The 121,896-nt window shown below is 47.4% G+C and overlaps 1 protein-coding gene across 2 annotated transcripts; it reads left to right on the forward strand.

The window, feature by feature from the left end:
* Positions 1-15,527: 15,527 nt before the first annotated feature.
* PDIA5 (protein disulfide isomerase family A member 5) lies at positions 15,528-119,155 on the forward strand. Of its 2 annotated transcripts, none has more exons than XM_037836970.1 (17): positions 15,528-15,633; positions 36,390-36,516; positions 39,536-39,623; positions 52,044-52,127; positions 52,380-52,425; positions 56,454-56,546; positions 59,455-59,515; positions 63,153-63,220; positions 69,766-69,857; positions 69,950-70,021; positions 76,856-76,992; positions 94,577-94,647; positions 95,225-95,385; positions 98,471-98,601; positions 103,514-103,584; positions 118,275-118,409; positions 118,925-119,155. In XM_037836970.1, the coding sequence occupies exons 1-17, from the start codon at positions 15,589-15,591 to the stop codon at positions 119,003-119,005; spliced, it is 1,563 nt and encodes a 520-aa protein (XP_037692898.1). In that variant the 5' UTR covers positions 15,528-15,588; the 3' UTR covers positions 119,006-119,155. The 2 variants fall into 2 exon arrangements, with proteins under 2 accessions (XP_037692898.1, XP_037692893.1); XM_037836965.1 differs by lacking the exon at positions 15,528-15,633 and adding an exon at positions 33,229-33,336.
* Positions 119,156-121,896: the final 2,741 nt, after the last annotated feature.

Raw genomic sequence — 121,896 nt, forward strand, 5'->3', positions numbered from 1 at the left:
AGTTGCTGTGTGCACTAATACTGACATTCATATCTGCTGAGCTCTAGCTCTGAGTTTCAGGTGTCTCAGAGATACGCATTGTTCCACAGACCAACCAGGTTATACACTAAGGGATCAGCATCTCAAAGTTTAGAGACAGGCATTACAATTCAGAAATAGAGTTGACTGCTGTAAGAGCTTACAATCTAGGGACCATTACAATAATCATTTCCACGTTAGGCTATGTTCTAAGATTCAGTTCTGAGTTTACACATTGTAGTTAGTCCATATTGGTGAGGCATTGTAGTGTTTACCTTTATTTCTGGTGTACTTCACTCAAATTCTGTGTACAGGATTCATTCACATCATTGTGTGTCTCACAGCTTCACTCCTTCTCGTAGTTGGTCAACATCCCATTATATGCATACGCCGCAGTTCACCATTCTGTTCCTCAGTCTATGTACCCTTAGGTCACCTCCAAACTGGAGTCCTTTTAAAAAGAGCCATCAGAGGCCCAGGCTGCCGCAGCTGAGAGAGACATTTTGGAGACGGCCGTTGAAAGTAGACTTTTGCTAGCCCAGAGTTTGCCTGGGAGATACTAAGAGAACACCCCCAGATGCTTAGAGACAAATGTCCTAGGAGAAAGCTATTTTGAAACCAGAAAGCTGGAGCAGACGCCAGCACGTGCCTTCCCAGCTGACACGGGTTTTCCAGACTCCATTGGCAGTCTTTAGTAAAGGTATCCTATTGTTGATGCCTTTGTTTGGACACTTTTATGGCCTTAGAACTGTAAATCTGTAGCCAAATAAACCCCCTTTATAAAAGCCAATCCATTTCTGGTATTTTGCATAATGGCAGCATTAGCACACCGGAACCAGACTAAATTCCCTTCAGAGCATGCAGAGGAAACTATCGTAAACCTGCTCTGGGAATTTCTGAAATGGCCCAACACATTACTTCGTTCATTCATTCAGCCATTCAAGCAAAATGAACACTGACTACCCCCTGTGGCTCAGGTCCTGGGCAGGCTCTTTGTCTTAGATTGCCAGAACTGCTATGATGAGCACCACACAATGGGATGGCTTTTAAACAACAAGAATTTACGGGCTCACAGTTTTAGTGGCCAGAGTTCCCAAATCAAGGGATAGGTAGCATCCTGGTGATGGCTTGCCACAGTCTTTGGCATTCCTTGTCTAGCATCTCCACCACTATCTATCACATGGCAATGTCCTTGATCTCCTCTTCTGTCTCTGACTGTGTTCAAATGTCCTTTCTTTCTAAGGCCTCTGATAATACAGATTAAGACCCATTCTGATTCAATTTGGCCACACTTGAACTAACAATATCTTCAAAAGGCCGTATTTACAAATCAGTTAGCACCTCAGGAATGTGGATTAAGACTGTGTCTTTGTTGGGATACATGATTCAATCTACCACACTCTGGGAGTTAGGTTGTGCACAAGACAGATATGAAACTTACATTCAAATTGGGGCAACAGACAATATACACAAACAGCTAAGTAAGTTAAGGCAGGTTTTGGTTAGTGCTGCATAAGGAATAAAAGGAACCAGAGCTGGAGAATAATGGACTTGGGGGAGGAGAGAGTAAAATTTGCTTTAGATAGGTTGTGTTGAAGGGTTTCTCTGAGGTGGGACTTATGGGAGAGCCCTGAAGGACTAGAAGATACTAGTGAGGCAAAGGACGAGGAAAAGGGTGTTGAGGTAGAGAGAATAGAAAGACTACCAGTCTTGAAGCAGGAGCAGCTTGGATGGTGGGGAGCACAGGAAATGATGGTCTCTTTAATTGGAGCTGAGTGGACAAGATTAGGGGGTGGGCAGCAAAAGATGAGGTTGAAAAGGCCAGGGGATGTACTATGGAGGACTTAAACATCATGAGAGGAGTTTGGATTTCATTTGAAGGGCAACCAGAAGCCATTGGTGGGTTTGAGGGGAGTCACAAGCATGATCTGACATTAAAACTAGATCATAGGCAGTAGGATTGGGAAGAAACAGGCAAACTCTTTAGGAGACTGTTGTCCCTGGCTAGGTGAGTGGCTTAGACTCAAGATGTTGCAGATGAGAGATATTTTGGAGATAGAGATATTTTAGAGGCAGGACATGATGATGGGTTGGATGGGCCCATTGAGGAGTCAAGGATGACTTCTAGATTTTGAGCTTTGAACCCCTAGACAATGAGCAAGGATCTTTAAGCTATAACCTACCAACCCCAGACTGTGTACATCTCTTGTCCATCTTACTACTGTAATATCCCACATAGTGGGGAGGTCAGTGAGTTTTTCAGCAGAGTGGGCTTAGAGAGAGAGAGGCCACATTTGAGCAACAAAAGGGGTTCTCTGGGGGTGACTCTTAGGTACCATTATAAGTAGACTTAGCCTCTCCTTTGCAGTAACAAGCTTTATAAGGAAAAGCCCCAAGATTGAAGAGTTGGCCTAATACAATGATAGTCCCCAATGTTTGTAAGATTATCAGGAATTCCACAGGTGGGGAAGTTTAATGTTTCCACATTTTTCTCCAAGCCCTTAAGGAGGCTTTGCAAATACTTTTTATTCTCTGTCCAAATTACTCTGGTATGTATTGGGATTTCATGCTAATCTGTACAAACCAACCAGATGTCATCTCCCATTCAAGGTTCCATGTAATTATGGTGTTTGAATAAACTGACCATACAAGCTAAATTATATAGTGGGTATACCAGTTTGTATATATTATGCCTCCCAGAAAAAGCCAAGTTCTTTGATGCAATCTTGTGGGGGCAGAGATATTAGTGGGGATTAAGTTGGAATGTTTGGATTAGGTTGTTTCCATGGAAATGCACCCCACTCAACTGTAGGTGATAACTCTGGATAGTTTCCATGATGGTGTGGCCCCACCCATTCAGCACGGGCCTTGATTAGTTTACTAGAGCACTATACAAGCTTGGACAGAAGGAGTGAGCTTGCTACAGCCAAGAGGGACACTTTGAAGAGTGCACAGAAGCTGAGAGAGGAGCTGTAGATGAGAGATAGTTTGAAGACGGCTGTTGAAAGCAGACTCTTGCTCAAGAGAAGCTAAGAGAGGACTAACACCCCAAGAGCAACTAAGAGTGACATTTTTGAGGAACTGCAGCCTAGAGAGGAATGCCCTGGGAGAAAGCCATTTTGAAACCAGAACTTCGGAGCAGACACCAGCCACGTGCCTTCCCAGCTAAGAGAGGTTTTCTGGACACCATTGGCCATCCTCCAGTGAAGGTACCCAATTTTTGATGACTTACCTTAACACTTTATGACCTTAACACTGTAACTTTGTAACCAAGTAAGTCCCCTTTATAAAAGCCAATCCATTTCTGGTGTTTTGCATTCTGGCAGCATCAGCAAACTGGAACAGTGTGCTACAGAAAATAAAGATTTTGCACCAAATAAACATCTCTTCCTTTGGTTTCACACAGAAGGTGAGGTTTTAAAACACAGTCAAAATCATCCTTTTTTCTTTAGTCTGATTTACCTTAGTTTTAATCAAGTCTATTTCATTCATACCTCTAATTTAAGTCTGATCTCTTTTTCAGCTTTTATAACATTTGCTCTGTGGGGTAATGCTGACATTCATAGCTGCCGAACTCTGGCTCTGAGTCTCAGGTGTGACACAGATACCCAAAGTTACAGGGACCAACCAGCTCAGCATCTCAGAATTTAGAGATAACCATTGCCACTCATGAATAGATGTGACTGCTGTAAGAGCTTACAGTCTAGGAACCTTTACCATAAGCCTTCCCCTGACAACCTATGCTGTCAGATTCAATTCTCGGGGTTTGCACATTATAGTGAGTCCACATTAGTGAGGTGTTATAATGTTTGCCTTTTAGATTCTGGCTTATTTCACTCAACATACTGTCCTCAAAGTCCATCCACCTAGGTGCATACCTCACAACTTCATTTCTTCTTACTGCCAGTCAGTATTCCATGGTATGTATACACCACAGTTCACCATTCCATTTATCAGTCAATGTATCCTTAGGCCACCTCTATCCATTGTGAATCATGAATATGGTCCAATGTCCACTCATGTCCATACTCTCAGTTCTTCCAAGTATATACTCAGTAACAGGGTTGCAGGACCATATGCCACCCCAAAATCAGCTTCCTGTGGAACCACCACACTGCCCTCCAGCTGGGCTGTGCCATTCTACTTCCCTACCAAAGGGAATAGGTGCATCCCTCTCTTCACATTTTTCTCCAGCACTTGTAGTCCTCTGTTTATTTTTTTTTAGCAGTTTTATTCACACACCAAACAATCCACCCTAGATAAACAATGATTCCCAGTATAATCACATAATTATGCATTCACCACCACAATTTATATGAGGACATTTCCATCTCTTCTCCAAAGAAAGAGGAAAAGGAGAGAAAAAAATGAAGAACAACAATACAAAAGATAGAAGAAAAATAAAAATAAAATACAATGAAAAGTTCAGATAACATCACAACCACCAAAAATCCCATATCACTCCCATATACTCCCCTCTTACCGACATTTAGCTTTGGTATATTGCCTTTGTTACAATTAATGGAAGCACTTTACAATGTTACCTTTACTACAGACTTTAGTTTGCATTGATCATATTTTTCCCCCATACCATCCCATTTTCAACACCTTGCAGTGCTGACATTCATTTGTTCTCTCTCATTTAAAAACCTTCTTATATTTGCACATTTAATCACCATAATTGACCACTCCAGGTTTCATTAAATTATACAATCCCAGTCTTTACTTTCTATCTTTTCCTTCTGCTGTCATGCCTACTCTTAGCTTTCCTCTTTCAACCATAGTCACCCTCATCTTCGTCCAGAGTACTTACAGTATTGTGTTACAACCACACTCTATTATGCTATCCATTCCATTTCTGGATCTATACGATCAATCCCATTGAACCTTCTTTACTCCTTTAGCATCAAATGCCTAACCTCTTTCCATCTCCTGATAACCTGTGTTCTCAACTCCCAAATTTTGCTTATCAATGTTAGTCCATATTAGTGAGACCATACAATATCCCTCCTTTTGTTTCTGGCTAATTTCACTGAATGTAATGTCTACTGACTGATTACCATTTTGTCTTTTGAATTCCGTATGTCATACCTTATTTTATATTTATATTTTTCCCTCTCTCTCTTTTTACCCTTACTGATAGTCTTCATTTCTACACTCTTCTCCAAACCTTTCTTTCCTGTTTTGTCCTATCTGCCTCTAGTGCTCCCTTTAGTATTTCTTGTAGAGCAGTTATCTTGTTCACAAACTCTCTCAATGTCTGTCTGAAAATATTTTGAACTCTCCCTCATTTTTGAAGGACAGTTTTGCCAGATATAAAATTCTTGGTTGGCAGTTTTTCTCTTTTAGTATCTTAAATATATCATACCACTGCCTTCTTGCCTCCATGGTTTCTACTGAGAAATCTGCACATGGTCTTATCAATTTTCCATTGTATGTGATGGATTGCTTTTCTCTTGCCGCTTTCAGAATTCTCTGTCTTCGACATTTGACAATCTGCTTCTGAAGTGTCTTGGAGTAGGCCTATTTGGATCTATTCTGTTTGGGGTACACTGCACTTCCTGGATCTGCAGTTTTATGTCTTTCATAAGAGAAGGAAATTTTCAATGATTATTTCCTCCATTATTCTTTCTTCCCCTTTTCCCTTCTCTTCTTCTTCTGGGACACCCATGACACTTATATTCATGCACTTCATGTGGTCATTCAGTTCCCTGAGACCCTGCTCATATTTATCCATTCTTTTCCTTATCGATTCTTTTGTGTGGGATTTCAGCTGTCCTGTCTCCAGTTAATGAATCCTTTCTTCTGCCTCTTCAAAACTCCTGTTGTATGTCTCCATTGTGTGTTTCATCTCTTCTATTGTGCCTTTCATTCCCATAAGTTCTGCCAACTGTTTTTCAAATTTCAAGTTCTTCCTTACATTCGCCCAATGTTTTCTTTATATCCTTCATCTCTTTTGCCGTATCTTCCCTCAACTCATTGATTTGATTTAGAAGATTTGTTCGATTAATAATTAGTTGTTTTAATTCCTGTATCTCAGTTGAAGTGTATGTTTATTCCTTTGACTGGGCCGTATCTTTGTTTTCTTGTGTGATTTGTAATTTTTTGTTGTCTAGGCATCTGTTTTCCTTGATTACCCCAAGCAGATTTTCCCAGACCAGAAGGGCCCAAGTCTCTAGAGGAGGCTGTATTCAGTATCAGGTTTCCCTGAGGATGAGATCCAACAGATTGTCAGACTTTCCTGTGAGGCCTCTAGACTCTGTGCTTTTCCTATCCTGCACAGCAGGTGATACTTGTCAGCCCACAGCTCCCCACCAGTGTAAAGAGGTGCAGTGCATTTAATTCTCAGTGGACCCCATCCCAGCCAGGGACCAAGGGTGCCAGAAGGCAAGCTTAGGCTGTTTCTGTCTCCCCCCTCCCGCCCCAGGAGTCTGAGTTCTCTGAGGGAGGGCAGCCACTTGAACTGGGCCCCCCACCTTCCCCCCCCACCTCTTTTCTTAGGGAAGATAAGCTCTTTAGGGAATTGTCTCCTACACTTGAGGTTTTCGTTTGACTCTCTGACTATCTTAACTCCACCCTTTGCTTGGGTCAGTGCTGACAATTGAAAATGCCTGAGGCTTTCTATGTTGAGCTACTTAGAATGAGAGAAAAAAGGGAAAAAAGAAGTCCCCTTTTTAGGCCAGTCCCCAGACCTCCAGTTCACCAGGCAAGAACTGGAATTGGCATACAATTCTGTGTGACCCTTTTCTTGAGACACAACCCTTTTCCAGTATTCTGATCTTAGCAGACTCCAAAAGCATCTGTTTTTTTATTTATTTATGTATTTTTTTTTCCATCAGCCCTGCCTCCTCTCTTCCAGGGTAATCCTCTGAATTTCTTTCCTGCTTGCTCCAGGTTTATCTGTGCTCATAGCATGTATTCAGTAGTCCAAATTTGTTAATTAAAACCACAATTGGAGCTTGATTGAGCTACATTCTGTTGCTCCTGGCAGGGGCTGCTTCTTTTTTTCCACAGTGAAGTTTTGCAACTCAACCTGCCTTGCCAGTGGGGGAGGGGTGCCAGCTCCACAGTTTGGGGAGTTTTACTTACAATTCTATGTTGTCATCTCAGCCTTTCCACCCATTCCTGACTGGTGTACGATGTTGTCCTATCACAGATTTCCCCCTTATCGGTTGTTCCAGCCTATTTTTTAGTAGTTCATGGCTATTTACTTGTTGCTCTAGGCAGTTTAATAAAGTTTTGCTGAATGAAAAAAGAAAAGGTAGGTGGGAGAGGCGGGACAAGATGGCAGACTGGTGAGCTGTATGTTTTAGTTACTCCTCCAGGAAAGTAAGTAGAAAGCCAGGAACTGCGTGGACTGGACACCACAGAGCAATCTGACTTTGGGCATACTTCATACAACACTCATGAGAACGTGGAACTGCTGAGATCAGCGAAATCTGTAAGTTTTTGCGGCCAGGGGACCCGCGCCCCTCCCTGCCAGGCTCAGTCCCGTGGGAGGAAGGGCTGTCAGCTCCGGGAAGGAGAAGGGAGAACTGCAGTGGCAGCCCTTATCGGAAACTCATTCTGCTGATCCAAGCTCCAACCATAGATAGACGGAGACCAGACACCAGAGAATCTGAGAGCAGCCAGCCCAGCAGAGAGGAGACAGGCATAGAAAAAAAAACAACATGAAAAACTCCAAAATAAAAGCGGAGGATTTTTGGAGTTCAGGTGAACATAGAAAGGGGAAGGGCAGAGCTCAGGCCCGAGCTCAGGCCCTGAGGCGCATATGCAAATCCCGAAGAAAAGCTGATCTCTCTGCCCTGTGGACCTTTCCTTAATGGCCTGGTTGCTTTGTCTCTTAGCATTTCAATAACCCATTAGATCTCTGAGGAGGGCCCTTTTTTTTTTTTAATCCTTTTTTCTTTTTCTAAAACAATTACTCTAAGAAGCCCGATACAGAAAGCTTCAAAGACTTGCAATTTGGGCAGGTCAAGTCAAGAGCAGAACTAGGAGAGCTCTGAGACAAAACGCAATAATCCAGTGGCTGAGAAAATTCACTAAACACCACAACTTCCCAAGAAAAGGGGGGTGTCTGCTCACAGCCATCATCCTGGTGGACAGGAAACACTCCTGCCCATCGCCAGCCCCAGAGCCCAGAACTGCCCCAGACAACCCAGTGTGATGGAAGTGCTTCAAATAACAGGCACACACCACAAAACTGGGCGTGGACATTAGCCTTCCCTGCAACCTCAGCTGATTGTCCCAGAGTTGGGAAGGTAGAGCAGTGTGAATTAACAAAGCCCCATTCAGCCATCATTTCAGCAGACTGGGAGCCTCCCTACACAGCCAAGCAGCCCAGAACTGCCCTGGGGGGACGGCACTCACCTGTGACATAGCACAGTCATCCCTCAACAGAGGACCCGGGGTGCACGGCCTGGAAGAGGGGCCCACTTGCAAGTCTCAGGAGCCAAACGCCAATACCAAGGACTTGTGGGTCAGTGGCAGAGACAAACTGTGGCAGGACTGAACTGAAGGATTAGACTATTGCAGCAGCTTTAAAACTCTAGGATCACCAGGGAGATTTGATTGTTAGAGCCATCCCCCCCTCCCTGACTGCCCAGAAACACGCCCCATATACAGGGCAGGCAACACCAACTACACACGCAAGCTTGGTACACCAATTGGACCCCACAAGACTCACTCCCCCACTCACCAAAAAGGCTAAGCAGGGGAGAACTGGCTTGTGGAGAACAGGTGGCTTGTGGACGCCACCTGCTGGTTAGTTAGAGAAAGTGTACTCCACGAAGCTGTAGATCTGATAAATTAGAGATAAGGACTTCAATTGGTCTACAAATCCTAAAAGAACCCTATCAAGTTCAGCAAATGCCACGAGGCCAAAAACAACAGAAAATTATAAAGCATATGAAAAAACCAGACGATATGGATAACCCAAGCCCAAGCACCCAAATCAAAAGACCAGAAGAGACACAGCACCTAGAGCAGCTACTCAAAGAACTAAAGATGAACAATGAGACCATAGTACGGGAGACAAAGGAAATCAAGAAGACCCTAGAAGAGCATAAAGAAGACATTGCAAGACTAAATAAAAAAATGGACGATCTTATGGAAATTAAAGATACTGTTGACCAAATTAAAAAGATTCTGGACACTCATAGTACAAGACTAGAGGAAGTTGAACAACGAATCAGTGACCTCGAAGATGACAGAATGGAAAATGAAAGCATAAAAGAAAGAATGGGGAAAAAAATTGAAAAAATCGAAATGGACCTCAGGGATATGATAGATCATATGAAACGTCCAAATATAAGACTCATTGGTGTCCCAGAAGGGGAAGAAAAGGGTAAAGGTCTAGGAAGAGTATTCAAAGAAATTGTTGGGGAAAACTTCCCAAATCTTCTAAACAACATAAATACACAAATCATAAATGCTCAGCGAACCCCAAATAGAATAAATCCAAAAAAACCCACTCCGAGACATATACTGATCACACTGTCAAACATAGAAGAGAAGGAGCAAGTTCTGAAAGCAGCAAGAGAAAAGCAATTCACCACATACAAAGGAAACAGCATAAGACTAAGTAGTGACTACTCAGCAGCCACCATGGAGGCGAGAAGGCAGTGGCATGATATATTTAAAATTCTGAGTGAGAAAAATTTCCAGCCAAGAACACTTTATCCAGCAAAGCTCTCCTTCAAATTTGAGGGAGAGCTTAAATTTTTCACAGACAAACAAATGCTGAGAGAATTTGCTAACAAGAGACCTGCCCTACTGGAGATACTAAAGGGAGCCCTACAGACAGAGAAACAAAGAAAGGACAGAGAGACTTGGAGAAAGGTTCAGTACTAAAGAGATTCGGTATGGGTACAATAAAGGATATTAATAGACAGAGGGGAAAAATATGACAAACATAAACCAAAGGTTAAGATGGCTGATTCAAGAAATGCCTTCACGGTTATAACGTTGAATGTAAATGGATTAAACTCCCCAATTAAAAGATATAGATTCGCAGAATGGATCAAAAAAAATGAACCATCAATATGTTGCATACAAGAGACTCATCTTAGACACAGGGACACAAAGAAACTGAAAGTGAAAGGATGGAAAAAAATATTTCATGCAAGCTACAGCCAAAAGAAAGCAGGTGTAGCAATATTAATCTCAGATAAAATAGACTTCAAATGCAGGGATGTTTTGAGAGACAAAGAAGGCCACTACATACTAATAAAAGGGGCAATTCAACAAGAAGAAATAACAATCGTAAATGTCTATGCACCCAATCAAGGTGCCACAAAATACATGAGAGAAACACTGGCAAAACTAAAGGAAGCAATTGATGTTTCCACAATAATTGTGGGAGACTTCAATGCATCACTCTCTCCTATAGATAGATCAACCAGACAGAAGACCAATAAGGAAATTGAAAACCTAAACAATCTGATAAATGAATTAGATTTAACAGACATATACAGGACATTACATCCCAAATCACCAGGATACACATACTTTTCTAGTGCTCACGGAACTTTCTCCAGAATAGATCATATGCTGGGACATAAAACAAGGCTCAATCAATTTAAAAAGATTGAAATTATTCAAAGCACATTCTCTGACCACAATGGAATACAATTAGAAGTCAATAACCATCAGAGACTTAGAAAATTCACAAATACCTGGAGGTTAAACAACACACTCCTAAACAATCAGTGGGTTAAAGAAGAAATAGCAAGAGAAATTGCTAAATATATAGAGACGAATGAAAATGAGAACACAACACACCAAAACCTATGGGATGCAGCAAAAGCAGTGCTAAGGGGGAAATTTATAGCACTAAACGCATATATTAAAAAGGAAGAAAGAGCCAAAATCAAAGAACTAATGGATCAACTGAAGAAGCTAGAAAATGAACAGCAAACCAATCCTAAACCAAGTACAAGAAAAGAAATAACAAGGATTAAAGCAGAAATAAATGACATAGAGAACAAAAAAAACAATAGAGAAGATAAATATCACCAAAAGTTGGTTCTTTGAGAAGATCAACAAGATTGACAAGCCCCTAGCTAGACTGACAAAATCAAAAAGAGAGAAGACCCATATAAACAAAATAATGAATGAAAAAGGTGACATAACTGCAGATCCTGAAGAAATTAAAAAAATTATAACAGGATACTATGAACAACTGTATGGCAACAAACTAGATAATGCAGAGGAAATGGACAATTTCCTGGAAACATATGAACAACCTAGACTGACCAGAGAAGAAATAGAAGACCTCAACCAACCCATCACAAGCAAAGAGATCCAATCAGTCATCAAAAATCTTCCCACAAATAAATGCCCAGGGCCAGATGGCTTCACAGGGGAATTCTACCAAACTTTCCAGAAAGAACTGACACCAATCTTATTCAAACTCTTTCAAAACATTGAAGAAAATGGAACACTACCTAAATCATTTTATGAAGCTAACATCAATCTAATACCAAAACCAGGCAAAGATGCTACAAAAAAGGAAAACTACCGGCCAATCTCCCTAATGAATATAGATGCAAAAATCCTCAACAAAATACTTGCAAATCGAATGCAAAGACACATTAAAAAAATCATACACCATGACCAAGTGGGGTTCATTCCAGGCATGCAAGGATGGTTCAACATAAGAAAATCAATCAATGTATTACAACACATTAACAAGTCAAAAGGGAAAAATCAATTGATCATCTCAATAGATGCTGAAAAAGCATTTGACAAAATCCAACATCCCTTTTTGATAAAAACACTTCAAAAGGTAGGAATTGAAGGAAACTTCCTCAACATGATAAAGAGCATATATGAAAAACCCACAGCCAGCATAGTACTCAATGGTGAGAGACTGAAAGCCTTCCCCCTAAGATCAGGAACAAGACAAGGATGCCCGCTGTCACCACTGTTATTCAACATTGTGCTGGAAGTGCTAGCCAGGGCCATCCAGCAAGACAAAGAAATAAAAGGCATCCAAATTGGAAAAGAAGAAGTAAAACTGTCATTGTTTGCAGATGATATGATCTTATATCTAGAAAACCCTGAGAAATCGACGATACAGCTACTAGAGCTAATAAACAAATTTAGCAAAGTAGCGGGATACAAGGTTAATGCACATAAGTCAGTAATGTTTCTATATGCTAGAAATGAACAAACTGAAGAGACACTCAAGAAAAAGATAGCATTTTCAATAGCAACTAAAAAAATCAAGTACCTAGGAATAAACTTAACCAAAGATGTAAAAGACCTATACAAAGAAAACTACATAACTCTACTAAAAGAAATAGAAGGGGACCTTAAAAGATGGAAAAATATTCCATGTTCATGGATAGGAAGACTAAATGTCATTAAGATGTCAATTCTACCCAAACTCATCTACAGATTCAATGCAATCCCAATCAAAATTCCAACAACCTACTTTGCAGACTGGGAAAAGCTAGTTATCAAATTTATTTGGAAAGGGAAGATGCCTCGAATTTGCTAAAGACACTCTAGAAAAGAAAAACGAAGTGGGAGGACTTACACTGCCTGACTTTGAAGCTTATTATAAAGCCACAGTTGCCAAAACAGCATGGTACTGGCACAAAGATAGACATATAGATCAATGGAATCGAATTGAGAATTCAGAGATAGACCCTCAGATCTATGGCCGACTGATCTTTGATAAGGCCCCCAAAGTCACTGAACTGAGCCATAATGGTCTTTACAACAAATGGGGCTGGGAGAGTTGGATATCCATATCCAAAAGAATGAAAGAGGACCCCTACCTCACCCCCTACACAAAAATTAACTCAAAATGGACCAAAGATCTCAATATAAAAGAAAGTACCATAAAACTCCTAGAAGATAATGTAGGAAAACATCTTCAAGACCTTGTATTAGGTGGCCACTTCCTAGACTTTACACCCAAAGCACAAGCAACAAAAGAGAAAATAGAAAATAGATAAATGGGAACTCCTCAAGCTTAGAAGTTTCTGCACCTCAAAGGAATTTCTCAAAAAGGTAAAGAGGCAGCCAACTCAATGGGAAAAAATTTTTGGAAACCATGTATCTGACAAAAGACTGATATCTTGCATATATAAAGAAATCCTACAACTCAATGACAATAGTACAGTCGGCCCAATTATAAAATGGGCAAATGATATGAAAAGACAGTTCTCTGAAGAGGAAATACAAATGGCCAAGAAACACATGAAAAAATGTTCAGCTTCACTAGCTATTAGAGAGATGCAAATTAAGACCACAATGAGATACCATCTAACACCGGTTAGAATGGCTGCCATTAAATAAACAGGAAACTACAAATGCTGGAGGGGATGTGGAGAAATTGGAACTCTTATTCACTGTTGGTGGGACTGTATAATGGTTCAGCCACTCTGGAAGTCAGTCTGGCAGTTCCTTAGAAAACTAGATATAGAGTTACCATTCGATCCAGCGATTGCACTTCTCGGTATATACCCGGAAGATCGGAAAGCAGTGACACGAACAGATATCTGCACGCCAATGTTCATAGCAGCATTATTCACAATTGCCAAGAGATGGAAACAACCCAAATGTCCTTCAACAGATGAGTGGATAAATAAAATGTGGTATATACACACGATGGAATACTACGCAGCAGTAAGAAGGAACGATCTGGTGAAACATATGACAACATGGATGAACCTTGAAGACATAATGCTGAGCGAAATAAGCCAGGCACAAAAAGAGAAATATTATATGCTACCATTAATGTGAACTTTGAAAAATGTAAAACAAATGGCTTATAATGTAGAATGTAGGGGAACTAGCAATAGAGAGCAATTAAGGAAGGGGGAACAATAATCCAAGAAGAACAGATAAGCTATTTAACGTTCTGGGGATGCCCAGGAATGACTATGGTCTGTTGATTTCTGATGGATATAGTAGGAGCAAGTTCACAGAAATGTTGCTATATTATGTAACTTTCTTGGGGTAAAGTAGGAACATGTTGGAAGTTAAGCAGTTATCTTAGGTTAGTTGTCTTTTTCTTACTCCCTTGTTATGGTCTCTTTGAAATGTTCTTTTATTGTATGTTTGTTTTCTTTTTAACTTTTTTTTTCATACAGTTGATTTAAAAAAGAAGGGAAAGTTAAAAAAAAAAAAAAGAAAAAAAGAAAAACAAGAAAAAAAAAAGATGTAGTGCCCCCTTGAGGAGCCTGTGGAGAATGCAGGGGTATTCGCCTACCCCACCTCCATGGTTGCTAACATGACCACAGACATAGGGGACTGGTGGTTTGATGGGTTGGGCCCTCTACCACAGGTTTTACCCTTGGGAAGACGGTTGCTGCAAAGGAGAGGCTAGGCCTCCCTATGGTTGTGCCTAAGAGCCTCCTCCCGAATGCCTCTTTGTTGCTCAGATGTGGCCCTGTCTCTCTAGCTAAGCCAACTTGAAAGGTGAAATCACTGCCCTCCCCCCTACATGGGATCAGACACCCAGGGGAGTGAATCTCCCTGGCAACGTGGAATGTGGAACATTCCCGGGGAGGAATGTAGACCTGGCATCGTGGGACGGAGAACATCTTCTTGACCAAAAGGGGGATATGAAAGGAAATGAAATAAGCTTCAGTGGCAGAGAGATTCCAAAAGGAGCCGAGAGGTCACTCTGGTGGGCACTCTTATGCACACTTTAGACAACCCTTTTTAGGTTCTAAAGAATTGGGGTAGCTGGTGGTGGATACCTGAAACTATCAAACTACAACCCAAAACCCATGAATCTCGAAGACAGTTGTATAAAAATGTAGCTTATGAGGGGTGACAATGGGATTGGGAAAGCCATAAGGACCACACTGCACTTTGTCTAGTTTATGGATGGATGAGTAGAAAAATAGGGGAAGGAAACAAACAGACAAAGGTACCCAGTGTTCTTTTTTACTTCAATTGCTCTTTTTCACTCTAATTATTATTCTTGTTATTTTTGTGTGTGTGCTAATGAAGGTGTCAGGGATTGATTTGGGTGATGAATGTACCACTATGTAATGGTACTGTAAACAATCGAAAGTACGATTTGTTTTGTATGACTGCGTGGTATGTGAATATATCTCAATAAAATGAAGAAAAAAAAAAAAAAGAAAAGGTAGGTGGGACCCTGGGGGGCAGGGATGAGGGTTCAGATTCTGCCTCTGTTTTTTAGAGGCTCTGTGATCTTGGTCAAATTATTCAATTTCTCCAGGCTGCCTCCTTATCTTCAAAGTGGGAATTAGACATTATTTCTAAAGCTCCAGGAACAGAATAAGCCCTCAAATTACTGCCTTCCCTTCCTCCCTGATCTTATCTCTTGCACGGGGCCAAATCCACACGAGCCACGCCCCCGCGCCCTGCTCAAACTTGCTGCAAACTACAACCCCCAGCGATCACGTCTCGCAGATTGCGCGCATGCTCTGGCAGACGTGGCACAGGGCTCTCGGAGGCGGGGAGGGACTGGGAAGTGGCGGCGGTGGTTGGACGCGGCTGAACGGGCGGGCGCGGGAGGCGGAGTGGAGCCCGAGCCGAAGCTGGAGTTGAAGCCGGCAGTAGGCAGCGGCGGCTGGGATGGCGGGGGCCGGGCTGGCGAGGCTGCTGCTGCTGGCGATCTGGGTGAGGGGGATAAGGCGGAGGTCCGGGTGGGAGTTCCGGCCGGTGCCAGCACGTGCGCCCCGCGAGCGGACCCGCGCTGCCTGTTCCCGGCTCTCCATGGGGCGTTAGTAGGCATGTCTCAGGGCACTAGGATGGGGGCGTGCGTGCCAGGCAGGCCGGGACCCAGTGGGTGCGAGGGAGGCAACGGGGCAGCCCCATATCCTCCCCGCGGAGCGTTCCTGGGCTCAAGGGCCGGAGAGAGCCCTGGACACTGGGCTATCCCTCGCAGGGCGCTCGCGCCACGGGCACAACTTTGCAGGGACGCTGGCTTGGGGGCGACTGCGGGCCGAGATTGGCCCGGACACTAGCGGACCTCTGGGGTGTGCCTCTTCCCAGACTCCCGGCTCTGTACCTGTGTGAGTGCGGGGCTGGGTGGTGGGGAGAAGGTGCTTTCTACCTGCGCTGCTGGAAACCTTGTTTTAGGGCCGCTTTGTTCTAGGTTTCGACCCTGGTTGGCTGGGATCACCTCCTCGGGCCCGCCAGCAAACCAGGCTTAGTGGGCTGGGTGGGGTCGTCGCCTCTGGCCCGGGTCGAGGAATTCTGCTCCTAGAACCGGTTTGAGCCTCAGCCACTTTCTAGCTGTGCAATCGAGCCATATTGGGGCTAGGGGTGGGGGTGCAGGTCATTTAATATATTTGAGTAAGTCTTCTCATTTATGAAATCGGGACGGTAAACATGCCAACTCCGCAGTTTTATCAGGGGAGTTGGATGAGAAATCCGAGAAGGAAGCAGTAAACTGCAAAATCATACAAGAGTGGAGGAGGGGGTGGGCTTGGGTGCCAGGAGGGGTGGACTTCCAGAACATCCCTGGAAGAGGTTGGAATGGGTGCGCTCACCTAGGCCAAGACCCCCTGGATTTAGCCTTGGTGTTGCTGTGGGTGTGTGAGTGGATGGTGTGGTGTCTTTCTCCATCTCTGGATAACTTCTGGTCTCCCTTGAATTAGAATCATTTTGGCTCCTTTTTCTCTGAAGTTCCAGGGAATGTCCTGCTGCTGGCACCCTCCTCAACCCAGATTTTTTCAGTTTTTTTTGTTTTTGTTTTTGTTTTTCCTTTTTTGTGGCAAGGATGCTGGGCAAAAGTGAAGAGGAAAAGTTGAGTGTGGGTCAAATTACCTTTAACACTTCCATCTCCCAATACCCTGCCTTTTTTGGGATCACCAGTGAGGAGCTGCCTGGTGTTTTCTGGTGTCTGGAAGTGACTGGGGAAGGAAATCCAGCTTTCTGCCCTGCCCCCCCCCCCCCCCCCCAGAATCTGACCATTCTTCCCTCTGGGAGAGAACGAGCCTGGAGTGGGGCGACATCGGGTGAGTTTGCGATCTCTGGAGCCAGTTGGTGTGGGCAGGTCTTAGTCTGGGCAGAACTGGGCAGTGCATGGGGGCCATCTCCAGCTCCACCCCCTCCAGGTCTGCACTTGGGCAGTTTCTTCTCCTCTTCTCTTCCCCCCTGTCCCTACTGGGAAACGAAGGACTTGGAATCTGAACAGTCTGACCGGAAAGAAGTTTCATTCTGCAAACATTTGTTTATCAACTGCATTGTTTGGAACCAGATTGGATTTTCAGTGCGAAGCAAAACACCCATTGTCCCTCCCTGCCCTCCGGTGGAGCTCTGGGTTGGGTAGGGGAGTCAGTTCTCTGAGCAAATAATGACAGAACAGTCAGTGCTAATACCCTGAGTGCTGGGAGCCTCCACTGAAGGGGAGCCGTGAATTAATTTAGAGGGAGGATCAGCCATGGCTTTCCTGAGGGGGCGGGTTGAGTGGAGCCTGAGGGAGGTGGGAGTTAGCCAGGCAGTTGAGATCTGCAGGTGCCCTCCACAGGAAGTGCAGAGGAGCATGGTAAGTGGCCTAGAACACTACAATTTGGGAGTCCTAGGCAAGGAATTTACATTTTCTCCTCTCCCCAAGCCCTTGAGCTGTCCTGGCAGGTATGAGGGGAAGGCATAGTGCCTGCAGCATCAGTGGTGGGTGTGGCTAGACATGGGGTTGACCCTCTGTAAGATTAAACGCTGGGCCCATCCGATAAGGGCTCCCCGGGTCCCTAGACCTGGATTGAGTTTCTTTGTTCACTCAAAGAACATTTATTGAGGGTTGTTAGGTGCACAGCACTGGTCTGTGACCTGAGGAGTATAAAGAAGTATAAAGGGTTCTACAGAGATTTGGTGCAGGGATGCATCCCACTGCTTTTTTTTTTTTTTTTAAAGAGGACAGCAACTGGGGTGCATTTAGTTCCTCCAGGGTCTGGCAAGCTTGGAGCAGAATACAGACAAAGGCACTGGGGTGTGGGGCAAAGATGCCTGGGGGGGTGACTGATGGGCGTGGCAGGCTGTATAGAACTGCAGGGCCCTCGGGGCGTGGAAGCATCACAGTGCTGGGCTTTGTGCGGGGTGCAAGAGAGGGGTTATGGAGTTGGTGTTGGGGTGGGGTAGTGTTGGCGGTGGGGGTAACCCTTGGGCAGGGCATGCTCAAGTGTCTCAGAGCCAGCGGTAACTCGGCATGGCATTTTGGGCACTGGCTTTTGGTTGAAAAGCTGGGAGCACAGAGAAGCCTGTGGGTCAGCAGAACCCAGGAAGAATCACCCACCACATTGTTTACAATAGCAAAGGGCTTAAATGCTCCACACTAGTGGCATGGTTGAATGACTTCTGGCTCTGTCCATACCATGGAAAGTGTTGTGTATAAAGAATTTTTATATTGCTACGTTTATTCTTAAAATATTTGTGTTATGATGTTTATGAAGAATATTTAAGGACAGGAGAAAGTGCTCAAGTGTGATAATTAGGGGAAAAGCAGGATACCAAACTGAATCCCTGGGTAGCTGAGGTTAGCTACATATGTGTAGGAAGGATTAGCAGCGCATCGACATCAAAGTGTCCACAGTGAACAGTGGTTGTTTTGGAAGGTGGAGCTGTGGCTGTCTTGCTTGCTTCTTTGCTTACGTTTTTCTGTGTTTTCCAAGTATCCTATCATGAGCATGGTAGGAAAAGTTAATACTTTGAAAAAAGATCCTTTAAGGGCCCTTAGCCTTCCAGAAGAATGTTGGGGTTGAAAGAGTCATGGTTGGCACTCGGACAAGTTCTAAGAGCTTCCAGGCTGGTGTGTCTGCCCTCACGGCCTGTGGGGTCCTGACCTGCCCCATGTTCTTGCTGTCCAGCTGTGCTCCTCCCTTCAGTTGACCTCTCCTGGGGCTGTCCATGGTGACTCTACATCCATGTAGAATGGAGAAGTGTCAGAGCTGGAGTGGACTCGAGACAGCACTTCACTCAGAGGTTTTCAAACGTCAGACCAAGGGCTGGAGTGGGGCCATCATGAAGGTTTCACTGGTCTGCAGACAAAATGGAAAAATAAGAACGGTGAAGGTCTTTTGATTATTCATGAGTCCAGATATTTTCAGTTTAAGAACTGATGTGACATGATGTCCATATTTGGGGCAAGGGGCAAATTGCAGTATCCTTTTGAAAGATGAAAGATGCCAGTGATAGTATTGTATATGTGTGTTTTTAAGCCCTTATTGATAAAATAAACATTAACAATATATTTTACCAATCTGCAAGATTCAGAAGTCTGGGAACTACTCATCTAACTCAACCCTCTCATTTTAGAAGAGAAAAGTGAGGCTCCGAGACGGAAGGGACTTGCTCAAGGCCACCCAGTTCGTAACAGCAGGGCTGGGATTAGAGCCAGGCCTCCTGAATTATAAATCAGCTTTCTTCCTGCTCTGGCTCTGTCGTGCCCGTCCCAGTAGGACAGCAGAAGCGCAAAGCTCCCATCTCCCGCCTGCTCTGCTCCTCCTAAGCCAGGGTTAGGGCCCCTGTGCTGATAACCGGGGCTGGACCTGCAGCCACCCAGTGGCTTGAAGCTGCAGGACAATGGTAGAACAGCAGAGTGTCAGGGAATCCCTGATCTCTCCCACAGAGCTTTTAGTGTACACGTATTTAGGTTCTGTACTTCTCTGGGACCATTATATATTTAATAGGCTTTTGTGGGCTCGCCTGGGGACCTAATTGCCATTTATAATGCTGCTCAGAACTTGGAGTGCACTTTTCCCACAGAAATAAACTCATTATGGAGGAAGTTTTAAAAGAGAACCGGTGCATGAGTTGGAGGCGTATGGCTGGGTGCCGTGTGAGTGGTAAACACCGGGTGCCATGAACCTGGGAGAGGGCAAGGCTCTGGGGCATGAGTGACTGGAGAAGGCCCCAGGAAGAGTGAGGTGGGAGCTGGCCTTGCCAGGGGGGCCAAGTCCCAACTCAGTGACCGCAGGGCTCCTCCTGGCCTGACCATTGCTTCCCCAGCACCAGCCCAGTGCCTGGCCTGAACTCAGCCCCCGTCTGTGTTTGTTGATGGAATAAATGCTGCAGGCAGGGAAAGGAAACTTTTCAAGAGAGAAATGTGGGAAACAAGCAGTGAGAGGTCAGGCTGGATGGAAGGAAGGATTTGCGTCCTGGGATGGGGTTGTGCAAGACTGGCAAAGTGGATTGTGTAGGGCCTTGAATGCCTGGCAGAGCTGTTGGGACTTGATTCTGTAGGAGGTGGGGAGACTTGCTGAAAGCTACTCTCTTTGTAATACGATCAATCAGGCCCCGGTGGATGACTGAGTGGGAGGGGGAAAGGCTGTATTAATTTTCCCCAAACAGCAATTTTCATCCTCTTACTTTCCTCTCTGCTCTCGACAAGATAAAGTCAATTGGGAAGTAGTGGGAAGAGCACAGGCTTTTAGCCAGCTAGACACTTAGGAGCTGCGTGACCTTGGGCCCTGCCTCAGTTTTCTTGTTTGTAAATGGTGGCAATATCCATCTTGCAGAGCTGAAAGGATTGGAAATAATACAGATAAAGCACCCAGCACGGCACTTGGAACACAGAGTGGTCCATAAATGGGAGCCACAAAAATCATTGCAAATTGTTGAATAAGAGGTAATGGGAACAGGAGGCAGCAGGCACTAAAGGGCCAGAGGGGGATGGGGTGTGTGCCAGAGAGAGAAGGAAGGGTGCAGGGTGGGGGCACCCTCCTGGCTGCTAGGATTCTCTCCATCCAAGTTCCTTGGAGCTGAGCTCTTGACCCCCTCCTTGCCCCCTCCCTGCTGGTCCCCTGCAGAGTGCTGGGTCGGGGTGCAGAGAGGTTGAGGATTTAAGGGCATGATGTTTATCTCCCCGTTCTTCTGAAAGTGGATCCGTCTGTGAGAATGGAGATGCCAACCACAGTGCATCCTTGGAGGGCTTTGCCCCAGCTTTGTGGTTTTGTTCTGTGAGGTGCTCATATCTTACTTGGTGGCTGTGGTAGGTTTTTGAGGCTGTCTGTGTGACAGTGGGCCAGACTGGGATGGATGCATGGCATGTGTTCTGGTTTGCGAAGACTGCCAGAATGCAAAATACCAGAAATGGATTGGTTTTTATAAAGGGAATTTATTTGCTTTCAAATTTGCAGTTCTAAAGCCATAAAATTGCCAAAACTAAGGCATCAATATGAGGATACCTTCACTGAAGAAAGGCCAATAGTGTCTGGAACACCTCTGACAGCTGGGAAGGCACATGTTTGGCGTCTGCTGTTCCTTTGCTTCTGGGTTGCATTGCTCTCAGCTTCTGATTCCAGTGACCTTCTCTTTAAGCTTTTGTGGGTTCTCACTTAGCTTTTCTGGGGAAAATTCTGGGCTTCATCTCTTAGCTTAGCATCTCCTGGTTCTGGTTTCAACAGACTCCAAAATGTCTCTAGGTGTTTTCTTTCTAAGCATTCTCTCTAAGCTCTCTTCAAAATGTCTCTGCCTTTTATCCACTCATAGGGGACACCAGTAAACTAATTAAGACCTTCCTTGAATGGATGGGGTTGGTTACATTTCCATGGAAACAACCCAATCAAAAGATCCCACCCACAATGAGTCTGCACCCTTCAGAGTGGATCAAAAGAATGTAGTCTTTCCTGGAGTACACAAGTGTCAAACCAGCACAGGGTGTCAGGACTGTCTAAGTTCTGTTATATTGTCTGGACTTTGGATGGTTTATTTTTACCCCTTATTATGTCCGTTCCCCCCCCCCCACCAGATGTCTTAGGCCCCAGTGGGAGAGGGAAGGAGCAAGAATTCTCACCTCGTGCTGGGCTGGTCAATTCCTTCTATCCAGCCCATCTTGCAGCACCGACAGGAGCCTCTGGCAATCCATTTGGTCTGTTGACGAGAATTATAAAAAATTCGACATTGGTGAGAACTCTTAAAGATCTAACACATTTGTAGAGGGCTTTAGAGTTTGCAAAGCATTTCCACATATGTGACATCATCTTCCCATGCTAACTAGGTGAGGTCAGCTGGTTAAGCACTGTGAGCCCTAGAGAGAGATAGGTGGGTGGACAGAGTAGTGGGAAGAAATACACCGTTAGACCCAGGAAGCAAGGGGTTAGCGATAATAGATTGGGACACACAGTACTAGTCAGCCAAGTTGTCAGGTGTTCTTTTTCTGAAATAGCAGCAGCCGCTTTCCTGAGGTGTCTGTCAAATTTGCTCTTCAGTTTCCGGATGGCTTGGGCCTAGGAAGAGGGGCAGCCAGCGTGGCTCCCACTGACTTTATCCTCCCTGCCTCTCTTATCACCCTCCCTGAGTAGCCAGTCTCGTTTGCTCTCTCCTGCGACCACCTTGTGTCCCGCGGTTTCTCTTCCCATACACCAGTTTGCAACTACGTCCTAAATACCTGACTTTGCAATCGTGCTGTGGATTACACAGAAGGGTGTGCGGTTAGAATAGGCTTTTTGCTTCTTTTCATTCCCCAAAGTCATATTGAGGCCCCAGTTTCATACGTGCCCTTTTCCCTGATGGTGTGGTAGTGGGTCTGAGTCTAGCTTCAGCGTGGCCAACTCATCACAGCCAGCCAGGGGTCCGGGGCGGGGTGTTCATTCCCCCGAAGCATCACACGGTCCCTCCACCCCTTGGCACAAGCAGATTCCTTTCATTCTTGAGCAGATCCTTTACTCCTTGATATGGGATTTAGGAATGAAGATCCAGGGTGAGGTCCCTAAGCTGGGGCTCAACCGTAAAGGGGAGCAAGCAGCCTGAGCCGAGATCTGGCCGTGTAGGGCAGGGTCCGGAGGAACAAGCAGGTTTGTTCTCCTCAGGGGGTCTAAGGTCCAATGTCGCTGGGTCCTGGGCAGAGTACAGTCCATGTGCCCTATTTCAAAGGGACATGGACTTGCATCAGCATCCTACACATCCTAGATGCTCATTCATTCAGCAGCTATTTCTTGAGAATCTTTTATGAGCCAGACACAATGCTAAGGCATCAGGGGATATATCAATAAATCCCTGCCTACCATAGCCTAGTGGGAGCCACCCATTAATTATTGAATTCTGGTAGTGAGTGGTGGAAAGAGAAAGTATAAAGTGGTAGGGGAATTTGTAACAGGGGTCACTAATTCAGGAAGTCAAGAAAGGCTTCTCTGAGGACCTGTGGACTCTGTTTTAGAATAATGTTTTTAAATGTATAAATACTGAAGTTTTACAAAGGGAACCAACTATATTGAAATACAGTTATCACGATTAAAACAACGAATTTGTGATAAAATTCGCACTTCTTTATTAATGCATCAAATAAGAGCATCTAGTGGCAGGTTTGATAACTTCTGTAAGTTTTAAGTAGTGATGAACATAAATCGTATTTCAAGATATCTGTGCCAGTTGTAATGTGAAGAGATAATTTGATTTCTACTGGTGAACAGTCAGATACTGACAATAAGACTATGATTTGTTACCCAGGTTCATAAATGTAGAAAACATTCACACACTCATAAATGCATTCATAATAAAGAAAAGGCTAAATGTGAGTTAGAGGTTAGTGAAAATAAAGATGTAATTTTTCCCCCCATCCAAGTTCGTAGAACCCAGTATAAAGAAAACTTATCCCAAACTTGGAAGTAAAAGATGATTTTGTGACCTTTTTAATGTCATACTAGAGCATTGTCTGCAAGTCTACCTCAGGGTTATCTGGTGCTCTCGGGAATATAACTCTTTTTACTATTCCTTAAGACCCAGCTCCGTAAAGGTAGATAAGATGCAAATGATTTCTGTCTGGTAGAGGAGATAAACCCAAAGGTCATTGGCCTGTAGGACATTAACCAATTTGGTATCTAATTTAGCCACTTTTGAACAGGATCCAGCCCTCCCATCATTTGCTGCATGGTGCTGCTTGGCCTGAGCACACACTGCTTTTCTCCAAAGGGATGTGGGGAATTGTGGACATGCCAGTAGTAGAGGAAAAATGGGTAAGTCATTGCAGGTCTTTTTTTTTTTTTTTTTTTTTTAATTAAATTCAGTTTTATTGAAATATATTCACATACTATACAATCATCCATGGTGTACAATCAACTGTTCACAGTACCATCATACAGTTATGGATTCATCACCACAATCTATTTCCAAACATTTTCCTTTCGTCAGAAAGAATCAGAATCAGAATAAAAAATAAAAGTAAAAAAGAACACCCAAATCATCCCCCCGTCCCACCCTATTTTTCATTTAGTTTTTGTCCCCATTTTTCTACTCATACATCCATACACTAAATAAAGGGAGTGTGATCCACAAGGTTTTCACAATCACACTGTAACCCCTTGTAATCTACATTGCCATACAGTCGTCTTCAGGAGTCCAGACTGTTGGGTTGGAGTTTGACAGCTTCAGGTATTCACTTCTAGTTACTCCAACACATTAAAACCTAAGAGGTGTTATCAATATAGTGCCTAAGAATGTCCACCAGAGTGACCTTTTGACTCCATTTGAAATCTCCCAGCCACCGAAACTTTATTTCATTTCATTTCGCATCCCCCTTTTTGGTCAAGAAGATGTTCTCAGTCCCATGATGCTGGGTCTGGATTCATCCCCGGGAGTCATACCCGATTGCAGGTCTTTTTGGTTTGTGCACGCTGGGTAGCTGGGTTGGAAGGGCGAGCAGACTTGCTGGCCTCTCAGGCTTTGTTGTGGGTGCAGCTGGAGGGAGTGGGCAAGAGCTGGAGGGGTATCGGGGTGAACTGTGCACATCGACTGAGCGAGGGGCAGGGCGCGGGGCCTCTGCTCAGAAGATCCTGGTCCACGTCCAAGCTCTGCTGCCCACGGCTTGACCCTCGGCGAGCCCCTTCCTTGAGCCCAGTTTATCTCCAAAGTGGGGGTAGGACCACTTCCCAGGCAGACTGTTTATAGCAGGTTTTCAAACATTTTTACTACTACTCATGTAAGAACAAGTGTACGTTCTATGTTACCCCCAGCACATATATACATAAATATAACTGATGATAAATGTTTCACCGAGTACCTGGTCTTGCTACCTGTGATACACACCAATGTTTTCTATTTGATTTCATTTTTAAAAAGGATGCTGGTGGTCACCCACTAAATCGATTTTATGACTCAGCCCTTGGGTCGAGACCTGAAGGGTGGGAGACACTGGTTTAGACTCTAAACTTTAGAGGATTGAAGGAGGTGATGTGTGTAACACCCCAGTTGTACGCCCTGGGTCCTGTGTGCCTGGGTTGTTGTTTGCTTATCAATTAGCCGACCTTTGAGACGAGTTGGATTTCTGGAGAGGAAGTTCACCTGCTCTTCCTGGCTGGCTGCTGCCTGCTTCACTGTTCCTCTACCAGCTCTCTCCTCGTTAACAGGCCTGGCACACCCGGCTGGCAGCGACCCAGAGCCCTCTTGGCTCTAGAAGAGGTTTTCCAAAACATTAAAAGCTTCAGGGACTTAAGTCCGGTTAAAGGCACTGCAATTGCAAATTCAGGATAAGAAAACCTGTTTTTATAAACTCTGGGATTAGCTGTCCTGCTCCTGAATTGTCCCTTTGTTGACAGGCTCATTTGTGCGTGGAGAATATGGGCAGGGGAGGGGTGGGGAGGAACTGTGCTGGGTAGCCCCAAATGTAAGGTGTGGTTTTTAAAGGAAGCAACGTAAAAGAAATGGAGAAAGCAGTAAAAGAGAGTGTGACTCTGGGCGCATGTCTTTTTTATGCTGCAACTCAGATGCTGGAATCCATGAGTCTTGGGTTTGAATCAGCTCCCTTACTTGCTGTGTGACCTTGAGCAAGTTTCTAACTCCTCTTAGCCTCCATTTCCTTACCTATAAAATGAGCATAATAAGAATACCTACTTCAAATACTTTTTGTGAAGGGTGGTTTAGCCATGATGGTGACAGATGCTTAAAATTTGCCCTAAGGGGCATAAATTACCTGTATTTTAAAGTTACTGTCCTTTTGTATAAAGATCTCTCTCATCAAAGTCATTCTACGAGTATTTACTAGGTATGTGTTGTATGCAGCGCACTTTGCAAATTCTGTATAAGAGTTCCTATTAAAAAACTGCAGCATTACATGATCGAGTGGAGGAGCAGACAGCCCAGTTGGAAATTAGGACTCCAAATACCAAATAAGTACTTGCTGGGCCGCGGAAGGTATCAGAAGGCCCATGGAAGAGGTGGGGGCAGTATTTGCTTGTGTTCTGGGCATCTCTCTTTTTTTTGCTAAATTTTTTTCCCAACTTCTTATTTGGAAATAATTTCAGACTAACAGAAAAGTTGCAAGAAGAATACAAATAATTTCCATATGCTCTTTACCCAGATTCCACAAGTAGTAACATTTTATCACATTTGTTTTATCACATTCCCTCTCAACATGTGTAAAGTTTACATAGTGATGCTTCTTTGCCCCTAAATGCTTTACTATTTCTCAAAATGCATGGACATTCTCTCACGTAATCACAGTATAACAATCAAAATCAGGATCCAGTCCAGAATCATCTGTTACATTTAATTGTCGTCTCTTTAGTCTCCTTTAATCTGAAAGAACACAAAGAAATGTCTTTTGGGACCTTGACATTTTTTAAGAATGCCCCTCAGTTTGGTTTTTGATGATACTTCCTTTCAGTGCCTTACAACAGGAGGCACATGATGGTGATTTGAGCCATTACTCTGATGTTAACTTTGCTGCCTTAATTAAGTGGGGTCTGCCAGATTTCCCCTCCAGAGAGTATTTTCTTGAAACTACTAATTATTTCCATGATGGTGGCCAAATGATGGTAATGTTTTCCCTTTACAAATTTAAATAGGACATCCTTATTTTGGCAAGTTTGAAAACTAGAGAGAAAGGGGAAGACTAAAAACTCTCCAAGGACAAAGCCTTACTTCGGTGCATTTTTTTCCATTTTTTTTTTTCTGAGCATAATTTGTTTGCTTATAGTCGTTATCGTACCATGTATATTTAGAATTCTATTTTTTTAAAAGTTAACATTAAAACATAGGTATTTTTGCATTGCACAGTCTTTAAAGACATTACCTGAATGGCTAGATTATTCTGTTGAGTGGTTTATTCTAATTTATGTAACCATTCCTCTGCTCTTGGATATTGAAGTTGTTGACAATTTTTGACCCTTAGGAGTAGAACTGTGTGAGTCACATCTGTGTCAGAACCTCTAGTAATTTCCTTAGGACAGATTCCCAAAATTGGAATTACCAAGTCAAAAAGTGTAAATACTTTTAAGATGCTTGATAAATTGTGCCAAATAGCTTTCCAGAATTGTACTAGTTCGGGATTTTGCCAGCACCATATTTTAAAAGATTCACGAAAACCTTCTTTTGGTTTGTTTTTAATTTGTGGCCCACCAGTTGAGATCTGTTTTGAGATTAATTTCCTGTATTTTGAATTATGAAAGCATAGTATTTTCAAAAAAATAAATTATAGCGTAATGTTGCATATGACTATTTCCAAGCTATGACACCTCCACTCCCCAACATTGGTATGAGCTCTGAGGATCGCAGAGCAGGGCTTTGTCTGGGGAAGATAGTTTCGGAAGCCGAGGGCTTTGAGGTCACAAGGTGAGGAACTGGGGTATTTCACCTAGAGAAACCTGGAGAATCCCAAGAGTGTGACAGGTTGACAGAAAGGTAGGGAGGATCTGACCTTTCTGATGACTGGTACTGATCCAAGATGACATGGGTGGGTGAGAGGATGTGGACTACTGTTTATTAGCATTTTGTTCCCATGACCTTCTGAGTTCACCTGAGTTGAGCAGCCTCAGAAGATTTTGAGTCCTCGGTTCTGGAGGGCTTTACCCAGAGGCTAGAGATGGAGTGTGAGGACTGTTGAGAGAAGGATTCCAATGTAGGGAAAACCAACCAGCCCAACTCAGATCTCCTGTGAACCTTGGGGGATGTCCTGGCCTCTTGGTCTCCTCCACTGGTCCCCTTACTAGAAAAGGGCCGAGGCTGTAGGGAAACTGGAGAGTTGCTAGCTAATCTTCCTTTCATTTGTGAGCAGCTGTCACCAGGTGACCAAGATGCCTGTTAAGAACAAATTCAGTGAAAACTAGAGTAACAGGGAGGAAGAAAGGGTAAATAAACCCCTTGACATCTCTCTGTCTCCTCTCATATAAACAGTTTATCTAAGGTAGAATGGGTGATGTTTAGTTTCCTGGCTGCTAAAACAAATACCATGCAATGGGTTGGCTTAAACGATGGGAGTTTATTGGCTTATGGTTTTGAGGCTAGGAGAAGTCCAAAATCAAGACGTCATCAAGGTGATGCTTTTTCCCAGAAGACTGTGGCATTCTGGGGCTGGCTGCTAGTGATCCTTGGTCACTGTTTCCTCTGTCACATGCAATGCACATGTGGCCTCTCTGGGCTTCTTTTTCTTCTGGGTTCTGTTGACTTCCAGGTTCTGGCTGCTCCCTGTGTCTTTCTCCTCTGAGGCCTTCTCTATAAGGCCTTGAATAATAGGATTAAGACCCATCCTGATTTCTGTTGGGCCACCCCTTTACTGAAGTAACCTCATCAAAAGGTCCTGTTTACAAGGATTCACATTCACAGGAATGGACTAAGTTTAAGAACATGTTTTTCTGGGGTACATAGCTCCAAGCCACCCCAGATGATTTAGCACCTTAGAAATTTTGAAATATTCAAACTGGAGCCAGGTGGCCTTGGTACTATTAATATTCTTTATGGTTAAAGCTTTTGTTCCAGCAGGTACTCTATTTGTATGTGTGCCAGAAAACCCAGAATGATGTTGCCTTAAAAAGATCATTTACTTCACTCATATAGAAGCTTGGGAAGCAATGTTCCAGGGCTGGTATATCTGTCTATGATGCCAGGGACTCTGGTGCCTTCTATCTTGTTACTCTACATCTTTAGCAAGTGCTTCCTCCTCATTGTCCAAGGTCACTGCTTGAATTCTGGCCTTCTTGCCCAAATTCTAGCTGGCAGAAAGGAGGAGAGGACTAAGAAGGCTCATGTTAGATGTCTATTAGGGCCAATTCCTATAAGTTGCCACATAACACGTCCACTTACATTCCAGGGACTGGAATTTAGTCACATAGCCACACTTGCTGCAAGGGAAGCTAAGAGATGTAGCCTTTGTTGTGGGTGACCGTGGGCCCAGGGAAACTTAGCCATTTCTTCATGAGGTGTTAGTACCTCACACTATTTCTCTGGTAGTGGTCGTGAGAGTAGATTTACCAAATATCACAATTGGAAAGGACTTCGGAAATCACTTTCAGCCCCTTCATCTTTACAAAAGAGAAAACTGACATGTAGAGAAGAGATGACTTGTCCAAGGTCACGCAGCCAGTAAATATCAAAGCCAGCACAAAACTTGGGTTTCTGACTCCAAGTACGGTGCAATTTCCACAAAACCTTCAGCTCTAACTTCTCAGCCAGCTTAATCTCTCTGGCCTTGGGTTCAGGTCCTCATTTGTTTTAAACTGTATTCCTGGGTCTCTTGTCTACCACCTTCTTAAGAGTCTGGACTATTAGATTCTGATGTTTCAAAACCATTTTGAGTAGGTCCCCTACTCAAAACAGGGTTTCTTTACAGCTCCCAACATAAGAAGGCTCTCTGTTTTCCGGTGGCAGAGCAAAAAAGGTTGAATCCCACTCCCAACCCTGTTTCCTAGATATTGAACTTCTGTCCTCAAATCATCCTCCTTTAGCGAGTGCTTTTACATAATTGAATATCTCTGGCTTCACGATCTGCATTGAATAGTAAATCTATCATGGCAGATAGCTCATGGTTATAGACAATGGGAGGGTGCAGGCACATGCCCCAGAGATGGGGGAGCTTTCTTTAAGTGTGGCAAGGTCTGTTCTCTGATTGTGTCTCAGAATTGCGTGGCTCATTATTTGTGTAGTCTGGTGGTGATGGTGGTACCACCCTTATTAAGTGCGGTAAAGAGAGAGGGGTTTGTATGTGCCCTGTGTTAGCAGGCGGGAGTGGGGAAAGAGAGGAGGTGAGGCAGAGCGAGGTGGAAGGGAGCAGAGTCCTGTACAAAGTCTCTGATTAAGAACAGACCTGGGTTAATTGCCGCTTTTAGAATCTGGGCTCATTTCTTCATGTGTTTGGCCCCTGGGCCCTGAGAACCCTGGCAGACCACCCCAGGCTGCTCCAGGCTTGCAGGAAGCAGCAGGGTTAGCGTAAACCCCTGCCAGACAATCCTTGCCATGGGATTCCGGGAGATCTGGGCTTCTCCTGACCCTGCTCCTTTTCTGCTTGTGTTGTCCTGTCATTTTCAGCAGCCCAGGGAGCTGGGGGCGTTCAGGGAAGCAGACCTCCGGAGACCTGAATTCCAGTCCCAGCTCTGTTACTTTGGGTAGCTTACTCTGTGACCTTGGGTAAATAATTTAACCTCTCTGGGCCTCAGTTTCTTCATCTCTAGGATGAGGTTAGTACCCACTCGTATTATTGTGAGGAGCAAATGAGTTCATGGGTGTGCAGCCTGGAAAGAGCGTTTTAAATGTGCTCTGTGACCTCTTGGTCTGGGTCACTGTGCAGATGGGTGATTAGTCCAGGTTTTATGAAGCTGAATGTGTATACGTGTACATTCCTTCCTGCCTGGACTTGCTGTTTTGCCTGATTGCAAACAGGGCCTTGGAGAGGAAGAGGTGGTCCCCGTTTTACTGTTATCCTTACTCTATTTGCAATCTGTCTCACTAATAATACTGAAAAAAGATAATTACAATTATGTGCATCTCTATACCAAGAATTATGTTAGGTTCTTTATGCACTTTTTCCCTCCCTCATTTAATCCTCAGCCAACCTCACAAGGTAGGTGTTACGATCACTCTCCATTTTACAGATGGGAAGATGACACTCTTGCATGAGGTCATCTTGCCATAGATGGTGGTGCCTGGATTTGACCCCAAGTCGTCTGACCCCTGAACCCGTGCTCTTTCCACAGGGACTGAGGGGTTGGGAAGACTGCAAAGAGAAGAGATGAGAGTGGGTTTCTAAGCTAGATGGTCTTTTGTCCGGCAGCCCTGATATGGGCTGATTCCTGTTTCTGGAGCCCTGCAGGGAGTCTGGAGGGCGGGAGGGCCCAGTCTACCTCACTTCCCTGCCCCCAGCCCAGGTGGAGATGTCTGAGGCAGGGTGGGGGTGGGGACCCTCGTGGCAGGCCCCTTTGGTGGTGCTGGGCCCTGAAGAGGGCTTTGTGCGCTGAGGGGTGGGGTGGTCGTGGCTGGGAGCTGGTGCTCTGATGGGCTGGGGCTGGGGGGTGCTTTCAGCAGCAAAAATGGGGGGGAAGCCTTCCTCCTCAGCAGGGTTCTGAGCTGCACCAGGGGAAGGTTTTATGGGTTTGGCCTACACAAGAGGGGCAGCTCAGCCCTGATGTAAATACTGTTGAAGTTGGTGAGCAGAAAGAAAGCTATTATTGGAGGTCAGAGGGGTTTGCATGGTGAACAAAAGGGATTTTTTTTCCCCTGTACTCCAAAGAGATTGACTTAAAATTCAAAGAGCCTGCCAAGCCCAGGAACAATACCGTGGCTGGTTGGGAACCTTGGCTGGCAGTGGAAGCACTTCCAAAATACTGCCCTTTCCCCCTGAGGGCTTGATGAAGAAGCAGATAGTTTGTGCATCGTTAACATTGTTATTGTTGGCAGTAGTGGTTGTTGTTATCAAGGTTTGTGGGTTGTGACTTACGAAGGCTGCAGGAGGCTCTTGGCAAGGGGCCCCAGGGCTCACTAGAGCAGCATCTTAAGGAAGGGAAAGGAGTGTACACATTAGGAAGGTTAAAAGAGACCAAAGTGGAGGAGAAAGGAGAAGGTTAAGTGGCTGGAGGCAAGTCCCCTTGGGCTTGAGGGAAAGGCAGAGAGGGGCTCCCCCCTCGCTGCCCCTACACTGGTCGCTAAGGCGAGGGTCTGTCCCAGGCCAGACACACAGGGGCCTCTCGTCCTTCCCCTTCTCTGAAGGTGCGAAGCCCAGTGTCGTAGCTCTTTGGATACCATCTTTCCTGATTCTCCTGGATCTGGCTCCCCCAATATTCTCCCACTTTCTCACCCAAATCATCATATCCTACCTCTCCTGGCAAGTCCTGCTTCTCTGGTGCCCACAAACCTCCACAGCCTCCCTGTGTTCAAACAGGAACCCCTCCTCCTGGCCCTGCCGCAACTCCTTGTTTCCTTCCCTGTGTCACCCCAGTCTCCTCTAGCAGTTCTGCTTCCAACCCCGCCACGCATGTCCCCCGGGACTTTGCAACAGCCTGCAGTACTTTCCTAGCCTCTCCACACTCGGTCTTCCTATTGATCGCCTATTTTTCTTTTTAAGTGTTGCCTCCCTGGGCTGTGTTGACTCAGCACTCCCCACCTTTCCTTTCCTTCCTTCGGGTTCTTCCCAGGAGAAGCATGCCCAGCCCTCCCCTCCCTCGGAACCCCATGGCTTCACCCTCCAACCTGGAGGACGCCTTTATGTAGATGCCTTATTGTCCACATGTCTAAACCTGAGCTTATTATTGTCTTCCTCAAAATGAGAGAAAGGCCGCCCCTGCTTCTCCGTTCTTCCATTTCGGGCTCTTGTTCCCGTCTCCCAGCCCAGAATCCTTGGAGTCACGTTAGGTTTTTCTCTCTTTCTTCGTTGCTTACCTATGAATAGCTAATGGGTTCTGTTATTTTTTCCTCAGAGGCTCTTGAATGGACCCATTTCTCTCCACTTGGACAGCCACTTAGCAGGTCCCTCCACCTCCAGCCTTCCTGGAGTCATGACCAGATTAGTCTCCAATCCCATCTAACTGGTCCACGAGGGCTTCCCACTTGCTTCCTGAATCAGGCCAGGCTCTGCCATGTTCCAACCTAGACCCTCACTGTGCTGTGGTCTGTCTGGTTTCCGTGCTCCCTTCCAGGGCTTCAGGAGCTGCAGTGCACTCACCTTGTAACATGCTCGTAGAGGGCGACCTCTGCAAAGGTCAAGAGTGTGATTGGTCATGTTTATTATGTTGGACAGATATTTACCGAGGGCTTCCAGCGGGCCAGGCCCTGTGCTCTCTGAGCTCTGCCCTCAGAGCTCTGGGTCTGGGGCTGTGGGTGTGGAGGGGAGGCGACGGACCTTTCATAAGGTGCTCTAAACCGGCCGGCTGTGCAAGGGCTCAGCTGAAGTCCCAGCTTCTTGCCGGGTGCTGGTTTTCAAACAGAGTCAGTTTGCTCAGCGTAGTTCTGGTTGAGTGTAAGTTCTGTGCTGTGTGAGGGCTCAGGTTGGGCAAGAGGCTTTGGTGGCTGGCTGGCAAGTGGTTTTGTTTAATCTCAGGGTGGACCTTGGTTCGATGACCCGAGGGATTGACTGGTCTTTATTGGAAGGAACCCATGGTTGTGCCACGAGACTCAGGCTCCTGTGGTTTCTCCTGGAGGCTCTTTCCTGTCGCTGTGGTTGAGCTGGGGGCCGCACTGCCAGGGGAGGTGGGTACTGGACTAGCCCTCCCTCCTCTCTTCCCTTTCCTTCTCCCCAGTTCCAGGAGTCTCAGCAGGGAGCGGGTTCCAGGTCAGAGTCCCGAGGCACTGGGCAGGGGCAGTTGTTTTTCTTAACTGGTTAGATTATCTAGGGATTAAAAACAGAGCAACGTGTCAATGTGTTTTTCCAACAGGTTCCTTTTTTTTCCCTCCCTTTAATCATGTGTGTTGAGCTATCGGCCTTTTCAGTTAGAAGTCTGTTTACTCCCGGGGAGCAGGAGAATAGCGTGTAATTAAAAAGCTGGTGCAGTTTTTGGTGCCATCTCAGGGTGGTCTGCATGGGGGTGAGCCCCTAGGCATCGGACACAGCTCTGGTTGGCAGGCCTCTGGCAGGATGGAGCCAAGGAGAAATAATTCCTGACTCTTCCTCCTAGACGGATGGTTTTACCCTGGGGAGAGGGAACCTTTGCATTCCAGCATGGCAGATTATTTCTAGAAACACTAGAACATTGAATGGTTCTGTCTTCTACTCTCATGAGGTGGAAATAAAACTATTCTTCATCCTGTATATTATGGTAGCTGATACCCTTGGAGTGCTTATGATTTATAAAGCATGTCCGGTAAGTTATCCCATTTCATCCTCACAGCAGTCCCATGAGGGAGGTGTTATCATCTCCCTATCAGATGGGAGGTGCCAGGTCTCTAAAAGGCTGAGTAACATATCCTAGGCATTTTAGCTGTGGAGTGGTGGAGCCCAGACTCAACTTGCACCTTCTGGCTACAGAGAGGCAGTGGGCTGAGAGGGCTTGGAGCAGAGTTAGAGAGATGGGTGTTTGAACCCTGACTTCCGCTACTTATTAGCTGCTGTAACTTTGGTCAGGTTATTTAGTTTCTCTGGCAGAAATTAAAACTTCTCTCAATATGATTGAGTATGTCAGATCATCCACAGTTGTCTCTCTGTATTGGCCACATTACTCCATAGCTCTCTGTCCTTGCTCCACTCTGGACAGGCTGCTTTGTAAACTGCTGCACAGTCGTCCCGGGACTTGTCTTCATTAGCAACATGGCGATTCTCCTGACCTCTCTCCTCTCTTGCATCCTAGGTTCCATGTCCTTGTTATTTTTGATTTACTTCCTTGTTTTGGTGGAGCATGAGTTCCAGTAGCTTCCTGAGAAAGGGTATATTGGTGGTAAATTTTGCAGATCTGAAATCTTTATTTCATCTGAGTACATCTTTTTCTCATAATTGATGGGTAGTTTGGCTGGTTATAGGATTACAGTTGGAAATCACATTCCTTGAGAACTGTGAAGGCAAAGCGTTATTGTCTTCTTCTGTTGCTGATGAGAAGTCTGATGCCAATTCTGATACCTAATCCTTTGGAAGTAGTATTTTTTCTCTTTGAAACCTTTAGGATCTCCTCTTTGCCACAGTTTTCTGAAAGTTCTTATTGATAAATTTTGGCAAGGATCTTTTTAAATTCATAATGCTGGCCATTTCAACTGAAAACTTACTCACATCCTTCTGTTCTGGAACATTCTCTTAAATTATTTCTTTAAAATTTCCTCTCTTTTTTTGGAGCTCTTTTAGTTTGGCTTTTGCATTTAATGGATCCTTTTATCTTAATTTTCTTATCCTTTTCTCAGTTTTTTTTAATTTCTTGGGAACTTTTTTTTATTTTCCAGATTTTTTTTCTTGAACTCCACTTCCAATCCTATGGAATTTTTAAATTTCTGCTATCATTTCACTTTCCAAGAGCTTTTCCTGATTCTTTTTGTTCCCTTCTTAGAACATCCTATTCTTCTTTTATGGAGGCACAGCTTTATGCTTCTGAGACGAACAGTTATAGTTTTTGTCATTGCCTTCCATTCTCTTTATTTTCTTTTTTCTTCTAAGCTTCCTTTTTCCCTTTGTTTTGGTCCCTTGTCTTTTGCACTGAGGGCTTCCCTCAGATATTTAGTAGACCTTTGGTGTCTGTATTGAAGAGCAAGGCACTACCCGTGGATCTGAGTCTGTGGGTGTGGGGAGGGGCTGGGGGTGCTTGTTTACTGGGAGGGCCTCACAGTGGTATTGGAGGGGGAACTCAGCTGTGTTTGTGGGTTCTCCCAATCACTGTCCTTAGGGTGCGTTGCTCGTGTTCCTCAGTTTCCCAGGGAAGAACTCTAGTCTCTGGCCTGGGGGAGTAAGTCTGGCAGGCAGCATTCCAGAGAAGGGGAGGGAGATACTGCAGTGGGGTGGGGTGGGGTGGGGCTTGGGTGGTTGGGTGCGCTCAGTGGTCACTCTATGGACTTCCTTTTAACCCCCTTGTGTTTTTTAAGGGCTGCCCTCATGCCTTCTGCCTGGTGTCTCCCAGTGGAGCTTTTCTTGCCCAATCCCTCCATGTAGTGACCCTCTTGTTTTCCACGGGTGGACACGTGGCTGTCCCCTAGCTGCATGGGCTGAGAGAGGGGCTCTGCTGCGTGGCTCCTCTTCATTCAGACTTTCAGCCGCCCGCCTTGTCCTTCCTGCAGAGGTCCTGGTGTCTCTAGTTCCCAAGACTTGCCAGGTTCTCTGGTGAGAATTGTCTGGCTTCTTGTCGGGTTGCCCCCTGAGATCACTCGGCTGTGTGGGGAAAGCTGAAAACCCCTCACCCATCCGTTCCCATCCTAAACCTGGAGAGGGGATCTTACCTTTCTGCGGTTTTTGTGCGCTGGTGCTTCTGGGTGAGATGGGATTTTCACATTGCTCCAGTGTGTGGCATTTGGGGTAGAGTACGGAATAAATATAAACCTTAACCTCCCAGGGAGCTCTTGATGGAACGTGTGACGAGTCTGTCCTTATGGTTGTATACAGTTGTATACATACACAATCCACACAGCATTTTAAAAGTGCATGAGGAGAAGGGGTGAGTTGGAGACGAGGAGCGGGCTGGGGTGTGTCCCAGGAGGTGGAATGAGGCGGCTTGGTCGGTGTAGGGTCACAAGTGTTGGTTCGCCTTTATCCCTCAGGGCAGCACAACTCCGGCCACTGGTCCTTCCTCGGCCCAGGAGCCGGCTCTCACAGTGCTCGGCCCCTTGATCTCTAGGTGGTCCTGCCAATGTGGCTGTCCTCCGTGAAGGTCTCCCCACCCCTCGAGAGAATCTCTGACCACAAGGACTTGAAAAAACTTCTCAGGACCCGAAATAATGTGCTGGTGCTTTACTCCAAATCTGGTGAGTGCCCCCTGGGGCCTGGGGTCAGCAGGGATCGGTGGAATGAGGGTGTATGTGTGGGGGGGAGTGGTGGGGGCAGAGGTGGGAGGGGATACCCCAGGACGAAAACCACTCAGGGCGGGTCCAAGGGGCATCAGGCTTGTCCGCTGTCCTCAGAAGACAGAGGCAGAGGCACCGAGGGACATTAGTTCTGCCACTGTTGAGCCTCTGGGAGATGGTTTCAGTTCCTTTTTGTCAGTATTTCTTAGGAGAGGCCCCTTGGGGTGCACACTGCTCTCTCTGGCTCCCCTTCACACTGGTGGACTAGCGGATGGGCAACCTTGGAGGGAGGGCCTTGCTTCTCCCTTTTTCTCCTTCCCCTGCAGCGCCTGGCGCGGGGCCCAGTCCAGCTAGAGCCAGCTTCGCCAACACCGCCAATGAACCGACCTGGTCAGCCTGTCACTAGCACTCACCCAGGCTGGCAGCCCTGGCCCCGCCTGGCCCCATCTGTCCCGCTGTGGGGTCAGACCCCAAGACTGAATTTGGAGTAGGCTCCAAGCCCAGGCCCTGTGAGTTTCGTCAAGGGCGGAAGAGTGGCCCACCTCTCTTCTGACCTTGAGGCCGATGAGGGGATGGCAGGCAGAGAGAGGTTTGCTCAGCTTTTGGCAGCAGCTTTGGGGAAGGGTAAACATCTTGATTCTGTTGATGTTCTTCCAGCAGAGCTAAGTGGTTTTTGCAGCCCCTAAGGATGCCAAGTTTCCTGTGCCCCCGAGAAGCAGCAGCCAGTGGCTGGACCACTTCTGGGCCTGGCTCTCCCTGGCAGCTCATCTGCGACACTTAATGGCACTTGGGCTGATGGATGTCTTGGACGTGTGTCCCTCCCAAGGCCCGCGTCCTCCAAGCATCCCTGGCACATGGCAGCTCTCGTTGCCACTTGCTGCTCCTTCCCCTACTGAGGGTCTGGCACACACACTGAGTTTGTTTTTGGGAGCCCGGCAGGTGACTAGCCTTTCTCTGCTGTCAGGAATGGGGGTCTGGGGGAAACCGAGGCAAGGGGGAAGCAGAGTTCCTCCTGAGCCCGGCGTATAGGACCCTGAGTAAACATGGCCTGGCCCCGTGGATCCTCCTGGGGCTGGGGTGGTTGTCAGTGAAGGACCCTCTCAGTTCCTTCTTGGGATAGGTCCTGATTTATATATATCTTATGGATCATATGTTTGTATATGAGGTCCTTTTATGATATTGACCCCATTTGCTCAGTTGCTACCAGGCAGTGCTGATTGTCAGATAACATCAGTTTACAAATGAGGAATTTGAAGCTAAGAGAGAATAACCAACTCATTTGAGGATGGTAGAGCTAGTTCCCTGTGCCGTCTCTGCCTCTCACTTCCACCAATGGAGAGGTAGGGGCAGGGGCGTTATAGGAAGAAACATGTTAGTTCCGCAGTGACAGAAGGGCTTCCAGAGGGGGCTGAGACTGGGAAATCTTTACGATAAGTTAGAGAGTGAAAAGGTGAGGACTGCTGTTGAGGTCTTGCAGGGTGGGGCCAGCCCTTAGCCCTTCTCTCATCTCCCCTCGCCAACCACTGGCTCGTTTCCTGGAGACAGGGGAGCTCCTGGTTCCTCCCCCACCTTGCTCCTGCCTGCTGTGGATTGCTGACGCAGGGCACAGGGGATCTTCTTCCCCTTCCTGCCCCCTTACCCACACCTGCCGGCAGGACATGTGACCATCGGTGGGCCTTTTGAGCAGGGCAGTAACTGGATTTTCTTCCCTCCCTCCCATCCTTCCCAGCAGTGCCTCCCTTTCTGTCGCCTGGTGAAGGGATGGGGTACTTCTTGCTCTCTGATTTCCCCCTGCCCTGCGTCCCCAGCACCCAGTCTGAATGGTGGAGCCGTGGCGTTACCTCTGGCCCCGGTGTTGGCTCCCTGGGATGCCTTCTTCCCATGACTCCTTGCATGTTTCTTGTGTGATGCTCTTTGCTCGCTTCCCTGGAAGGCTCAGCATGCTTTGTATACACAAACAGCTGTTAGCTGCACCAGAAGAGGAGATCACTGGTGACAATAATTTAAAAAATCATTTCTGTTTGGCTTTGGCATGTATCATGTGGTTTTTGGTCAGGGAAAGGCAGCGAATTCTTCTTCCCAACGGTGTCTGGCTGGCAGGCCTTTCAAGTGGGCTCACAGGTGTCGCAGTGGGGGAAGGTGCCCAGGAGCCTGCCGGGCTCAGGTATCAAACCCTGGCCACGGCCGTCTGCAAGGGGACGGTTGGAGGCCATCCGTACCTCAGACCTGGCCACAGAGGCCCTGTCTCCAAGAACCTGCCCCCTACAGCTGCATCAAGATGCTTTGTCCAGACTCCTGGACCAATGAAAAACTCATCCTTACTCGTGTTGCCTCCATCCTGCCCTAAGGCATAGTCCCCATTCCTGCAGCTGATTCCAGAGGTGCTGCCAGGGCTGGCTCTTCTCCTGGTGGCTTCTGGGGAAGTGGGCAGTGAAATGTGAATTGGGTACACTCATTACTGGTGCATCGCAGGCCAGCTTCACGTGTAAAACTCATTGAATTACAAGGTAGTACTGAGCTGCCAGGTCAGTGGTTGATGCACGAGTAAAAGAAGGAGCCCCTGCCAGCCCCCAGGAGGGGAGCCAGGAGAGACGGGCATGGAATTGCAACATTGTTGCCTAGTTTAGTTATAGCATTGTAATTGGCTCGTTATAGAATTTTCAAAATTTGTCCCAGAAGGATAATGAGTCAGAGATTCTGCTGGTAGTTGAGGATCCAGCTGAGAGATTCTCGGAAGAGTAAGGCTTGAGGTGTGGCTTAGAGACCTGGTGACTTAGCAGTTCTGTGTGGAAGGGAACCTGCAGATGAGGGGGCAGGGCTGGGGCTCTGCAGCACCTGGGCTGTTGATCACAGGTGTTTTAAACACTTCTCTGCCCTCCTCCGGGATGGGTCCCCATAGCGTCTTCTCACGCAAGGGAAGATGTCAGGGGTGGCCCTGGGAACCCTTGGGCACGTATATTTAATTTCTTCTTTCTTCCAGAGGCGGCAGCTGAAAATCATCTCAGGTTACTGTCCACTGTGGCCCAGGAAGTGAAAGGACAAGGCACCATCTGCTGGGTAGATTGTGGGTATGTCCTGGGGGCAGGGGGGCTCTCGGGGCTGGGGGGCAGGGGAAGTTTGGGGGCTTTGTTAGGTAGGTCAGGGAATTGTCCCTGATTACTACTGTAGGAGAAAGGAAGTGATGGAGGGATTGCGTGGAAAGATCTCCTGGCACTACTGTGACGTCACCTCTGGAATGGAGGAGAGAGATTCCGGCTCTCCCCCTCTTTCTCTCCAGCTTGCCCACCCTGCTTTTCTTCCCTTTTCCCACGGTGCTTTCACTTTTCCGCTGTGGTGTGGGAGTGGGGTGGCAGAGATTTCCCTCCTTGCTTTATCAAGGGGGTCTTGATGCCCAGAGAGGCAGGGTGATTTCTCAGGATCCCCAGGTGGGCTTATGGTGGGTCTGGAACAAGGCCATTACCACCAGATGTCTCTGCCGTCCACGGGGAAGGGTGGTGGAATCAGCCGGCTGACCTGCCGTAGTGCCTTGGCCTCCCAGGTGGCTCTGTTAGATGTGTTTGTCCAGAGCAGGTGGCTTAGCCTCCTCAGTGTCCTGCCATCTCTCCTTTGACCTGTGTCCCCACCACCCCTGCCTGTCCTCATGCCGTGGCCTCCTCTCCTTCCTGACTTCTCTCCTCCCAGAGATTGCCTTGTCAGTGTTTAGGGAGCAGAATAAAGTGCCAGCCGCAGGAGGGAATCCATGGGACAGAGGGCTACTTCTTAGGAGGGAAGAGGGTGTGCTGTGGATTGAATCATGTCCCCCACAAAAACATATGCAAGTTCTAATCCCCAGGCCTGTGGATGTGAGTGCATTTGTAAATAGGATCTTTGAAAGTGGTATCTGGTGAGGCCATACTGAACCAGGGTGGGCCTTAATCCAATATGACTGGGGTCCTTATAAGCAGGGGAATTTGGGCACAGTAGCAGTAGGAGACAGAGACAAATGGCTGAATGATGGAGGTAGAGATTGAACTTTGGATTGTTGGCAAGCCACTGCCAGATGCTAAAGACTTCAGAGAAAGCACGATCTTGATTTTGGACTTCTGCCCTCCAAAACTGCGAAACCGTAAATTCCTCTTGTTTAAGCCAACCAGTCTGTGGAACTTGTTATGGCAGCCCTGGAAAACTTCAGACAGAGGCTGTGGTTGGGATTTCTTTGGTTTCTTGAGTTGAGGAGTTTGAGTCCAGGGCATACACAGCTTCCCCTTCCTTTCAATCACTAGGAATAATTTCTGCATCTCTCTGTGTGCAGTGCTTTGCTACTGGGATATAAACACACACAACCCTCTTGTCATATACTTGGTTCCCAATTTGGCCTAAACCCAGACAAGACACATAGATAGTGAAAGAAAATAGGAAAGAAAGCTAGCTAAGAACAGATTTGTCCTTCGAACGTTTATGAAGCACCTGCTGTATGCAAGGCACTGTGCTGCACTTAGTGGATGCCAGCATTTGCATGACCTGTCCTTCTCATGGGTGACAGGCTTCTTTAGGGCAGAGGACGGGAGCTGTTTCCAGAACCTCACCTAGACTTGACGCTTATTGGGAACATGAGTTTGGGAGGAGGTGGGGTAAGGCGAGTATGCAATATTGCACTCTTCTTCTGTCAGTATGGGGAAGAGGTGGGCACTGCTAGGGAAAGGGGCAGTTCCTGTTCCTGAATGGTCCATAAAGGTCTTGTTCACTTTTAATGTAGCGGTCTTGCTCATGTAACAAGTCTTGCTATTACCATGTGGCTTAAATGCATTTTTTGTGGACTCCACTCCAGTGTAATGCTCTTTATATTCATTCTGAATAGAAATGGCTGTTTTGCAAGTGAACTTGGGGGCAGAACTCGTTTAAGGTTGGTGGCCTCAGGTTCATCTGCTCATGGTTGGAGAGAATTGAAGGTGATTCATGTTTTGTCAAAGCACTGACCAGGAGAAGTCTTAGCCAAGCCATATGTGCTACAGGGGTGTGTGTGTATATGTGTGTGCTCTCACTTCCAGATTCATTCAAACACTATCTGTTCTGGTTTGCTAATGCTGCTGGAATGCAAAAAACCAGAAATGGATTGGCTTTTATAAAAGGGGGTTTATTTGTTTACACAGTTACAGTCTTAAGGCCATAAAGTGTCCAAGGTAACGTATCAACAATTGGGTACCTTCACTGGAGGATGGCCAATGGTGTCCTGAAAACTTCTGTTAGCTGCACGTGGCTGGCGTCTGCTCCAAAGTTCTGGTTTCAAAATGGCTTGCTCCCAGGACGTACCACTCTAGGCTTCAGCTTCTCTCCAAAACGTCACTCTCAGTTGCTCTTGGGGGCGTTTGTCCTCTCTTAGCTTCTCCGGAGCAAAAGTCTGCTTTCAAAGGCCATCTCCAAAATGTCTCTGTAAACTGCAGCTCCTCTCTCAGCTCCTGTGCATTCTTCAAAGTGTCCCTCTTGGCTGTAGCAAGCTCACTCCTTCTGTCTGAGCTTATATAGGGCTCCAGTGAACTAATCAAGGCCCACAATGAATAGGTGGGGCCATGCCTCCATGGAAATCATCCAACCAGAGTTATCACCTACAGTTGGGTGGGTCACATCTCCATGGAACACTCAATCAAAGAATTACAATCTAATCAACACTAATAGGCCTGCCCACACAAGATTCATCAAAGATAATGGCGTTTAGGGGGACACAATACATTCAAACTGGCACATTCCACCCCCTGGATTCCAAAATGACATTATCTTTCCATATACAAAATACATTCATCCCATCACAATATCACAAAAACTTAAATCATTTCAGTAACAACAGTTAAGTTCAAGTTCCCATCAAAATCAGTTACAGGCATGGTCTGTCCTAAGGCATAATTCCCCTCTAGCTGTGGACCTGTGAAACTTAGAACAAGTTATATACTTCCAGTATACAAAGGAGGGACGTTCATAGAATAAACATTCCCATTGCCATAAGGAGAAAGAGTAAGGAAAACGGGTCAAGGTACCAAAACAGTTCCTAAAACCCGCAGGGCAAACTCCATTAGATTTCAAAGTCTGAGAGTCATTTACAGAATGACATTTTATCCTTGGGGCTTGAGAGAGCAGGAGTCTAACCCTTCCTAACAGCCTTTGGGGCAGCCTTTTTCTCTCCAAACGCTGGGGTGAGTGTTCAACATATCCACACATTGGGGAGACCACCTTCTTGGCCCCACCCTCCTCAAACATTGGGGCAGCACCTGGATTCCCTTCCGTCTCCGGGGCACACGCTCAATCCCTTCAAGACAGTGGGGTGGCAGCCAGGCTCTCCCCAATTCCCTGGGAATGTGCTATACATTCAAACCGGCACACTAACTAATAGGAAAAGATTGCCCAATAGGCAGTTGATGCGAGCTTAGCCATTAATACTAGTTTATAGTTGGTTTTAAAGTGTTCTTGTCTTCCATGTGTGTTTTTGTCTCCCATATTATACCAAGAGTGCTCTGTGTGACTGGCAAAGTGACAAAGGCTATTAGAGGGACAGTCTCCTGAGATGATACAAGATCTGCCAAGCCAATGGAGCCTTACTTTAGGAAGTTCTTATGAGGCTTATAGGTGGGTAGAAAGGAACAGAGGAGCTTTGATTTAGCTGCTGCATCCACTTGGTCCATTCAACAAACATTCACTGAACTTTTACTATGTGCTTGGAGGATACAAAGATGAATAACAGTGTACTCAAGGAGCTCAGTGTGCAAGTTGGAGGCAGACACACAACCAGATGATTACGATGCCAGGTGAAAAGTGCTATAAATAGAGGCTATAAGTACAGAGGGGGAGTCGTTTTATTCTGCCTGGAGAAGTTGAGAAAAGTTTCACAGAGGAAGTGAAGTTCACTTCTCTTCAGAATACCACTTTTTCAAGCGCACTTGACCTCCCCTGTAGATGGCTCCCTGAGGTGTGGGCCCTCCCATCACTGCCTGGTCTGCTGGGGTGGCGGTATGAAGACAAAAGCCCATTCCTACCTTTGCAGGCTGGGGGGACGTCTGCCCTGCTCTTGTCCTTGGATATACTGGAGAACATCCAGAGCAAGACGGCGGAATTAAATGGGGTCAGGGTTAGTGTGTGAAGATTGGAATTCAGGACCAAAGTTTGGAGAAATGAGGGCTGGAGTCAATAAAAGTGCCAGTGGAGTAAATCCTGTGAATTACGCTGTTAGAATCTAGGAGGTGCACCGTGGAGCTTACTTAGGAAAGGTAAGCTTAAGACAAAAGAATAAGCTGTTCCACATAGTCACCACTCCATTTATTGAATTTGTCCCTCTAAAAGGTAGTATAAACTGAAATGTCAAATAGCTTTTAAAATAGTTTAAATAACTATAAACTATTTTATGGATTTTAGCATCATAATGGGTTTTGTTGGAAGCAGGAATATCTGGGTCTGGGTTTCAAATTGGAGGCAGAGAATGCCAAAAAGAATTGAAAGGAGAGAACTCAGGCAGATATTTGTACACCAGTGTTTATCACAGCATTATTCACAATAGCCAAAAGGTAGAAGCAACCCAAATGTCCATTGGCAGATGGATAAAAACAATGCGGACTATTACTCAGCCTTAAAAAGGAATGAAATTCTGATACATGTCACTACATGGATGAACCTTGAAGGCATTATGTTGAGTGAAATAAGTCTGACACAGAAGGACAGATAATGTATGATTCCACTTAAATGAAACAGCGAGAATATGCAAACTCAAAGAGGCAGAAAGTGGAGTGCAGGTTACCAGGGGCAGGGCAGGAGGGATGGGGAGTTAATGCATAATGGGTGTAAGGGTTTCTGTTTGGGGTCATGGAAAAGCTCTGGTAATGGGTGGTGGTGAGGGCAGTACAATATTGTGACTGTGATAAATCTCACTGAATGGTATGTTTGGGAGTGGCTGAGATAGTAAAGTTTATGTTTTACATATGTTTCCACAATTGAAAAAAAAAGAGCAACTAAAAAGACAATAAATGATAAATCAATACATGATCCTGGACTGGATCTAATAATGGAAGAGAAAAGGCTCAAAAGGACATTATTGGGACATATGAAAAATTGGAATATAGACTGTAAGCTTTATATCAATGTTAAATGTCTTGAACTTGTTAACTGCACTTAAGGTGGTTACATAAGTGTGTGTCCTTGTTCTTAAGAAATATACATGGAAGTATTATGTGCTCAAGGAGCTTTCTGTATACAACCTACTTGCACATGTTTAGAAAATAGATAAATAAATAGAATGATATGGCAAATGTGGCAAAATGTTGAAATTGGTAGATCTGGGTATCAGTGAGGGGAAGGTATGTTGGAGTTCTCTGCATGAGTTATATATTATTTCTGCAACTTTCCTGTAAAGCTTGACACTATTTCAAAATAAAAAGTTCAAGAAAAACAAAATTAGAGGCAGAGTATAGCTAAGTCTTCCCAGCATAGGCCAAGGGACAGAACTCAGGGTTCTGGTCCATGCAGGCCACCCTGGATGGCCATTCTCGTGGACCACTGTTAGTCAAGGAGACCCCCAGGGGCATGAGCTAGGTTCTGCACTCCTGCTCATCTGCTCTGCCCCTTCACCTGGCCTTGTAAACTTACCCATAAATCTATAGGGAAACCCACAGTGCAAACTCCAGGGGTCCCTGTGATGACAGCTCATGCTGTTGTCCTAAATGCATTCAGTCTGTGTTTATTGAGTCTGTGGATGAGACACTCCCAGGGATGGGCAGAATGGCTCCCAGGAATGCTATCTGTCACCGTCTACAATGGCATGAGTAGATGGAATGGAGCCAATGTCTGCTGCCTTTTATCCTTCCTGCTGTTAAATAGCAGATGGTCAGCCAGAGCTTGCCTTCCCTGGAATGGACCCTGCAGAGGTTCATTCTTTCCAGCTCTGCTTCCTGCCCTGCCAGCGAAGGGTTGGAGGGTAGAATGGGAGGATCAGTCCTTGGGGTCAGGGGTGACTGGAAAAGTCAGGCCCTTTTCCCCTTTATTGGGGAGGTAAAGAAAACGGAGTGGTTTGGGCAAGAGAATAAGATGCCTGGGTGATGTGTTGTCTTTGGAAGTACTGTGGAATAATGGAAGGAGCTTTGGGCTTGGGAAGAGGCTTTGGGTTGAAGGGTCATCTCTGCTGCTTACTGGCCGTGTGACCTTAGACTGGTTGCTTAACCTGAATCTGTTTCCTCATCTGTAAAATGGAGCAAAAATGTATAATCTGCCTTTTTTCCAGGGCCATGATAAGGATTCAGTAAATGAAAGTTCTTTATAGAAAAACAGACAAACAAACACAATTTAAATGTAAGATACCATTTTGTAATTGTTATTTTTCACCTGGGCGGGATTGTTCAGAGCTCTCCAAGGAGAGGGTGAAGGAAGAGAAGCGGTCTGGCTGTTCATCCAACAGCTCTTTATTGGGCGAGGAGCCCTGGGTTCTTGTGAGGAGGCCCCTGCAGTAGGTTTTGGGCACGGGAAGCCCTTGCACACGGCTCTCAAAGAAGTATGGGGTGCAGTGGAATTTGTAGGAGTGCAGGTTAGGAGACGTGGCTTTGAATCCCGGCTCTGACATCGAGCAGCTGTGGGACATTTGGCAAGTCACTGCCTCTTTCTCGCATTCAGTTTTTATCTTCTGTGAAATGTGGAGTTGAATCTTCCAAGTCACTCTCATCCCTAAAAGCTAGCCTAGTTCAGAAAATACTGGAAGCTACCAGGCTTGGTGTGTGCATGTGTGTGTATACGTACGTGGTGGGGGTGCTTATTCCAGTCTTGGGGGATCTTTCTCTCTGTGCAAGACCCCCATTCTGGGTGTCTGCTCTTTGTGGCTTTGCTTTCTTCCCCCCGAGATTCTCTCCTCTGTCCCTTTTTTAATCTCCCCTTACTAGATTTCTGTTGTCTATTCCCTCCTCTGGATCCCTGCCTCCCCCATTCTTATGGCCTCTTTTCTCCTTTCTTTTCTGTGTGGATATTTCTTTCCCTTCTTTTTGACTTTTCTGGCTCTTTCCTCCCCACCCCAGCATGCATGCCTGCAGGCATGTGTGTACACACACACACACACACACACACACGCGCGCGCGCGCGCGCGCACCCTCTCTGGGTTTTCTCCCTGGTCCCAGGCCTGTAACTTGTTGCCTGTAGGGGTCTGGCTGCCGTCCAGGGATTTGTCAGCTCTCCATTCCCCTCGCCCCACCTCCTGGCTTACCCCTCACCAGCCACATTCGGGTTGGCTGCTGGTGGTTGCCTGGTTGTTAAGTGGGTTGTGTGTGAGGGGACTTGGTATTCCCCTCACATCCTGCCAGCCTGGCTTGGGGACTCGGCCTTGGCATGGGGTGTTGCTGCCTGGGAAGCTGAGCTGGAGCCAGCAGGTGTGAGCAGTGCCTGCTAATTCCTGAGGCTGAATCTCACTGGGGGCAAGACGGTCCTACCAGCTGTCCACTGCTTTCTTTTCCTGAGGGTTAAGGGTTGTTACCTAACCATACTTACTTTCTTTCCCTGCTCTCTTTCTCCCCTCTGCTTTATTTCCCCTGGAGTAATACTGGTTTCCCAGATCCAAGATTTGGGGCCTCCAGGGTAGGCATAACATATTTTGAAGTCTTACTTTTTTTTTTTCCTAAAAGTTATTTGAATTTGCATTTGCTCTTTTACAACTGTTTCTTTTATTATAAGCATTTTTAACGTTACTTACTGTGGGATGAAATAGACTCCCAGAAGTTCCACGTCATGGCTCCAGATATCATCTGGCATGTGGCCATGCACTTGTTGGGGTTACACATCCCAGATGTGGAGCAGAACCTTGACTGGGCAGGCAGGTGGGAATGAGACACCTTCCATGTCCGAGAAGGAGAAGACACGCTCTTCTCTCTTATTCCCATCACCTTCATTAGCTGTACCTCCTAATCCGTACTTGATTGTGTTTCTTCCTGAGGTCAGTACCAAGGAGAGCAGCCAAGTTGGGGAGGCTCCCTCTTGCAGAGAATAACTTCTTCAGAGGCTGTCGCGTGACCACTAAGCTCCTGTCCAAGTTTAGGGTTGAGTGGTTCCAAGAGTGTTCTCTAATTGTCTCCTGCTTGTATCCTCCAGAAACATTCTTTCATACTGTCTGTAGGACTTGGCACCTCACAGTCACTCTGTCAAGATTTCTTGCTTGATCACTGCTTGCTCCTCATTTTCTTCATGCCTCTTCCCACCCATCCCACAGGGCAACGTTAGACCCAGCAGATGGGAGAGAAATTTATCCCCTTCTCTGCCTCATGGAGAAACCTGGACCCAAGGAAGCCAGAGTTTAACCAAGTCACAAAGTTAGTGGCCAAGACAGGCTGGAGGCCGTGCCTCCTGGTGTTCAAGGGTGTCCTTTCTACCCCACTGTGAGGAGGCAGGCCATGGTTTGCTGTGGATGTAGGAATGCTGACTGTGGCTAGTGAGGATCCGTGGGAGCCTAGGGGAGAGATGACGGAGCTTGGATGTTTTTGCGTCTCCATCTTCTGTCCTGGGTTCTGGCCCCTGGTTCATCCGTCAGGGTAGAAAGCAGCCTGCCTTGATGCTTTGGTGATACTTGCCCCTGTATTGAGTCAGGAAACTCCATTCGGCTCATTTGAACAACTGCATTTTGCAGCTTGAGAAACCAAGGGCCCCCACCAAAGGTCACAGAACTGGCTGGTGGCAGAGCCAGATGTGGAAGCTAACCTTCTGGCTGGCTGTCAAGCCGTCCTCCAGGGAGGGGTTGGTCCTTAGGCTGTGGCCTCCCTCCCCTTCCTAGGCTGCCAGGGTTGTATGCCGTCAGTCTCTTGGATGATCGTTACTGCCCAGAAGATCCAGCAACTCCGTTCCTACAGTAGCCCCTCCAGAATAGCAACCAGGCACCCATAGCAATGCAAACTAAAATGCCCATGTGTGTGTGCCTCCCTGAGCGGGGGTTGGAGGGTATGTGCAGACCTCTGCAATATTCTCCACACTGTGTAGAAGAAAGCCAAGAAAGGTGAGGAGGAACAAGATGTAGCAGATTGGTGAAGCAGCAAGTGGGTAAATGGTCAAAGGGAGGCTGGCTCTTGCCTTCTGAATAGGGCCCTTGATCAGTGGCTGGTTCCCACAGGCCAGGGATGAGGGGAGGAGCAGTGAGGGCCTTTGCACTGCCAGGTCACTTACCGTGGTTCATGGCGGTTTTCTTCATCCCCCTTGATTTCAGCAAAGCAGCTCCTCTCCCTGCTCACTGCCTCTGTCTCCTTCTCTCCCATCCCCCTCGAGCCTCAATCACTGCCTAGGGAAGGAAGATAGAGAGGGAAGTAGCCAGTAGATCAATTAATTGTACTTAATCTATCAACCCAGATCCTTTTAAGTCGCTGAGTTGGGTGCTTTTACTCCCCTTCTTGAACCCATGACTTTTATTGCCTGCACTGCACTATTAGTGCACGTGTGCACGCGCACACACACACAAACACGCACACACTTGTACACTCTGAGAGACAGAAATCAGAGGAGGGAGGGGGCAGATCTGAGAGAACACAGTCAGGAATTGTCCCCTGGAAGGATTCCTGGAGCTCATTTGACAGAGTCCAGAGAGCCAGACATGCAGAGTCTCACCCCAGCAGCAGGAGCACAGCATAATTCAATCCATAATTCAGTCCATTCACTCACCCATTCAATCAAGTTATTTATAGAGTGCCTACTGTTTGCCAGCTACTCTTGTAACTCTCGGCAAATAGCTTTGAACCAAACAAAGTCCTCGCCTTCATGGAGCAAACGTTTGTGATGTGGGAGTCAGTGGGCAAGTGAATCAAGTGGACAAGTTGGTCAGATGTCAGCAAGTGCTATGGAGGGAGAGAGCAGAGGAAAGGGGTTGGGATTCCTGGAGGAGGGTGCCCAAGGTTCTGGGGTCTCTGCCAGAAGTGTGCTTCTCCCTGTGCACCCCTCTGCGACTGTGTGTATTTGTGTGTGTGTGGGGGAGGGGGTGAGGGAGAGAAGACAATCTGCCCAGTTGGGAACCAGGAATCCTGTGTCGGAGACAGATTGGCGATTAGTGTCTCTGGAGCGAGGGCCACGGGCTGCGGGCTGGGCTGGCCCTGGGGGTCTACACTGAAGGAACAAAGGCCCGAGAACCGCTGAGCCCTCCCAGCCCCACTCAGCCATGGTGGTTGGTGAAGTGTGGTCCTAGGCCCAGCCCGTGGGGAACCTGAGGCTGCCACAGCGTGACTTTCCCGTGGACTGGGCTCTGGCGGAGTGGGCGGCCCCTGGGCTTTGAGTGAGCCCGAGTCCTGTCACTCCTCCCTCTGCTTTGGGAAAGTCACAGGAAGAGGCGGGAGCCAGGCTGGCGGGAGGAGGGAGCTGGGTGAGGGGGGGTTCTCCCTGCCACTGGCTGTCTTGCAGAGTGTGAGCGGCCATGGTGCTGGGCAAGCGCAGGGGGCAGCGAGAAGGCCCTCGGCGAGGCCCCTGCCCCAGCGGCTGTTTGTTGCTCTTGGATGGACAGTAAGTGGTCGCACTTGGGCACAGAAGAACAAAGTGGGACAAGGAGAATGCCAAGGGGACGGTTGTAAACATTCCGCTTTGAGCCGTCTCTCCTGGGGGAAAGGGCACTTCAGATGCAGTTGCTCTCAAACAAACCTGCTGCCTGTCAGATGGCTTCACCACGGAGCCTCTGAGGGATGGGGCAAGCCCAAACCATGATAGCTGTTGTCAGTAGAGATGCCTGTGGCATCCCCAAAAGGTTTTCAGGGTAAGAACGTTTCCAGCCTCCAGATGGCACGGGCTCCTCTTCAGGGATCTCCTGATATGTGTCATTACCCCTGCTGGGTCTCCTCCCCACCACCAGCTTAGCTCTGCATTGACCCTCTGGACTCTCCCTATTTTAAAATGCCCCCACCGCCTTGGGGAGGAGCCGTTGTGCTCATCCTGCACTGCTTGAGTCCCACTGTTTTCCAGCCCTGGCCTGGAGGCTGCAGTGGCTGCAGGGGTGACTAAGGTAGCCAAGGACTCAGTCAGAGGGGAAAGCCCGGGCATGGGTTGAGGAGGAGGCAGGCAATGGCCCGGAAATGCCTGGCATTGCCCCTCCCAGAGTCACAAACTCCTCTCCTGTGCGACATACTTCTTGAATTGCAAACTGCATGTTTATATTTAAAATGAGGCTCTGTTATTTTGATTGTCCATTGACGAGTGTTGCTCTTAGAATTGAGCTGAATGGTTAAATTAGTCCATCTGTTCTGGGGCCGGTGCACAGCTGTGTGAAGCTGAGGGCTGTAGCTGGTGGTGAGGTGTGAAAACAGTTTGGAGACAAAGGTACTTCCCTCAGGTGGCTGTCAGGCGTGGCAGGAAAAAGTTCCTCCGGAGACACACGTCCTGTGGTCAACCATGACCAGTGGGTGCTGGATGGACGAGATGCCTTCTCTGAGTCCATTCAGATGTGTGGCCATGGCCCTGGAGTTACAGTGGTGGGGACTGGCTGCCTTTTGCCACCTGTCAGGCAGGCCTGGCTGTGTGCAGTGAGGTCCCAGGGAGGCTGCAAGAGCAGGTCAGGTTTCTGCGAGGGCTGGTGTTAGGGCACTCGTGGAGGATGTACAGCTAAGGGTGCACGGAGGAGGAAGAGCTGGTGCAGGACGCTGGTCTAACACAGTGGTTCTCAAACTCGAACATGTATCACAGTCACCCGGCAGACTAGTTGAAATAGCTTTGCTCAGCCCTACCACCAGAGTTTCTGATTCACTGGGTCCGGGTGGGGCTGAGAATTTGCATTTCTAACAGGTTCCTGGATGGTGCTGATGCTGCTGGTTTTGAGAACCACTGGCCCATCAGGAAGGACCCCGAGATCAGATGAGGTCGTGCCTGAGTGCTTTGTGAACTGGAAATGTCCCCAGACACATGCTTCTTCTTAGGAGAATTGCAAGAGTGTGATACCCCGGAAGCGAAGGGAGGTGCATCCGCTTTCTCTTTTTGACTTTCATCAATATCTGGTCAGATTTTGTAACTTCTTCAACATCACAGAATGTTTTTCTCTTATTTGGGCCAGATGGTATATAGCGGATGGCATATGGTGCTCATCAGAGCTTAAAAAACAAAAATCCCGTTTGGGTCCCACCCCTGCAGAGATTCTGATGTAGTGATCTGGGGAGGGTCAGGGAATCATTATTTTTTTTAAAAAAAAACTTCCCCAGGTGATTCTAATGAGCAGCCAGGGTCAGGAACTGCTCAGTGGCCTGTACTATGAATAGTTCCTGTTTCTTTTTATAATAGGCTGTCTGCCCCCTAAGCTTCTGGGCACTTGGCTTTGTTTGGATCCCTCCTGCCTGCTCGTCACTGTCCTTAGCGATCAGCCCAGATCCTGTTGGTTATTCTCCTTCCTCCAGTTTCCTGAAAGCCCACCTCTGTTTAGGGCCTCACTCCCTTGCTCTGGGAAGTCCAAGTTAACCTGGTTTATTTCTTAGGCCCCCGGAAGAAGATTTTTCTCTCTTGATCCTTTTGTGAGGACTTCAGGAAACAAATGGTTCCCAATGACTTATGTCTTTCAGTGACCCAGACAGTAGAAAATTGTGCAAGAAGATGAAAGTTGATCTGAGCCCAAAGGATAAGAAGGTTGACTTACTCCATTACCAGTAAGTATACATGGGTATTTCCACTTTCAAGTAAGTGCTGAAAGCTTCCATTGGCATTCCCAATGGACAGGGAGTTTTAGGTTAATTTTAGTTCAGAAGGATTTTTTTGGTTTGTTTTTACAAATATTAAAAAATAAATAAATCCTGAACTGTGTTCAATAGCTAAATCTTATTAACATGCTGCAGGAAACCAAAGGTATGTACCTTCACCACCATTCTCAACGTTAACACCTTTTTCTTCTCATTTGACAGGGATGGCGCATTTCATACTGAATATAACCGAGCTGTGACATTTAAGGTAAATTTTCCTCCCTCATTCTCAGCAGAGGCGGAGCCTGAATAGACACCAAAAGTCTGGCAGGTTCTCTTGGAGAAAAGGAAGGGCAGATTGCACAAATAACTCTTCCAAATGACCTGAGGGATTCTTATCTCTTGAGCCTATGTCTGGGGAATATCTGGAAAAAAAATTGTAACTGTAACACAGTGGAGATGGTCCAGCCTTGTAGATAAGTTTGTGGATTTATCAGCACTTGTCCAGTGTGGCATGAGATGCTACGCCTCTTCTTTTGCTGTGGCTTCAAAGCCCTCTGCTCATCCCTGGGGTAGTGTCCTGGCACCCCATGATGTCCTGTGGTCCCCACAGGCCTGGAGGGGATTTTACGTTCCCAGGTTAGCACGAAGCACAGGACATGGGCAGGGTGGCACTTTGGGACCAAGGCAGTTTGTTCCAGATGAAATGTGGTTGTCACTGCGATGTTCCCTGTCACAAATTCAGTTTCAAAGTAGATGGAAAAGCACAAATGAAAAGTAAATATGGATGCTGTAACCTTCCAGTGCCAGCCTGTAATCACAGAGCTGCTGCCCTCCAACAGTCCTCCTTCAACACAGACATTCTCTTCTCCTTTGGGTCCAGGAGACATTCCCCTGCCTTGGCTGGGGCCCTTACTTCTGGTCCCAACATGTGCTGAACTCACTTTCTCTAACTCTCCTGTTTCTTAGACTGGGTCGGACCCCGTATGCCTGTCGCTTTGTTTCTCTTTCTCCATCTGCTTCTCCTCCCATTCTGTTTTGTCTTGTCCATCTATCTACGCAGCTGTTGGTGCCCACCTATCTTTCTGTCTGTCCATCTCCCTCTGTCTCTCTTGTCCAGGCCATTTCTTGTTTATCCACTAACATTAGTTCTTTTTTAAGTTGCTACAGCTTTTCCCTTATACAGAGACTCAGCCTGATTACTCATCATCTTAACACCCACTTAGACACTTACGAGAAAATTATGCCAACTGGAGTTCTCCAACCCTTTTCATTCTGTGTTAAGACGTCACTTGAAGTCTTTGGAGAGAATATATGCACCTTAGGAACAAGATTCAGTTGGGTGGAATGGGAGAAGCACTTATGCAGTGGTGGAAATAGGGGGCCTGGGTGTTTTTGGAGGCAATGTTCAGTTTATATTAAGCCAGGCCCTCCTGGGAGTCTGTCCTGGGATCCTGGAGCAGCGAGTAGCAGCTGTTCAGGACGGTAGCACAGGGAGGCACTTCTCTTCCCAGGTGGTCTGAGCTTGCCGCTGAGCGCATGGGGAGGGAGGCAGAGCCCTGACCTTTGTCCCACTCCTTACAGAGACCAGGTGTATGCCAGCTACTTTCTCTCATCCTCCTGTGATTTCTGCATCAACAAGCTGGAAAAGTGGGCTGAGCCTTGTACAGAGTCAAATTCTCAGGTTCAGTAGTGAGGGCACATGGCAGAGAGAGGCCATCCTCAGTCCCAGGATCCCCAAAGCTCGCAGGGCCACCAGGGCCTAGGGCAGAGTCCCTGGAGTTCTCTAGGGCAGGGGAAAGTGGCGTAGCATTCCCCATGGGCCCCATGAGGGCTTCTGCCTTTTCAGCTGGAGCAGCTGAGGTTAAACCTTCTTGGTCACTGACGAGCTTTCCTTTCAGGGTTTCCCTGGGGACCCTATCTCCAGAGACGAGGAGGAACCCCTGGCAGGGTTCCGAGCTGGCTGTTGTGTTGCTTTGGCTGCTGTCGTCCTGCACGGTTGGGCAGGGTCCTGGGCACAGGGACTGTGATGTGGCTCCTGAAGAGCACAGAGGCCAGATAAAAGAGAGCTTATTGCATCTCCCTACCCCCCAAGACATTGGCAAAGAGCAGGAATAGAAAGAGAGGAACTTTCTACTTAAGCAGCCTTTTGCCTGTCAGCAGTCTTACCTGCCAAAGTCCTCATGTAAGGGGTGAGGACCAGAGGCGCCCGGAAGCCTACATTTAGCTGACCCTTGGATGACCTTCTCCCAAGTCCCTGTAACTGTGTATGTGGCTTCCCAGCCATGAAGACCCCTGAATACTGGGATGCAGTGTCAGGCCATTTCCCTGGGATTCAGATCACCCCAAATAGGACGGCTGAGTAGCTGCAGCGCTACTCCCTGCAGGCTTTTCCATCCACAGTCTTGTTTACTTAGATTGAGTCAGAGAGAATGGATGCATTGGATTATTGTCTTCAGCTAAGTAAGAATAATCCCCACCTGAAAAGGAAATGGTTGTTCGCATGAGTGTTTCAACTGTTAAGTTAAAAGAGGCCATTTATTTCCTTTTCCATTCACATCCATCTTTGTTTTTGAAGCCAAGGCAGGGCTGTAGCATAGCTGGTACAGTGTTGGGACAGGAGCCTCCCTACCCCCTCAAGCAGGCATTCTTAACCTATTTTGGGCCCCTGGTCCTAGTGAGAATCTATGGAAAGCATGGACCTTCTCCCTAGAATCAGTGCATATGCACACATTGAAGTAAATGTTTTCTTGGGAATCGGGCTTCACAGACTCCTGAATTCCACCGTGCACCCTGCACCAGGATTTTCTGGAGCAGCAGGCAGTTGGGCACCTATAAGCATCGTTTTCACATGGCCTAGGGGGACAGGTGCCTCTGCAGCTGTGGATGAGTATGGGTTTAGGGAAGGCCCTGCTAGTTCCATTTTGGCTCATTTTACCATGCTGGAGCTTTGACTTGGGGCTGAGAAAGGGCAGGCCTGCCTTCTGCCTTGGCAGGAATGGCCTTTTTCTCTTGCCAAGAGGCGTTGCCTTTGCATAGACAGGGAGCATTACCTGAATGAAATCCTATGAAGTCTTGGCTGCCTCCCATTCTCCCACACTAGCTGTTTCCAAATGGGAGGTTCCAGAAGGAAGTGTCTCATTGAGTTCCTCTCTGTGTGTGCCCAGCGGGTGGGCTGTGTAACCTTGTTAAAAGGGTGTTCCCTTTCTCACCGCAGACCTCCCTCCCTCTGTCCCCCAACACACATGGGGGCACGCCCAGCTTTGTCTTCTGTCACTGGCACTTGATCAAGGTTAACGGAAGTAACAGAATCGTGCTTGATCAAAATTGGAGGACCCCCAGGACTCCACCTGCAGATCTGGAGGCCAGCAACTCCCCTACAGCTTTGGAGGGATGGCGGCTCGGCGGGTTTCTGGTACCCATTCTGGTTCTCGCAGACTTTGTGTGCCGCTCCCCAGAGTGACCACCTAAGAGGAAAGGGACTGCCACTTCTGGCTGGACCGGCGAGGTCTGTGGGCGGGGAGGGGAGGTACAGTGCTCTCTCTTCCCTGCCCCATTTGTGTCTTCTCCAGGAGGAGTGGAGAATTTGAGTCACAGCAATGGCTCGATATAGCAGTGGCTACCTGAGCCCTGGATCCTCAAGGTCTTTGTCAGTTCTGCATCCCTGCAGTCTTGAAGGGGGCCTTCAGGGAGAAAAGCACAGCCACAAGCATGTAGTGTCGAGGCATGGTCTGCGCTGGGGCCTCCCCGGCCTGAGTCCCACGGAGTCACACTGGCAGAGGAGAATCAGTGTCGAGTGCACTCCAAAACCAGTTTAAATCACAGAATACCAAGAGATTATAAGTAGCTATGACTGTCTGCTTGTGGGATGGACAGAGTTTTTAGTGGCCATGTGAACGTGGAAGTTTCTGATTTGAAACCGGGGGCCTTTATTCCAATTGATGAGAGAGGCTTCCAAAGGGGTCGAGTTTTAGTAGAAGCAGAGGCAGGTCTGTGGTTTGGATGAGCCTATCAGTCCTCCCAACTTTCCTCCTTGTGGCCATGGAGACACATGGCTGACCAGAGCGAGCAGGTGTCATGTGATTGGCGTGTCATGTGATGGGCATGGCTGCTGGGGAATGTGGGGGTGCCTCTCGGGACCCTCAGCAGTGATGTCAGTGAGTGATGGAAATGGCAACCCCCTCATCCCCCCACGCACCTGGGTCTCCAAGCAGGCAAACAGGGCAGGGACTTGATTTTCCCGCCTCCTCTTTTCCTGCCTACAATGCGTTCTCTCTTCTTTTCTCTTTTCCTCAGTCCATAGTGGCCTTTTTGAAGGATCCCAAAGGGCCCCCACTGTGGGAGGAAGATCCTGGAGCCAAAGATGTCATCCACGTTGACAGTGAAAAGGTAATTTATTCCTAGCAGTTCTGAGGATTGCTGGAAGCTCCCCCCGTGCCAGGGTCTCTCAAGGAGAGAAACCCAAGAAGCTGAGAGATGGGAGAGTTCTGGGACCACTTGGACCTGCCTCTGCTTGACCGAGGCCAGGGCCCTAAGATTTTATTCCCTTCCTGTCTCCCTTCTGCATCCAGCTGCCCAAAAAACTCTCTTCATTCTCCACCTCCTCATTTTTATGTGTTTCTACAGATTTAGGTTTTCCTTCCAAGAATATAGATTTAAACATCCTCCAGATATTGTTGGCATTGGCTTTGCAGTTTGTTTTTTCTTTTAAGTGAGAGAATAATGAGAGAGATTTGGATTGGACTTCCGAAGACTTGGGTCAGGCCTCTACTACTCTACAACTCACTGTGTAACTTTGAAAAAATTATTTAGTCTCTTAAGCTTCAACTTCCAGATTGGGCGGGGGCGGGTGGTGGGGTGGGGTGGGGTGGGAGATGGTTCTACATTATTACAGTCGTCACGAGTTCTTCCCATATTTAACAAAATCAACCTGGACCCCTCCTTCTGCAGGCTGCCCCCTGGCCTGCACGTGCTTTTGGTTGAATCGGGCTCACTGTGTGTGTGCCGTATTTGTTTACTTTTTCTCCACATAAGGGAAGGGCAAGAACTTCTTTGACATTTCAGAAGTTTGTGAGGCAAGCAGTAGTACTTTGTGTTGGTTGGAGGGGAAATGCTTGTTCTTATCCACTTCCTCTCCCTTTTCATTTAAATTTAGTATCTCCTAATGCTTGTTTGACCCAAAGAAAATTCTGTCTTTCATAGTCTCTGGAGGAGGGATCGTGTGTGATCATGCTGGGCCAACCAAGCGGGGCTCATGGTGATTCATATTGTAAGGGGCTGGGCATCTGGAGAGAAAGCTCCAGAATCATGAGCTAGAAGATAAAGTCTTTTAAAAAAGCGTGGTGGGGCCGCAGGGAAAGGGGCACATGCCCATAGCTGTGAAAAAACAAAAGCTTATTTATGGTTGCTTATTTATGGCAATACATGCTTTTAGTCTCTCTGAAGTCTGCCACCTTCCTTGCCCCAACCATTCATGTCCTGAAATTCATACAGTTGTTCTTCTGTAACTGTAGGAATATTAAGCAAAATGTTTTTTTCACACCCGTAGATAATCCTCTTGTTGACACACTTTGTGATATTTTCTCTCAAGTATAAGCTGCTTTCCCTGTTCACAGACTCCCTACATAAAATAACTAAAAGTTCCAAATTCCAGTTTGAATTCCTGATTTGTGTTTGTATAGAATTCCACACTTCTTAAAGGTAATTAAGCGTCTTTGAATGCAGTATTTGTTACTACTTAGGGTACAAAACCAAGTTGCTACAGGCTCAGAAAAACTTTTTTTCTCAGACCTTAAGTCAGGTTTTATTTCCGGGGATCGTAGAAAATCATTTGAGAAGTATTCCTACTCCTAGTCAGAGTGAAAGAATTCGATTACTAATTCTGTTTTATAATGAGCGCCCTAATCTTCTAGTTATGTAAACAAGAATAAATGTTTTCAGAATTTGTTATGAAATGTTTTAAATTTCCAGCAAATATTTGTAATCTGTTTTTTATTTAACTGAAAATTTATAAGTAATATATCTTCATCATTGAAAAATTAGAAAATACAGCTCAAGCATAAAAGAAAAAATAAAAGTCCTTCTGCACCTTCCCATTGAGAGATAGCCACTGCTGATTTTTTGTAGCCTTCCAGGCTTTCAGTGTAATGCATACATAAATGTTTTTACTGACAACAATGTCATTACATTTTATATGCTGTTTTGTAACTTGCTTCTCCCAATTTAATGTAACATGCACAACTTATTGTGACATTAAATATTCCTCTCCATCATTTCTCATGATGCGATCCTATTCCGTTGTGCAGGGCATCCCATCATTCATTTACTTAATGCCTCGTTGCTGCCAGAAAGCTGCATTTTGAAATTTTCTCTTATTTCCCTTATTTTTGAAAAGAGGGAAACCTCTAATTTTCTTCTCTGGAAACTGGTCAGTGGAGCTTATTTTAATCAGAATACATCACATCATTGGCTTCACTGCAGTCCTTGATAGATTCGCTTTTTCACACACATCAGTGGCTCTCATTGGAAGAAAAGTCTCCTGCCTTCCTTGACATTTAAGTCTGTACATTAGCACTGTCTTTGTGACCATTTGTCTTGGCACATTCTTTGTATTTATTTAACATATAATTGCCTAATATAAGGCTCCAGGCGCTGTTCTAAGCGTTTTTCAGATACCTGTGACTCTGTGTAGCTTGAATCCTCCTGGCGGGGGAAGCCTGCCTCCTTCTGTGTCCACAGTGGACCCCCGGTGACACTGATGGGGTAGGACTGGAGCAGCTGGCAGAGGTTGGCCAGGTGTGGGTTAACATCGCACTCTCGTGATGGGCAGGGCCCCCGGGAGCCCAGTTCCTGCCCAGCCACCCTGGGCAGATTTAGAACAACCACCGTCACCCCAACAAAATCGCCCCTAGGTCCCATGAAGGACAGCCTCATGGGACAAACATACCACCCTGCTGTCTAAATTGTTCAGGTGGAGCTGAAAGTAAAGCTGGCAGCCTGCTCCTGACCCCCTCACCCTCCCTGGTGGCCTTCAGAGAGACGTTGCCCCACCCCAGGGCCTCTGTTTCCCCATCCATGGTCTGGTCTGCTGGGGTGGTCTAGAGTACGTGTTCTCAGAGCCCCTTCCAGCTCCTGACACACCACGGCCCTGGCTGCATCCCCCAGCCCCCAGACTGGGCCTGGGTGACCTCCAAAGGCTGCCCGTCGCTCCGCCCACTGCTGCGGGTGCCGGGCAGGGGCGGCCCCATCCCACCAGTGTGTGTTTGCAACCTGCCTGTCTCCTCTTTTTCTGCCTTAGGACTTTAGACGGCTCCTGAAGAAGGAAGAGAAGCCCCTCCTGATGATGTTTTATGCTCCCTGTGAGTGAACTTGATCTTTTGGGACAGCCTTAATTGTGCTCCCCCCAGCCGGGTCCCTCTCTGTGGGGTTGTGACGCAGGTCTGTGGTTTGTTCACCCTGAAGGCGTCTCCCCAGCCTGGGCTGGATTGCCGGGTGTCACCCATCCCTGGCTGCCTCCCCAGACACTGTGCTGGCCCCAGGGTTGTGCCCGCTTCCTGTAAGGTCCGGCTCTGCCCCAGAACAGTCTGCACTTTAACCCTGGGGCATTCTCTTTATTATTGCTCATTAATTTATATCATCCCTTTTTGATTCTCCTCAGGGATTTTATTAACGGCCCACATTAATTAGGGTTCTCCAGAGAAACAGAACCAACAGGATATGTGTGTGTATGTGTGTGTGTTGTGTGTTTTATTATACATTATATTTGTAAGGAACTGGCTCACATGGTTGTGGGGACTGGCAGCTCCACATTCCATAGGGCAGGCTGCAGATTGGAAATTCCAGTGAGTTGATGCTGAAGTCTTGAGTCCGAATTCGTTAGGGGAAGCTGGAAGGCTAGAAATTGCAGTACGAATTGATGTTGGTCTTGAGGCAGACGTTCTGATCCCTGGCATCCTCAGTTCTTACTGTGAAGACCTCCAGCTGATTGGATGAGGCCCACTGCCTTGCAGAGGGTAGACTCCTTTACTTTCAGTCAAGTGTTGAAGACACTAATCCCATCGATGCAATCCCTCCACAATAACACCCAGGCCAGGGTTTGACCAACAGCTGCACACCATAACCTAGCCAAGTTGACACATAAAATTAGCCATCACACTGCCCGAGCTGTGAACTGCTCCAGGACTGTCCTGCCTACACAGCTCCTTGAGGGCTGTGGCCTCCTCGTGTTTAATCTTTGAACCTTTGCGACATACTCTTTAAATGAAAATGTAAAACAGTGTCTAACGGTACACGGTACACATCACAAGGCAGGATCGTGTTATAACTCTAAGGGTGTCAGCGTAATAACCTAGTTAATCATTTTAAAAGTATGGTTGGTTCCCTAGCAGTTGGCACCTGAATATGTGTGATCCGCCCCCACCAGCTCACTCTCCTCGTGGCAGCAGACAGAGACGTGAGCATAATCATTGCCCTTATATAATAGGAGGCCGGGGTAGGAGAAGTCAGGCACCTTGTGCATGTCACAGAGCATGTTAGCGGTTGCAGAGGAGAAAGTTGAGTTGTTAAATTAAAACTTTGGGTGGAAGAGTTGGATCAGATGACCTCCTAAGAGATAACCCCAGGACTCTTTTTAATGCAACAAATTTACACTCTCATTATACTAATCCTTAGAATCAGGCCTTCATGGCTTCCTAATTCAACTGATTGCTGGGATAAACAGCAATTCCCTTACTGGGAAGCCTGATCACATTTGGGGTGAATGAACCCAAAGGCAGTGGGGGCCTTTAATTGTGACAGGGAATCTGGGTCCCCGGGAGGTATCGTTTATTCAGTGAATGTTTGTTGAGTCAATTAATGAGAAAATAAAAGGGCCGACTGCTCTGGCTTTTGGAGTTTGAGGGTGATCATTGGTCTTACTTCTTCCTTTGCCTCGCATTTGAGCCAGTTGAAAGATAAACTCACATAGGGCAAGCTGGGTGGCTGTCAGGCTCTTACCTTAGAATCCAGCCACTTCTACTTGGAAAGAGTGGGCAAAAAGTTGATGAAGGGCTACAAGCATCCCCCTTTCATTCTCTCCTGGGGATTGGAGTGGCATCCTGTCCCCCTGACTGCCAGTAGCATCCCGCTCCTTCCTCCACCACTGACCTGGAGGCAAGCTCTCAGCCTTGCGTTGAACTAAGAGCTCTCTGCAGCGCTGAGCTTCCCCTGCCGAGTGCCAGGCTCTGCCTGCCCACCAGGTGTGGTCTCTGGGCCTCAGCCTGCAGGGCAGATACTGTGGCCACTTCACACATGGGGAAGCTTCAGGCACCCTCCCAGGGCTGCATAACCCACAGCGGTCAAGGGGGATGCAGGGCTGGGCCTCGTCCCTCTGCACCGTGTGGCCTCCTCCTTCCCATGCTGCGTGGCTCACACGATGACCAGGCACCCAGTGGAGGAGTTTGGTGCTAATGTCCCTGCATCTGTCATCTCTCCTGTGAGTCCCCATGGTGGGAACAATTTCCCCCTGACAGGCGTCATCTTCCTTCACGCTGCTTGTGGTATTCATGCCGGTGCGGCCAGGTACTGAGGCGCGTCTTGTCTTGTGAGGACAGGTGCCACGGGACCATGCTGTGGGTGACCTCCCTCCCTTCCTTACCAGAGTCTAAGCCTGGACTAGGCTTCCTATGCTGGGATGCGCACATGTGTCACCTGTCTGCCAGGCAGGAGTGTCGGGGAGGGCGCCACAGGGCAATTTTGGAGTTTCCTGTCCAAGTATTCTGCATCCGCATCTGTGCAGTAGACTTGGAGCAGGAGATCCAGGTGGTCCGGGAGGAGCTCCACTCGTGTGTATTACCCATTCACTGCCTGCCAAAGTGTCAGCTGAGTGTGGATCTGCACTTGCCAGTCCACAGCGCATGGCCCTGTCCCCTCTGTCATGCTGAGACCCAGCGCCTGACTGATGTGGTTTCTGTGGCCTTCAGATGTGCCATAAAACCTGTCCTGCAGCAGAGCTGCTGTCAGAAAGCATAACAGCTTGGCTAGTTAGAACTCCTTGTGTCTGAGGAGACCGTTCTCGTGTCTTACGGTGACATTAGTGCTGAAATGGGGCCTGCTCTGGTTTAAGGGAAGGGGTGGGTTAGAGCAGTGAAGTAGTAGTAGATGGTTTGGGGTTTGGCTGTCTTGGCCCTGAGTCCCCCAAGGCTGGGGGGCTTTGCCACCCCAGGCCCAGACACATGTGACCACAGTGGGCAATGAACCCAGGGAGTGTGGACTGAGATGCCGCAGAATCCTCAGGTGTCTGAGCTGGAAAGGCCTACAGCCGTCTCGTCCCGCCCCATCATTTACCAGAAGAGACCGAGCCCAGAGAGAGGAGGTGACTTGTCCAAGGCCATCTGGCAGGTCCAGTGAAGATTAGTCCTGGGGTGGGCTAAGCCCCTGGCTCCTTCCACGCAGCCAGAACTGGAACCTTTCACCCTCAACTGCCTCCAGTCACTGCTTAATCATCCCTGCTAGTGAAAGAGAACAGCGGCCCCCAAATCCCAGAAGTCATCGTATTTGTGGTCGCACATTTTTCTTCTTAATGGCATTTGACTCAGGTTAATTTGCAGCCCCTGTCTGGTCAGGGAGGGGAGGCTTTTAGCTGTGAGCTCAGTGCACGGCATGAAGAGGCTTGCTTTCCAGATACCTACTCTGGGTCCCCCAATTTCTGTTGAAATCATTATCAGCACTAAATTTTTCAGTGCTTTGCTCTTCTTCAGTTGTTTCACATTCGTTTGTCCCGGCCGACATTTTAGTGAGTGACTGCTGGCCTTTTGTGTCCTGCGTGATGCCATCCAGACTGTCAGTTCTGTCCGTTCTGCCTCCTTTTGTGTTCCCGGGCTCTGGGACAGCCCTGAGCTTCCTGAGGCTGGATAAATGCTTGTCAGTCAGAGGACAGCCCGAGGAGAAGGAGGGGTGGAGGCAGAGGCCTGGCAATCACTGGTGATGTGTTTTGGTTTTTCTCCTGCCTGTGACCAGGGTGCAGCATGTGCAAGAGGATCATGCCACACTTCCAGAAGGCAGCCACCGAGCTTCGAGGCCAGTTCGTAAGTGAGGCCCATGTGCCGGGAAGGACTGGGCGGTGCCTTGACTTCTCTCTCTCACCTGGGGAGTTGGCAGGAGGAAGAGGGCAGGTTTTGAAGTAGTGATGAGGACATTCCCTACTGCTTTTGGGCCTGCTGCCTGGGCCCTTTCTGAAATGAAGCCTCGCGTGGGGTTCAGAGTCCCACTTTCCGTGAGAGTTGAGAACTCCACACAGTTGCTTACGACAAGGGGACTTTGGTACATGTCAAAGGCCAGTGATGACATAGTTAGGAAACCAGCAAAAAAGACACAAAGTGTTGCTGTGGGGTCAGGGGCCAAGAGCAGAATGTGAGGGGTCCAGAATTTGGAGATTAGGCTCCAAAGTGGGCTGAGCAGATGCTCAGGAGCCCAGTGGCCAAGGAGCCTGGTGACATCAGTGGTAGACTGTAAGCACAAAACAGGTTCATAAAGACAGTTATCGGCTTCCCAGGGTTCTGAGCTTACTGTGGGGCAGGAAGAATGGTGGAAATGAGAGCAGAAAGAGGCAAGTGCAGATGGCAAGCTGGGGGCCTGAGAGGCAGACATTCTCCGAAGGGGAGAGAACAGAGAAATGGGAGTCGAGCAGAGAGGTGTCCACCCTTAGGGAGCAGGGGCAGGAAGAGGGACCGCCGAGGAAATGGGCCTTCAGAGAAGTGGGAAGAACCAGGGGTGGTGCAGAGAGGCAGGGGGCGAGGAGGCCAGGGTGTTCAGGAGAAGAGGAGGAGAGGGGTGTTCAGACTGCACCCGAGAGGGCTGAGGAGTCAGTCACTGCGTGGTTCTTGTTACCCCTTGTTCCCCCGCCCAGCAAGTCTTGTTTCTTCCAAACATTTGTGTCCAAGCATCTTTATACTTACCTCTGAGTAGCAGAGGGGTGTGTGCGTGCATGCATGCATGTGCATCGCGTGCACCTGTGTGTTCATGGCAACAGCAACAGCTGCTGCCTCCTCTAGAGAGTGTGGAAAAATCCACACCCCTTTCATGAAAGGTTGTCAGGAGGCACCATCTCGGTGGGGCTGACCAAAGTCCTATTAAAGGAGTTCTGAGATCTTAAAACAGTTTCATGATCTTTACAGATAAAGTAAGTGGGTAATTAGTTCAAAGTCAACTTTCAAATGTTTAAATGGCAGCACTCAGGCCTGGGGACAGCCCTGCTAGCCCAGCTGCAAGATTGGGTTGCACAGAACGACGAATGCTTTCTCTTTTGACCTCATTCTGGGGAGAGACCAAGGTCCTGCTTGTTTCTCTGATGAATTTTTAGTAACTTGCCTGGAGACGTTTGGCCTTGGGGCACACATACATCATCCTGCTGGGGAAGTTTCAAGTCCCATTTTTGGGGCCTCCATAGATCCATATTTTAAGATTATTTAGCCTGGAGAAAAGACTTAATTACCTTTAGTGTTCTCCCTACCTATACCCCCTTACGCTTAGGAAACTGCTGGGCTCAACTTCCATACTCAGGGGTGCAGTGAAAGGTTAACAGGTCCAGCCCCAAATAAGATCACGAACTACCCGTACTGGCCCCATAAAGCAGAATAGATTTGCTGCCAGTCGTCTGCTGCTTATGGATGATTTTCAGCCAGTGCCACATCCACCCGCCAGGCTCAGTCTTCTCCAGGCCACCTCCCACACTCCCGCAGAGCTTGTCCTTGTCATGCACAGCCGGGTCAGCCTACTTTATTTTGTTCCAGCTCACTTTGCTCTCTATTTGATGCTAATTATGATATGGTTTTCTCACCGAAATGTGAGTTGGTTGAGTACAGAAGCTGTATTTAATTCATCTGTTTCCTCACTGCAAGCTCATAGCGGATACCCAGTATCTGCTGGTGAATGAATGAGTAGGTATATGGCTTACCGCTCCTGGGTCTGTTTTATTTTAATCTCCATATATACACTGAAAGTGATGTTTCCCTTGTTTTTTAAGGGAATCTGGAGCATTAGTTATTAAGGACAGAGACAAGGTTGAAGGATGTTGATGGGATGGGGACTTTCCCCTAGACCCTGGGCTCACACCAGGCTCTTGCTGGGGTCTGCCCTGGAGTACATGGGTTAAGAGTCCTGCCTCTCCTGCCTGGAGCCCAGGTCTAGAAATACAGAAAATGTCACTCCCAGTTCCCGAAACAACATTGCAGTCAAGGTAGCAGGATGGTCCCTGAACCTAGGGAGCCTTGCTGCACAGGCCCAGCTGTGGCCAGGTATAAGTAGCCTCAGCATAGGGCCTTTGCATCGTGTGAACTCATCTGTGTCTTGACTTTTTGTTTTCTTGCTTAGGGTTTGTTTTGTTGTGTTTTCTCCTTAGTTTCATAGAAAAGGACCTTTTGAAAAATTCTGACCTTTTCCCAACTACGTAAAGGCCCTGAGAGGCGCCACCCACTGCATGGAGGCCTCCGGAGGCCAGGTCTCCTGTGCAGCAGCAGCTCCCCAGAAACCAGGGACGGGGCTGCAGGGGTGGGGTGCCCAGAGATTCCCATGCCTTTCTGTCTCCACAGCCAACAGAGATGAGACTCAGGTGTGCTGCTCTTCCCGAGAAACCAAAAGCCCACTCCCTCCCCTCTGTGAAAATGACTGCATCATTGCTTCCTGTCTCCCATTCATCTCTGCCATTTTTTAACCCTTTTGGCCATGTCTGTGACAAGAGTCAGAAATCCTCCTCCTCTAAAGATTTCTTGGGAGGTGTCCAAACTGATGATGTCATTAAGAAAGAAGCCAGGCCAGGTGGAGAGGCACAGCCTTTGCCGTTTTCCAGTCTCAAGTCTGCCTCATCTTTGCTATCATTGACATCCGATGAGTCATCGGTGTCTGTCCCAATCTATTCCTGCTGACAGCCTCATCAGCAGCCATGCTGTTGCCCCGTCTCCGTCTGCCTCCTCTTCCCAGCCTCACCAGTAATCGACGTCCACACTGAGCCTTTGAGTTCTGCCCAGTCTTTTGTTAAGGTGAGCCAGTCTTGGCGTAAAGATGGTGAAATGGATCGTTGGATGTGACAGATTTGTACAGATCAGGGTCTGGTGCTGGCTCTTGCTAACCGACTGGGAGATCATGGGCAATCTCCTTAACCTTGGAGTCTCAGTTTCCCTATATATAAAATGTGGATGGTAATGCTAGCCCTGCCCACCTGCAAGGAGCTCAGGGACCGGCGTGTGAAAACAGCTCTGTCAGCCACGGAGCTCTGTGCACACAGATGGCCGACCCCCAGGTTCTGCTCTCCGCCCTCTTTTTAATTAACACACTGGGGCAAGGGCCAGGCACTGTGCTTTCTTGTCTTGCTATAGTCTGTTCCTCAGGGATTTTATCTGTGTCCATAGCTTCAACAAAATATAACTCCGTGTAGCCTGAGTTCTTCCCACCCACTCCGGTGCCATGTGTCCGAGTGCCTGCTGGACATCTTGGGCCAGATTCTACTACTCCCTGCAACCCAAATGCACGGTGTCTAAGAGGGCATTCAGCGTCTTTCCATCTGGCAGTTAGGCTTTCCTTCAGGACCCTTCCTGCATACCCACGGCCCCTCCACCTACGTGCCCCTCTGTTCGGGCACTTCCACACAGCTCCCATGACCTTCCTCATCCTCTCTGTGCCTATTCCCCTGGTTCAGGCCCGGGTGAGCCCATACCAGGTTGTTGCTACAGGCTACTGACTCGAATCCCTGACCCATGACTTCCCCTTAGAGCCCATCCTTTACATGTCAACAAATTCAGCTGGGGTGGGGTGCACTCCTCTTCAGAAACCCTGGGTAGCTCTCTTTCCCCCTCTGACTGCAGTCCTTATTTCCTAGGAGGCACTTAAAGCCTTTCTGCAGTGGCCCCAGCTAACTCGCTCAGCCTGACTACGCCCATCTGTGCAGCCTGCAGTCATTTAAACTGAAAGTTTCCCAATTTTTGGGCCACATCTTGTTTTGTCTTGCCTCCGTTTTCTTTTTCTGGAATGTCTGTTGGAATCTTACCCTTCTTTGAGTGCCCCCTTGCATGGTACCTGCTCTGTGAAGCTTCCGTGGTCATTCTGTGCCCCAGGGCTGCACGGCCCAGCACACGTGGGTCAGTGTGTGACACTGTGGCCTCATCTGCTCAGATTGAGACCAGTTGCTTTGCCTCATTCAGCTTCACAAACTGTTTGTGAAGTGTTTGTAAAGATTTGTTCACATATTTGTTTCATTAACTATTAAATGCCCCCAAAGTGGATCAAGAGTGCTACAGAAACTCGGAGAACCCAGAGTTCACCACAAGCAAATGTGGTTTTAGAAAGGCTGCCCGGAGAGGTAGAATTGATTTGACCTTAAAAGATAGACGTGTCTTCAGGGGTAACCAAATTGTGGGGAGTGGGGCTTCCCAAGTGAGGGGACAGAAAAGCACAAAGTGGGGGACAGGAAGGCACAAAGTGGGGGTCAGGAAAGCACGACCTGTGTCCAGGAAACGTGAGCAGAATAGTCATATTAATAAAAATAGCTTCTACAGTTTGAGTATCATCGATACTTTACCTGTATTATCTCGTTTAATCTTCACAACATCTGCACGCGGTAGCTGCAGAAGGGAACTGTGGCACAGAGCGGTGACTGTGACTTGTTCACGGAAACACACGCTCCGAGTGGGGAGCCAGGACTCATTCGCAGGCATCCTGGTCGCCGTGCTGTCCTGCCTTGGAAGGCACACGATCCCTCTCCTCCCTTGCAGAAACCTCAGATCATCTCCTGGGGAGAATCAGAATCCAGACCTGAGCAGGTATACATTTAAGGGTTGTGTAGAAAAGAAGGATGCAAAAATGAGAGCGGGACCAGATGGGCATTGAGCTTGGAGTCAGACGTTAGCCGGTACCCAACGGAATTGAAAGGTTTTGTGCAGGGAAATGATGTAACGAAAGAGGAGGATTTGGAAGCTTAATCTTGTAGTGAATGCATGCTGACACTAAGGAGATCAATTAGACATTTAAAAAACAGAGAGAGAAGAACTTGAAAAAGACAAATATGACTGGAACAGGCTACAGAATCAATCTGGGGAAATGAACAAAATAGCTTTTAGAGGGTTCCAGAGTTTCTAGTATGTTCTATCTCAGGCTTACTCTCCCTGTATTCCTTACAGCATTCCAAAATGGGTTGGAAAAAATATCAGTGGCTTCGCATGTATTTATGTGTGCCTGCTGTCTGTGAGGCTTTGTGCTAGCCCCTTGAAACAGGGGAAACGACATGTTTAGATGCTTCCAGGGTTGGAGAGGCCAGAGGCACGGGTGGTTCCCAGCACCTGGAGGATTTGGTGGGAGGTAAGGAGCATTGAGGGCTTTTAGCCCCAGTTTTGTTCTGAACGCTCTGTGGGTTGTCTTGTTCGGTTCTCTTAAGAGCCCTGTGATGGTTCCGTGACCCACATCTTCCAAATGAGGAACCTCAGTGAGGATGAGTGACTTGCCTAAGGTCACACAAACTGTTGGTGGAAGCAGCTTCTGAGGTCAAGTTCATTGTCCACTGAAACCACTGTTTTCCTTTCTCTCTTCCTATGCATACTTACGTACAGTTCAGTAAAATTCAGCTTCCTGGGTTTCTTCTCTGCTTCTGTAATGCCTACTGGCTTTTTGAATTACCTTCCCCTCTCTTCTGTGCCACCCTGCTTTGTGGAAGTCTTCCTGCATCTAGCCATTATATCTGCTTTCCCTTGTGAGAAGTCCTCTTTCCTGGCGCCTAAGAAGGTTCCTGCTTCAGGAGAGGAGGAGTTTGGGGTACTCTATATTCTGGGTGGTTCTTAATAGTTAGCCGTGTCCCCAGCAACACAACTACTATAATTCTCCTTTCCAGTCCAGGAGTGTTGGACGTGGGGAACCCTGGAATCAGAACACATTCAGATTTCTGAGATTATAGTCAAACCAGGCGGTAGGCAGTGGTCACAAGCAGGAGGAAAGAGCTGGGGAGGCCTTGCAGGGTCTGGAGGGAGCACGGTGGGACAGGGGCTGGAGGCGAGTCGCCATGGAGAACCACCACAGACTCCTTGGCCACTGAGGTTGGAGAACGTTGTGTATCCAGCACATGTGGACAGACCGAGGACAGGCCTTGAGGTATCCGGGAAAATGTCCGAGGACATTGTTTAATGTCTGAGTGGTCTACAAAAGTCGCTTATTTCCATAACTTAGGAGAAGAGTTCAACCTGCATTGACAAGGACAGAGGAAACGGCATGACATGTACTTGGGTGGCAGTGGCCCCACTTCAAGACCTGTTTGAACTTGGTAGCAAGGCCAGGTTGCTCCCTCAGCCCCCAGAACTGTGTCTTTTCTCTAGGATGGTTCCTCCCGCAGGGTGGGCAGGAGGGGACACCTGCGTGGAGGGCAGCACTCAGGCCCACATGTCTGGTTGTCCCGGAGGTCTTGGGTACTTAGCTGCCAAGTGGCTCAGCTTGCCCTGTTCTCGCTGCCCTGAGCTGCCCGTCACTCTCCCCAGTACAAAGCCTTGTCTGGTGTCCCTGATTCTGGTGAGAGGCGACCGCGGGATGGGCAGGTCGTGGGCAGCACGGCGCATTGTCTGGGGCAGAATGGGACAGAGCCCCCTCCCCTTCCTCCCAGGTGCTGGCGGGCATGAACATCTACCCCTCTGAGTTTGAGAACATCAAGGCGGAGTACAATGTGGGCGGCTACCCCACCATCTGCTATTTTGAGTGAGTCCCCTGCTCCCCTCGCAAGGCCTGTTTCCTTCCCAGTGCCATTTGTCTCCCTGGCTGAGCCCTCTTTGTCTCTCCCGGTCTCGCAGGAAAGGAAGGTTTCTGTTCCAGTACAACAACTACGCATCCACGGCCGAGGACATCGTGGAGTGGCTAAAGAAGTAAGTTGGTGTGTGCTCCGGGAGTGCGCCCCTGGCATCTCCTGGGCCCCGGGGGGTGAGGGAGTGAGGAAGGGAGGAGCTCGTTGTGCTGTCTGCACAGCTGCTTCCGGGTCAAGTCCAGCTCAGCGTGGGGACCTGTGGATTTAGGAGGCGAGAATCGTGAGGATTTGCGTCACTTTGGCCTGATTGCTGTGTTGATTTGTGGGGTGTTGATTTTAGGGTGAAGTCTATCTCCCCCTCCACTTCCCACCTGAGCCGCCTGGGCCTGTGAGCTTCTCCTAGAATAGTCAGAGGCTTTTTGAAATCGTCCCAGTTTTCAAATAGAGTTTATATTTTTCCTGCTATCGCTCTGATAGGCAGAGGAGTTTCTCATCCAGGGTGGCAGGTGTAAGAGAGGTTCCACAGCAGGTCTCTCCGAAATTAGAATTGTCAGTTGAACGCTTATTCCAAACACAAAACTGCATTAGGTGCCATGAGGCTATCAAGAAATATTCTACTGCCTTAGATTTGCAGCATGCTTAACTGCTCACCACACACTCCCTACAGACCCTGCTTCGTTGGATTTGATCCTTATCGCAACTTGTGATCCTGTTTTATAACGAGGAGCCTGAGATTAGTCTTATAAAGCCAAACCCTGCCCTCCCCACATTCCCACCCCCTCCCCTGGGGCCCCCCACCCTCCATTCCCACCCGTCAAAACCTCCCACGCTTTTGCCAGGAGCTCACCTGGCATCTCCCAAATCCCCCCGTGTTGTCCTGGCTGAGCTCCCACTGCCCTCACTCTGAGTGTCGTCAGTTTGGCACTTACCAGTCACTGCTGGGGCGCCCAGTTCTTGGAATAATAATGGCTCACGTTGTGGGAGATTTACGTGGTGGTGGCAGACACTGTTCTAAGTGCTTTATGTGGATTCTCATTTAAGCCTCACAACAGCCCTGTAAGGAAGGTATTGTTATTGTCCTCATCTCACAAGTGAGGTGAACGAGGCACAGAGTGACGAAGCCACTCACCCAGGATCAGGCAGCTGATCATTGCAGGGCAGGAGTGACCCCGGGCAGCCCCGTGCCCCTCTCCACACAGCTCCCCACCGTAGAGTTCGGCCTCCTCTGGCTTCTGCTGAGTGCCCTGCCTATCCCCTGTGGCCAGCACATGTGGCCTGCAAGAAGGGTATTTATTGACATCCTTACCTTAGGGATGCAGTATGCAAACCCCAGGGCCAAAGAATTAGCCTGTCTGTGGCTGTTGCAAGCATGGTTTTCAGAATGGGAAAGAAGGGCAAATTTTGTGCAAAACACAGTCAGGCTTCTTAAAGCTGCGAATGTCAGGCTTCTGTTCTCCCCATTCCCAGAGGTCCAGGAGATAAAACACAAGTGATAATGCCATGTTTGCCTCATTTATTCTCCTGAGGCGTTTTCACATCTCTGTCCCCATCTATTACCTCATTCCCAGCCCCTGCCTGAGAAGGCAGCTCCCCATCATTGTGTATTCATTGTCTTAACTGGGGTCTTCACTTTCCTGGTTCCTGTTTCCATTTGATAATAAGCAAGTCCTCTCCTCTCACCAGACATCGCTTGCTCTGCTTTGGGAGAATGTTTCAACAAATCGTAATCTCGTTTGTCAGCAGAGCATAAGATCTGTCTGCTTCCTTTCCCTTCTAACCTTTTCTGGTTTCAAAACACCGGCATATCTTTTTGGAAGGATGAGGTTTGATTTTAAAAATCAGTGTTCAGAGCTGCTTACCAATCCTGGACAAGGGGCGCCCAGCAATGGAGTTTCTGAGACGAGTTATTCTCTCCCCACTGATGACTGCCACCCTGTCCTTTCTCCCTGTCCCCTGGCTCACCACCTCGGTCTCTTCTGGCCTGTCCAAACACCAGGGCTGCCTCCAGTTTTCTGCCCCGGGCTGGTCGCTCCCTACCTCCCACCTCCACTCTCCTTGCTTTCCTTACCTTATTAGCCGGCTCCGGTTCATCCTGAGGCTCCAGGGTAGAGGGGAATGGATGGGAGCTCTGGGTCTCCTGGGTAGCCCCTCTCCCAGCCACCCAACCACCTGTGGTCCCCTGTGTGGGGGCAGCTCCTGAAGGTGTGACTTAAGCCCCCTCTGGGGCAGGGGCGGGGCAGGGTGGGATGTGACTGCCTCATCTCATGTCCCAGCAAGAGCTAGCGAGGTCACTGATCTACCAGACGGTTTAAGTGGTTTTAAAAATCTTTTATTTTAAAAGATATTCAAGTAAGATATGTTCACCAAAGGAAAACTTAAAAATATAATTAAACCCAGAGAAACGTCCCCTGCTACCCAAAGATAACATATTGTGATAGTTTGGTGAGTTTCCTTCCAGATCTTTCTTCCCCGCATATATCTAACTCTGCGTGTGGTTTTCCCTGTACCAGGTGTTTTCCATCTTTACCAGTTTCCCCCCCAGTCCTGGTGGGTGGCAGTGGCACTCCCTTTCCCACTCCCCACATTTCTTCCCTGGGCCTCTTCCTTGGCCCTTAGCCACCCACAACTAGGTGAATGAGGATGAGGGGAATCTGGCAGAGCTGACTCTCCGAATGGCTTTCCAAAGCCCCGGAGAGAAGAACCGGGATCCTGCCCTCTAGCAGGTGACTTGGGTGGGCTGGGGAGCAGGGCGGGGAGACCTGGTGTCCCGCATGCAGGCTTGGGAGTGGGTGCGTTGATCGTGGCCCTGGGACCTTCATCTCCCACCCTGGCATGTGCCCTCTTGTGCTCCTCAGGCCACAAGAAGGGGAGCAGGCCTGGTTCCTCATTCTTCTCTGCTGAGATGACCAAGGCCGGGAGAGGTAGTGTATAAGTGGGAATCCATTTTGGCCCAGCCCCCCATTTCTGGCTGTTTCATGCTTGTGTATTTTTATACCAACGAGAGGCAAACTGAAAACAAACACAAAATGTTCTTGACTCCTAATGCTTAAGGTTGTGGTCCCTCCTCTACGGCACACACATAGTCAGCTAATCATCTGACTGGTGTGAGCCTCTCGGTCCTGGAGAGCCCAGGAAAACTGCTCCCCCTAAATGGAACAGAGCATAAAAGCAATGTCACAGGATTGGGTGGGGATTTCAAAGTCATCAACTCTCTCCCCAGCAATTCCCCTTTTAATGTTCACATCATCTCTGGAATAGAAATTACAAACTGAGTCCAGCTTAAACATTCAGGTGATGAGGACCTGACTCATTTTGAGGTTACCCGTTCGTGTTTGAATGACATGAAGGGTGCCTGGGAATATTTGGGTAGTATGTTTATCTTTCTAGGTGCATCTGAGAGGTAGGTAAAGAAAGGACTGTAAATACACCATCTCACAGACGTCTTCAGTCAAGTTGGTTGCTTACACTCCTAGAGCTGGCAAGTGGAGGAAGTAGGACTCAGATCCGGGTTTCTGACTCCCAGTGTGGGTCTCTCTCCCTCTCACCTGCTGTAGATGGAATGCACTTGCTTGTATTGACCTGAAGTGTGTTTCTCTGGAGCTTCCACATGTTGGTGTTCACAGAGAATGTGACGCAATCCTAAATATTTGAAGATGGTTATTGTGTTTCCCTCAGTCTCCTCCTCTCCAGATTAAACACTTCCAGTTCCTCTTACTGTTTTCTCTCATTCGGTCATTTATTCAAGCATTTATTGAGTGTCTGCTGCATGTCAGGTGCAGGAGGTACAGAGATAAAAGAGAGCCCCAGTCGTCAAGGAGCTCACTCTCTAGGGGAGAGACAGACACTAAAAGCCATAATTCAGTAATAAGTGTTGTGGCCTCAGATGTTCACTCAGTCCCTCTGCAGTCCTCTCCAGAAAGCAAACTTCCTGTTGTCTGTGGGGTGGGTGAGGGGTGGTCACGTGGCAGCTAGAGGGAGGGACAGGCTCTAGCTCGAGCCTTTGGTGAATCCTCTTGTTTTCAGCCCCAACCACACCCTCCTTCTGGGCAGTGGTGCCCCCATCCTTCGGGGTCTTTGCTTTGCACAACACTTCAGGTTTCTGCCCTCTGCTTTGCTAAGTTGGTTTTCCAGTGTCTAAAATCGTGCTGACCTCATTTTCCCTCTTCTGTTCCCTTCTCCCCTTTTTTCTTTTTCTTTCTCTTTTCTTTTTTTTTCTTTTTTTTTTTTTAGTTTCCATACTGCTATTTTAGTTGTTTAGGAGGAACATGTCTTCTCCTCCATGTTTAACTAGAAGTTTCTCAGGCTCTTTCATAGCTGCTAAGCCACGGCTTCTCCATCCTGTGTTTTTGCTGCGGCTGGCATTTAAAAAATTTATTTTAATTTTTGAATAGATTATTTTCACATAATTCAAACATTTAAAAAAAGATACTTAACAGTATGCATTGAAAAGTCTTGCTCTTACCTGTTTCCTCCCCCTCCACCCCCAGAGCAACAACTTTTATTAGTTTCTTATATGTTCTTAAAGTGTTTTTAATGCAGATACAAGCAATTATAAATAAATATTTTATGTCCCCCTTTCTTATGCAAAAGTTAGCAAATTCTAGTGATCTGCACATCTCCAGGAATGTATGCAGAAGATCTTCCCGTATCAGTGCATGGAGGGCTTCCTTGTTCTTCACAGCTGCAGTGCCCTCTGCTGTGTGGATGTACCACAGTGTGCCTAACACATCCCCTTCTGGTGGACCCTGGGTTGTTTTCCATTTTTTGCTCTCTCAGACAACCTGCAGTGAATACCTGTTCCAGTTTGCCAATGCTGCCAGAATGCGAAACACCAGAAATGGATTGGCTTTTAGAAAAGGGGGTTTATTTGGTTACACAGTTACAGTCTTAAGGCCATAAAGTGTCCAAGGTAACAGATCAGCAATTGGGTACCTTCACTGGAGGATGGCCATTGGTGTCTGGAAACCTCTGTTAGCTGGGAAGGCATGTGGCTGGCGTCTGCTCCAGAGTTCTGGTTTCAAAATGGCTTTCTCCCAGGACGTTTGTCTCTAGGCTCCAGTTCCTCAAAAATGTCACTCTTAGTTGCTCTTGGGGCATTTTTCCTCTCTTGGCTTCTCTGGAGCAAAAGTCTGCTTTCAACGGCCGTCTTCAAACTGTCTGCAGCTACTCTCAGCTCCTGTGCGTTCTTCAAAGTGTCCCTCTTTGCTGTAGCAAGCTTGCTCCTTCTGTCTGAGCTTAAGTAGTGCTCCAGTAAACTAATCAAGGCCCATGCTGAATGGGTGGGGCCAAACTGCCATGGAGATTATCCAATCAGAGTTATCACCACAGTTGGGTAGGGCACATCTCCATGGAAATACTCAAAGAATTACAATCTAATTAACACTGATAGGTCTGCCCACACAAGATTACATCAAAGATAATGGCGTTTGGAGGGACATAATAGATTCAAACTGGCACAATACCTTTGAGTACATATCATCTTGTATGTGTGCAGGTGTTTTGTAAAGATAAATTTCCTGGAGTGGAGTGAGTTAATTGGGGGTAGGAGGTTGGTGTTTTCAGCCCAAATGCAGGAAACTAGATTTCATGGTGCTGATGTGGGACCATTGTCTGGCCAGTGGGCTCATTGTGAAGCTTGACTTTGCACCCCAGCCAGCCCCTTCTAACTGACAAGCAAGGATGAGAGGGGTTTGCCCTCTCCCTGCAACTGTTTATTTCTTGGGAAGATGGTGACTGTGGACACCCAGCTCCGTGCAGGTGGCCTCGTAGCAAGCTCATGGAGAGCCCAGGCCAAGGCCAGGGCTGCCAGTGGGGCCCAGCCACGGAGAGGGTTTCCAAAGGAGACCCCCCCACCCAGGCTTCCATAAAAGGGGGGTGGGGTGACAGGGTCCATTGTGCTGGCCCTTGCTCCCTCCCATGCTGGAGCCTTTACATTTTTCCTACTGTATGCTCTCAAAGGCAGGAAAGAATGGTTGTCTTTTTCACATTTGTTGCCCTAGAGGGTTTTCCCCAAGCAGAATTAAGGTGCTCTGGCTACGGTGTCTGTGGCAGCAAAGCAGCAGGGAGCGTCTGTTGGTGGCCATCTTAGTTTGAGCTTTGGAGCCCGAGAGGGCACCCGCGAGCCTTTCCTCACCATAACTGGTGAGGTAGAGATCAGTACATGAGTATCCCTCATGGAAACAGGCTCAAGAGAGGTCCGCTGGCACGCCCAAGGCTTTGCAACTAGTGGATGCTAGTACTGGGATGGGGACTAACTTCCAAGCTAGGCAATTAAACATAAGTTTGTTCTTGTCTATAGGAAGGATTCGTGACCTACCACAGATGCTGGCATAGTTAGGGTACCCCAGCCTTGTTTCACTCAGCCCCCGTACTGCTCATCGTGACCCAGGTTTCATGCTGGGCGGTAAAGGCCCCTGCATCACTTGTGCAGCCAGCCTCCCTCCCATGCCTCCACTCCATCTCCTGCCCAGACTGGGTCTTCCTCAGACACCTGGTCTCTCTTTTTCCTCCTTGCCCCCATGCCCACCCCCAGCCCTCCCCCTGTCCCACTGGGCGATACAAAACACACCAGTGAGCTTTTCCAAAGGTCATTCTTTGCTTTTGCTATTTATTCTTGCCAGTCTGCTGAAAGTTTGAAATAGCACGAGAAAGCTAACAAACCCCCAAATTCCCGGGAGGAAGGAGATTTCTTGAGCTGCCTGGAGAGCTGCAGCTAAAAGCCTGCTGTTTGCAATAAGGGAGCAGCTAAACCTGTCCCTGGGGTTTCGAGGGGAGGGTGGAGGTGAGCAGGGCCAGGCTGCTCTCCCCCCAACCCCTCCACAGGGGGGCAGTTTCTGGCGAGGTGAAGGCATATCCCCCGGAGCTGGGGGGGGCTTCCGTCCAGGGGGCTGGATTTTGTAAGGGCTGCTCTTGCCCAGGGGCTCCCTCTCAGCGCTGCCTGTTTTTGGTCTTCCAGCCCACAGCCGCCACAGCCCCAGGTCCCTGAGACCCCCTGGGCAGATGAGGGTGGCTTCGTTTATCACCTGACCGACGAAGACTTTGACCAGTTTGTGAAGGAACACTCCTCTGTCCTCGTCATGTTCCACGCCCCATGTGAGTGGAACTCTGTTCCTCCCCCCGCACATCTTCCCTCTTCCGGAGTAGGGTGGACGCCCCAAGCCCTCCTGCCCCCAGTGCCCCTCTGCACTAAGCCCTGAGACGCAGCAGTGAGTGTGACAAGCCAGGTCCCTGCCCTCACAGTGCACATGGCATCGCCGTCTACTGCACAGAAGTCCTTGTTAGGCCACCCCTGTCCCTCCGAGCCCCATGAGGCTGCCCCACCTGGCCGGTCTGAGCTGCCTTCCTCCAAGAACTGGAGGAAGTAGGACAGGAAGGGAGGGCCCTTAGGTGTGGGCTCGGATGGCAGTCGCCTCCATCTTACGGGTGGGGAAACCGAGACCCCACGAGGCCTTGTCTCTTGCCCAGCAGCTGAGAGGGCACAGCGGGGCTGGAGCTGGAGCCTCCGGTCTCCCAGCTCCAGAATGCCTTCTCTCTGCTTCACCCTGACTGGCCACAGTGAATCAAGGACATCTGCCAGAAAATGTGTTTGCACTGATGGCTGCAAGACCTGCAGCTGAGGATTTTTCTGGGCAGTGTCCTCACCATTCCCGTGGAGGATAGAAAATCGACTGTAGTTGGTTTCCAAGAGTGAGAAGGCTGCTCCTAGAGGGGGAGCGGGCGAGGCTTGGGCCTGGGGAGAGCCGGGGGATGACAGCCTGGCGCAGGTCCCCCGCGAGCATCTCCTGGGGAAAGGCCACCGCATCCATGGGTGAAGAGGCGGGTGCTCAGCACAGCCTGGATGGGATGGGAACGGGGGGGCTCCTCTCTCTCCTCTGCTTCCTTCTCATAGACCCTCTGCCAACTCTTTGGCCCACTGATGGTGGGTAAAAGGTTGTACAGGAGAAAAATTGCAAGAAGCAGCTGCTTTATGGATCATTGTCATAATCGCGATGCCGCAGTGCCTGAGGCTTGTTAGTCTAGTCCGTATCGACATACTCAGTGAAGAAATGCTTCATGAATCCTCCCAGTCATAAGGGTCCTCGTGCCCAGCAGTTGTGTATCACCCCACGCTTACACAGTGGCTTCCCTGAGGGTGCTCTCCTTTCATCTTACCCCAGTGCTGCAAAGTGAGTATTATTAGCCCCATTTGCAGGTAAGGGAACTGTCCCACAGAGAAGGGACATGACCTGTTTGCTGCTCTGTGAGTCCCGTGTCGCCAGCCCAGTTGTTTTCAGAGGTCACCGATCCTGACGATCCGGGCGGAGCAAAGTCAGGCCTGGCCCCCGTCTCATGCCCGCTCTCCCTTGCCTGCAGTACCCCCTTCATCTGGCCTTTCCTGAATTGTTCATAAACGTCATCGTGGATTTCCCTAACTCCTTTCTTACAAGGCCAAATTCTTCAGGAAATCCAAAGGTAAAGTATTCCCCATGGCCCTCTCCTTTTAAGTGTCTACAGAAAAGGCAAATCCACTAAGTTTCCAAGACCCTCCTGCTTCAGGGCAGTGCAAGCAGGGTCTTAGCAGCATGTTCAACCCCTAGCTCTGCCAGAGCCTTAGTGAGGGTGTCCCCGAGGTTGCAGGCACCTGAAAAACTGCTTGCCGTTAGGAATTTTGATTTGTCCCTAAACACCGTAGGGCTTAGGAGTTGGGGAGGGTGTAGGCTGACATCTCAGGAAGATGATTGTCCCCACTGAGGGTAGGACTAGAGTGTCCTGGAGTAAGACTGTCTGGAGGTCTGGAAGGGGGGATGCTGGGACTGGGGCGAGGGGCAGCCCTGGCCGAGGAGTACATGCTCTTTGGTTGTCTGCACCCTCTCAGCATCCCCCAGGTTCAGCACATTTAGCACAGCAGCGCAGCCGGCTCTCTTAACTAAAATAGGCCCTCCCGGCCAGTCTCAGAGTTGCTGATGGAAGCAGGTCTCAGAGGAACTTATTTTGCTGAACCTAGAGCTGAACTCATCCTGCCTGCTTCTCTTTCCCAGCAGGAAAGGCAGATATGGCTGGTTCTTTTCAGTTCCTCACTGGGGAAGCAGATTCACCCTCCTACCCCACCCCCACCCCATCCATGTGTGTGTCCTTCCAGTCTGAGTCAAGAGAGCTCGGCCAGCTCCTGGAAGGGCACAGAGTGGTTTCAACAGTGGTTTATGTTTTACATCTCACAGTATAAAAAGTGTGTGTATATGTGTCCCCTTGGATGAATCCCAAAAACGAAATATGCCAGGTAGATCAGGATTGTTTAATAATTGTTTATTAAGTCCCTTCTTTTTAAGAACCCTGGTTACAAAATAGAAGTATTTTTTTGGCCCATGTTCTTTTTTGCAGTCTTAGATTACAAGCGACCCATTAGCAGCTGATGCTTGCAGGGTGTTGGGGTCAGGAGCTGGCTTCAGGGTCATTCCCATCCCCTCCCCCTTGTAATACATCCTCTTCCCTCCCTGAACCCTAAAGCTCTTGCTCATCTTCCATGCCTCACCCCCCCATCACCTTTCAAGCATAGAGGAACAACAGCTTAATGAACTGGAGAATGAACAAATGAAGTTGCTCCAGGGCTAAATTAGAGAATGAGAACTAGAAATCAGACGGCAGCCTTTGTTTTCCCTGTTAATCATTGCTAACCAATATTACTGAACCCCATCTTGCTGTCTGTAGCACCTCATTGAGGGGTGTCTGATTTCAGACTTCGCAACTGGACACATCTGAGCTTCTCCTAGTGGGTGCCTGCCTGTTAAGGATGCTGCTTTCTCTGATGAGGTGTCCCCACCCCTGCCCCGGCCATGCGTGACTCTGTGTGCGTATGCAGGTGTGGGTTTATTCCTACCTGACTGGCAGAGTGAGAGGGACAGGGCAAAAGCAGGAGGTTAAGCTTCCTAATGAACTGCCCGTTACAGTTCCTGTCAGATGGGAATGGCTCTGCATTAAATAATCTCTTTACACACTCTTTCTCCTTTATGCAGGAGCATGGTCTCTAGCCTGGGAGGGGATGGAACGCACGTGGTTTAACAGGAGTTTGGAGCCCATATGGGTGAGCTGAGAGCAGTCAGAGAGCCCTTAGCTGCCTAGCTTTGTACCTCATACCAGACTGCTCCAGAGATGTGGTCAGGAAACCTTTTGTGCAGTGTTTGAGGGATCCCAGAGGAAAGGGTAGGTGTTGTGAGGCCAGAGACTGGCAGGGCTGTCCCAGGTTCCCAAAGGCAGAAAAGGTGCATTGTGGAAATCACAGCATTATGGGTGCATCCAGGCCAAACAAGGAACAGGTTTTGAAACGGATCATTTTGGAAGCTTAGAGTGATAAGCTGAGGCCTGTCAAGATAGTAGAATGTAGATTCTACTAAGAAGGATTGCCGGATGAGCTTGGTTTACTTCTTAGGATTGGATGACTACTTTGATGAATTAACATGTCTTTCTTTTATGAAGACACTTGACAAAGTGAGTTGCTGTTTTCCTGGCTGCAATGGGGGGAACTGGATGGGAAGAATCCACCCTGGGGGAAAGCATCCACTCGTGCTTTGTGACTCTGAATCTGGCCTGGTTCTCTTTAGAGGGTGTGTGTTTGTTTTTGAAGCTATAAAAACTAAGGCATACTTTCAAACTTGCAAGTGTCATAGTTGGAAAAAGGATAGCTAACTTAAATACCGTGTGGACTTGCATTAAGATTTAAAAAGATCCCAACAAATTGAAAGAGTGCGGTGCAAATTGAGTGGGGCTCTATTTATTTTTTTGTTTTTTACGTTTTGCTAATTATAAAAGTAGTGCATACACATTTTATAAAAGGATAATACAGGAAAGCAGAGAGAAGAAAATTAATATTATTCATGATCCTGACTCCCAGAGAGAATGAGGTATTTCTTTGCTCTGTTATTTCCATATGCCTAATAACATTCTCTGCTGGTGTTTCTTTCCTGGTCTGATAAGGATCTTTGGCTTCCCCCAAATCTGTGCCTGCCCGCGGTGGGTGTCCCTTGGTTCTCTAGCTGTAGCTTTTACACGGTGGTGCAGAGCTGCATGCCTGGGGTTGCGGTGGAGGGCAGATGTGCCCCTGGTTGGTGGCCGTGTGTCATCATACAGCTGGGGAGTAACAGACCCTGAGGCCACCACTGGCTCCTGCTGCTTCACCCTCTTTCCTAGCGCTGTTGCCACTTCACTCCTACCTCGGACTCTCCCATCGCTTCATTGTCTTCCTTCCCTCTCCCTCCCAGCCAGAGTCCATTAGGAGCCCCACATAGAGGCCAAGGTGGTCTTTCACTGGCCTCTGCATCTGCTTTGACATGAGCTGGGCGCCAGGCCCTCCGCACACCCCTGCCCCAGGGCACACCCCGAGGGCAGGAGGGGGTTGAGGCTCACAGCCAGGTCTGACCCAGAGTCCGTGCCCTCCAGGAGCTGAGCCGGGCCTCCCGGAGACGACAGCCTGGGTGGGCAAAGGGCTCGGACAGGAGTGTGCCTGTGGCACGGTGCAGTGTAGTGCAGAGAACCCGGGCCCGCTGGCCCTCAGGGCAGCCTCTCTCCCGGCCGGAGCTTCCCTTTTGTCTGTGCCACTTTGAGCGGTCGCCATCTGGCCCTCAATGTGGGCCAGGCAAGGATCGGTGGCTGCAGCACCCGGCTCTGTTCTCCAACCCTGCAGAGGAGTCAGCAGGACCCTGGCTGCTGCTGGGCCCTAGGACCCTTTTCTGCAGCCTTCTGTATGAGAAAAGTCAGACTGTATGTTTCACTCGTCTTCTCTTTTTTTGCTGCAATAACATCAACCTGCCCTCCTCCCTCTCCACATAACTGCATCCGACAGGGGAAGGACCCAATATGTATTACCACCTGAGTAAGCATCACTTCTCTCAGGGGCAGCTTGTCTCACTGATACAGCTGTTTCCCTGCTGGGTCCATCTCCACCCATGCAGGCACTGAGAGCAGGGTGGGAGCCTGGAGAGAGGCCTGCTGGGAAACCCACGCACCCCCTGCTCTCCCCCCAGTACTGTCAGGGGTCCCAGGAGCCCCTGTGCTCTGCCCTCGCAGACCCCCACGCTATTCCAAGACCCGGGAAGAAATGGTTTCTTTGCTACAACTCGCCTCCAGACAGGCCGTGGTGCCCAGCCTGTCTTCCGGGAACAGAGTCGTCTTTCTGGATTCTGGGGCAGGTCCCTGTCAGACTAGATTTTCTGCATTGGTCTTTTTTTTTTTAAGGTTTTAACTTTATTTTTGTCTTATTTTCAAAGAAAAATATGATCTTTGTAGAAATCCAGAAGTACAGAGAAATATAAATGATACAGAAAGAAACTACCTATAAGCTATAGAAAATAAGACATACTTTCAAACTCGCAAGTGTCATAGTTGGAAAAAGGATAGCTAACTAAAATATCATGTGGACTGCATTAAGATTTAAAAAGATCCCAACAAATTGAAATAGCGGGCAACAACCACTTTTTACTTTTTTGGCATTATTCTTGCTAGCCTGGTTTTCTTTAAATTTTCCTCTTATTTTTAAATTTTGTTTTTTGAATTAACATACAGTATAAGTGACTATTTTTGGACATGTATAGATTCGTGTAACTATCATATCATAAAACTCCTCTGTGCGAGCTCCTATTTTTTTTTAATTTAAGAATACTATTTAAGAATACTATTAGCAATTTCTTATTTATTGACATTGAAAGGTTCAAGAAATACATAAGGACATGGAGCAAAGAGGGGGCATCTTCCTGCTCTACACCTGTTCCCCTTCCCAGTGTTAATCACTGCAAACAGCTAAGTGTATCTTCTCTTTGCATCTACCTAAATAACAGGTTTCTTGTTTGTTTGGTTCTTTTTTTTCACATAAATGGGATCATTTCCTGTCCATTTTTCAGTGACTTGCTTTTTTCCACTTACCAGTAGGTCTTAAAGATATTTCCAGTTAAATGTAGACGTTGGCATAAAAATCTACCTCAATCTTTTTTTTTAATTTAAAAATTTTTTATTTGAGATTGTTCACATACATACAATTATCCAAAGATCCAAAGTGTACAATCAAACAATCATTTGCCCCCAGTACCACCATACAGCTGTGCATCCATCACCACAATTAATATTTTTTTTCCATTTTTGGAACATTTTCATTACTCCAGAAAAGAAATACAGACGAAAAAAGGAAACTCAAATCTTCCCATACCCCTAACGACCCCCCCTCCATTGTTGACTCGTAGTATTGGTATAGTACATTTGTTATTGTTACTGTTGATGAAAGAATGTTAAAATACTACTAACTGTAATTAGTTTGCAATTATTATTTTTTTAAATAATCTATTTTTTTTAAATAATCAGAATAGTATTTAATTTTCAGATATTTATAGTCATCTTATTTGATATCAGAAAGTAGTGGCTGTGTTATAAATTTTACAGATGAGGATATTGTTACATTATTCTCACCATACGTAGGTTGCAGAATAAATCTGAATACAGATCAATACTTTCCCTTCTTTCTCCTTTGTATATTTACAAACATGCCTGCACATAAGCCTTGCTATTCAAATTATTTTTATCTGAACCAAGGAACTAAATGCATTGAGATAATTTTGTTTTATTTATAGGAATTCTCACTGTAAACTATACAAGCTTAGGGATCGGAGAGTAAATAGATTTTTTTTTTTTTTTTTTTTTGCCAAACCCTCTATCTGAACACAGAAGCTAAAATGGTTCGGTATTTTCCATTAACTATGCAATAAATAACAAATCTTGGGTCCACAATTAATGTTCTTTTGTTTCAGTGTATGAAATAGAAGTTTATAATTGCCGCTTAAATTTAGTGGTTCAATGACTACAATAACAGATGTCTCTTCATATATAAATAGACATTTTCACCAACACTGCTCCCTATATGCCTTTGCTCTATATATCCCATGCCTGTCTCCAGACAATGGCATCTAATCTACACCAACCAAAAACACATAATTGAGAATACACATTTTTCAATGGTCTCAAAAAGTATAAGAGTATTCCTTTGGATTTTCAAAAGAAGTCTATATTTTCAGACTTAAATTTAATAGTTTTTAATTATTCTTAGTCTAATTCCTGTTTTATCTATTAGGAAACTAAGAGTCATCTTAGAAATTAAGTGGGATGAACACATTTACAATCAGCAAGTCAGAAAAGTGAGGCAAGTATCTTCATCTTCTGACTTTTAGTGTTTCAGAAAGAATGCCATACCACAAACCTGAGTTATCCATTTGAAATAGAGTGAAAGAAATGGTAGCATGGGAGAGGATACGATACCAAGTATGTTTTCTCCTTCATGACGTCACCATTCTGCAATGTCTGTTTATTTCTCTCTGAAATACAGAATTAAAAATAATTTAATATAGGGTTGTGTCTTATGATGACTATGATGATAATAAAGCCACACTTATATTCAGTGGTCACTATATGGCTTATCTCTCTCTCCGTTCTTTGTTTCTCTGTGAGTAGGGCTCCCTTTAGTATCTCAAGTAGGGCAGGTCTTTTATTAGCAAACTCTCTCAGCATTTGTTTGCCTGTGAAAAATTTAAGCTCTCCCTCAAATTTAAAGGAGAGCTTTGCTGGATAAAGAATTCTCGGTTGGCAATTTTTCTCTCTCAGAATTTTAAATATGTCATGACACTGCCTTCTTGCCTCCATGGTGGCTGCAGAGTAGTCACTACTTAGTCTTATGTTTTTTCCTTTGTATGTGGTGAATTGCTTTTCTCTTGCTGCTTTCAGAAGTTGCTCCTTCTCTTCAGTATTTGACAGTCTGATCATAATATGTCTTGGAATAGGTTTCTTTGGATTTATTCTATTTGGAGTTCACTGGGCATTTATGCTTTATGTATTTATGTTGTGTAGAAGGTTTGGGAGATTTCCCCAACAATTTCTTTGAAAATTCTTTCTAGACCTTTACCCTTCTCTTCCCCTTCTGGGACATCAATGAGTCTTATATTTGGACATTTTATTTCATCTATCATATCCCTGTGGTCCATTTCGATTTTTTTCGATTTTTTTCCCGATTCTTTTTTTTCTTCTTTCATTTTCCATTTTGTTGTACTCCAGGTCACTGATTCGTTGTTCAGCTTCCTCTAGTCTTGAACTATGAGTAGCCAGAATCTTTTTAATTTGATCGACAGTTTCTTTTATTTCCATAAGATTATCTATTTTTTTAATATACTCTTGCAATTTCTTCTTTATGCTCTTCTAGGCTCTTCTTCGTATCCTTTATAGCCTGTGCCATGGTCTTGTTGTTTGTCTTTAGTTCTTTGATTAATTGCTCCAAGTACTGTGTCTCTTCTGATCTTTTGATTTGGGTGTTTGGGTTTGGGTTATCCATATCATCTGTTTTTTTCATATGCCTTAAAATTTTCTGTTGTTTTTGGCTTCTTGGCATTTGCTTAACTTGAAAGGGTTCTTTTAGGATATGTATGCTAATTCAAACACTTCTCTGATTTGTCAGATCTACAGCTTGGTGGCATACACTTTCTCTAATTAACCAGCAGGTGGCATCTGCAAGCCACCTATTCCCCTCAAGCCAGTTCTCTCCAACTTTGTCTTTGTGGTGTGTGGGGATCTGATTCTTGTGGGGTCCAATTGGTGCACCAGTTTTGCGTGTATTTTTGGTGATGTCTGCCGTGAATGTGGGGCGTGTGTCTCAGCGGTTAGGGAGCGAGGGTGGCTTTAACAATCAAACCTCCCAGGTGTTCCTGGAGATTTAAGGCTGTTCCAAGAGTCTCGCCACAGATTGTCTCTGCCGCTGACCCACAAGTCCTTGGTATTGGCTTATGGTCCCTGGGATTTCCGAGTGGGTCGCTCTTCCAAGCTGTGCCCTTCTAGGGCCTCTGCTGAGGGAAGGCTGTGCTATATCACAAGTGTACGCCGACCCTCAAGGGAAGTTCTGGGCTGCTGGCCGTGTAGGTGTGTTCCCAGCCTGCTGTAAGGATGGCTATATGGGGCGTGCCAATTTCCCCCTTTTTGCACCGCTCTGCCTTCCTAGCTCTGGGACAATTAGCTGCGGGTGCGCGAAAAGCTATTGTCCACACCAGATATTGTAGAAACACTTCTCGTTGCACTGGGTATTTTTGGCACAGCTCTGGGCTGTGGCTCCGACACCGGGCAGGAACATTCCCAGCCCGCCAGGAAGATGGCTGCAAGGGGCATGATTTTTTTCCCCTTTTGGCTAACCTCTGCCTTCCTCACTCCGAGACAATTAGCAGCGGGTGTGCGAAAGGCTACTGTCCATGCCAGATACTGAGGCGTACTCACAGGTTGTAGAGACAGCATTCCTGCTGCGCCTCCCTGTGTGGTTCTCACTGCCACATCTGCAGCTGCTTTTGGGTTTTTAAAAAAGAACTAGTCTGACTCCAAACGCCAACCCACGGTTTCCCCACACCGCAGTGTGGCTGCCGGATATCCAGCAGGTTTACTCACTCATTTCAGAACGCAGACTCCCAGTTTCACCAATTGCACGGTCCCTGTGGATTTAGCACACCTTGTGCAGCTGGTGCATTGCTGGAACTTGTGTTCTGGGTGACTTTCTGGCTTTTATCTATTTTTCCCTGAGGTGTTTTTTTGCCCTGTCTCTCCTAACCGCCATCTTCCGTAGGTCTGGATCCACAGTTTTTACTTACAGATTTTGTGCTGTGATCTTGGGCATTCCTCCCAATTCAGGGTGGTGTATGATGAGTGGACAGTCACGTCTGTCCCCCTGCAGTTATTCTTATTTATTTACTAGCTGTTCTGGTTTTTTTAGTTGTTCCGGGGGAACTACTTGACTTCCACTACTCTCTATGCCACCATCTTAGATCCTTATCTGCGATGAAAGTCAGACAACACTTCACTGGTTCCTTTAAGCTGGGTCATCAAAGTGTTTTTGCAAACCACTCAGTAAGTCGGAGGAAGGAGATGGGTTCATGTCTTCAATCTTGTCTTTTATTCTCCTTGCTCCATCTGAATGCTGAGGGCAGAGACAGGACCAGACTGAAGTGGAGAGAAACCTCTGGAAAATGTTGCAAATCACTTCATATTAAGTGTCTTAATTTCCCTGGCTGCTGTGGAAAATGCCATACAATGTATTGGCTTAAACAACAGGGATTTACTGGCTCGTGGTTTCAGAGGCTAGAGGGCTTGCTTCCTCCACGGTCGTATAGTTCTGGCTGGTGGGCAAGCCCCCTCAATCTTTTTTTTAACCACTGAGTAGAATTTTATAATTTAGTTATGTCATAAATTTTAAACCTTAGATGATAGATACTTGTTTCCAGTTTTTCACTATTCAGGCAATGCAGTGAGAGTTTGTAAACGTACCTTATTTGGAAACATGTCTGAATACCTATGATTAACTCCTAAAAGTGAAGTTGCTGGGCTGTGGAGTAGGTGTGCTTGCACTTTGATAAGACGCTGCCAAATTGCACTCCAGAAAGGCTTTATGAGGACAGCCCCACACCCAGCCATATGTAACAGAGCCTGCATCCTCGCCACCCATGGATGTTGTCAGCCTTTTACTTTTCTGCTACACTGGGCAAAGGGGTCACGTGTCTGTAACTCCCAGGATTCTAGTGAAGCTGAACATCTTTTCGTGTGATAATCGGCCTTTGGATTTCTTCTATGAATCATCTATTCATATCCTTTGCCCATTTTTCTACCATGTGGTTTTTCTTTTTCTCTTTGACCTACAACTTTATACCTTATGGATATTAATCTTTATCTGTTTTCTGTGTTCCAGTGTTCTCTCCTATCCTGTGCTTGCTTTAACTGTGTTCACAGTGCCTTTTGTTGTATAAAAGCTTTATATATTTTTTTTTGCAGTCAAATAATAACTATAATATTTACTGAACACTTAGTTGTTTCTGGCATTGTTCTAAGATCTTTCCATGTATTAACGCATTTAATCTTCCCAACAAATCCTGTGAAGTAGATATCATGATTATCCCCATTTTACAGATAAGGAAAGGGAAGCACCAAGAGGTCAAGAAACGCTAAAGGTCACATAGTCAAAAAAGTGCAGCCAGGACTAAAACCCAGGCCGTCCAGTCCTAGAGCCGCGCCCTAACTGCTGGGCCACCTGGAAGTTTGCCTTTTCCCCTTCTGACTCCCGGGATTCATGGGTTGCTGAGGATACCCCATCCCTGGGTATAAAAATGGTGCCCTATATTTTCTTACAATATTTTGGTTTCTTTATTTAGTTCTTTTGATCACCTGGATTTTTCATTTGTCTGTTGTGCCAGGTGGGAGAAAGAGATTTAATTTTATTTCTTCAAGTCTTTTTTTTTCATGTTTTCCCTTCACATTTTCCCCTTAACATCTTGTATTTTCTTATGTCATTAAAAAATGCTTCATAAATGCTTTTTGTGGCCACATAATATTCCGTTGTATGGTAACACCATAAATTACTTTATCAGCCCCATAATGTTGAAGGTTTGAGTTGTTTGCCATATTTCTCCATTATAAATCATGCTGCAGAGAACATTTTTATGCATAAATATTTGCCCACATATCATGGTTATTTCCTAAGGACAGAAGCCTGGAAGTAAAATTTCAAAAGCTCGTTATTCACATTTTATACTAACATAAAGGAAAAAAGTCTCTCTTTGTGCAAGAAGAAGGCTGTGAGGTGGACAGAGGCATCCCTCGGTGTATGAGTTTGGTCCAGTGTCTGTGTACCAGCTTTGGTGTGAATGCAGCCTGAAAACAAATGTTAAAACATCAGTGTTTCTGCTGGCAATGGCAGGAGCCCCAGCCTTTCTCGTGAGCCCCACGCCAAGTCCCAGGCAAGGCAGCAGGGATGTGGAGGGAAAACCAGGCTCATCTGGGCTCCCACCCAGCTGCCAGTGAGCTTTACAGGTTAATCTGGTCCCCTGGAAAATTCCGGTTCCAGGATCCAGGACATCCCCCACAGCTGGTCTGTAATAGAATCCTAAGTGCAATTGAATTTAATGGAATCCGGAGGAATCTGAGGGCTTCGGGTTGATGGGAGGCCAACATTCCGCAGCCAGAGAAGAGTGTAATGGGGTGGTGGGTGGAGGGATGATGCTCAGGCTCTCTGCTGGGTCATGAAGATAAGCGTAAGTGCGCTTAGACGACAAAACCCCAACGAGGAGGTTCGGCAGTGAAACTTAATGGGCTATCAAATCACAGTCAGGATCCTAAAACACAGTGGGCTGGAGTCCTGCACCTGCATATAACCTTCTTCCCTGACTGTCCTGCAGCGTGTGCGGCCAGGGACATCCTATAGGCCAGCCCAGGGTGGTGGGGCTCCCGCCATCACCCACACGTGGCTCCCAGAGCAGGCAGTCCAGGGAGGCAGACGTTTTCTCAGCCAGACCTTTCTCCTCCTCTGGGGGTGACCCATCTGCCCATCATAAACTCTGTTTGCAGAAGCTTATTGCTCATTCTTAGAGTCTTGTTCCAAGGGCAGCAGGAACTGATGCTAGAATTGAAAATCTTAATGCTTTCAAGAGAACCCGACTCTAAGATGCACATGGGAAACTTTAGAACCAGAGGAATGGGGGTGTTGGGGATTCCTGAAGATGTTCTGCAGAGTAGTGGGGAGGGCCGCCCACACACTGTGACGGCTTGGCTGCCAGTTAAGCTAACTAGAGGTGCATAGTCAGATTAGCAACTATTTGTGTGCAAGGCGTGATCCTTGTCCGTAAGAATGTGGTCCATTTAAACCTTGTGTGCACAGGCGTCAGCCTGAACAGTACAGCCACGAGGTTAATTCAGAAAGCGTGTGGGGCTCCGACCTGGGTACCAGGGATATGGTGACGAACAAGACAGACAACTAAGGCCCTGCCCGTGCAGAGCTTACAGTCCACTTGTGGGGATAGACCAGGAACAAGTTAAACAGATTACTTCAGCTATTTTGAGTCAAGAAAATAAAACACGGTATTGGAAGAGAGCCGGATGGAGTGGGGCCCCTCTAGGACACCTGGTCAGGGAAGGTCTCCGTAGAAGTGAAATTTGAGCTAAAGCCTGAATGATGTGAAGGGTTGAGTCACGCAAAGATGTGGGGGGAGAGGATGTTCCAGGCAGAGGGAATAGCACGCTCAAGGGCCCTGTAGTGAAAATGAGCTTCGTGTGATAGGAGAGCAGAAAGAGGGCAGTGGCTGCAGGGTACAGCAGAGGAAGGGGAGTGATCTGAGTTGTCAGATTGTGAGGGTTTGTGACCCTGGTATGGAGCTGGGACTTTAATCTGCCGTTGATGGAAGCCATTAGAAAGTTTTAAGCAAGGGAATTTGATCTGATTTATGTTCTGCAAAGATTACTGTCACTGCTCCTAAATATCAGAGGGCAGCAATATAATAGTCACAAGGCAGTGCAAAATTAAAATGCCATAGAAATATATGAAAAAGAAGTATTTTGTGATTAGAAGAGAAATGTGTCATCCAGCAAACTGGAAAGACTCAAAGCGGAGACTGGAACCTGTGTGAGATCATGCCAGGGATGGGCATCCCACTTAGAGAGGCTTTGCAAATTGGGGCAGCGAGGCTGTGATTAAGAGGGGGTGTTGGTGGACAGACGACTTCAGGGAAAAGGTGGGTTCATGTGGACATAGTGACAGGAGCTCCAGGACAGAAGACCACGTCCTGATCCCATCTCTTCATTAAGTGTGGCCTCGGCATCCTGCGTCTGTCACTTCATCTCCCAGAGCCATGATCTCTGGCCCTGTCAAATGGACCTAATGAGCTCCGCCATGCCTGTCTTGTGGGAATGCTGAGAGAAAGTGTGTGAAAGCCCAGTGCAAATAACAAGCATTGTTCTTATCTGGGAGAGTGCTGGAGGATGAGGCTGGAAGTACAGGAGAGAGCACCATCAGTGAAAGCTAAAGAATCCGGGTGTTTTCCTGGCTTCTGTTCCAGCCACCCCTTCCATGTCCACAGCAGACATCGTGGGCTGATCACGGCTCTTCCCAAGGAGCCAATTCTCAATCTCAGAATCTATCTCTAACCCAGCTGAACACTGATAGAAGCTGGCAGGTGAAATGGAAACCCATTTGCCATCCCAGCAGGGCAGTGGCATCAAAGCACTAGAGCCTGAAAAATCAAGGTTCAGGAAGACCTCTAGCAATGCAAGGTGAATTCTTTCATCTTCAGTAGTTTGCCTCATTGACAGGGACGTTATGAAAAGAAACAGCAGTTTTCCACAAATGGCAATGGCCAGCTTTTCTTTGTCTTCCCTCTGCCATCCCCACTCCAATCCTACTGTCCACACTGCCCTTGGGCCCTGCTGGGAGCTGGCCTTACAGCACCTTTCAAACCACGTTGTGGGGAGAGGATAGTCAAGGAAGCATCGCCTTCCTGCCCCTGCTGCCTTCCACTCAAGCCCGGGGTCCCCTGAGGCTCGCATAGGTGTCCCCCATTGAGCACCGCTGGGCTGAATGGGCCTGTCTCTGGCAGTGGGTAGAAGAGGGCTTTCGCGGGCACTTCCTTCTTCCTCTCCGGGCTAGGCCGAACTCATGGGTGATGGGCCCACCGCTGGCAGGAGTGCCTCGGAGCCTCCTTTCTTGAAGTCTCTTCATGCAGGGTGGGCCTCCTCACGCCACCCAGTCAGGGCAGTCAGCCTGGCAACGTGTTAATGACTAAGAAGTCAGTAGAACCTGCCCCAGAATAGTTCCATTTACTCCCGACAAGTGGATTGGGGAAGGTTATCCGAGCTGGAGCCCTGTGAGGGGACAACTCGCCTTCTTCATCTGCCCCTACCACTACGGGAAGGTGATTGACTTGGGGGCAGGTCTTCTCTACCTTGGCGTCTTCACTGGGGTCTGTGAACAATTTCAGGGGACCTGGAATCTCTCTGAAGTTATGTCTGAAATCTGGGGTGTACGTGCCTCAGTGCTGCAGAAGGAGAGGAAAAACTTTCATTAAATCCTCAAGAGTGTCAGTGACCCTGAAAAGGTCCAGAATCCTGCCCTGAGCTGGCACAGAGCGGCTCTCTCTTTTCCCCTCAGGGCACTCTCCTCCATCCTGTTCTTGCGGCCAAGGCAGCCTCTGCTAAGAGCTGAGCTGGGTCGCAGGCTGCAGGTTTTTCACGAGTGACGGTTCGGTGGAGTAGAATCAGCACCTGCGCTTCATGCATTTGACACGTTCTGTTAAGTAGGCTTTTGTGGTCGCGCCTGGGAATTTGTATATAATCTGTGTATAAAATTGTTTCTGTGGGGAAAATACATTTTCAGTTTCAAACAACCAATACATCAAAACAAAACAAAACATCCTTTTGTATCCTGATTGTTTAGAAAATGACAAACGGGTTGTGATGGGGCTAGGTGTCCATTTCTGGAAAATAGTGTCCTTGTGTTTCAAAATAACAATGACGTTGATCTCCCTGCAGTTCATGGGGGGTCCCTGAGTGGGCTCTAGTCAGATCACGAGCTCCCTGAAGTCGGATGTAATGCTGGGTGCAGTTTTCTGGAAGGCAGGTTTACCACTTTGATCATGATCTCAAAGCTGTCTGGCTCCGGGGAGGGTTAAGAACACCTGCAGCTGGGAGTGGGGCTGTGCAGAGCCAGGCTGCCCCTTCTTGGTCTGGGCAGCGGCCTCATGTGGTTCCAGAGAAGCCTTTCGGAACACCTCCTGAGGCGGCGTGCCCTCCTCAGTCCTCGGCAGCAAATTCCACACTGCTGAGGGATCCCCGGGACGGCCCTTGTGCCCCACGGCTGCCCTCACCCTCCTCGCTGTCCTTTCCTCCCCTCTCTCTTATGAACTTGACCTCCATGTGTCCTTCCGCTTGCCTCCTCCAGGAAGTCTTCTCAACCTCTGGTCACCCTGGTTGTTTTCTACTAATTACATAATTAGGTCTGTTCTTTTCATTGCTGACCAATGAATATTTATTGTGTATCTATGAAATGGCAATCCTTTTGCCCTCTGAAGGGGCACAAGATAAAAGAAATCCCAGTCCTGCCCTGAAGGAGTTCACAGTCTGGTACTCGGAATCAGGGAGGAGCCCTGGCTCCCCGTGGGGTGCTGCCCTTGGTTCATCTCTCAGAGGCACTGGGTGTGCACCGTACTCCCCCTGGACCACAGGCCGTGGGTCTCCTTCTTGAGGCTGGAAGAGCTCAGGGACTGATTCCTGTTCTCCCCCTTTCTTTTGCATCATAAACCAGCAGGAACAGGGTGCTGCAGCCTGCATGGTGGGTTTTTCTAGGAGCCTACTACGTGCTATGCAGTTTCTCCTCTTCCTGCCCATTCAGCATTGTGGAGCCTCTTGAGTTAGGGTTAGAGGCACCCCTCTTCCTTGGGTCTTTTTTGAAAAACCATCATTTTGGTTGTGCAACTAAGAATGTAGCTGCTCCCTGGGCTGGATTCATGACTCCCTCTGAGTGCTCTGTGCAGAGGGACCTGATAGCACTGGCCTGGAAGCTCTACCATCAGCTGGATTCCTGGTGGTTGTATATTTGACAATTTCTGTTATCAGTAAGTGGGAGGGTAGCGGCTGTGGGGTCTCTTGACCCTGAGAGGGATGGGTGAGGATGGACCGAGGAAGCCAGGAACGGGCAAGGAGCGGAATAGAGGGATTAAGAACGAGATATGATCTTGTGTTGGTGCCACCTGGAGCTGAGCTCTGCAGGAATGACCTTGGAGGAGACAGAAACTTCATCCCAGCCAGGAGCTTGGATGGAGGCTGGAAAGCCATTTCTGTGGCTCAGATGGCTGCTGGAGTGTGGGAGGTCTCTGATAACACTGGTGTGTCACTGTCTTCCTTTCTTTCTTTTTTCTAACAATCAGTAGTAGAATTGAGGTGTTCTCAGACATGCAGGGAAAATTCTGCTCCCACACAGCATCGCACCCTCCCGAGAAGGCTGAATCACATCCCTGTCATCCACTTAGACAGGTTCATCTTTAGAGGCAGCTCCCACCTGAGCTATTCTGGACCTCACTTCACAACCCCTAAAGCGTCAGAAGACCAAGTGTTCTTATTAAAATGAAAACAGGGTACAAATCCCTTTAGGACATCTACACACAGTGCTTTTTTTCTTTTGTAATATACCAAATTTCATTATTTGCGACATCTTACTGCATTCATGTGGTTGTAGGAAAAGGGCAAATGGGTGTTTATCCAAAGGAAGTGTCATTAGTTTGGAAATGACGACTCAGATCTTGTGTCTATTATATCATACTCCCACCCATGTGGGAACAATTAGAACTTAGTTTTTCACCATGCTGTTGCTTCTGTAGATTCTTTCTCCCAGTCCAAGGCCCCAGACTCCCTTCTGTCTCAGAGAAGGTGGTGATGGTGACAGTAGGACAGTGGTATGGTGCTGAGAAGCACGTGCTGCCCAAGGCTGAGGCCTCTAGCCAGATTGTTTAAGGTGTCATCCCAGCTCTCTGACTTGTAGCTCTTATGTAGCCTTGGGCAAGTCACCTATCCTCATTGTGCCTCAGTTTTCTCATCTGTAAAATGGGAATAGCATCAGTTCCCCCCTTGTAGGGCTGTTGTGAAGACACTGTCTTAGAACAGGCTGGTATTGCTTATGTACATTAATTCATTTTTGCCTCTTGCCCCCACCCCCACCCTCCCAGCAGATTAGGCAAAAGAGTTCTTTTCTAGGACCTAGCGCTCATTCTTTTCTCCCGGGTGCCCCTGCTGTCTGAGAACAGGGCCAACCTGTTTTACAAAGGGGGCAGCAGGGGAACATGACCAGAGCCTCCATGCCATGGGAACGATTTGTCTTGATTTCTCCCCACAGGGTGTGGACACTGTAAAAAAATGAAGCCGGAATTTGAGAGTGCCGCAGAAGTCCTCCATGGAGAAGTGGACGTAAGCTTCTTTTCTTCACTCAATCCACACACACACCAACCGCCCCACCACCCCCCATTCTCTTTTAAATGGTCAACTACAGGTGGCATCATTAAAATAACTTTGCATGCAAGCCCTGCAGTAGCTGTCCCAGTCCCTGGGGGTCTGCTGTGCTTCCATGTCCCCGAGCAGACACATCATGGTCAGACGGGTGCAGCCCCTACCAGGGATGGGGAAAGGCAGAAAGACCATGGGGCTGTGTTCTCAGACCTGCCCAGGGGCTAAGCCTCTGCCTGGTCATGGCTCTGGGGTTAGGCTCCAAGAGGCTCCTTCTTTTCTCTGGACCCTGGCTGCTGGGGACAGGCCTCAGTGTTCACCCTGTGGCCAGTGGGGCTGATTTAAGGCCTCATCTCAGCCTGTAAATGAGGAATGGTGGGTATGCCAGTGTTCTTTCTTCCCTGGCATACGTGGGCCCCGGGGCCAGCCACCCTCAGTTGAGACCCAACAGGTCCAGGGCGGGTTTGGGGGTGGCGTCTGGGTGCCTCCGTTCTGCCAGCACCATGTCTGAGGCTGTGATGCATGGTTGGCCTTTTCCCAGAGCTCTGGTGTCCTTGCAGCTGTCGATGCCACTGTCAACAAGGCCCTGGCAGAGAGATTCCACATCTCCGAGTTTCCCACACTGAAGTATTTTAAGAACGGAGAGAAATATGCAGTGCCTGTGCTCAGAACAAAGAAGAAGTTTATTGAGTGGATGCGAAAGTAAGTTTTATGATCTTGACAGCACTCCTTGAGTCCTGGCTGTCAGCCAGTGATGACTACTTGGAGGGTATGCAGTAAACCTCGTGGTCCTGTCCTTGGCTCGGGGCCCACAGGAGCCAAGACGGATGTGATTTTGCAGATCCTAAGGCCATCTCTGGTGTGCAGATGTGTCCTCATCCATCAGGTCACAATAGCCTTTCTGGATGGAGTTTCATAAGCTCAAGTAAGCCATGTGTGCCTTTTTTCCAGAAGATGCCTTTCCCTACTCCCCTTAGCCCCAGGTTTATCATTTGCATTTCATTCCTTCCCCTTGGAACAAATGGAGGAAAGACCACTCTATATACCTAGGACTAGACTCACTTAGCCAGAGGCCAGTGGTTTTTGGCAGTGAGGGCTGCTGTGGTTTGGAGCAGAGAATAAGGATTTCAAAAGCCCTGCAAGCCAGAGAACCTTAGTAGCCCCGTGATTGTTGGGCCACAGAACCCCTGCTCACTCAAGGACTTTGGAACTGGTGTTCTCAGCAAGGAAGGAGAGAAGTTGGTAACTGGGCCCATCACACAGATGTCCTGAGAAACGGAGGAAGCCTGGGCCATGTTTGAGTAGCAAAAGTTATCGGGACACAGTTGAACAGCCTTTTTCCTGCCTGCCCTTCCCCAACAGTCCCCACCCCCACCCCATGTACACCGATGTGCATGCACACTCACACATAACTTGAATATTCAAAGATATTTCCTCATTTCAGCATCGGGGAGAATATAAAGTTAAAGACATATTCCAGCCTTTGCATAGGGCCCTGCATGTGAGCTAACAATATCAATCCGAGAGCCAAAACAAAGCAACACGAGAATCATGCCAAACAGGGGCTTCTAGATTGAGTTACTTTGTTAGGACATTGGTCCTCAAACTTGGATGTACAAAGGCATCACCTGGTGGGAGATGCTCATTTAAAGTGCAGATCCCAGGGCTCCCATCCCTGAAGTTTTGATTCAGGGGGTCTGAATGGGAACTCTGAACCATGGTATTTTAAGAAACACCAGCTTATGGAACAGGAGCAAAGTTACCACTAGATTCAGGAGTGGTCTCTGGCAAGAGCTGAGTCAGCTGGTGAGGTCCTTTTCTCAGCTTCTCCTGTTCTGTCCTGCTCCTTCCACTGGGGGAGGATTCTAAGAACACCAGCAGCGTTGATTGTTGCTCATCAGTTGTCTGAGTCCTGGGCACAAATGGTGAGCATAGTTGCTGCGACTAACAGTGGGAAGGCACTGAGGTTACGAGCATGGGCTCTGGAGTCTGAGAGGTCTGCACTCAAGTCATTACCTCAAGCCATGGATTTGACCCACTTTCCCAACTGGAAAATGGAGAGGACACTTTTCCCACAGACTTGTTTAGAGAATTAAATTAGATAATGTATGAAAAGTACTTGGCACAGTGCGTAGCATAGAAAATACTGAAAGGAAACTATTTTTGTTATTTATTTTGTTATCACTTGGGGCTTTCCCTGAACTATCAGTCTTTGCAGAAAGCTTTTATATCTGTTGCCCCACTTCATCCTCAGCTCCTGCTGAGGCCAGAGTTTTTATTCTTATTTCACTGATGGGGAAACTTAGGTTTGGAAAGGCTAAGGACCTGGTTGGGGCAAATAGTAGTTCTTAATGGTACTTGAAAGGATTCTTCAGCTTTCCCTTGTGGAGCATGCACAGCAGATGGCTCTCAGGTGGAAAGGTGAGGCTTGTTACCTGGAAGCAGGTGAATCAATAGTGTCAGGTGAGGCTGAGGGTATCTCCAGGCATGTGCACAACTGGCCAACATGTGGGTGACTGAGATATGCCTCACCAGCAGCCCAGAAATGGGAGAGCAGGGAGCTCAGGTGGGCATCTCACCCGTGGAGCCAGGGCTTAATGACAGGGGACATGGAGGACAAAGAAAAGGGAGAAAGACCAGGTGGCTGGGAGGGGCCATCCTTGGTCAGGAGAAGTTCGGGGAGGAAATCTGTTGGGTTCATGGTGACAGTGGGACCTCCAGGTGAAGATACCTGAAAAACACGTGGAAATAGGGGCTTGATGAGAGGTTAGGGCTGGAGTCATCCTCATACCAGGGATTACTGAAGCCTTGCATATGGTTGAGATCTTTTGAGAATTGCAGAGGCTTGGCGATAGAGCTGGAAGAAGAGAGAAGAATCAGAGAGGTTGCAGGGGAAGTGGGATACTGTAGGGGCTCAGAGAGGGTTTCCCAAAGGTGACATGGCCGGGGGTGTTACACTCAGCTGAGTAGGAAGGGACCCAGGCAGTCAGAAGCCAGGTGGTACAGGGGCTAAGGAGAGAGAAGAGGGGAGGCTGGGGCAGCACCAGGTGTAGACCACTCCCCAGAGACACTTCTCAGAAAAGGGAAAGAGAGAAGTTGGGTTATCCAGAGGGGCAAGGCAAGCAAAGGCTTTTAAATGACCCTGGAGATCTATACTTGTGTGAGGCAGACTGGATGGAACCAGTGGATAGGAAGAGACTGACAAATTATGAACATTTATTGAATGCCTGCCATTTTTAGAGCATAGAGGCTCTCAGTCAATACTAGTTACTTGACTGACTTTACATACACTTCCTCTGACCTTCATGAAGATGCCAGTCAACAGAAAAGAAAATGGAGGCTCAGAGGGGTTTAGTAACTTACCTAAGTTCCCACATCAGGTAAGTAGGCTGGATTTGAATCCAGACCCATCTCACTTCTTGACCCATAATCTCCACTCGGATGAAGGCCCAGGAACAGAAGATAATGGAAGGTCCTTTAGGATCACAGAGGAGGGGGCCTGCCCTTGGCAAGAAAGAGATAATAGGGGAGAGGCCTAGACCTGCAGAGCTGTTCACGGTAACATGGCTCAGGTCTGCAGGTCTTCACAAAACGGCTCCTTAATAGCTTCCTCCAAGGGAATCAGAGCATCTTTGCTGATGGTACAGATGTGCTCCGTGAAATCTCGGAAAGGATGCAAAGGGACTTCATGATGTTCCCAAGTGGGTGGGCTTGGGTGCACTTCCCTGACAGGAGACCACCAGCCTCTCCTCACGGCTGCCTCCTCTCCACCCCTGGCTTCCCGCAGCCCCGAGGCACCCCCACCCCCAGAGCCCACCTGGGAGGAGCAGCAGACCAGCGTGCTGCATCTGGTGGGGGAGTCCTTCCGGGAGACCTTGAAGAAGAAAAAGCACACCTTGGTCATGTTCTACGCCCCCTGTAAGTAGCCCTCGGGCTCATCCTGGGCGAGGTGAGGGGTGGGCCCAGAAAATCCCCTGGGGGGCCAGGGCCTGCCTAGTGCCCCCAGGAACCCCAGGTTCTTTGGTCTTTGCCTCTCTGAGCCAGACTCCACCCGCTTCACTTCAGGCTGAGAAGCCCTTAGAATTACAAAGCCTTTTGTTGGCCCTGTCTGCTTCTCTTCTCCCTCTAAAGCCCTCCTGCTCTGTTTATTCAGTCTCCTCAGGCCCCTGTGCCTTTCTGCCTTTCTGCTCCGCTGCCTCTCACCAGCCCCTTCCTTCCTGCCTCTCTGCTTCCTCCCTCCTTCCCAGCACCAACTTCACCTTCAAAACCTTGGAATTTAGGAACTTGGACTTTAGTCGGCCTATTTGTGCCTCTACTTCCACTGTCTTTCCTGAGTGTCCCCACCCCTGCCCCCTTTCCCCCGACCTCCCCTCTGAAGCCATTTGGGTTTGCCCACTGTCATATTCTCTACCAGGAGGCTCCTTTTATTCAAAGCTTAAGTGGAGGAAGTGACATTAGTGTTGGTGACCTCGGGTTTTTTTGTATTCATGTCTTCACGGTGTTAACTGATACTTAAAAGGTTCTGAGAATTTCCCGCTCTTCTGTAGCCCTTCCCTCTCTGCCCCAGGTTGCAGCTCAGCAGAATGGAGTGAGGGTAATAAAAGGGAAGCCCGGCTGCTCCGTGGAGTCATAAACTTCCTTGTAGCCGGCCTTCCTGTTTGCTCCCTTCCTGCCCCCACTTTTCAAGTGTCAGTGCTCTGTGATGCCTCTTCTCTGCTCCCACTGTCTGGAGAGAGGCTGCCTGCTGGGCAGCTAACAGCGAACACATTTATCTTATTGCTCCAGCCTCCCTGTCCCCTGCTTTTGCCTTTTCTTCTCTGAGTGGTGCTTGTTTTCTCTCAGTTCCTTAGAGAGCTCTCACTGCCCTCACCTGTCCTTAGTGTATTCCTACAAGACTGAGAGAATTTTAAGAAATTAGCATCTTCTGGGCAGAGTTGGGGGGAAAAGAGGCCCTGGAGAGTGTGACTTGCAGCAAACTTAGTGACCCTTCCCCGCCTCCAGCCTCCGTGGTGGTCTCTCTTTTAGTCATGGGCGTGATTCAGAGAGTAACAGCTTTCTCAGCAGCAAGTGAGACCCTGTTCATGGAACTAGGAGTCCTTCACCAGCTGGTGGTCCAGCACAAAGTCCAGGCTAAATGCTTCTCCCACAGAAACCCCCCTGCCTTCCCCAGACCTCTAGACAGCGTGGCATTCCCTCAGCCCTTCTCCAGCTCAGTCCTGACTCAGGACCAGTCAGGTTCCTAAAGTCTCAGGGAATCTGGGATGGGGGCATCTATCTCGCTGGGGTGCTGGTGACGGCTTCCCTCCCTCCTCTCCTCTCTTTCTTTTTCCCTCCTCCCTCTTCCCCTCTCTCCCTCCCTCCATCCTTCAAATAACAGCTCTGTGCTAGGTTGTATCCTGGCACCAGGGATACCAGGGAAGGAGACATGGTCCTTGCAGGACCTCAAGAGGCTCACAGACTACTCTGACAAGAAATCATTCTAAACATAATCCATTCAGGGAGTATCACCGAGCAACTCACCTTCCGGCAAACGCCTTGGTCCCTAGAGTCTCCCGTTTCCCTTACTGCATTTTTCTGTCCCCCACTCCTGCCTCAGTACCCCTGAGGAGATACATCTTTACTGAGGGCTAAAAGGAGGCAGGGGGGAGAACTCTCCACGGACAAACAAATTTTTTAAATTTTTCAGTGATTAAAATAATATATACTCAATAGAATCTAAACACTCCAGAAAGGTCAAGCAGTAAGTAAAGTCAAACAGTTGATAAAGGTATAAGGTGAAAAGCAAAAGCCTCTGCCCACATCCCCCGTCCCCCACACATCCTTCTTCCCCCTCGCATCCTCCACATCTCACCCTCCCCCTGTATCCTGCCTCCTCCCCACATCCCGCCTCCCCCCATCCCCCCTGCCCCCACATCTCACCTTTCCCTCCCCCCATATCCCTCCTGCCCCCACATCTGACCTCCCCACCCCACATCCCGCCATCCAGCTCCCAGTTCTACACAGATTCTCCTCCTTTGCATTATCCTCTCCTGTTGGCACCTCCCTTCTCCCTGCAAATGGTCTAGTCAGTGTGACTGCCCTTCTCAGGCCAGCGTGGCTGAGTCTCTGGAATTGGAATTTTTCTTTGTAGCCTCTTCTTTGTTCCTCTTGCCCCTCTATGGGAGGCTTCTTTGGTTTTCTGCTACACAGAGGTGGTGCCTTTTTTTGAGAGTCCAAGTTAAAAAATCATGCCACTCCTGGCCCACCTGACAGCTCTTGGAAGCATCTCTGTGAACTTTCTCAGAAAGCCGTCCCTCCAGCTGCTGCGCTGCCGTGCTCTTTCCTTTGGAGAATGAGAAAATTAGATGCAACAGAGGCCATTAATCTGACGCCTAGATATTTTAAATTGATGGTAGCTGGAATGTGCACTTAGGCTGACAGTTATCTTATGATACTTTCAATGAGCAGAGAGGTTAAAAAGGAAAGGTTAATTCTGAAACCAGATGTTGGGGGAGGGGCCACTTATTTCCCAGCAGCTTAATCTGCTAGTAGACACCCATATGCCATTCACTAGGGGCCTCGACCTGCTCATTAGGAGCGGCCCACGGGATATATCTTTAACACAGCTTGTTAACCAGTAGACTGTGCTTTTAAAATGTTTTGAGAATTATATGATATCGTTCCTTTATAGTATGAAATTGCTGTGAATTTGAGCAATTCTTTCCTTGGTTAGGTCAAATTAGTGTAGTGTTACTTGTATTTGACATTTTAGGCAATTAAAAATTATTTACCCGGTATCTGCAGTGAGTTAGGGCATGCTAGCTAGTTTGTTTCATTTAGTTCCAATGTAGAACAAAAGTGAAACTCTCTGAATCCCATAACCAGCCCAGATGTCTTCTACTCCTTCTGCCTCAGATGCTGGGAAAATCCCTCTCAGCCCCTCCGCCTTCCCGCCCCACATTGTACTTGGCCAGCTGGCCACTCCACCAGCCAGGATTAAAGTTGTAGCTTAGTCCTAATTTCATTTCACAAAGTCCTTTGAAAAGCCAGTCATTATTATCTTATTTTAAAAAGAGAGAAAAATGATAAATAAAACCACTTTTGTTTCTTGCCAGTGTCATCCCTGTCAGTCTTCCCAAGGGCTCTGGGCGAGGCCTGCTGTGCCCAGCTGTGTGTCAGGAGGTTGTGGGCTGCAGCTGGGTCTCTCCACATGGACATTGGTCTCTCCCACCTATGTGTTTATCAGAATTAATCACCACAGTCAAGGAAATCCTTCTCTCAGAGCAGTGCTATGCTTTTGGCAGTTCTGTTCAACAGTATCTGGAGAATGGTTATGGGGAAGGTGGGCTTGGGTTTTGACCCTGGAGGGGCCAAGAAAGCGAGTCTGGGCCAGAGCAGCCTGCAGTTTCCCAGGCTCCTCCTCAGTGGGTGTCTTCCACAGGTCCCAGTGACAGGAGATTTAGAAAGTGGCCCACAAGCAGGCCCCTGGCCTGTGTCTGAAATGCTTTAGTCAGAGCTGGAGAGGGGCTCAGAACACAGAATGCACAGAACAAGAGACAAGATGGTGGAGGGGGTGGGAGGGAGGGCAGGGCCATATGACTGTAACATCCAGGTCCCCTGGGGTGACAGACCTTTGACCATGATAGTGGACAGGAAACCCAAACCCTGAGATGTATCAAGGGACTAGGGAACTGTCTGGTGATTCCCTCTACACTCATTTCATCTTAGCCTGATCTCCCTGGATCTCCAGTTTCTAGATTCAAGGTTCGGGTTGATTGTAGAGCAAAGGCTGGAGGGCAGCATGAGGACGTGGGGCCTAGTTAGCTGCTGACAGTCTGGGGTGGTGATATCGAAATTAGCAGCAAAGCATGAGCAGCAGGACTCAGGGAGAGTGGTTGCCCCTGGCTTCTGCTGTTTTCCAATCCCACTTTCTCTCAGACAAGAAAGAGTGTCTTAGTTTCGTAGCTGCTAAAACAAATACTCTGCAGTAGGTTAGTTTAACAGCAGGAATTTATTGGCTTACAGTTTCAGAGACTGGAAAGCCTCCCTCCTTCCGGGTCAGGGCAGTATCTTCTGGTTAGGTGGCAGTCCCAGGGGCTCCTTGCCTTCTCTGTCACATGGCAGTGCACATAGTGGTGTCTTCTTTATCTTTCTGGTTCCATTGTCTTCCAGCTTCTGGTTGCTCCCTGTGGCTTGTCTTTCTGGCCTTCTCTATAAGGCCTCCAATGAAAGGATTAAGACCCACCCTGATTCAATTGGTCACAATTTAAATAAAAATAACATCCTCAAAGGTCCTATTTACAATGGGTCCACACCCAGGAATGGATTAAGATAAGAACATGTTTTCCTGGGGCCTGTCACTCCAAGCCACCACATGGAGGACTTGCCATTGTCACCTAGGCGAGAGGAAGGGGGTTTGTTACAGGCTTGGAGAATCCTGGGCTCGGATTCTCCTTTCGAAACCAAAGTGCCCTTCTACTCGCCTGTTTGGGATCTTGCTAGCTGGGAGGGCAGCTCCTATGGGGAATGAGCCTGCAGAACCAGATCACAGTGACCAGCTCCTCTTCCACCCAAGCCCTGGCCTCCTAGGCTGTGTGTATTTCGGGAGGCCCCAGGGCGAGGCTGGACCCAATGTCCTACAAAGCCCTCACCTGACAGACCAGACACAGGGGTGGTTTGAGGGGCCAGACTGACTCAGGACCCCTCACCATAGGGCTGGCAGGGGCTGGGAATCAGGTGAGCTCCCGCGGCTGGTTGGGTAGAGGGAGGCTCCTGGAAATGCCCCTGGCTCCTCCCACCTGATCCCCGTGTGGGCGACATCTCAGCCAGTATATTCTCCGTTCTCACACAGGGTGCCCCCACTGCAAGAAGGTCATTCCGCACTTTACTGCCACTGCTGACGTCTTCAAAGATGACCGAAAGGTAAGGGTACCCCTCTTTACCTCACCCTGTGGCCAGTGTTGCCCTGCCACCAATTCCTGCACCTTGCCCCCTCCCATTGATGTCCCCTTCCCCAAATGGGTACACTTCTGCAGAGACCAGGGAATTCTTTCAGAAGCAGGACATTCTTTTCATTAGACAAGACTAGAGCAAGCTGGGGTTTATGCTGCAATATCAACTAAAAGAGATAATACTGAACTGTTACAGCAGTTTGCTTAGATGATGGGGAATGGTAAAAGGACTCATCTGTTTTATTTATTTAGTGCTTAAACCTTTTTACAGTAGGATTGTAGTCGTGCATTACTTATGTAATTAAAAAGACAAATAAAAAAATCCAACAAAATCAACCGGAGGCGGCCATGGTGGAGGAGAGCAGGACTGTGCTCGTGAAGCCTGAGTGAAAGGCTCCTGCAGCTGCTGACTGATGGAGCATAAAATTAACAAGCTAGAGCTGCAGAGTGGATTAGAGCAGTGGAGGGGCAGCTGCTGGCAGCCAGGGTATCGGGACCTGCTACCCAGAGTGGGGGCAGAGAAAAGAACCTGGAACTCGGGGAGGTGTGGCTTGACTGCTACTAAACTATGTAACTGTGGAGAGTGGCTTGGCCAGGTTAACTCCCCAGACTTCGAGTTCCCTTCTCTGTAATGTTGGGGTGCCAGTCTAGATGATCACCACCATCCTTCCCAGCCCTAGGGCTCGATTGTAGGAGCCTCTCACTTAAGAGGTCCCAGAAACAGCCAGTCCTGTGGGGATGCTCATCAGCCACACCCAGGCCGAGTCATGTGCAGAATAAGGCGCCTTATTCTCCCTAAAGCTTGGGTGGATTCTTCTCCAGCTGGGTTAGGACAGGCTGGCAGGAAGCAGCACCAGGCAGGAAGCTAAGCAGAGTCCTAGGTGAAAGGCCTGATACAGACCAAATGGTTGGGGCAACATGATCAGGGTTCCGCCAAGGCAGGGAGGGGCAGATGTTAGGAAAAGCAGCACAAGTGAGCAGAGATAAGTGATTATCCCAGTGCAAAGACTCTTGGTTTTCTGCTGGGTGGGGGCTTAGCAACCAGGCTTGGATTATAGCTAAAAAGAGGTCAGGCCTGCAGGTACTTTCTGGGCCTGGTAGGGGCAGTGATACAGCTGCTGGGATGACTACATCAGCCCTGAAGGAGTGGCAGAGATGGAATTGTGAGAACCGTACCAGGATGATATCTGAAGAAGCTAGTTTTGGAGGCAGGGACATGGATGGAGAATGGGGACAAACAAGGGGCCAGTTGCCTGCTTAGACCCAGAGCTGAGGACCTTCTGGACTCAAGGAATCCCACCATCGCCCACTAGTGCTGGCTGTGCTCTGAGGCACCCCTCACCCCCTCTAGGAGAGACAATGAGGGCCAGAAACATTTTTGCCACTTGGCCTGCACTGTGAGGGATGGCAAGAAGGGGCTTTGCACCTCCCATCTCCCCATCCCACTACCTCTGCCACTCAGGCCCTGCACATGTGACGATGGTGGCCCCACTGTGGGAGCTTCAGCATGTGCAGCAACTCAGTTGCTTTCCCATCTGGGCGATGGTTTGGAGAGGACTTTGTCCCCCAGAGCTGGGACTGGAATAGCAGACACCTCATGTCACCTCCATCCTCTCAGGGAGGAGAATGGCTGAAGCACCCCTTGGTCTCCCTGTCCCTCTGGGTGCTCAGGTCTCCCCAGGCCCTGGCAGTCAGTGAAGGAATACTTAGGGTGTCACTGTGGGGTGCAGAGCTAGGCTTGTTTCCCCACCTGTGCTGGGAGCCTCGTGTAGGGGAACACTGGTCTGGCTGAGACACGGGGCCGGAGTGTCTGGGGATACCCCAGGGGATGGCCCTACATTGGACGTGACATCCCCGTCCACTGTGGCTTGACCCGCATTGGCAGCAGTGAGGCCAGGCTGGCCATGCAAGACAGAGCAGCCAACGCCACCCTTCCTCTTGCCCAGTCTCCCCTGCTGATGCACAAGGCCCCCATTTCTATGATGACCCTCTCCTTCCCAAGACACTGACAGGCCTTTAGTTAATCACCTTAACTTGGGCCAGTGATCTGGCTGTTCTTTTCTCTCCCTCCCTCTCTCTTATTCCCTGTGTCCATCCAACTTCTTTACTCCAAGCCAGGGACCCTGCTCACTTGTTTTCAGGAGCACCCTTCTTAACTTCTTGTCCACACACACAGCTGGCAGTTCTGGGACTTCTGAGGCGGCACTCAGTAACAGCAGGAAAGCGGGGGCATCCCTTTCCATCCCCGTCCCTCCAGCCCGGGGACCCTGCAGGTGCCCTCTCTGCCCCTGGCACGGTGCTGTGATTTCTGGGTGCCATCCTGGAACCATGAGATCAGCATCTCTGGGGGGTGGCTCTGGGAATTTGGGACTTTTAAGAGCCGGCACTTGTAGTGGCTGCAGGCTGGTGTTTTTGGGAACCACTGGCCTGTTCAGCCTTTTCCTTTCACACACAACAGATCGAGGCCCAGAGATGTGTCCCTTGCCCGGGATGCCTGGTGGGTTACCGACAACCAGAACTGGGTCTCCTGACTCCCACTTCTTTTTGATACACCCCATGCCACCACCTTTTAGCCAGAATTTTATTTTTTTTCCCCACCCAGAAGCCAGTCTCTGTTCCTTCCCCAATCGATATGCAGTCGGTTGTTCACTTCCATTTTCATAGCCAAAGTCAATACTAGCTCTTGCAGAGATTTATTTTCCTGAATCAATAAAGCTGTGTGAGGCAGCTCATATTTTAGCTGGGGAGCCTCCATTCCCTCCCAAGAGCTTACTTGGGGGCTTTATCCGTTGACACTCTGGATGTAGAAAAGGCTGCACTGTTAGTGTTGGAATACATGGTGTTATTGAAGGGGTCATGGAGGGCAAGGATTCGTGATGGAAGGTGCACAGGGCAGGGGCAGGACCTGGGGCTGGCAAGGAGGGCCTGGCCTCTCACTGCCCATCACCGTGTTCTCAGCCCAGTGGGTGGTGCTGGTGTGTGGTTCTTGGCCAGGTGTGAGGGCATCTCGGGGTGAGGCCTCCTCTGTGACTGGCCCACATCTCTAGGACAACTCGGACCATGTTATAGACAGTCCCTCTGAGTTTATAAGATTACCTGCCCGTCAGGATTGAAAGCTCCCTGAGGGAAGGGACTGTATCTTTGAATTCTCTGCAGTCTTGACACCTCAGACCTCTGTAAAGGTTGACTGAGTGAAGAATAATAACATATTTGATTTTTACTGAGAGACCTTCATGCATTATACTTTTTAAATCATTTTTTATTATAGAATATAACATATATACATAGAAGTGATAATTTTCCAAGTGCAATTTAACAGAGAGCAAATTTCAAAGAATGTTATGGGTTACAGTTCCACAGTTTCAGATATTTCCTTATTGTGTAATAAACCATATATACCAAAAGCTAATAACTTGCAAATTACAATTTAACAAGTAGCTATAGAATAAATTTCAAAGGATGCTGTGGGTTACGTTTCCACCATTTCAGTTCTTTCCTTCTAGTCATTCTAATACCCTCACAACTAAGTAGAAAATTATATAGGATTCAGTATTCATAATCCTTTGTTAAATTCCATCGTATCTGTTGGTACCCCTTCCTCTAGTTTAACCACTTTCCCGATCTTCAGGGATGTCTAGGCAGTGACCACCCTAACTTGCATGCATTATACTTTTTTTTTTTTTTTTTTTTTTTTTTTTTTTTTTTTAATCATCATTTTATTGAGATATATTCACATACCACGCAGTCATACAAAACAAATTGTACTTTCGATTGTTTACAGTACCATTACATAGTTGTACATTCATCACCTAAATCAATCCCTGACACCTTCATTAGCACACACACAAAAATAACAAGAATAATAATTAGAGTGAAAAAGAGCAATTGAAGTAAAAAAGAACACTAGGTACCTTTGTCTGTTTGTTTGCTTCCCCTACTTTTCTACACATCGATCCATAAACTAGACAAAGTGGAGTTTGGTCCTTATGGCATTCCCAATCCCACTGTCACCCCTCATAAGCTACATTTTTATACAACTGTCTTCGAGATTCATGGGTTCTGGGTTGTAGTTTAATAGTTTCAGGTATCCACCACCAGCTACCCCAATTCTTTAGAACCTAAAAAAGGTTGTCTAAAGTGTGCGTAAGAGTGCCCACCAGAGTGATCTCTCGGCTCGTTTTGGAATCTCTCTGCCACTGAAGCTTATCTCATTTCCTTTCACATCCCCCTTTTGGTCAAGAAGATGTTCTCCGTCCCACGATGCCAGGTCTACATTCCTCCCCGGGAGTCATATTCCACGTTGCCAGGGAGATTCACTCCCCTGGGTGTCTGATCCCACGTAGGGGGGAGGGCAGTGATTTCACCTTTCAAGTTGGCCTAGCCAGAGAGAGAGGGCCACATCTGAGCAACAAAGAGGCATTCAGGAGGAGACTCTTAGGCACAAATACAGGGAGGCCTAGCCTCTCCTTTGCAGCAACCGTCTTCCCAAGGGTAAAACTTATGGCAGAGGGCTCAACCCATCAAACCACCAGTCCCCTATGTCTGTGGTCATGTTAGCAACCATGGAGGTGGGGTAGGCGAATACCCCTGCATTCTCCACAGGCTCCTCAAGGGGGCACTACATCGTTTGTTTTTTTTTTTTTTTTTTTTTTTCCCTTGTTTGTCTTTTTTCTTTTTTTTTTTTTTTAACTTTCCCTTCTTTTTTCAAATCAACTGTATGAAAAAAAAAGTTAAAAAGAAAACAAACATACAATAAAAGAACATTTCAAAGAGACCATAGCAAGGGAGTAAGAAAAAGACAACTAACCTAAGATAACTGCTTAACTTCCAACATGTTCCTACTTTACCCCAAGAAAGTTACATACTATAGCAACATTTCAGTGAACTTGTTCCTACTACATCCATCAGAAATTAACAGACCATAGTCATTTCTGGGCATCCCCAGAACGTTAAATAGCTTATCTGTTCTTCTTGGATTATTGTTCCCCCTTCCTTAATTGCTCTCTACTGCTAGTTCCCCTACATTCTACATTATAAACCATTTGTTTTACATTTTTCAAAGTTCACATTAGTGGTAGCATATAATATTTCTCTTTTTGTGCCTGGCTTATTTCGCTCAGCATTATGTCTTCAAGGTTCATCCATGTTGTCATATGTTTCACCAGATCATTCCTTCTTACTGCCGCGTAGTATTCCATCGTGTGTATATACCACATTTTATTTATCCACTCATCTGTTGATGGACATTTGGGTTGTTTCCATCTCTTGGCAATTGTGAATAATGCTGCTATGAACATTGGCGTGCAGATATCTGTTCGTGTCACTGCTTTCCGATCTTCCGGGTATATCCCGAGAAGTGCAATCGCTGGATCGAATGGTAGCTCTATCTCTAGTTTTCTAAGGAACTGCCAGACTGACTTCCAGAGTGGCTGAACCATTATACAGTCCCACCAGCAATGAATAAGAGTTCCAATTTCTCCACATCCCCTCCAGCATTTGTAGTTTCCTGTTTGTTTAATGGCAGCCATTCTAACCGGTGTTAGATGGTATCTCATTGTGGTCTTAATTTGCATCTCTCTAATAGCTAGTGAAGCTGAACATTTTTTCATGTGTTTCTTGGCCATTTGTATTTCCTCTTCAGAGAACTGTCTTTTCATATCTTTTGCCCATTTTATAATTGGGCTGTCTGTACTATTGTCATTGAGTTGTAGGATTTCTTTGTATATGCAAGATATCAGTCTTTTGTCAGATACATGGTTTCCAAAAATTTTTTCCCATTGAGTTGGCTGCCTCTTTACCTTTTTGAGAAATTCCTTTGAGGTGCAGAAACTTCTAAGCTTGAGGAGTTCCCATTTATCTATTTTCTCTTTTGTTGCTTGTGCTTTGGGTGTAAAGTCTAGGAAGTGGCCTCCTAATACAAGGTCTTGAAGATGTTTTCCTACATTATCTTCTAGGAGTTTAATGGTACTTTCTTTTATATTGAGATCTTTGGTCCATTTTGAGTTAATTTTTGTGTAGGGGGTGAGGTAGGGGTCCTCTTTCATTCTTTTGGATATGGATATCCAACTCTCCCAGCCCCATTTGTTGAAAAGACCATTATGGCTCAGTTCGGTGACTTTGGGGGCCTTATCAAAGATCAGTCGGCCATAGATCTGAGGGTCTATCTCTGAATTCTCAATTCGATTCCATTGATCTATATGTCTATCTTTGTGCCAGTACCATGCTGTTTTGGCAACTGTGGCTTTATAATAAGCTTCAAAGTCAGGGAGTGTAAGTCTTCCCACTTCGTTTTTCTTTTTTAAAGTGTCTTTAGCAATTCGAGGCATCTTCCCTTTCCAAATAAATTTGATAACTAGCTTTTCCAAGTCTGCAAAGTAGGTTGTTGGAATTTTGATTGGGATTGCATTGAATCTGTAGATGAGTTTGGGTAGAATTGACATCTTAATGACATTTAGCCTTCCTATCCATGAACATGGAATATTTTTCCATCTTTTAAGGTCCCCTTCTATTTCTTTTAGTAGAGTTATGTAGTTTTCTTTGTATAGGTCTTTTACATCTTTGGTTAAGTTTATTCCTAGGTACTTGATTTTCTTAGTTGCTATTGAAAATGGTATCTTTTTCTTGAGTGTCTCTTCAGTTTGTTCATTTCTAGCATATAGAAACATTACTGACTTATGTGCATTAATCTTGTATCCCGCTACTTTGCTAAATTTGTTTATTAGCTCTAGTAGGTGTATCGTTGATTTCTCAGGGTTTTCTAGATATAAGATCATATCATCTGCAAACAATGACAGTTTTACTTCTTCTTTTCCAATTTGGATGCCTTTTATTTCTTTGTCTTGCCGGATTGCCCTGGCTAGCACTTCCAGCACAATGTTGAATAACAGTGGTGACAGCGGGCATCCTTGTCTTGTTCCTGATCTTAGAGGGAAGGCTTTCAGTCTCTCACCATTGAGTACTATGCTGGCTGTGGGTTTTTCATATATGCTCTTTATCATGTTGAGGAAGTTTCCTTCAATTCCTACCTTTTGAAGTGTTTTTATCAAAAACGGATGTTGGATTTTGTCAAATGCTTTTTCAGCATCTATTGAGATGATCAATTGATTTTTCCCTTTCGAGTTTTTAATGTGTTGTAATACATTGATTGTTTTTCTTATGTTGAACCATCCTTGCATGCCTGGAATGAACCCCACTTGGTCATGGTGTATGATTTTTTTAATGTGTCTTTGGATTCGATTTGCAAGTATTTTGTTGAGGATTTTTGCATCTATATTCATTAGGGAGATTGGCCGGTAGTTTTCCTTTTTTGTAGCATCTTTGCCTGGTTTTGGTATTAGATTGATGTTAGCTTCATAAAATGAATTAGGTAGTGTTCCATTTTTTTCAATGTTTTGAAAGAGTTTGAGTAAGATTGGTGTCAGTTCTTTCTGGAAAGTTTGGTAGAATTCCCCTGTGAAGCCATCTGGCCCTGGGCATTTATTTGTGGGAAGATTTTTGATGATTGATTGGATCTCTTTGCTTGTGATGGGTTGGTTGAGGTCTTCTATTTCTTCTCTGGTCAGTCTAGGTTGTTCATATGTTTCCAGGAAATTGTCCATTTCTTCTACATTATCCAGTTTGTTGCCATACAGTTGTTCATAATATCCTCTTATAATTTTTTTAATTTCTTCAGGATCTGCAGTTATGTCACCTTTTTCATTCATTATTTTGTTTATATGGGTCTTCTCTCTTTTTGATTTTGTCAGTCTAGCTAGGGGCTTGTCAATCTTGTTGATCTTCTCAAAGAACCAACTTTTGGTGATATTTATCCTTTCTATTGTTTTTTTGTTCTCTATGTCATTTATTTCTGCTTTAATCCTTGTTATTTCTTTTCTTGTACTTGGTTTAGGATTGGTTTGCTGTTCATTTTCTAGCTTCTTCAGTTGATCCATTAGTTCTTTGATTTTGGCTCTTTCTTCCTTTTTAATATATGCGTTTAGTGCTATAAATTTCCCCCTTAGCACTGCTTTTGCTGCATCCCATAGGTTTTGGTATGTTGTGTTCTCATTTTCATTCGTCTCTATATATTTAGCAATTTCTCTTGCTATTTCTTCTTTAACCCACTGATTGTTTAGGAGTGTGTTGTTTAACCTCCAGGTATTTGTGAATTTTCTAAGTCTCTGATGGTTATTGACTTCTAATTGTATTCCATTGTGGTCAGAGAATGTGCTTTGAATAATTTCAATCTTTTTAAATTTATTGAGGCTTGTTTTATGTCCCAGCATATGATCTATTCTGGAGAAAGTTCCGTGAGCACTAGAAAAGTATGTGTATCCTGTTGATTTGGGATGTAATGTCCTGTAGATGTCTGTTAAATCTAATTCATTTATCAGATTGTTTAGGTTTTCAATTTCCTTATTGGTCTTCTGTCTGGTTGATCTATCTATAGGAGAGAGTGATGTGTTGAAGTCTCCCACAATTATTGTGGAAACATCAATTGCTTCCTTTAGTTTTGTCAATGTTTCTCTCATGTATTTTGTGGCACCTTGATTGGGTGCATAGACATTTACGATTGTTATTTCTTCTTGCTGAATTGCCCCTTTTATTAGTATGTAGTGGCCTTCTTTGTCTCTCAAAACATCCCTGCATTTGAAGTCTATTTTATCTGAGATTAATATTGCTACACCTGCTTTCTTTTGGCTGTAGCTTGCATGAAATATTTTTTTCCATCCTTTCACTTTCAGTTTCTTTGTGTCCCTGTGTCTAAGATGAGTCTCTTGTATGCAACATATTGATGGTTCATTTTTTTTGATCCATTCTGCGAATCTATATCTTTTAATTGGGGAGTTTAATCCATTTACATTCAACGTTAAAACCGTGAAGGCATTTCTTGAATCGGCCATCTTATCCTTTGGATTATGTTTGCCATATTTTTCCCTCTCTCTATTAATATCCTTTATTGTACCCATACCGAATCTCTTTAGTACTGAACCTTTCTCCAAGTCTCTCTGTCCTGTCTTTGTTTCTCTGTCTGTAGGGCTCCCTTTAGTATCTCCAGTAGGGCAGGTCTCTTGTTAGCAAATTCTCTCAGCATTTCTTTGTCTGTGAAAAATTTAAGCTCTCCCTCAAATTTGAAGGAGAGCTTTGCTGGATAAAGTATTCTTGGCTGGAAATTCCTCTCACTCAGAATTTTAAATATATCGTGCCACTGCCTTCTCGCCTCCATGGTGGCTGCTGAGTAGTCACTACTTAGTCTTATGCTGTTTCCTTTGTATGTGGTGAATTGCTTTTCTCTTGCTGCTTTCAGAACTTGCTCCTTCTCTTCTATGTTTGACAGTGTGATCAGTATATGTCTCGGAGTGGGTTTTTTTGGATTTATTCTATTTGGAGTTCGCTGAGCATTTATGATTTGTGTATTTATGTTGTTTAGAAGATTTGGGAAGTTTTCCCCAACAATTTCTTTGAATACTCTTCCTAGACCTTTACCCTTTTCTTCCCCTTCTGGGACACCAATGAGTCTTATATTCGGACGTTTCATATTATCTATCATATCCCTGAGGTCCATTTCGAGTTTTTCAATTTTTTTCCCCATTCTTTCTTTTATGTTTTCATTTTCCATTCTGTCATCTTCCAGGTCACTGATTCATTGTTCAACTTCCTCTAGTCTTGTACTATGAGTGTCCAGAATCTTTTTAATTTGGTCAACAGTTTCTTTAATTTCCATAAGATCATCCATTTTTTTATTTAGTCTTGCAATGTCTTCTTTATGCTCTTCTAGGGTCTTCTTGATTTCCTTCATATCCCGTACTAGGGTCTCATTGTTCATCTTTAGTTCTTTGAGTAGCTGCTCTAGGTGTGTCTCTTCTGGTCTTTTGATTTGGGTGCTTGGGCTTGGGTTATCCATATCGTCTGGTTTTTTCATATGCTTTATAATTTTCTGTTGTTTTTGGCCTCGTGGCATTTGCTGACCTTGATAGGGTTCTTTTAGGGTTTGTAGACCAGTTGAAGTCCTTATCTCTAATTTATCAGATCTACAGCTTCGTGGAGTACACTTTCTCTAACTAACCAGCAGGTGGCGTCCACGAGCCACCTGTTCTCCACAAGCCAGATCTCCCCTGCTTAGCCTTTTTGGTGAGTGGGGGAGTGAGTCTTGTGGGGCCCAATTGGTGTCCCAAGCTTGCGTGTGTAGTTGGTGTTGCCTGCCCTGTATGTGGGGCGTGTTTCTGGGCAGTCAGGGAGGGGGGGTGGCCCTAACAATCAAATCTCCCTGATGATCCTAGAGTTTTAAAGCTACTGCAATAGTCTAATCCTTCAGTTCAGTCCTGCCACAGTTTGTCTCTGCCACTGACCCACAAGTCTTTGGTATTGGCGTATGGCTCCTGAGACTTGCAAGTGGGCCCCTCTTCCAGGCTGTGCACCCCGGGTCCTCTGTTGAGGGATGACTGTGCTATGTCGCAGGTGAGTGCCGTCCCCTCAGGGCAGTTCTGGGCTGCTGGGCTGTGTTGGGAGGCTCCCAGTCTGCTCAAATGATGGCTGAATGGGACTCTGTTAATTCACACTGCTCCCCCTTCCCAGCTCTGGGACATTCAGCTGAGGTTGCAGGGAAGGCTAATGTCCACGCCCAGTTTTGTGGTGTGTGCCTGTTATTTGAAGCACTTCCGTCACACTGGGTTGTCTGGGGTAGCTCTGGGCTATGGGGCTGGCGATGGGCAGGAGTGTTTCCTGTCCACCAGGATGGTGGCTGTGAGCGGACACCCCCCTTTTCTTGGGAAGTTGTGTTGTTTAGTGAATTTTCTTAGCCACTGGATTATTGCCTTTTGTCTCAGAGCTCTCTTAGTTCTGCTCTTGACTTGACGTGTCCAAATTTCAATTCTTTGAAGCTTTCTGTATTGAGCTTCTTAGAGTAATTGTTTTAGAAAAAGCAAAAAGGATTTAAAAAAAAAAAAAAAAAAAACGGCCCTCCTCAGAGATCTAATGGGTTATTGAAATGCTAATAGACAAAGCAACCAGGGCCATTAAGGAAAAGTGTCCAGGGCAGAGAGATCAGCCTTGCTTCGGGATTTGCATATGCGCCTCAAGGCCTGATCTCCGCCCTTCCCCTTTCTGTGTTCACCAGAACTCCAAAAATCCTCTGCTTTTATTTTGGAGTTTTTCGTGTTGTTTTTTTTCTATGTCTGTCTCCTCTCTGCTGGGCTGGCTGCTCTCAGAGTCTCTGGTGTCTGGCCTCAGTCTATCTATGGTTGGAGTTTGAATCAGTAGAATGAGTTTCCGGTAAGAGCAGCCACTGCAATTCTCCCTTCTCCTTCCTGGAGCTGACAGCCCCTCCTCCCCCGGGACTGAGCCTGGCAGGGAGGGGCGCGGGTCCCCTGGCCGCAAAAACTTACAGATTTCGCTGATCTCAGCAGTTCCACGTTTTCATGAGTGTTGTATGAAGTATGCCCAAAGACAGATTGCTCTGTGGTGTCCAGTCCACGCAGTTCCTGGCTTTTTACCTACTTTCCTGGAGGAGTAACTAAAACATACAGCTCACCAGTCTGCCATCTTGCCCCGCCTCCGCATTATACTTTAAAAGCGTCGTGTCAGGTTGTCCTCACAACAGCTAAATCAGCTAGGTATTATTATTACTATCCCCATTTTACAGATGAGGAAATTGAATCTTAGAGCAGTTAAGTGACTAGCCCAGAGTTACCCAGCTGGAAAGGGGCAAAGTCAGAATGGATAAACAGGCATTGTCACAGTTTGAGTTCTCCAGAAGCAGACCCTGAGCCTAGGATTCCCGTGCAGGTAGTTTATTTGGGAGGTGATTTGGGGAAGCACCAGTGGGGATTGAGGAAGTAAGCGAGGGAGGGAAAAGAGGCCAAAGCAAGGTGTGCTATGTCCCACCGGGGACCTCACCAGGAACGTGCCACAGAATCATCCCATTTGAAGGTCAAGGACTCTAGGGTACTTATCCTCCAGCTCCTGCGGGCTGGGAAGAAGCCCTTGGGCTGAGAGAAGCAGGTCCTGTAGGCAGGTGCTGGACCAAGGGGCACCTCGGGCAGGGCACGGACTGCATGTGCTCCAGGAACTCATGCAAATCCAGAAGTAAGAGGCCTGTGTTCTGAGCTTCAAGCCTTGAGTGGGTGTAATGGGGGGCAAGGCATTTAGACAGGGTTAAATTGGGATAGATGAGAAGACATTTATTTGCTGCCTTGTTTCGAAAGAGTCTAAGCCTTTAGGGAGGGATGCAACTTGTCTCTTCTATAGAAACTGAGCCTTTGCCGCTGTAAGTGGCATTCTTGGTATGTTGCTGGCAGTTAATTTGGGTGATTCAGAATAATTATACATTTTAATTTAGGGGATGTATGAAATCATATACTGTGTTTTCAACAGCTTCAGGGCATGTGTACAAATTAAATTCATAATTTAAAGTAGATGCAGGGAGAGCAGCAGCCCAGAGCAGTGCTCATCAAACACTTTGACATGTTGGATGCCAGAGGCCCTCAGCTGCCCGGTGTGTGGAGGCAGGGTGGTCTCCCCTGGGCCCAGCCCCTAGCACCCACCCCAAGAAATCGAACCCTGTGGACGGCCAGAGAAGCAGCCACTCTCTCTTTCTAAGTACTGGAGAGAGTACCTGAGAGGGCGAACTGGGGACCAGCCTGTGTGAACTGGGCTCTGTGGGGCGCTGGTGAATGGCAAGTTTAGCCTGCCCCTGGAGCCCGCTGTCCCTCTGCTCCAGCCAGCTGTTGCCCATGGGGTTGCAGGACAAGTGCCAACAAATCTTCTGACTTTTAAAGAGAAACTGGAAAGCCAGATTTTTATACAAAATCCTCTGCCTTTTTTCTTTTCTATGTTGGCAGCTAATTCAAATTTCTTTAAAAAAAAAAACTAAACTCTATGTGGACCAAGTAGAACAGGACTAAGAGCTAGATATGGATTGAGTGCAGCCAGTTTGCAAACTGTGCTCTAAAAAGCCTGACTACACGGAATGTTATGTAGCTGCAGAGGTAGAAGAGGAGCGTGCGGGTGGAGTTGGAGGAGGAGAAGCATGGCCCACCAGGCACCAGTGGGGGAGCCTCGGCTAGTTCTTGGCTCTGATTGTCCATCCCGCAGTTCACAGAATAGCAGCCCCACTCAGCTGGGGCATGAAGTAGCAATCAGTCAAGATGGTTGTTGGGTGGCCTCCAGGGCTCTCCTACCTGGAAACGGTGTTTGTTCAAATGTGAATGACCAAAGAACGGTGTTATTCAGCAATTTTAAATTTCAAGGCACAGTAAGAGTTGGGTCTGGATTCCTTGGCGGGCTTTGGCCCTCAGAGGCACCAAGCTTGTTCTCCCAGGTCCAGGCACGTGCTGGTCCTTCCATTCAGATGCTCTTTCCCAGGTCTTCAGTGGCAGGCGGCCTCAACATTCAGGTCTCAGATTCAGTCCCCCCACCCCATGGCCTCCCTGACCACTCTGGCTGATGCAGCCCCTCTGGTTATTATTGTCTTCTCGAGTCACCGTCAGCACTCCTCAGGTTCTAACGTGGTCGTATTTGTTTGCGTTGTTAACTGCCTTCTCGCAGGATGTCAGTTGCTTGGTGACTGTACTTGGTCACGTCCACCATTGTATCCCTAGCACCTGGAACAGGCTCGTCACATAGTAGGGCTGCAGGAAGAGTTGATTGATGAGCGGACTCCCCTCAGAATCTGTCCCTTCTCCTCTGCTGCCATCAGTTGACCCCTTTCCCTCCTTTCTGTGACCCTCAACTGGAGAAACATTCCCCGTTTCTGTTTTATCCCCTCTTATTTTGAAAGAACACTAAATAATAAGGAAAAACTGCAGTATGTGGCTGTTGTTGGATGGGCAAGAAGAGGCCAATGGCTAGTTTGAGAACCTCTGTCTGACAGAAAACTGATTGCTTTAGTCAGAGTAACATTCTTCCAGTTTCTGGAATGTGCCCTACTGGATTGAATTATCTTCCCTCCTTTGCTCCCTCTGCTCCCCTGGGTTCTCTGGGCACCCTGGACCACCTCCATCGCACCTCCTATCACACTGTATTGGAATTGTCTGTTTATCCAACTCCCTGACCAGATGCTAAGCTTCCAGCAGGGACAGAATTTGTATATGGGCCAGGTGGAGTGACTACACTAGCAGTTAGCATTTACTGACTGTTAACTGTGTGCAGACCTGTGCTGATTCGCTTTACCTTAATTCACAATATCCCCATAATCTGGGTATTATTGTTATACCCATTGTACAGATGAGGAAATTGAGGCACCAAGAATCTAGGTAATTTTCCTGAAGTCTTAATATGTGGCCAAGCCAAGCTTTGAACTTGGGGAACTTGACTTCAAAGTCGTTGTTCTTAACCTGGGTACTGTCCCGCCTCCCCAAGCAGCTATTCAGGAGGTATTGGTTGAATCCCACAGTGCCTTGCTGAAAGCATCACAAGACCTGTGGTCTTGACACGTGCTTTGAAGCCATAATTTCCTTTATGGGCTTTGTACTCTTGATTTTATGGGGTAGTCTGATGATGCTCCAAGGAGAGTCCCCTAACCTTACCCATCTGCCTTGGAAGCTGGAAACAAGCACCTTCAGTCCCGAGGGCGCTTTGGGCTGGGATGCTTGGGTGTAGCTCATCCCTGCTATTGGGGAGAAAAAAATCAAAGCAAGCACACAACCCTGCCCCGGGCTGACCTCCCTCTATTCTGTCCCATAGATCGCCTGTGCTGCTGTTGACTGCGTGAAAGACAAGAACCAGGATCTGTGTCAGCAGGAAGCCATCAAGGCCTACCCCACTTTCCACTACTACCAGTACGGGAAGTTTCTAGAGAAGTATGACAGCGATCGGACGGTAAGCTGGGGAGAGGCCTCTGCCCTGAGCTACGTCTGCTCACTGATAGTGCAGTGACCCCTGAGGGGAGCCTCACAGGGAGGCGTCACAGAAACCACTCAGGTTAGCTGGCCCGACTGCTGTAAAACTCCGGACTGCTGTAAAACTCCGAGCTGCGAGGACAAGGGCTCTGGGCCTGGCTGAACCTCAACACTGTGGGCAAGAGAGTCTCGAGGGCCTGTCATAGACAACTTGCCCCAGAGCTGGGGTGGATTCCTGGGTGTGGACACGTTCCTTTCCTGCTTCCCAGGGCTGGCCTTGGAATGAAGGAATGGCAGCAGGTAGTCAAGCTGTGCTTCTCGGACCCTCCCCGCATCGGCAGTCTGTCCCCATGATTAGGCTCCCTTTGTCTGTCCACAGAAGTCAGTGGCAGAGGATCCGGAAGGGGAGAGGGAGGACATGGGGTGCACATCCTTATCAGGGGCTAACAGTCCTTTTTCTTTTTCTCCTCTTTCCCTTCTCCCCCTTCCCTTTAGGAATTGGGCTTTACCAATTTTATTCGAACCCTCCGGGAGGGAGACCATGAAAGGCTGGGGAAAAAGAAGGAAGAATTATAGTTTCTGCCTCAGAGAAAGATTTTCCATTACACTGTGAATGAAACCTGTTTTGTTGTTATTTTGGAATTTCCATACGTTCCAAAGACAATGTTTTTTATAGCCACTTATGGCCATTTTGTACAATTTTGAAATAAAATTAAACCAATTGTTTGTCAGTATGGGTTATTTTCACAGACATGATATGAACTGCAACAAAGATGGATTTGTATGTTCTCCCTTCTTCCACGTCCTCTGTGGGAGGCGGGAGAGCCACGCTGCAGTGCCCTGCCTCCCGAGACAGACTCCGGAGGCCCTGGCTGAAGGACGGGGGTGTGGGGTGCTAGCCCCTTTTCAGTTATTTCAGAGCAGAACAGGGAAATGGGAACACAAAATATTCTGTCAGAAACTGAAACGTGACTAGATATTGAGAGGAAAGTCATTAAGATGATCAGGGAAAATGTGATACTGTAGAAGCAAATGGTAACCAAGCATTAGCTGACCCAGATCATTGTGATTTCAATTTTGATGTGTTGTCCTGGCTTCTCTCTTCTTCCTCTCTCCCTTTCCTGCCTCCTTGCTGTCTCACTGTCATTTGCTTGCTCCCTCTCCCTTTCCTCCAGTCTTATAGAGAAAATGAAGTCAAAATGTCAGGGATGAGTGCAGTGATCAAGCACCAGCTCCCTGGGGTCTAGAGAGGCATAGCAGGAGGTGGCCTTTGTGTGGGCTGCTTGCTCTGCACATGGGCTGCAAGGGACAGCGTGGGGGACATGGATGTCATATCCTCAGTGTGCAAATGTAAGGTGTTAACCAGCTCCCCCCATACCTCCACCGCCACAGTAGCCCCCAAACCTTCACAGTGTCCTCCGTGGATGCATGCTGCTCCCAGGTCCCTGCTCTGCTCCGGCTCCTCCCTCGGCCTTCTGCTGTGTTACTTCTCTTTCCTGACCCATCTTTTCCGCTGGTCTTCCCTGCTGTGCCAGTTTGGATGTATTATGGCCCCCAAAAGCCATTATCTTTGATGCAGTCTTATGGAGGCAGACATATTAGTGGTGATTAGGTTGGAACCTTTGGATTTGGTTGTTTCCATGGAGATGTGACCCACCTAACTATAGGTGATAACTCTGACTAGATAATTTCCATGGAGGTATGGCCCTGCCTATTCAGCATGGGCCTTGATTAGTTTACTGGAGCCCTATATAGGAACAACTGAGAGTGATATTTAGAAGAACAGCTGCAACTAAAAGGACAAAATGCCCCAAGAGTAACATTTTGGAGAACATCACTTTGAAACGCCACCTGGGAGCAAGTGGATGCCAGCCACATGCCTTCTGAGCTAACAGGTTTCCCAGACGCCAGTGGCCATCCTTCAAAGAAGGTACCCGATTACTGATACCTTACCTTGGACACTTTATGGCCTTCAGATTGTAACTTTGTAACCAAATAAACCCCCTTTATAAAAGCCAATCCATTTCTCGTATTTTGCATAATGGCAGCTTTAGCAAACTGGAACACCTGCTTTTTGCATCTCTGCAGGACTAACAACCCTGTGTTAGCAGCACTGTAGCCAGAGCCCAAGCCAGCCCTGTTCAGTGGTGTTTCTCCAGGTGGTGGAACCGCCTCGCTCTGGTTACCTCTTCAGAGTTGGGTTCTAGAGGTTGGGTTACCTAGGCTGAGGCACTTGGGAGTGCCTTTGGTCGCCTTGTTGGGGATGTCAGCCTGCAGGAACAGCCCTCCTTTTCCTGGACCCGTCCTCTTCCCACCTCACCTGAGTCCTTCCTGCTGATGGATCCTTCGAAAGGAGGATCAGAACCACACAGAGCCTCCGAATTCCTTGTGGTTGTGTTGACCCTGATGCTGCCACACAGCGGCTCCATTAAGTGAAATAGTTTTGAAAACACTACACTAATACTAGGGATGAATAATTAGCAGCTGATAAGAGCTCTGGGATGTTTTTTTTTTTGTATCTTCATTTTATTGAGATATATTCACATACCACGCAGTCATACAAAACAAATCGTACATTTGATTGTTCACAGTACCATTACATAGTTGTACATTCATCACCTAAATCAATCCCTGACACCTTCATTAGCACACACACAAAAATAACAAGAATAATAATTAAAGTGAAAAAGAGCAATTGAAGTAAAAAAGAACACTGGGTACCTTTGTCTGTTTGTTTGTTTCCTTCCCCTATTTTTCTACTCATCCAACCATAAACTAGACAAAGTGGAGTGTGGTCCTTATGGCTTTCCCAATCCCATTGTCACCCCTCATAAGCTACATTTTTATACAGTTGTCTTCGAGATTCATGGGTTCTGGGTTGCAGTTTGATAGTTTCAGGTATCCACCACCAGCTACCTCAATTCTTTAGAACCTAAAAAGGGTTGTCTAAATTGTGCGTAAGAGTGCCCACCAGAGTGACCTCTCAGCTCCTTTTGGAATCTCTCTGCCACTGAAGCTTATTTCATTTCCTTTCACATCCCCCTTTTGGTCAAGAAGATGTTCTCCGTCCCACGATGCCAGGTCTACATTCCTCCCCGGGAGTCATATTCCATGTTGCCAGGGAGATTCACTCCCCTGGGTGTCTGATCCCACGTAGTGGGGAGGGCAGTGATTTCACCTTTCAAGTTGGCTTAGCTAGATAGAGAGGGCCACATCTGAGCAACAAAGAGGCATTTGGGAGGAGGCTCTTAGGCACAATTATAGGGAGGCCTAGCCTCTCCTTTGCAGCAACAGTCTTCCCAAGGGTAAAACCTATGGTAGAGGGCTTAACCCATCAAACCACCAGTTCTGGGATGTTTTATGTTATGATAATTGTTTGAAGTTGAGAGTGATGATGATTGTACAGCTAAATGAAGATAATGTAAGAAACTGACATTTAGCTTGGGATAGAATATATAATAAGTGAA

This window comes from Choloepus didactylus, chromosome 1, assembly GCF_015220235.1.
Source record: "Choloepus didactylus isolate mChoDid1 chromosome 1, mChoDid1.pri, whole genome shotgun sequence".
Classification (NCBI taxonomy): domain Eukaryota; kingdom Metazoa; phylum Chordata; class Mammalia; order Pilosa; family Megalonychidae; genus Choloepus; species Choloepus didactylus.

Excerpts from the sequence above, each read along its gene's own strand:
- PDIA5 (XM_037836965.1), top strand. The coding sequence starts at position 33,244 with ATGGTTGTGCCACGAGACTCAGGCTCCTGTGGTTTCTCCTGGAGGCTC. Across the intron at positions 63,221-69,765 it reads CCGAGCTTCGAGGCCAGTTC|GTGCTGGCGGGCATGAACAT; the intron begins GTAAGTGAGGCC and ends CCTTCCTCCCAG. Across the intron at positions 103,585-118,274 it reads TCTTCAAAGATGACCGAAAG|ATCGCCTGTGCTGCTGTTGA; the intron begins GTAAGGGTACCC and ends TCTGTCCCATAG.